This window comes from Corylus avellana, chromosome 4, assembly GCF_965113065.1.
Source record: "Corylus avellana chromosome 4, dhCorAvel1.hap1.2, whole genome shotgun sequence".
In the NCBI taxonomy this organism is placed as follows: Eukaryota; Viridiplantae; Streptophyta; class Magnoliopsida; order Fagales; family Betulaceae; genus Corylus; species Corylus avellana.
In genome coordinates, this window is record NC_142493.1 from 20,662,364 (window position 1) to 20,806,542 (window position 144,179).

Sequence of the window (144,179 nt, forward strand, 5' to 3'; positions counted from 1 at the left end):
GCTCTGATGCACTGCACCATTGAAGCTGTTGCCAAAAATAGAAAGAACACCAAAAGAACAAACCTTAAACCCACCAACCATCTTCCCGAACCTGACATGGGAGCCTCTTTCTTCCTCCAAATTGTATAGATGGCAAGATTTTCTTGTGGCAGAAGGAAGAAGATTTTATATAAATATATATATATGCACAAATCCTGAAGAGGGAGAGGAGAGGAGAGGAGAGGAAAAGGAAGTTGAATTTGAAGGCCGTTTGTTTTGGACTAATCTAAAAGGAATACTTTGAGAGTTAATGGTTTATGAGTTTCAACGCCAAGAAACATAGGGTGCATGCATTATAGTGGAATTTTATCATACTTGTGAGTAGTTTGAAGTTCATGCCAATATGTTGACACTTGACAATGCAGCAGCAGCCAATTTGGACAAACAGTAAATAACTAAATCATTAATGTTGAAACTCTGACTCCAATTTCGTCTTCCTTTCTTACATTTTCTTTCAAAGGAAATCATATCCATCATAAGATGCAATAGGAGGATTATAAATCCAATTTAAATTGAAGTAGAATATCAATATTGTCCCCATTTTGCGATCTAAAATGATAAAAATACCTTTATAAGACACAAAATGACAATTTTTCTGAATTTTTTATTCTATGAAAGTTATTTTTCTGAATTTTTTTTTTAAGGAGGACACTTAAAAAAAAATGGTAATTAAAGGGGGGGAATAAATGTAATATATGCATAGATTCCTAAAAAGCCTAAAAGAAAATAATCCGTGGAGTTCTTTTATATAAAATATGTTAAGTATATACGTGTGAATATAAAATAATTAAACTCCATATTAATGGTCTCATAAAAAGATTTTTCAAGACATCAATCTCCTTAACACATTAATAAGCATTCCTATAATTTGTATAATCTTGGTCTAAGTCATAAGTAGCTCTTCTACTATTCAAGGTTGATGGCTTAGAGAGTAGGCTCTTATCAGCAGGATATTAAACGTGATAAAATGAAAATTGTATATATATTCAAAGCTGTGAGCGTTGAAGTAGCTAGGGTTAGCAAAGGTCATTTGGAGGTGTGTCAATATTGACTTTTTATTTTTTTTATTCAAATATAGGAAAATGGGTTACAAAGATCGAACGACAATAAAGGAGTGGGTACCCTAACAACACAACTTAACCAGAAAAGACAATACAAATTAATAGATAAACAGTAGGCAATGGTTTCATTCATGGTTCTAAAAAGAACCATAAACGAGCCGAGCCTTTTCAAGGGTCGCACAAGATAGTAACAAACGGCAAAAGGAATCAATTAAGAGTCCCAAGCAGTAAAGGCAACAACCATCATGAAATGGTTATTGTAGGAAACGTACTAACAAAAACCATAATAGAGTCGTTGATGAACAAACACCAGCTACAAAAGTCTCCTCCACTAGATCAAATCAAATAAAGACTTGGAGACAGTAACCCAAAAAAATCAACAGTAAAACAGAAAAGTAAATATAGAGAAAGAACAAAAATACAACAAATGAGAAACAACTACTCCACAAAATAGCTGCTCCGGCTTAGGGAAGGCAGGCAGAGGAAGAGGGGTGTCGCAATATTGGCTTGATTTCATGTAATCCAATCTCTATTGGCCATGCATCATATGCTTCATCTTACAATTGGATGAAAAGAGATAAAAACAAAAACAAAAACAAAAAAATAACATTTTTTTTATTGAAAAATAAAATGATAAAATATTACAAATGACAGATGGGCCACAACCTCTGTGTATTAAAAAGTCGAGGCCCATTGGACACAAACTTGAGGTGACTAGTTGGGCTTGGGTAAAAAATTCCAACCGAACATAAAAGTGGACCTTTGGCAGCCGAGTCCAATTTCTTGCCTTGCGTGCACAAACCGAAAAAGGAAAGAAAAAAGATAAATGGTAAAAGTCAAAACTTGAGACATGCTTTGTTTTTTTTTTTTTTTTGGTCCATGGCAAATTCTGATGAATTTTAAAAAATAAATGGACAAAAAATTATGAAGAGAAAAACACCAAAATGCATCACTTCTCCAACTTCAATCTCAGCAAACTCACTCAAGATAATTACCTTACATGGTTGCCCCAAATCATTTTACATCTCAAAGGAGATAATCTTTTTGGTTATATTGATGGATCTATTTCATGCCCACCGCCCTCCATCACCACTGTGAAGGAGCACATCTCCTCCACTAGGACGAATCCAGCATGTCTCTACTAAGAGATGCAAGATCAAATCATCATCAGCTTCCTCACCTCCACCATATTGAAAATGATGATATCTCTTGTTGCAAACTGCAAAACGTCTAACCAAGCTTGGACCAAATTAGAGTCCCTCTTTGCGTCTCAATCCAAAGCACATATTTTAAATGTGCACTTTCAATTGGCCACTTTGAAGAAAGCCAACCTATCTATCGTTGATTATTTCCACTAGTTTCAGACTCTCATCGATGCCCTTACAACCATCAATAAACCTCTCAGTGACCTTGAGAAACAATCTTTCTCCTTGCGGGACTTGGTTCAGAATACACCCATTTTGTCACCTCTTTTACAGCAAGAGCTAACACCCTCTCCATTTAAGAAATTTATGGTCACCTATTGGCCCATGAACTACGTCTTGAACAAACTTAACCAGCCATGAACGTCTCAAATATAGCCGTGCATCTTACCTCCCGAAATCCACCTCATCGTGGTGGTCATAGCAATCGTAGAAATTTGAATAAAAAATGAATGAAAAATAAAAGAATAGCATGACTCTAAAAACCTTCTTTTTTTTTTCCAAGTAAAAAAAAAAAATAGTGTCATAGGTGGATTCTCCTCGTACTACAGATAAACTAAAAGAAAAAATAAATAAATGGATAAATGCAAAATTGGTCTATGTAGTTGGCCTAATTTATAAATCACTCCCTGTAATTTAAAAAATAATTTATAAGTCCATAGGGTAGGCCAAAATAACATTTTACTCCCTGAACTCATTTTCCGTTAAATGACTTAACGAAAACCGTTACATTGTCACATTACACCTAATAAAAATAAGACACGTGTTCTTTTTTATTTATACTTTTAAAAAATAACAAATAAGTTTTTTTCACGTCATTTTGAGGGTCCAACACACACTCCACGTCAAATTAAATAAACTTAATCACTCTATATTCCCTGTGTCACCGTTGTCTTCATCTTCCCCAATGATTCTTGTCATCGTCTTCATCTTCCGATGGGTGTGATATTCGATCTGTGAGTTACACTGAGATTTTTTCGCATCGGCTTTTTTTGATTAGTGCATTTTTGGGCAGTCTTTCTATGAAAATTTTGATTTGTTTTTTGGCATTGAAGCATCTTCAAAATTTGTTTCCTGGCATCGGAAACAATCTATTCCTCTCTCTCTATGTCGTTTTTTTTTTTTGAAAGATGAAGATGACGGCAACAAGAATCGGTGGGGAAGATGAAGATGAATACGACGGCAAGAATCGTTGGAGAAGATGAAGACGACGGCAAAAATCATAGGGGAAGATAAAGACGATGGCGGCACAGGGGATATAGAGGGATTATGTTTATTTAATTTGACGTGAAGTGTGTGTTAGAGCTTCAAAATGACATGAAAAAGCTTATTTGTCATTTTTTAAAAGCATAAATAAAAAAGAACACGTGTCTTATTTTTATTGGGTGTGATGTGGTAATATAACTGTTTCCGTTAAATCATTTAACGGAAAATAAGTTGAGGGAGTAAAATGTTATTTTGGCCTACCCTAGAGACCTATAAAATGTTATTTTGGCCTACTTTAGGGACCTATAAATTATTTTTTAAACCATAGGGAGTGATTTGTAAATTAAACCAATCACATGAACCAATTTTGCATTTATTCAAAAAAAAAAAAAAATAATAATAATAATAATAATAATAAAAAAGAAGAAAAAGAAAGTGAAAAGAAAAAATAAAAAATGAAAGAATAGCTGTCGGACTTGGGCCTCTCTATCTCTCACAAGACCCGCGTCCTTTGTGACGCTCAGTGTTCAAAGTCGATTACCTGCAACTTTCAGTCTCGGCTAACTCTCGTTGCAATCTTCAATCAGGTGAACCATCTATCCCATCCATTCCCCTACGAAGACGATCAATTTCCTAAATTTCATAGATTTTTCTCACTTTTTTTGGCGTATTGTGCAAGTATGTTCAAACTCTCTTCGTAAATACTATTCTATGTTACTGTCGTGATATGTTATTGTTAATTTACAGACACCAAATAGACATCTCTCGTGCCTCTGTTTTGATGTTATCTGGGGATGCTGTCTTTTTCTCCATTAGTTGGGCCTTGCTTGTTTACGACCTCAAGGTTTGTTTTGTTTGTACATATTTTTGAAAAGTGTGCATTTTGTCAATTTGTTTGTTCATACTGTTTTAATTATCTGGGCCATTGCAGACGAATTGTTAGGATGGCTGCAACAGCCGGAAATCCCAGCAAACCATTTGAATCCATTGCTCTAAAGCCTCCTTTGCACCCTACCTATGATCTAAAGGGAATCATCAAATTAGCCCTTGCTGAAGATGCCGGGGGTCAAGGTTATCTTGTCTTCTATCGTTTTTCTCCAATTTTCCCCCTACCCACCAATTTCAATGATTCTAATATTTGGTTATCTTATCTGATTTTTTTTGGTAATAAATTTTATGCTGTTCACATAGAAAATGTTGCTATAAGCAGTGTTAAATATTTAATAATATCTGATAATTTGGTCCTATTATTTGTAGGTGATGTTACAAGCATGGCCACCACTCCTATTGACATGGAAGTGGAAGCTAATTTCTTGGCTAAGGAAGATGGTATCATCGCCGGAATTGCACTTGCAGAGATGGTGTTTCAAGAGGTTGATCCTTCTCTGAAGGTATCAGCACTGCACTGTGTATGCTGTTTGTTTGAGTGGCTTGCTTGGTCATTACGAATGCACATTTAAATTTCAGGTGGATTGGTCTCAAAAAGATGGAGATTATGTTCATAAAGGACTGCAGTTTGGAAAAGTTTATGGTAAGCCAGAAAAAAAAAAAAAGAATTATCAGTAGCATTTTAGAAATTCATCAAAGAGATTTTTTAAACCTTACAAATTCATGTGCAGGACGGGCACACAACATCGTTGTAGCTGAAAGGGTAGCTCTAAACTTTATGCAGAGAATGAGTGGAATAGCAACTCTAACAAAGGTTTTTTTTTTTTTTTTTTTTTTTCCTTCATTTTTTTTTTCAAAATCAACTCAGAAAAGAGGTTGCTATAATTCTTGACCTTCAGTTTTAGTTATGCTAAAAATAAATTCCTTACTAGAGCACCTAAACTTGAATCATGATAACTTCAGGGAAATGGCCAGCTTTTTATAGCCAGGTACTACCATCCCCCATAAACAAATAAAGAGAAATGTTGGGGGGGTGGGGCGCTTCTGTTGTTGTTTGACCAAACCATTTCCTTTTTTTGAAATATAAAAGTTTTTGTCACTGCTTCATCTATCAAGTTTTAGGTTTTAAGTTCATTAATAAATTACTATGGGCCTCAAACACCTGCATATGTGATTGAAATAAATGGTCATATTTGTAATGTTTGTTGAGGGACTAAAACTGGACAAGGTATACCCTAATTGTTTAAACTGGTGAAATTTATTATTAGATTGTAGACGTGCAGTCTGCTGTTTGGAAGATGGTGCCTTTGTGCATTTTGTGGTGTAATTGGAGGGAAAAAAATGATAGGTGTTTTGAGGACTGAGAGAGGACGTTGGAGGAGTTGACTTCTTTTTTCTTCCGCACTTTGTACCTCTGGATAGTTGCTTATGTTTTTCCTATAGTGATTAGTTTTCATGTTTTTCTTTTTTTTTGCCTCCTAATTCTTAGGTGTCTTCTCTTCTATACTTCCTGTGTACTTTTGGGGCGCATACACTTTTAATGATATTTTGATTATTTATCAAAAAAAAAAAAGATTGTAGACTTGCAGTAGAATGATTTAAGGAACACTACACTGCGCTAAATGCTACCAGTAAATATATATCTGACAGATGTGTGATGCCTGAAGGAGAGATTTAAGAGGATATTTTTGTTTTCTGCAGGAAATGGCAGATGCTGCATACCCTGCGTGTATTTTAGAGACGAGGAAAACTGCTCCAGGCTTACGTTTGGTGGATAAGTGGGCGGTCTAGATCACTGCCTTGCTTTTACTTGATAGTTGTAATGCTCCTTCATTTTGTATACATATTTTTTGGTTGACCTTATAGTACTCTCTCATTATAGGTACTTATTGGTGGAGGGCGGAACCATAGAATGGGTTTATTCGATATGGTCTTGATAAAAGATAATCATATATCCATAGCTGGAGGTATCACGAATGCCATTAAATCTGTTGACACATATTTAGAGCAAAAGAAACTTCAAATGGAGGTTGAGGTAGTATTCTCTACTTTTAAAATTTAACTGTCTTTAAATTCTGTCAAGTATCTATGAGAAGAGGTGGAAATTGTCGAGTATCTTATCCAATTTGTTTCTTGAGATAAATTTCCATTTGATTGCTAAGTGTTCCTTATTGGTTTGCTTCAAACTTTTAGTTGATGTATCTTCCATTTTTATTTTGAATGATTTTCCATACCCCCCCCCCCCCCCCTTCCCCCCGCCTCTCTTTCTGTGTGTGTGTGTGTGTGGAGCGTCAATGTGTTTAACATCCATTTGCAGAATTTATTTTTGTGGGAACTATAATTGTTACAGTATGAACCTCTTTTCTTTCTTTTCCTAGGTTGAAACCAGGACACTAGAGGAAGTACACGAGGTATTACGTTATGCATCTCAAAAAAAGACGTCCTTGACTCGGATAATGTTGGATAACATGGTTGTGCCACTACAAAATGGAGATGTAGACGTATCTATGCTTAAAGAAGCTGTGGATTTGATTAATGGGAGATTTGATACTGAGGTATCTAATATTCTATGTTGTTCATTTACTCTTTATCATAATATCTGGTGCATTGGTAGCCATAGACTTTAAAAGAGCTGTCATTGATGTCTACTTTACAGTTGAACTTTTTTTCTTTTTCAAAGAAGAAAAAGTATATCCCCATATGGTCCAATTTGTTATGCTTTCATCCATGGGTCTAAACAATCTGTCTAGCCAATGAAAGATAGGTGCTTTGTGAGATTTTATATGGTGAAATCTTTGAGTAAAACATACTTAAAGTGGCAGAACTAGTACTTGAACTTCCTTTAGTAACAGTCTACATTTTTTCCCATACTTGTGTCATTATCTCAATATGATGGATCGTGGTTAACATGAAGCCTGTCAGTTATGTAGCAGTAATGATTATCATTGCTGAATAATTGCTTCACTGTCTTATCCCTCAATAAAGCCTTAATCCATCTGATTGGACTGTGTGCTTTACGAGTCATTTTTTTGTTCATTTATAATTTTTTTGAAACCTGACACTACAAATATATTTCAACCACTCAAATCCTCATCATCATTTTTGTTAACATTCAATGCAATCTTCTCTGTCACCATATGCTATGCTTCTATCTTGTAATTTGTTAAATCATTGATTGTCTTAAAACCTTAAGTTAATAGAAAATAGTGAATTTAATCATTTAATTAATAGTTTAATACTCCTCCTTACATGTGGGCTCAAACTCTCCCTCAACAAGTGAGGCTCAAGATGTGGAATATTTAACTAAAATGTGGAGTAAACTATAGAGTCAAAGTTTGAACTCAGGATCTCTACTTTGGTACCATGTTAAATTACCGATTATTTCAAAAGGTTAAGCTGATAAAAAATGTTGAATTTAATCATTTAATTAATATTTTAACATAATTGAATGAGAATAACCTTTAGCTGTATTGATTACTATGCGCCTTTTGAAGTTAATTAGTTGTTTTGCTTGTTTCACGGTGACAGGCATCAGGCAATGTTACTCTTGAAACGATACACAAAATTGGACGGACTGGAGTGACCTACATTTCCAGGTAATATTGCAACTCTTAATATCTTAATCAACGAATATTATAGTTTGAATGAATAGAAACAGACAATAAAGTTGTCTTGGTATGATTGATGCAGTTCAACTTTGTAGATTATCTTAGTAAATGGATTAGGTTGTGTATAGAAGTCACAACTCGTTAAGGGTGAGTTACTGCTTCTGAAGTGAGATATAGTGATTCCTTAAATTGTCATGTTGCTGTTCAAGGAGTACCTAGCTCCATTGGTAATGGAGGTGTACCGCTGCATTGGTTGTGGAAGTATCACTTATAAATTAGGATGTCTTACTTGTGCAAGCTAAGTGCGCTTGAAACAGGCATAGCACCAACTGCTGATCAATAGGTGTACTGCAGCTTCAAGCTGCAGCACTGGAGAATCATATATCTGAATTTAAGGGTAGGTTTAGAATGTGCATCACAACTCAATAAGTTCTTTAGATCCCATACCAAAAGGAGGTTAAGATACTTTGGTGGTTTCCAACTGATTGTAACGAGAATTACAATTCAGCCTATTATAAAAGAACTTTTTTATTCCTTATTTTGTTATCTTCTGTTATGCAGTACAAGAAGGGAGAATCCAAAAATACTGCAGCAACTGTATAATCCTTTTGGTATGTTAAGCAATACAGAGAAAAAAGCACAATACAGGAAGGAAGTGCTAAATATCTATTAGAAAGATTGACCGAAAATAACAGACAAAGTGAGAGAAAATCGAAGGGGAGTGAGAGCTGAGAGGAGCCAAAGAGAAAGAGAAAGAAACCGAAGAGGAAATTTACTTTTAGAGAAGGTTTGAGATAATGGTGAGACACACGGCGTGTTGTGGTGGGGAGGCCATGGTGGAAATAGGGAGGCAACGGTGGCACAGTTTTCGAAAGGATCAATGTAAGATTGAGAGCACTGGAGTCGAAGGTCTCTCACCTAAGGAAAAGAAAAAAAAGAAATGAAGATCTCTCAGTGAGCTTTGTTTCGAATGAAAATGAAAATGACCGGATAGCTTTGTTCTACTTGTGTTGGAGAAAGAACAAAGCTCACTAGGAGTGCTTTTCTTTCTCCTAGTGACCTTGGTCCAGGTCTCCCAGCTCCAAGTCAAAAGAAGAAAAAGAAACGAAAGTCTCCCACTGAGAGACTCACATTATCACTCTCTTTGTCATGTGGCTCGTGTCAATCAATGATTAGACTGAAAAAAATGAAACGTGGAGCTCATGCATCTGCAGTGTTCCCTCTGGAGCCCCACATGCAAGCCTCAAAAACATTTTGAGATGAATGACTTATTCAGCTGAAGTCTGAATGCCTCTTCATCTATAAAACCCTATTATTGGTTTTATAAAACAAATTGCAGAGAGGTCTGAGGGGTTGGTGGGTTCGGTATGGGTCAGTTTATCCTATAAAACCGACCCCCGAACCGGTGCCTCTTCTAAGATGAGATTTTCTTCCAACCCTTGACTCCAACTTTGGTCGATTTTGGCCGGGTTGGGTAGTCAGCTATTTTCAACAGCCTTAGAAGACAAGATATTAAAACTAAAATTGGTGATAATACTGTGTTTCTAGAATGATGAAATTGGTTGAAGGTATCTTTTTGAGCACTTATGGGATAGGTTTGCAACTCTGCCTTTGATCCTAAATTTAGTCCATCATGACCACTAGAGAAATGCATGCACTACACTGGCCCGGTTACTAGTGTCCTGGATTGATCACATATATCATGAAGATTGTGGAGTAGGAGTCAAACTAACTCATGTCTCCATTTTCTTTCATTCACAATCTTTTGCCTCATTTATTCAACAAAATCACAAAATCTAGAATGTACTTGGAATATTGAAATTTAAAAGGGTGTTTAAGTTGCAACCTGTTTCACTTTGCTTAGATTAGTAGTCTAGATGGTTGAGGACATGGTATTGGAACCTGTATGGAGTTGTAGGGAAAACCCTTGAGGTAAAAGAGAATGCCCAATATTTTAACTTGAGGGATCCAGATAAAGCAGTCTTTAAGAAATCATTTGATATTTGCACGGTTGCACCTTTTGCTGCTTGTTTAAATAATGTAGTAGTCATCACAAAATTACAAGCAACTAATGCTATTTTCATTTCTAGTATGACTTACACTATTCAGCTTCTTCTTGTTTGCAGTGGTGCACTAACACATTCTGTAAAAGCACTTGACATCTCCCTCAAGATTGATACAGAGTTGGCCCTTCTAGTTGGAAGGCGGACAAAACGAGCATGACTGCCCATCATCTCACATCTTTTCCTCTTGTTGATGTAACCAGTCAACTGCTGGTAATTTTTACCATTCTGTCTTTATTAATATGAGATGGCTCCACTTTTTTTTGTGTATTGGACACAAAATTTGGCACTGGTATATGTATAAACGTCATGCAAATTGCAAAGCATACTGGTCAAATAAAATTTTGAAGCTCCTTTTTCTTTTCCTAAGAAAATCTTATATCTATTTCTGCTTTTAAAATTAAATGTTTGTCAATATCTCAAGAGTCCCCATGCATTTCAAGACTGAAATTTGTCCTACACAAGGTGCATAACGATTCTGTGGATAAACCTTTAAGAAGTCAGGGAATTATGCCATGCCTTTTTGTGTGAATGGTGCTGTAATGTACATGTGAGCATGGCCCTAAACCGGCATATGTAGTAGAATATGCCCTTTTTTGTGGCTAAGAGGCATGCTTGATTAGGAAGCATGCCATTTATTGGTAACTCTAGTCAACTGGGAAGCATGGAATATAAAAGTAAAATCCTGGAAGCAAGCTTGATCCCAACACACACACACACAGGCTTAGAAAGTTGACTTTGGTAGAGAGGCCTTGAAAGTTGACTTTGGTTAATTTTTCTCCGTTTGATTTGTTGATTAGAATTAGGGGCAATTGGGCTAATCTGCGCTCTCTACAGGGTCAAGACCTCTACGTACGTCGGATTTTTATCATTTGTTAAGTGCTTCATCGTTTTTTATATCCTCTCTTCCATTTCTAACCTTTCTATATGGGTTCTGGTTTTATCCTCATCGACGCAAATAACATTATTATATATATAGATGAGCTCGAACAAACGAAACTAGAGCAGACCAACAAGAAAAGAAAGATGCAGGGAAATAAAGGAAGCAATAATAAATACAGAAAACAAGAACAGATCAATAAGAGAGAGAATTATAGGAAAATAAGGAAAACATCAGCAAATACAGACAAAAAGAAGAAAACAAATAAATATTGTCCTTATAGCACTTCTAGCAGATACTTCAAAAGTAAAATTAATGTTACAGTAAATAGTCATATCCGTTGGGGTGATAGCGCTTTTCTATGAGTCGTTACAGTTGGAGTGAGTATAAAAAAATAAAAAAAATAAAAAATAAAAAAGCAATAACTAAAGTAAAAAATTTGGACTTTTTGGGTAGTTATTCTAGTTACTACTGATGGAGAAATTTGTACTTAATAAGATCCAAGGCAGAGCCTTTTCAGAGCCCAGAAGGGGATCCCAAGTGTGAGAGTAAACAAGTGAAAAAGCTGTCATTAATTAGCTGACTAGCTTCCGAAGGAACTAAAAAGAGACTAGGATAAACTGAAGGGGACCCTTCAAGAAATAAGTGGCAAATAAAATCATGGCCTGTATTGTAACCGATGTCCCTTAGGCTGGAGGGATGCCCGACTAATGACATCTCTCTATTCTATTTCCATAACAAAAGATGGGCACTTGCAATAAGGGAGACGGTGGGCCACAAAAAATAACATAAAAGTTAAGGATCTACATCTTTAGATGGGAGGCATGTGAGGCACACACGCAGGGGAACCCTAGATCTAGGTTTGTGAACCTTAAATCTGGCTTGTAACCCAAGAAAAAAAATATAAAAAAAATGAGACGAAGGAAGGGTGTAGAAGGGGGGAGGGGAAAGGGAGAGAGGTGGGGGAAGGAAGCTCCTCCTCCATGGTGCTCACAAGGAAGGCTGTGGGTGGTGGTTTTGACCGGAGAAAAAGAATTGTGTGAGCATTTCTGGTATAGCTAGAGGTGTCAAGGCGGTTACGGTTAGCGGTTATTGGCAATAACCACTAACCATAACCGCTTTAGCGGTTAGTAGATTTTACTAACCGCAACCGCTAACTGCTTAGCGGTTAATGAAATAGATAACCGTCCGCTAACCGCTTTTTTAAAAATTTTGCTTTTTTTTTTGGCTTTTTGAGCTTTCTTTAGGGCTTTTTTTGGCCTTTTTTGGGCGTTTTTGGGCATTTTTTTACCCTTTTTTTTTTTTTTAGGTGTCTTCTTGGACCCAATTGCTATAAAAAGAGCCCATATTGAAAAATCAAAAATATTTGACCCAAAATTTACATTTATTTGTACTTTAAAAAAATTTCCTTAAATATTAAATCATAACCGGTTAACTTTTTTTTAAAAAAAAAAAAAAAAAAAATTCAACACAACATATAAAAAAAAGTTCAGAATTCAGATAACTGTCACAACATATAATGATAATACATTAATACTTAAATTGTGTTTATAAGTAATACATTCGTCATTGTTTAATCCAATGTCAATTATTTAATTTGATATTATACGAATCATATCATCATTGTACATTAATAATATGATTCACTTGAAGTCTTGAATAAAGTATTTTGATTGTCATTGAATCATATGATTAAGTATTGATATTATACATTTATATTATTCATATGCATATGTAGACTTATATAGACTTATAACATATATAGACTTATACATTGGAAATAAGTCTCTAGATATTTAATTGTTGTATTAGTATGAATTGGTATACTTATGAGTTATGTCATATTATATATGTATAATTTGTTATTATATAATCAAATGATTTAATGATCAATTGATCATGCGATATAATCATATAAATTATAGTGATAATATATTAATACTTAAATTGTGATTTAATTATTTTTTTAAAAATTATTGTGATTTAATGATCAAGTGATGATATGATATAATCATATAAATTATAGTGATAATATATTAATACTCAAATTGTGATTTAATGATCAAATGATTATGTTATATGTATAAATATTTTTATAATTATAATTATAAATATAAAAATATATTATATAAAAATGAGGTTAGCAGTTAGCGGTTACAGTTAGTAAACCCAATAACAGCTAACCACTAACCGCTAGGCAGTTATAGCGGTTAGGCGGCTAGCGGTTATAATGGTTAGCGGTTAAAAACCGCCCGTATTGACACCCCTAGGTATAGCTAGAGGCATGTTTTCTTATTTTGGACAAACATTAATTAGATGACATGGGTTTCAAAACCTAGCCTCATATCTTCCCCGGGTGGTACCCTTAGCACCGGCCTAATTGCATGATAAGAGATAGGTCAATCACATTGCCCTGAAAGAGCATATGTTTCTGGGATCTTGCTACCTTGGCATGCCATATCCCCTACCCTACCAACCAACTCTTCTCATCTACCTATGATTTTCTGGTAAAACCTCAACAAGTTATAATAAAAATATAAATAAATAAATAAATAATAATAAAAAAACCCCTCAAATAAGTCTCATGCCCTCAAGATGTTCATTGTTCATTTGGGGCCTTAATGGTGAAGCAAGGAAACCATTAACATTTCATTAATTTAGTTAGGCCAACTAGAATCAACAAAAAGGCTGCAAAAATGTTCTTTAGACAACCTCCAACCAATATAGTATTGGACAGCATAGATCCTTAAAAAATTTTTTGTTCTTCAGACAAATTTATTCATTATTTCTGCAAATTTGTTAATGAAAATATTTATGCAGCCAAATGGTAGGTGGGTCTGACATTTTGCATGTGCCTGCTTTATGGGAACTGACTTTACCTCTTCACCAGGGGAATTGGAATTGGAGGGTCCTAATCAGCTGTACGTGTACAAACTGCAATTCCTCAACTCTCAGCCGTCCATTGTAAATGAGCGGTTAGAAATTTACCTCATAGCCATTGGTTGGAAAAAAAGAGTAGAAAAGTGGAAAGAAAGAGGCAGGCGGCCACTTTTATTGGCTGCTTTAGCTAGGTCGGCCGCCTAGAAACAGTTTTGAGATGACCGACTACCCTAAATAACAACTAAAACAATTAAAAGGAATTGTCAAATCACCCTAATTGACAGTTTTGAGGGTTGTCAACTATTTCCGCCAATTATTTTAGGAGTGATTCAGCCACCCTCAAAAATACTAATAGGATGACGCGACCGCCTCATCAACTTATTTTTGGGGGTGACCAACCATTTTTTATGTTTACCGACAATTCTTCTAAATAATGAATTATATATGACAAAAATTTGCATTTATTTTGTATGGTGCTCAAAATTGAAGAATGACTACCCTGCAGGCTACAATATCATGTAGAGCTTGTTTAAAATTACGTTTAAGAAGTTTAAAAATAATTTTAACATTCAAAAAGTTCGTTTGAATAAAAACGCTTTTAATGTTTGATAAAAACATTAAAAACGTTTTTAATGATCTAAAAAGTTTAAAAATACTTAAAACACACTTTTAATAAAAATTTAAAAATAAAACTTTTGCATAAAATCTGTTTTTAACTTAAAATTTTTATTTCTCATATGCAATTCTAAATATGTTTGTAGACAAGATGCTGGTCCTCTTTGTGGGCAAAAAAATTCAATTCTCCTTCCACTAATAAATATAGAAAAGTAGTAGCAGAATTGTACACTTCTCAGGACAGAGAAGCATGCGTGTTTACAGGAAGCAACCTTTTATTGAAATTTACACCGCCACCCCCCAAAAAACAAGAATAATAATAATAATAAAAAAACACAAAGACGGGCGAGTATGAGACCCATCACCCCAAGCAACTGTTGACGACTGGTAGTTATAAAGGAGGCGTTGAATCTTTTCAAAAAGCAGCTCGATCTTCTTCCATTATCACTTTTCTTTTGTCATTAACCAGACAAATTCAACCATGAATGCATTGCAAAGACTAATCAAATTAAAGCGTCATGCTGTTAGCACTTAATTTCATCACCACGATTGAGATATTTACCGACTGGTTTTGAGAGAAAATTTCTGAATGGGACATGACTACAAAAGCTAGTGGGAGTTCATGTCCATCTTGTCATGGGGATGTTCCAGCCGACCACACATGAAAAAGGATGTGCATGCACAGTACACGACTCTAATTTCTTCGATGGAATCATTAAAACGACCAACGACATTTCCTCTGCTCTTCAAGGATAATGTTAGAAGATCAATTAATGGTCGACGGTTATTACCATATCAGTCAAATTATATGAGAGCTATAAAATGAGAGTTAAGCATTTAGAACTACTAGATCAAATTTCATTTTTTAAAACATAATAAATTACTACAATCCCACTCGGGCCACTCCCATACAACTTGACACTGATGTCGTTTTTGCAGTTCGATTTTTTATGTCTTTCCTTTGTATTTTCTCAGTTATGTTTGTATTTTGCTGCTTTTGTTTTGTATGGGTTGTTATCTCACAATTGAGACTATTGTAACCGATTTAGTGTTGATGTTTCTCTTTTTCACAATCCCTTATTTGGACTCTAACAATGCTTATATCACTTCAATCTCTTTCAGGTGGTTGTTCTCCTTAAGTGAGGGTTCAGATAAATTTGTCTTACTTTGTTTCCATTTTACTTTTGTTACCGCTATTTGCGGCTCTATTGAGAGGACCGGGACACTTGTTTGTCCTATTTCCTACCGTTTGTTTGTTACTTCGCACTATTGTTTTCGTTTTGAGTATATTCTTGGAGAATCCACCATTTTTTCCGTTTTTTGTTGTTTAGGGTCTCTCACTCTCTTTTTCTTTCGGATCAAGAGCGGTAAAAATCCTCCTTTGTAACTATTTTCCCATTTTTAATTTTTTTTTTCTTTTAAAAGTACCCATAAACTCTTAGATTTTTTATTTTTATTTACACAGTCATATCAATCCAACTATATAGGGGAATGAAATGAAAGTTGAGTATGTATAGCATTACTATATCTCTAAAAGCTAAACCATACTTCTTATGTGTGGAATGTTCGAACTCAAAATCTTAACTCTAATACCGTATTATATTACCACTTATTTAAAAATTTTAAAATAGTTAATTAATAATTTAACAAAGCTGACTTGACGCAACATCTTCACGCCTAGTAAGTCAATAAATATGCTAGATGCCCAAAAGTTTTTATATATAATTATCAGAAATTGACCTAAGGTTTTAAAAGCATTAGGAATGTACAAATTACAAATAAATAAATAAAAAAGTGGGGATGTCACTAGGGTTTTTTGTTTAGGGCTTAGGGAAATTCACATGTGGGGGCCTTGCTAATACCATCCAAAGCCAAAGGTAATTAAACAAAAAAATATTATCCTTCACATGGGGGATGAGTCATGAACGATGACGATGATGATGAAATTGTTGAGGGGGGCGGCTTTCTTATCCCCCCTGCTGACTCGTTGTGTGTACGGATGATGCAACTTTTGTAACAGTGGGGATGCATCTACGACCCTTAATCAGAAAATCACACGCAGATTGTTATTATTATTAGGCACATTGGAAAAACCATGTCCATCTCCCACTAAACGCCAAGAAGATGGAAGCATAATAAACAAGGGAGAAAAAATCAAGAAGAAAAAAAAGAAAAGAAAAGAAAAGAAAGAAAGCCCAATCTTTCGGCTTGCAGATGTTGTCTTCCCACCAAACCAACGCCAAAAATAATGCTACCAAACCCTCCTGACCTGTAAATGTGCAGTGCCGGGGACATGCCATCTCACGCCCCTTATGTGTCTACTCTCCGGGTGGGGCATTCGGGTTTTGCCTTTTGGACCTCAAATAAGAACGTCATGCTAACGTGTCTTACTAAGAATAATGTGGCTATTAAAATTACATTTTAATTAAAATTTAATAATGATCAATCATAAGCTCAATGATAATTTTAATAACCACATCATTCTTAATAAAACATAAGTATACCATCTAAAATTACTCTGAAAAGTACTATTAAATTTAATGAAAATTTTATTACAATTATCTTATAAAATAATTGGATAACCTTTATGAAGGGCGACACATCAGCTAAATAATAATAAGCAAATTTTCTTGCTTTCGTATATATCTCATAGAAAAATAATTTTTTTTTTTTTTTTGCTTTTATGACAAGAATTAAAATATATATATATATATATAAAAAAAAATTATTTTTCTATCTCTAATGTATCATCATGTCCTGCTCGTACTCCCAAAACATCACAGTAGCAGAAATTATTGGAGTGCAGCAAATAGCAATTGCACTTTGCAAACAATATGGGATGGTGGGTCGTGGTGACCATCTACTCTTCACCACCTAATGCTCTTGCCTCTGTCCCTCCTTTCTTCCACAACTTTCATCCCAAATTAGGCATGGGTCGATGCTAATTAAAAATGTCACTTTTCAAAGGAATCAAAATATATTTTCTTTAATCAAATATATTTAATCCGTACGTCCAGGTAAAATATAAAAATATGATTCTGCTTTTTCTTTTGTTATTTTGTTCTTTTTTCAAACAGTGAATCAGGGCTTTGTACAACAAACAAAATAATTTTAATATAAATAATAAATCTTAAAATGTTAAAAAAAGCTTAAATGATACTAAATAAAAGAATAAGTAGACAAGTAAAATGAGAAATAAACAAAGTTCTCTTATTCGAAACACCCTCTAATTTTCAATTTTTTTTTTTTTTTTAAGTGAATCTTTCATATTCATTTATTGAAAAAATATCACAAGTATAAAGCTCTTACATATAAATCTCTAATAAATTATAGTTAAAGTTATGAGGTTACATCGTCATAGAGACAAAACATAAAAATCTTACAATTAGATCATATCTATGACTTTAACATCAACTAACTCATGTCCAACCTTCAGTCATAGAACAGATTTGCTCTAGGAAGACTTTATTTAATACATACGTAGCCCATATTCTCAACTTTTATTTTCGCGGCTGTGGGAGCAAAACCCTCACACCGAAATTAATCATCATCGACCCAAAAGTCATGACAAAAACATTCACCTCAAAGATCGCTCATGAAAATAAATCTAAGGAGAAGTTAAACCTTTATTAAAAATAAATAAATAAAAAAAAAACCAACAAACAACTACAACAACCGGGACGAGGGAGACGAAACGTATTAGCCGGCGCATGGTGGACAAGATGGAGCCATTTCGCGCCGATGGGCAACTGAGGAGCCAGGGAGCACGGTGGACCGATGTGTGGTTGAGTGAAACCGATTGAGGAGACTATATCTAAATTTGAAAAACTATATGAAAAGCCCAACTGATTCTAGAGAGACAAAGAGTGGCACAACACCGTGGAGGGCGGACGAAGGCAGCGCAACATAAACAAAGAGATGGCCAGAGTAATTGGACTGGTCGGAAAAACAAAAAAATGAAAAAAGAAAGGAAAAAACAAGAAGGGGAGGGGGAGGAAAGAAGATGGGAGTAGGGAGGAGGAAAAGGAGGGGAAGCAACATGTGATTTTTAATCTCTAGTTTTTCTCTCTCCTTTGATTTTCAACTAATTATAGTACTATGTAAGATTTTTTATTTTTTTTATGAATAGTACTACGTAAGATTGATATATATAAGGGACTTAAAAGAGTTCTAATCGTAATATTGACATATCCTTTTGAGTATAATGTAAATGTGACTAGTATATCTCTACTATGTGAGATTTAGTTATATAAGTAATTTGGTGAAGCTCTATTTGTAATTTTTATCAGTTCTTTTAGAGTGATAATACAAATGCAATTACGTTTTCTTAAATTGTGACAATTTGTTTCAAAGTCAAGGTTAATAATATTATGTGATGGTAGTGCATTTCAATGAGATTTGAACCTAACGAGGATGTAAAAGACTTAAGCGCATAAAATTGTGACACCTTAAGACTTGATAAGAATATCATAAGATTTGGGTGAGAGAAACTGTAAATTTTCAAAAAGTTAAGTCTCATATTAAGTGTGAATTATGAATATGTTACATGAGTGTTATGAGTGTTAAGTCTCACATTAATTTGTTTTTACTAAAAAATATTTGGCTACATAAATGACTTTATAGAACTCCAATGATTACTTCAATTAATTATTTGAGTCGTGACACTCCATCTTACATAGGATTGTTAATTTTTGACATGATATATAAACTTGATATGAATTCAATACGAAATTAGCAGGTTATGGTTAAGATTTTTAACATATTTAATTAAATATGTTGAGTTATGGTTGACCTATATAGTTTTATATCAATACCTTGACATGACCCGAACCCAACTAGTAACATAAGGGTTACCAACTCTTGACACGACCTACGAACCTGATACAAATCTAATACGAAATTAAGGTTAAAGTTCAAGAATTTGACATGTTTACTTAAATGAATCGCATTATGGTTGACCTATATACTATGGGTCTGTTTGGCAAAGCATTTTTGCCATAGATACCGTAGCTGATGTGGTATAAAATTTTGAATTTTTTGTATTGAAAAGTAAAAAAGTTTTGTTTGTAGTGATTTTTTTATTTGAATAGTAATAAAAAAGTAAATGATGTGATATAAAAAGTCAAAAAATAAGAATGTTTTGATGTTATTTTTTGGGGGGAAAGTTGCGTGAACAATAAAAAAGAGCAAACAAGCTTTGCCAAATGGACCCTATGATCTTATACCAATGTATTGATATAATTTTAATTTAACATGCAAACACGAATTGTCACCTCTATTCTTACTCTTTATTCGCTCTATGTCCTGGGAAAAGGGAGGGTTACCTTATTTTCAAATTAAATTGGAATTTTTTCTAGTTTTTATATGTTTTTATATGTTTTTTTTTTTAATTTTTTTTTTTTAAAAGTTATCATGCAGTAATTTGACGTATAAAATTGCATTTGTACGTGGTATCACTCCCCTAAAAGAGCATGATGAAAATTTGGATTGAATGTGCAATTTATTATATTGCTAAACTCAATAAAATTAGTTTAAAAAAAATTAGAAAATAAGGAAACAATTTATTATATGGATAAAAGTTAAAACACACAGAAAAGTAATAGAGAAGATATTTCGCATTTGGTTTATCCGTATTCAATCAGACGAAATCTAGGACTAAAAAAAGTAGAAACTCCCGAAGATAATAATGTTAAAGGCACGACTTGTACACAATTCGGGCAGTAATCAAACCCGGTAAACCTGACCCACCAGAAAGACCACGTTTCTAGATGTCGTCAACTGAGCGTGCATTTCACGCACCTCAACCAAGCGCGTTAGACGACGACAATGACCGAATACCCCCCCCCCCCCCTTCCAATGCAATTCGAATTCCAATTCGCCTTCAAAATCCATGTAATAGCGCTGACGAAAGCAGCCAATACTTTTTCTTCTGTACGCTCGCTCATACATACATATTGAATACATACACATTGAGTACATACTGGGAGAGAGAGAGAGAGAGAGAGAGAGAGAGAGAGGTTGAAGATAGCGTATCAGACAAGAAAAACATTAAAGAAAAAGAGAAAAAAGAGATATAAAATTCATTAACGAGGCCATTAAACCCTAATCAAGCATCACGCTGACCAATCAGCAGGAGGAGTGCGAGACACAGTAATTAATGAGTAATAAATTATGAGATTAGGAAAATAATAAGAGAGAAAAGCAAGTGCTTTTTCAAAAATCAGTACAAGTGTGGAGATTTTAATAATAAGGTGGAGGAGAGGGAAAGGAAGAGAAAGAGAAAGGAAAGAGAAGGAAGCAAAAAGTGTGGTATTGGGTGGTTACAAGGAGAAGCAAGAAGCGTTGTTGTTGAGTTGTTGTTAATGATGTTCATCGAGATGCGAGCCGTCTCCTCCGCTGCAAAGGGAAAGGGGGAGGGAACCTTCTCCGTACTCTTCCTTTTTCTTCTTTTGATTCTCATTCTTTTCCGCATTTAATCTTCTTCTTCTTCTTCTTCTTCTTCTTCTTGACTTCTTGATTTGTGCGATTGGTTGTCGTTTTGGATGGTTTTCGGGTATTCTTGGAGTGTGCCACTGTTGTGATGCTCGAATCGGTTGCCGGATGCATTCTTGACGACTCCGGAATCGGTTAGCTACTGAGGATTAATATTATCTAGGGTTTTGCTTCTTGTTGTGGAGTTCTGTGTTGAAATCAAAAAAAAGTGGAATTCTTCTTCTTTGTTGCTGTAAATATTGTATGAGATTTGTGCAATCAATCTTAGGGCTTTTTTGGTGGTAGTTGTTGTGGATTTCCTCCTCCGATATATTTTGTGATTCTTGGAGGATCAAAGGGAAAACAATAATCAGACTCAGTGTGTGAGGGCGTAAAAGAGTTTTGCAAACACATCCGAATCACCCACCGTTTTTATTGTGGGGCTTATCGATTTTTCACTTGTATTGATTTTCTTTTTTTGAATTGTTTTACAGCCGGGTAATTCGGGTCTGAGGTTAAGAGTTATTTTGTTTCATCTAATTTTGTGAAGAAAAAAAAAAAAAAAAGTAAGAAGATACTAAATTTAGAAAAGGAGGGAGGAGGTATACGAATCTGATAGGACCATTGGTGTTTTATGGGAATAACCGATAGTTCACTATTAGATCTCATACAGAAAGTTAGGTGTTGGATTTCTTGGGTAGCAAGCGAACAACCGTGTTTGTCCAGGAACTTTGAAATGTCTGATAAGGCCTGCAAGATGTGTTGTGGGTGCAAAACAAGCCTTACTGAGATTTCTGATAGATACCATTGCCAAAGCTGTGGCGGCTGGTTGTGTGGGAAATGTATTCGGGGTTATGAATTTGTGGTTGTGGAATCGGATAGTGTGAAGAGCAAGGGTGGTGAGGGTGGTCGGGGAACTATCAAGTCCTGCAAGTCTTGCTCTAATGGTGGGAGGAAGTTCAGTGAGAAAGTACATCCTTCTGCCTCTCCCCAAGAGAGCCCCCGAGAAAGCCCCGAGCCACCATCACCTTGTTTTAGTGATCACCTCGCCCACTATCTTGAAACCAGGGAGTATGGGTATTCTCCCCATGCAATGATCAGCAGGAGCATGCCCTCTTTTAGTGGCCACCCATCTCCTGTATCAGTTCGTCACTCTCCCTGCAGGTAACATTTTTTTTTTTTTTTTAATATATATATATTGCATGGATATGTGTTCTTCTGTTTTTTCCTGTTGGATGAAGTTAACGGTTATTGGATTTTCTCATTATATTTTATTTCAAAGTATTGAGCAACTGGCTGGAGATGAACCGTTCCATGACGTTTTACTTTCAGTTGAAATGAGTTCTCTTTGTTGTTTGCTTTGTAAATTAGTACTGACAAAGATATTTGCTTTTTTTTTTTTTTGAGTGAAAATGCTACACCTATAACTTTTTTTCAACTTGTCAAAACGTGTCAGTTTAGGGTTGCTAAATTTTTTTTTAGTGGCTTATGTTGCTCTAACATGTGTCAGCAATTTGTAAAAAAGTTGTAGGTGCAACATCAATTACTCTCTTTTTGAGTATCCTCATTGTTATCTTGTATTATTATTTTGTGTTTATATGTTGGTACTTTTTTTCTTATAAAAAATAAAAGTATATGTTGTTACTTTCGAACTCAAATAGCAGTATGTTTTTCTTGTGTCCCCAAAACAATCCCATAATCTATTATAATTTGTTCTCTCTGCTTTTTGCATTCTCCATTAGTCAATCTGTTCACGTGTTTGTAAATAAATATCTATTTACTAATGTAGGAGCGATGAAGATGAGGCAGAGGATTCTGTGAAGCAATTTTTCAGCCCATCCGGTGAATACTGTCGTGACAACTCAGATATAGAGTCAAGTAGTCTTAGTTCTAGACGTGATTTTTACAGTTGTAGGTCGGTGGGATCAAGTCCTTCAGACAGCCCCTCTAGGATTAATTTTACTTCTAGTAGAGCTGGGCATTCTGTACAGCAGGGGCAAGAGGGAAGCCCTATTTCTCAGAATGATGGTCCCTTTAATCAAGAAACCATGGCTGTTTTGAGAAAGCCTGATTTAGGGTCTGAGGATCCAGATAACAATGATGATTGCTCGGATGACTTGTCAATTTTTCGAAGCCAGTATGAGAAGTCTCAAAGGCCATTGGATTTTGAAAACAATGGTCACATCTGGTTTCCGCCACCGCCTGATGATGAAAATGATGAGGCGGAGAGTAATTTCTTTTCATACGACGATGAAGATGATGATATTGGGGATTCAGGTGCAATGTTCTCATCTAGTAGCAGCCTTTCTAGTATTTTTCCAGCAAAGGAAAAACAGAACGAGGGTAATAAGGAACCTCTTAGAGCTGTAGTACAGGGGCATTTTAGGGCTCTGGTGTCACAGCTCTTACAGGGTGAAGGTATTAAAGTGGGCAAAGAGAATGGCGCTGAGGACTGGCTTGACATAGCTACATCAATAGCATGGCAAGCAGCAAACTTTGTTAAACCAGATACTAGCAGAGGAGGCAGCATGGATCCGGTTGCCTACGTAAAGGTTAAATGTATAGCATCGGGAAGCCCAAGTGAGAGGTATGATGTATAAGGTTTTGCAGATTTTCTATAAATAGTCCAGATTCTTTCTTGTGTAGGTCTGTCATTAATCTTAAGTTGTGGATTTGTTGTATGCAGCACCCTCATAAAGGGAGTAGTCTGTACCAAAAATATAAAGCACAAGCGCATGACCTCACAATACAAAAATCCTAGGTTACTTCTTCTAGGGGGAGCACTCGAATATCAGAAAGTTCCTAACCAGTTAGCATCATTTGATACATTACTACAGCAGGTTTCCTTTTAATTCCCAATATTTTTAATTCATGCAGTGAAACAAAAAGTAATAGGAATAAACTTCTGAGCTTTATTTTTTGGACAGGAAAATGACCATCTCAAGGGGATTATTTCAAAGATTGAGGCTCTGCGACCAAATGTTCTGTTGGTAGAAAAAAGTGTATCTTCATATGCCCAAGATCAGCTGCTAGCAAAGGAAATCTCATTAGTGCTGAATGTAAAGAGGTCATTACTGGAGCGTATAGCCCGCTGCACTGGTGCTCATATTACTCCCTCAGTAGATAATATTTCTACGGCACGGTTGGGACATTGTGAACTGTTTCGTGTAGATAGACTTTCTGAAGAACTCGAGTCTACAAATCAGTTCAACAAAAAACCTTCTAAAACCTTGATGTTTTTTGAAGGTTGTACAAGGCGTTTAGGTTGCACGGTAATGGTTTCTATTTAGAAAATATCATGGTTTCTTTTATCTTTGTTAAATGGATTGGGATTGTCTGCCAGTATATCCAGTTGCCTAACTTCTGTTGGCGTTACCTCATGACTTGGATTTCCATATACTGCTTCAGTCTAAAGTATGATAATACTTGGTTCTGTCTCTGATGAGATTGTTGTGGTTCATGTCTAGGTCTTGCTGAAGGGCATCTGTCGTGAAGAACTCAAGAAAGTTAAACACGTTGTTCAATATGCAGTGTTTGCAGCCTATCATTTATCTCTTGAGACATCCTTTCTTGCTGATGAGGGTGCTAGTCTGCCTAAGATGACTCTGAAACACTCAATTTCTGTGCCGGAGAGAACAACTACCGATCTTGTTATTTCTGCAGTCTCCAATTCTCTTGCTTCAACCAGTTGCCAAGCAGTGGCTGATGGCTCTGTCCAAGATGAAGAAGTTGTGGGTCTCAACCTGGAACTTGAAGGATTGAAATTATTGTCTAGGCATCTTGATACTGTTCGTCCATTGTCAATTGGTTCCATGAACTGTAAGGTTGGAAATGCATCATCTGATGCTTGCTATGATGATTTAGCTTCTAGTGTGGGTTTGGAGTCCTGCTTTTCAAATCTGTGCATGGACTTAAAGGGAGCCACTCCACTTCCTTCTGTTATCATAAATCTTTCCCAACCAGAACCACAGGAATCTGTGGCCCAAGAGCATGAGCAAACTGGAGAGATGAATGAATTGAGAAAATCTGAAAGGGTGGAAGACAAAGAAATCTCCAGTGAATACTTTTCAGCCACGGACACTCATCAAAGCATATTGGTGTCATTTTCAAGCCATTGTGTACTGAAAGGAACTGTATGTGAACGCTCTCGGCTCCTGCGCATAAAGTTCTATGGTTGTTTTGATAAGCCTCTGGGGAGATATCTTCGTGATGATTTGTTTGATCAGGTAAAGTCTATGGGGTTCTCTTTGGTCTTACTTTCTTTTATATGTTTACACTTCAGAATTTATTCTTTATTTTTTGTTTTTCTAAAAAAGAAAAAACTTGGTTATAAGTGAAATTTTAGTAGTTGATAGAACTTGTGATTGCTAGACATCTTCCTGTCGATCATGTAAAGAGCCAGCTGAGGCACATGTCCTATGTTACACCCATCAGCAGGGAAATCTTACAATCAATGTGAGATGCCTTCCCGCTTTAAAGCTACCTGGGGAGCAGGATGGGAAGATATGGATGTGGCACCGATGTCTAAGGTGTGCCCATGTAGATGGAGTTCCACCAGCGACTCGTAGAGTAGTTATGTCGGATGCTGCCTGGGGACTTTCTTTTGGAAAGTTCTTGGAACTTAGCTTCTCAAACCATGCAACTGCTAACCGTGTTGCACCTTGTGGTCATTCATTGCAGAGGGACTGTCTTCGTTACTATGGGTAAATACTCTTGGATTTTGATTCATCGTTGACTTCTCAATTGTTGAATGTGATGTTGGTGATTGTTGAAAATTATAATTTTTTCATTTAACAGGTTTGGGAGCATGGTTGCATTTTTCCGCTATTCCCCTATTGATATTCTTTCTGTTCATTTACCGCCATCAGTGCTCGATTTCAATGGCAATTTGCAACATGAGTTTACGAGAAAAGAGGCAGTGGAGGTGCTTTTAAGAATATAGATTGCTACTTACATGATTAGTTTAACTGATGCTAAATAAGTAAATGTAGAGATAAAATAATCAGTATTTTAGTAATGTATGGCTTTTGCTACAGCTTGTCGGAAAAATGGAAACCTTGTATGCGGAGATATCTGATGTACTTGATAGCCTGGAAGAAAAATGTAAATCTTTTGGACATGAATGGTCAGACACAAATGAGTTACAGGACCACATCATGGAGCTGAAAGACCTGCTTAAAAAGGAAAGAAATGATTACAACGTACGTACCCACTTCATGTGTTATTCTCATTGCAGGGTCTCTGGTCCATAAAACCCTGTAAAATGCTTGTGGAATTATTTTTTATTTTGATGTTTGGGTGTAAATCTCTTGGCTTCTAATTGGTCTGCTTTTTAATAGGGTTTGCTACAACTGGCAATTATGGAGAGTTCACAATCAGGCCGGATGACTGTTGACATTCTGGAATTGAATCGCTTGAGACGCTCTCTTTTAGTTGGTTCACATGTTTGGGATCGGCAGCTGTATTCATTGGACTCTCTTCTTAAAAAGAGTTCCATTTCAAAGACTTCACAAGGGAATGCATTCTATGCCCAGCTGAAAGAGCTGAAAAGTGAATCATCTTATAAGGATGGCAGCAATCTTGACTTTGTGCATGAAGAGGATAACTCCAAATCTTCAAAATTACAGGAGCCTCCTGGAAATGATTTGCAGTTTGTGAATGACGAGCCTAATTTACCACCCATTGAACCGCATATTGCTGAAGACAACATTTTAACCGCATGTCATCATAACAGAGAGGAGGAAATACGTTCAGATGGGGAAGTTACTGTAAATAAGACACTATCTAAAAGCTTGTCTTCCCATGTTTCTAATCTGTCTGAGAGAATAGATTCTGCTTGGACAGGTACTAATCAACTTGTAATGAATGCTCAACCTATTCATACATCACATGCAGATGGACTCCAAGCTGGATGTGGGAGGCAGGTTAGTCAAAATGACAATCCTCCTTTTAGAAGGCTTATGACGCCGATGAGAGTTCATTCCTTTGATTCGGCGTTAAGAGTCCAAGAGAGAATTAGGAAAGGGCTGCCTCCCTCTTCATTGCATTTGTCAACATTTAGATCTTTCCATGCTTCTGGAGATTACCGGAGTATGGTGAGAGATCCTGTTTCCAGTATGGTGAGGACTTACTCCCAAATATTTCCACAAGAGATACAAAAGTTAAATTCAATACTTGGTTCCACGACCTCGTTTCTCTCCTCTGCATCTCATATAGCTGAAGGGGCTCGGTTGCTGCTTCCCCAAACTGGCCACAGCGATATAGTTATTGCTGTTTATGACAATGAACCTACTAGCATAATTTCATATGCCCTTAGTTCCAAGGAGTACGATGACTGGGTGGCTAACAAGTTGAATGAGCATGAAGGAAGCTGGAGTCCTCATGAGAGCAATAAAGAAGATTCTGCTGCTTCCACCATTTCTGCCTGGCAGTCTTTCGGCTCGGTGGAGTTTGATTATATTCATTATGGTAGTTATGGATCTGAAGATGCTTCGTCATCTGTGGGTACGCTTTTTAAGGATCCCAAAAGATCTCCGCATTTAACAATTTCTTTTGGGGATGAGTCATCGACTGCTGGAGGCAAATTAAAGTTTTCAGTCACTTGTTACTTTGCCAAGCAGTTTGACGCTCTTAGGAAAAAATGCTGCCCTAGTGAAGTGGATTTTGTTCGATCCTTGAGCCGCTGCCGGAGATGGAGTGCACAAGGGGGAAAAAGCAATGTATATTTTGCCAAGTCATTGGATGAAAGGTTCATCATCAAACAAGTTACAAAGACAGAGTTGGATTCCTTTGCGGATTTTGCACTAGAATATTTTAAATATTTGACAGATTCTCTTTGCTCGGGAAGCCCAACTTGCCTTGCCAAAATTCTTGGTATTTATCAGGTTAGGCCTCATTTTTAGCTTTGTTGGTTGGGGTGTGTCCTGTGACTGTATGCATGCATGTAAATGTCTGGGTGTATGATGCAAAGGCCCACAATTTCTTCTTGTGATTCTCATCTTGTTAATGTGATGGCAGGTCTCTGTTAAACACCTGAAAGGTGGTAAGGAAACAAAAATGGATTTGATGGTGATGGAGAACCTTTTTTTCAGGAGAAGAATCTCAAGGGTCTATGATCTTAAGGGCTCTTCAAGATCCCGTTATAATCCAGATACGTCAGGGACAAACAAAGTACTGCTAGATATGAATTTGTTGGAAACGTTGCGTACGAAACCCATATTTCTTGGAAGTAAGGCAAAGAGAAGCCTAGAAAGAGCTGTCTGGAATGATACATCCTTTTTGGCGGTAATTTTTTTTCTTTTCTTTTATTTTTGTCCATCTTCTCATTTCTATGAATGCATCAAGGTTTTAAACTTCAGCTTCGAAATACTTAACACCATCAAATGTGATCTCAGAACAAAATTTGAAGTTTTGATTTGTGATATTGTTGTGGATATAGCGTATGCTGACGTCCTCTAGTCACATTCGAAATTGACTAGGTTCCTAAAGATCAGAAAATGGATTTGAGATACTGTTGTTTAATAATAACCTTGTCTCTTTTATCTCCAGTCTGTGGATGTTATGGACTACTCGCTGCTGGTTGGGGTGGATGATGAGCGAAAAGAGCTGGTTTTAGGGATCATTGATTTCATGAGGCAGTATACCTGGGATAAGCATTTGGAGACATGGGTGAAGGCATCAGGGATACTTGGTGGTCCCAAAAATGCTTCCCCAACAATTATTTCTCCCAAGCAATACAAGAAAAGATTCCGAAAGGCAATGACTACTTATTTTCTCACGGTACCTGATCAATGGTCTTCATGAGGGTTTTTTTTTTTAACACTCCAGAAGGCATCTTTTCCTTAATAAAGTGGAAAGGGGGGATTTAAATTGCAGATAACTGAAAAAGAAAGATCCCCTCTATATGAATTTTTTTTTTTTTTTTTTTTTTTTTTTTTTTTTAAATTATTTGTATATGGCCAGAAATAGCCCAAACGAGAGATTTTACACATAAAAAGAGTTCTCTACTTCTTTGTCTTGAAAGTGCCGCCTCTTTCTTAATGAATTCCCCTCAACTCTTTTTGGCGTTTTTCCTCTGTGGAACAGGATTCTCTCTAGTTCATTTGATTTAGATATTATTCAACTATTTATAATGGTGAAGTATTTTTGTCCTTTCACTTTTTGAAGGGACAAAAATACCTTTTTTCACTATAACTAACTGTATATTCTCCAGTTCAATTAAAATGGAGAGGATTCTATTTTCTCCTCTGTAACTAGTTACTGTTGGCTTGTGACCAAAACTTCACCCTAGTGGTTCCATAATAAAAGTGCAGGTTATTGATGTAGAGCAGCTGGGGCAGGTCCAAATCAACCACTACTTTGATGAAGCAAATGCTGGCAAAGATATGACCTTTGATGCTTTCATGGAGAGCTGAATTCACTCTTTTGGTTGGTCTAAATTGGCGGGCCATGGCTTACAACCATGTTTAGTATGTTTCAACTGTTCAAGATCTGCACGTGTACGGGTCAGATGTCATGTTAGATGTCTGTTGCCACGTTGTAGAAAGGTGATGATGCAAGTTGAATTCATTGTATTGCTTTTATGATGTTATTTTCCATTTTTTCAACAAAGAAATTAATGTCTAGTTCCTCTTAAACATCATAAACGCCCACCGGCATGCCGGACGCCCACCAAATGGTTGATGCACGACAGTGCTTGGTTCATCTTATTAAGAGAAAATTACGTATATAGTTTTTGTGGTTTGTAGATATACTAAATTGACCTCCAGATTATCAAGTGTCTTAAGAATCCTTATGGTAAACTATCTAATCCAAAATAGTCCTTTAGCTGTTTGTCAGAGTGGGCAGGCCGACCGACCGATCGCCTTTTGTACAGTGAGGAAAGGTTTCTCCTTAACAGATGAGGGGCGGTCGGCCATTGTTCCTTGACAGATGGTGGAGCATTTTGGATAGGTAATTTACCCTTGTGAATTTTTATGATATTGCAAACTGCAGAGATTAAATAAGTAGTTTTCCCCATTATTAAAACCATTCTAAGTATTGCATTGTGTAATTTGACCAGAATGAAATTGTAACGATGCTCCTCTTTGTGGATTTGTTAGAACCTACCAATTGAAGGGCTCAAGAAGAAAACACCCCTCAACTGCAGAAACAATTAAGGAGAGCTGAATAAAAAAGGGAATGCAATTAGTTAAAAATGTTGTGGAAACAAGTTAAGAGTGATTGAACTTGATAGCAAATTGACTTTACATTCGTGAACCCACCAATTATCTCTATTTTTTGGGGAGAAAAATCACCTCTATGTAAAAGTGAGTGTTATAGTAACCACTTAGCAGGTTAGGGTTAGCAGTTTTGGCTAATAATTGCTAACTGTAATTGCTTTTTTACCCCTAAATTAAAAGCAAGGAATAGCATAACTAGTTTTTTTATTTGCTTGGAAAAAAAAGATCCAATAATTTTATTTATTTTAGTATAATTTTCTTTTTTGGTCTTTTTGGGGGCAAAAGATGACGTTGCATCATCAATTGTAGATAAGAAGTGTTAGAGAGCCAAACAAATGAACCCAGAAAAATTTTCAAACTGACATGATAATGGTTTTTAAATTAAAAAAAATGCAATTCTCTCTCTCTTGTTTGCCATTCACGGTTTGTCAAGTCAGTTTGAAATTTTTTCTGAGTTCATTTGTTTTACTCTCTAACACTTCTCACCGTAGATTAGTAAGGTACATTAACCAAATTTAAAGATGGAAGGGACATTGCAACAAAGATGATAGTTTTAAGTTAGTAAATAATAGTTCTCGAAAAAAGAAAAAAGTCTCCTATTTGTTAATACTAGGCAACTTTTGGAATGTTACTTATGTTCCTCCACACCCAAAAGAACATGAAGAACAACAAATATTCATCTACTTTTTTCCTTTCACATGTGCAAACACTCTAGAAACTCCTGCCAGACATGTGCTAAACTTATCTTCAAGGTTTCTTCACATGGCTCACTTTTACTTTAGGGCAGAAATCTTTACGCTCAAGCTTTAAATCAACTCCATGTGAGTGTGGAGGCTTGACTGCTAAGTGACCCAAAATTCGTAAGGAAGTTTGGTGAAGTTATGACAAAGTGTAAATACTAATTATATTTGTAATGATGGTTTCTAATTAGTTCTTTGAAAATAGAAGCCACAAAATTCAAGTGACTCATAAGTATCACTTGATTAGATTGAAGAAGAGGAGGGAGAGGAATTAGGAGCCTCTGTGGGGGCGTGGGAGGGGCCATGAGGGCGAAGAAGAAGTAGAAGAGAAGAGCAACTTCTTTAGACCCAAAATAATTGAATAATTAGCAAAAGAAGAAGAAGAATGAAATTAAGCACCAATCTTTATAGACTACAATTTCCTTTTTGTTTCCTTTGTTTTTTTTTCTAATGCTTTTTGCTTCTTTTCCTGGGTTTTTGAAGTACTCTTTTGCTGGTTGTTGAGAAAAAGAGAAAGATGACAGAAAATCACTCATTGTACGAGAGGAAAAAGAAAGTCAAAGACGGAGCATTAGCTCTTCAAATTTAGTTTAGTTTAGTTTTTTTTTTTTTTTTTTAATTTGAAAAAAGTTACAAAAAGGGCCATTTAAGGAGTTGTTTATTTACCCTCATGGTGCCCATTTGGACAAATAGTGGGAGATGTAAGAGTGGTTCTCAATTCTAGGAGGAGTTGAGTGATTTATCATGTAAAAAGGAGAGCAAATTCAGTAGCACATGAACTTGCAAGAGTAGCGGTGAGAGATCCAATAGATTCTATTAGAATAAAAGAGACACCTCCTTATATTTTTGATATTGTTAATTTAGAGCTTTTATAACTCTGGATGTTTTATCCTTGTTATGAAAGAAAAGATGAACAGTTCTTCTCAAAAAAAAAAAAAAAAAAAAGTTGTTTATTCTATTTCAAAATTTTAGTTTTCGTTAGATAAACTCTCTAAATATCAAGAGCCAAAAAATAAAAGTTATTTAATTTGTTTAATTAATTTATTAATTTTTTTAAGTTTAAGGGACCATTGCCTCCTGCCATTCCCACAAGAACAAAGAAAGAATATATATATATTTTTTAACTAAAATAGAAATATATATATATATATATATATATATATATATATATATAGAGAGAGAGAGAGAGAGAGAGAGTTCGATCTTTAGTTTATTTTAAGTGTCTCTCGTAATTTAAAAAAAAAAGAAGAAAAAAAAAAGGTGTGGTTTTTCTCTTCAAATTGAACTTTTGTTTGAGGAGCTTACTAGTAGTGAGCACTCACATCTGGCTCAACAAATATTTAGCCAATATTTAGCTAAAAAACACATTTTTCTATTTTAGCTATCAATTTTTTCAAATCGCCTACATGCAGCTCAACATTTAAACAATCTACATTCACTTTTCTATTTAAAATATTGTTTATTTATCTATTTTTCGTATTGCCAAGGAAGAGAGAAGGCAATATTACTTTTATTATTAATATAAATAAAGATTTGTTTAGCACTGTAGCAGCTCAACAAATCCTTAGTTATTTTATTGAGTCGGATGTGGAGCATTTTTTGTTACATTGCTAATTAAAATAGCCAAAAAACCCTAATTTGTTGAGGCAGTGTGTGAATGCTCTAAGCAGATGAAGACATAATGTGTTGGCATCCCAATCTGAAAGGGGAAAAAAAAAAAAATTGGAGATTTTTGGAATTTTGGTTTAAAGACTAGTCTTCTTTTCTAGAGGCATATATGATATATAATGTCTTTGAATATTTACTAAATAATTAGAAAATTCACCATTTCTCATACTTACCCAACCATATTTATCGCAAGAGACATCCTAAGAAGAAGTAAATTAATTAATTCAAGAGACGAAAAAGTTATCAAAGAGTCATTAATCTTAATAAAGCTGTTGAAGTGGAATCTCCTCAATATATAATCTTTAACTATGTCATCATATATATATATATAGAGAGAGAGAGAGAGAGAGAGAGAGAGAGAGAAAATTATTATTAAGTTTCTTATTTAATTTCTCAGCATCAAACAACTTGTACCATGTACAAAACTAAAACGCACCACCCAAGTATATATGGGGGGGCTCATTAGTTCTCTCTCTCATCAAAATGAAGAGAATGTAAAAAGCTACTACAAAGTCTCGAGTATTCTTCAATATTTCATCTGGAAGCCACAGCTATTTGAATCTCTCCTTCATTGACCGGCATGAAACTCACTCTCTTTTGCTTCTGCAAGTTTTACCATTAAACAACATTAATAAATAATTAATCACTTCAAATTCATTAATATATATATATGACGTTGTATGATTCTTTTTCTCATATATATATATATATATATATATATATATATATATATTTTACACATGCATTCACATCTGGGTATGGAGTCCTTTTCGAAAGGGACCAACACAAAACATATGGGTGAAGAGTTGTTGAAGAGTAGTAATATGTTCAGATTATCATATAGAGCCCATGCCCATATATGGGGGGTCACTTGTGCCTATGTTTCCTTGTTTTTGGGGCCATGCTTGAAAATTATGTGTATCATGTATATAAAGGCTAAAGCCAATAAATATTTAAATATTGACTAGAAATGTAACTTTGACTTTTTTTGTTCTTGGGTGTCAAGGAGCAAAGTTATTATAACATATAGAGAGCTATGACGACGACTATTTGTGTGGCTTCCAGTCTACATTGGTAAAAAAACATGTGGCTACCTCTACTATTTTTTATTTGGCCGCGTGGATATTAATAATAACAGTGTAGACTTATTATACACGTGGAACAAAATATCGTACCTTTTCAAACTGACAAAAGAAGTTTGAGAGTCGTGTGTTTTGTAAATTCAGACACCCACTACACGAGCCTACATCAAATATTCTTAGCACTTTCGTGGAAAACAAGTACGAGAAATTTATAAATGGGAAACTTAAATGAGTCGATGCTAAAGTATACTCGAAGTAATTCTAAAATCCCGCTTATGTCTTTTTTAGTTCCTTTCCAAGAATGTCGTTTGATTAAAATTTAATAGTAATTAATTATAAGTCTAACAAAGTCTTAAAAAGAACTAAATAAAAAAAAACAAAATATACTTCGACTGTTGCTTAATTTCAGAGGCTTTTGTTAATTATTGAGAGATAAAAAACACTGGAGTTTCATTTATGATTCCAAAAATGTGAAATCCGGTGAAGACGGCGTGAAAAGCGGATGAGTACTGTGAATGGTGTGGTATAGAAAAAAATTACCTGATCACGACCTTTGATACCCTCTTTAACACCTCCATGGCTGCCGTGCTTCCAATGCTCTTGTTGGCTGTCGAGCTCGCGCCCCTTTGCTGGAACTTCATGCTCCCCGACATTCCGGGTCTGGGCCCGGCAGAGATCCATAATCTTCTCAGCCGCCTCCGCCTCGTCTCTGCTTTCCTTCAACAACTTCTCCACCTCTGCCTTGGGAAGCCTCATTCTGACACGCGTCCCGGACTCCTCGGCCATAATGCTTGTCGGCTTCATGCACGAAAGGTCCGACACCGACCGGCGAGCTAGCATGAGGCTCTCAAGCCGGTCCTTGGCGCTCATGTTTATCCCCGACCGGGCTCTCCTCGGAACTTGCGCTATCGGCGTCTGCGGCAACTCGACTAGGAAGTAGAGCCTCCTCGGCTCCAGCTTCTGGCTCGCTTCTAAAGCCTTGGCTCGAGCCCCATAATGCTTAACCGCCTCGGAATCCAACAAAACATGACCCGGGTAGTCCTTCACCACCTCTCCTGCCTCCACCGGAATCTTCAACTTCAACGTCTCCCCATTAATCTTCATCACCTTCGCTGTCTTCTTAGCTCCCAAGCTATTTCCCATGATGGCCGGAGCTCAATTAATTTTCGAAGTATGAAATTGCAGAGGATGGATCGAACAAATAAAAGGCGCTCGCTCTTCTTAATGGTGGGTGTGATTGATGCCGACGTTGTCTAACGGGTATTTATTGGTTGGCCCTGCCCGGGCGGTAGCTGGTCAACAAAGCAGGCCTGTTTTGAAAATCGCCCAACAGTTTGACAAAATAAATTGGACGTAGGCTGTCGCTTTCAGATAAATTTCTTTCTTTTCTTTTTTTTTTTTTTTTTTTTTTTTTTTTTTTCAAAAAAAGAAAACAAACAAAACTTCTTTGTTTCCGTTCAATAACATCGTGCCGGCTGAACATCAACGTCTTATCTTTCAAAAGACAAAGCCCTAGAAGCCCGTGATGTAATGCTGGGTTCTATTTTCTTCACGGCGATATTCACGGCGGGAATTCAAGAATTTTGTTCAACTGGGTACATGTGAAATTTGACTTGGGGGGCATGTATTTGGAATATCTAATTATTTCATGAAAACTACTTTTTTTTTTTTTTTATTTATTTATTATCCCAGTAAAAAAGTAAATTAACATGTTTGCCTTTTTCCATACTAGTTTTTTAGTTTGTTTGGATAAGCTCGATCGATCGTGCGCATCTTATAATATTTAGCTTTTAAATAATAATAATAATAATAATAATAAGAGACTGGGTCTAAAATGATGGTCCGCTGTTCAATTGCTCTTTTCCAATTTCCAACGTCATGCTAATTGGGCAAAGAGTGAAACCTCCTCAGTTCGATCTTCACTGACCGAAGACTACTGTTGTTCACATAATGTCATGGTTCAAGACTCGGGATGATTTCCAAAGAGCAAGGAAACATAACCAGATATTTTGTCACTATTAAAACCGGCCAGTTGGGTTTTGGGTTACGTTTCCCTAATATTTTCTGTTTGGAGCTAGAGCATTGACATGGTTGTATTGGGGCTTATTATTTATTGGGACTATATGTGGCGTGAAAAATCGATCTCTTTTTCAATCATTCTATACCTGAACATCTAGAAGCAGAGAAATTTCCGATTTTTATATGCAATGGAAATTAATTAGTTTTGAGAAATGGAAAACTTGAAGGGCACAGTGAAATACAAGTGTTTAAAAACACATGAAAAACGAGTGTGTATAGTCAAACAGAACATTTTCTAGCGCATACATAATGGACCAAGCCCTACTATACGTACCTTATTAACATGTTAACTTACGTTCAATTAGCAGCGTCCACAGTCGTTGATTGGTACTTTCCTCCCAAAGCGATTAGAAGGCACGTCAGTTGAGTTATTTTTGGAAGTCAATTCAACTCAACGAAACCTAAATCCCATTCAATTGGAGTTGGCTATTATGTGTATTATTTGTCCAAGTAATTGTGGTCATTAAATATATTATTTTTTTGTAATCTAGTTTTCTGTTATTTTTTCTAAATATTTTATCAATATTGCTACTATTTCTTTCTACATAATTTGTGCAACTTTAATTTAACTACTTTTCCATCTCCAACTCAATTGATTTTTTTTTTTTTTTTTTTTTTTCAAAGCGGGAGAAGGGAAAAATGAGAATTACAAGAGTGGGTCTTTCCCACAATTGATCTTAACCAGAGAAAGAAAAGAACAAGACATAGGAATGCTTCCAAAGATATAATTGGAAGCGGCCCATTTAGCAAGTTGATATGCTCTAAAGTTAGCACTATGGGAGGTCTTCACTGCAGTCCAATTAAAAAAAACCATGGAGTTGTAAGTGAATATCTCCGATGATTGGAGCAAAACACCAATCAGTAAAAAGAGAAACCTTGTTTATGGCTAGGATCACAATGAGGGAATCACCCACAAGAATGGCAGCCAAAAGAGGAAGCAAATTGAACTGCCAACAAAGCAACAAGAGTTTAATACAAAGAATAGAAGATTTAGGAACAAACCAAAAAGGCTATGCGAGGCAGCAGCCCATTTGGCTAAAATAAGGGCTGTTCTATTGGCCTACCATAGCTGCGTCTAGACGCCCTATTTATCGGTCCAAACACTACCACGTACACAGTTTTCCGAAATTACAAATAAAACCTCAGTGAACCAGTAGCCAAGTAGATGACTACTCTCAAGCTGGTTGGTCTTGATGCTCTTCAAGGAGAAACTGCTGCTGCTCTCCTAGTCTCTAGATTGGCTGTGTCTTCCGGTTTTGGTTCCTTCTCTTTTGAAGGAGATGCTCTTTTGGTTTTGTTGGCTATCAACAATCCTGCTCTTTTTTCTTCTTGGAATTTTGCTAGCTTTGTTTCTTATATTAATTTAAAATTTTTCTCCATTTAAAGATGGAATGTTTTGAAAGTGTCTAGATGTACCAACTTTAGAGCACATGCTTTAGCTAAGTGGGCTGCTTTCCGGCCATCATATGTTTGGAAGCATTTTCATAAGATATCACATTCTCTCTTCCATTCAGATCAAGAATGGGATAGATCCTCCATTGGCTCGTTCAATTAAAAAAAAAAAAAAAAAAAAAAATAGATGACAACAGGTAATTTCAAATCTCTTGCGTCCCAATGCGTGTGAATGCTGTTGCTGTCATTTAGCGTACTCATTTTCACAATAAGCGAAAAGAAGTTTTTGTGTTACTGGGATTTTAATCACCTTACAATTATTGTCACTAGTAATACAAATCCCAGGAAATGGAAGATGAATTACATCCTTTGAACACTTGAGCATATTGGCAAATCCTCAGTGACGTGTTTTTCAATCACATGCAACGAAGGAGCCAGCACAAAACAACCAATTTCCAGTAAAGTGTTTTGTGACAAACATAATTTCATATCAAATGAATTTTTTTTACACACTCGTTACAGAAGGGAATAAATACATAGAAGCAATGAGATAGGCATTAATATTATCTCAAGCCCCTATTCTCAATTGTCACACCTGAAAAGAGATAAGCGTATGAAACATTCGCTGTCAAATAATTGGGAGCAATGAAATAATTAAAAATTTCTAAGTTACAATTACCCCTGTTGGCTGTTGTAGCTTCTGCAACTTGCGAAGATGCTCCAACAATGAAGTAGCCTTCCGTTTGGCCCTCTCTGTTCCACTCTTAGCAAGCTCCGTCAAGGGTATGAGAGCACCAAGCCTACTTATGCAAGCAAGATTGTCAGTATCTCTCTTGCACAAGGCAAGTAAAATTGCGGCCGCGTTTTCTTTATTGCGGGGCAGTCCCGTTCTCAGAAGATCAATCAAAACAGGAATGGTGCTTGCCTTTACAATAGCAACTTTTGCCTCCTGGTGGCTGGCAAGAACCGACATTATAGTTAGGGCTTCGTCAACCATGCAATTGCTTGAATCTGTAAGCATCTCCAATAATGCTGTGATGATCCCTGCCCTCACCGCCCTGCCCTTGTTCCCCTGATAAATGCACAAATTAAACAATGCTGTTGCAGCATCCTTCTTCCCTCTAGCACTTCCGTTTTGGAGCAATTCCACCAAAGCTGGGATTGCACCCGATGCACCTATAATTATTTTGTTCTCATCTCCAAGCGACAAGCTAAAAAGGGTTGCTGCTGCATTCTCTCTAGCTTCAGTGCTTCCATTTCTGAGGACTTGGACAATTGAAGGAACAGCTCCGGCAAGCATTATGAGTCCCTTGTTGTTTTCATATATAGAGAGGTTGAGAATTGAAGTAACCGCATTTTCTTGCGTTAACACATCGCCTGTTGTTAAAAGGTTGACCAGAAATGGAATGGCTCCAGATTCTGCAATTAGTACCCTGTTATCTGTGCTTCTTTTGGATAGTAATCGGATTTCAGCTGCAGCCGCTCTACACTCATCAATGCACCGGCTTGAGAGCTTGCGGACTAGAGCTTGAATGGCTGCTACGTCACCACTAACATCACGAAATGATCCATCACTCTTTTTTATTTTTCCATTTGTAAGTCCTGTTGGCTGCTCAATATTGTGCTGAGCGCACCACTGAGTAATTAGACTTCTCATAACATAATTTGGAGTGAGTGTTAAATTTTCAAGCTTCTGCTGGGTTTTTGGACATGTTGCATTTCCAGAATCTATCCATCTCTGTATGAAAGATCTCTCGTACGTCTGCAGAATCAAGAAAAAGATATCAGAAGGCAGTTATAAGAAGAAAAATACTGAGTTCTATAGTTTCAAGCAATTTCTTCTACAAGAAAATATGTTAAAATGGTATTTGAGGTGAATCAGACCTGTCCAGTGGCCACAATTACAGGATCCCTCATGAGTTCCAAGGATATAGGGCAAAGAAAATCTTCAGGAATTACAATTGGATCAGGCTTCTTGATTTCCTCTAAACTGTTGGTGGCTGAATTGTCTTGTCCATCAACATCAACGTCATTTGCTAGACGGGCATCAGAAGGATCAGAAGAGCTTCCAAGCCTCTCAGATTTATAACTTACAAGATCTGCACCACATCTTTTTGAGCCATCACTTTCTGGAACAGCATCCAGCATCGACATATTTTCATCATCAATACTACCACAGTTCTGACCACGCAAACTACCAATTACCCTGTAGTCCGATTGCTCCCAATCAATTTCTTCATCCAGCAGCTGGGCTAAGGCATGAGATAACATTTTTGAATTGAAAGACCCATATCTCTCTGTGGCTCTTCTCAGTTGTGATCTCACCAACTCCACCTAATAAACAGAAAAATATGAGGTGCAAGTCCAGTTGATAAGAAAGCACCATAGATTTCTCAACTCCTACCTGTTCTTGAACTTCCTCCGAGATGTCAAAATGATCATAGGGTATGCCACATAATGCTTTCTCCAACGTCCACGTCACACATTGGAATTGCGAGGCAATTCTCCTGGCAGCTTCATCCTTAAATCAAGATATACCAAATTTCAGAGAGGTACCTAGAGATTCTTTTAAAAGGGTGCACATGACAACAACAAAGTCTTAGCAAGAGTAAGGGTTAAACTGCATGACAAATGAAGCAGTCCTTTTTCAAGGACAAATACTAACGAAACGAAAAGCATGCTTTCCCATTTTCATTGCAGTGACATAGAATTAACAACAAATAATACATCCACCCTTTGCTCGGTTGACTCAAATCCAGCCACTGACCCGCAGTCAGTTGCCGGATTAAAATTTTTCCAAAATCAGAGAGAATTAAAGACTGAATCTTCTTCTTGATTGAGTGCAACCAAAATCAACATTACGCAAGTTAGAGATTTTGCTTAGTCCAGGTCACTTCTCTGTAACCATGAGTCATGATTGGAATGTTCTTTAGTTCATCAGATCACGAATCAAAAAAATAAAAAAAAGCATCACCTTATCCAAACAGTACAGGCACCGCAAAACTAATCATAATAACACCAAAACAAATTTAGAAGCAGAGCTCAGAGTATGCAATTAAGTGCAAATGTCAATCTGTTATCGATCAAAATTCATTGCACGATAGATTGTACGGAAACCATCACATTATCACTATCACAAGCTACACTTTTTGCAGTATGCATAGATCTTAAAATCCCAAATAGCAAATAATTTCCACGAAAATCAGCACGATTGCTACGTTTGGTTGCCAAGTAAATGCAGGAAAAGAAAATAAACGAAAATCCGGAATGCCAGATACCACATTAACCACACGCATTCTTATCCTCAGTTGAGGTGCATTCCATAGTTTCCGGAACTCCTTTTCCTTTTCCTTCCACCAACTTCCTCAGGAACCAAACAGGTTAAAGGAACAGAGAAGAAAAAAAAAAAAAGTAAGAAGATGAAACTCACGGAAGAGCTGTTGAAACGGAAGTTTCCGGCAAGCAATAAGAGGCGCTTGGAGGCCTGGAGGGCCACCACCAGATCGGATGACCACGAAGAAGAAGAAGAAGAAGTTGACGCATCCCACGGCCGGGAATGGCCTTCGCCGTAGTCTCTGATCTCCTCCAGCAAATGCGCGAGCAGCGCGATCCGACGGACCAGATCGGTGCAGTCCCTCCTGAACAACGGCACGGACACCGACGCGTCCCCAGCGGAAATGCCGGATGCGGCGGGCCCAGCACTCACGACGTCCCGCACGAGGTCTAGGAGTACGACGCCGGCGATCCCGCCACCGGCCATCTCGTCACAAGTGGCGCAGGCGATCTAATTGGATACCGGCTAGCTCTGCGTCTGAAGGTTCGGTCACGTTACTCGCGTTTGGGGATTTTAAAGTAAAAAGAAATGGAAATCAAATCATGGATTTCCGAGAGCGAGAGAGTGTCCCCCCGCGCGCGCGCGTGTATTTGTGTGAGGAAAGCGAGATTCTCGGGGTTTCGAGGGGAAAGAAACAAGGGAATACAGTTGGCTTTGGAATCTTATGAATTGTACTCCAACTAACTCCATTCTTCAGTTGTTTTTTTTTTCTCAATATAATATGGAAATCAAAAGAAAAGGAAAATGATAATTAATAGTAAATTGTGATTGGAAAGAGTTTTGGGAGATATAACATGGTAGACGCAATCAGCAACTTTGACAAAATTAATATATATATATATATATATATATATATATATATATATATAAAATATTATAACAAAATCTAATTTGTATATGGAGCATTGTTAGCAACGGTTGGATTACGCAGTTTGCAGGCCAAGTTGTTTTGCAGGCCAAGTTGTGTTGTGAGAGGAAATGGATCCCATGTCCGTTGTTTTGTGAGAGGAAATGGAACCCGTGTCGGTTGTTTTGTTTTCAGATCTCGCTTCGATTTATGGGTGTTAAGGCGGTTACAGTTAGCGATTATTGGCAATAACCGCTAACTGTAACTACCTTAACGGTTAGTAGATTTCACTAACCGCAACCGCTAACCGTCTAGCGGTTAACGGTTAGCGGTTAACCACCGGTTAGCGGTTAGTGAAATAGATAACCGCCCGCTAACCGCTTTTTCAAAATTGAGCGTCTTTTTTTATTTAATTTTTTTTTTAGTGTCTTCTTGGGCCCAATTGCTATAAAAAGAGCCCATATTGAAAAATCAAAAAATATTTGACCCAAAATTTACATTTACTTGTACTTTAAAAAAATTTCATTAAATATTAAATCATAACCGGTTAACTTGTTTTTTTAAAAAAAAAAAAAAAAAAATTCAACACAACATATAAAAAAAGATTCAGAATTCAGACAACTGTCACAACATATAATGATAATACATTAATACTTAAATTGTGTTTATAAGTAACACATTGGTTATTATTTAATCCAATGTCAATTACTTAATTTGATATTATACGAATCATATCATCATTGTACATTAATAATATGATTCACTTGAAGTCTTGAATAAAGTATTTGAATTGTCATTGAATCATATGATTAAGTATTGATATTATACATTTATATTATTCATATGCATATGTAAACTTATATAGACTTATAACATATACAGACTTATAAATTTATAACATACATTGGAAATAAGTTTCTAGATATTTAATTGTTGTATTAGTATGAATTGGTATACTTATGAGTTATGTCATATTATATATGTATAATTTGTTATTATATAATCAAATGATTTAATGATCAATTGATCATGTGATATTATCATATAAATTATAGTGATAATATATTAATATTCAAATTGTTATTTAATTATTTTTTAAAAAAATTGTGAATTAATGATCAAGTAATTATATGATATAATCATAATATATTAATACTCAAATTGTGATTTAATTATATTTTTTTTAAATTGTGATTTAATGACCAAGTATATTATATAAAAAGGTGGTTAGCGGTTATAGCGGTTAGCGGTTAAAACCGCCCACACCCCTACTTCGGTTTTTACTCAAAATCTTAAGTGAGGGCAACGTATTCTAAAAGGATAAATTTGCAGTTAATTTATATAAATCAGTTTAATAAAGTGATACGTATTTTTAAAGTATATAAAAAGTGCATTTTTTTTTTTATTAATGCTATTAAAAAAAATGTGAAAAACACATATTATTAAGAAAATATGTACTTGTAACATGTTAAAAAGACACATATCACTTTATTAGGCTGATTTATATGAATTAATTAAAAACTAATTTATAATTAACTTATACCCTATCCAAACTATCTTGTAAGAAATTACTTTGCAAGTGATTTTAAGACATGGAAGGAAGCATTTTCCCCAACATTCTATTCTTGTCCTTCCGCTTCTCCTTTTGTTGCCATTTAGGAGTTTAACTTATTTGATCACGCAAGTTCAAAAGTAGTGTTTTCCACACCAAAAGAAAAAAAACACACAACAATGATATCTTATCGAAAGAGCTTAGATTTCAACCGCAACTTGGTGGATTCTGTTGCTTTTATTATTGCTTTGTTAGGAATTTCGAATCTATGATATAATTGAAATTTTATAATTTGTATATAAATATTGATTTTTTATTTTATTTTATTTTATTTTTTTAATTTTTTATTGTCAAACCCCAAACATAGCAAGCAAATGAAACCAAATACAATTTTCTAGTCATTCCTTGAATCACTCATTAGGTAATAATAATATTAAAAAATTAATTTAAAAATCCATTTCTAGCTTTTTTGAGATGTACAATTATTAATCAATTTTTCATATTCAAGTTTTGTTACTATATATTTTTCCAAAAAATATAGTAAATGATAGAATCAAGAAGAAAAGAACATAAGTGATACAAGAAAATAAGATAAAAGTGAATCGTCGCTTTTTTTTTTTTAAAAAAAATCATCATAGCATGTCAAATGACCTTCTATCATTTTATTTTTCTTCAGACCTTTTACCCTTCCTTTTTTTTTTAAAATTTTTTTTTTTTTTGTTTTTTACAAATTTAATATAAAATGCCTTTTTTGAGAGCCTTTTATAAATTAGGAGTCTTTAAGTGGTAGGATAATTGGCCTAACCATGGAGTAAGCCTTGTTGGGTGCATGTTAAATCACCATTTGTTTCAAAAATTTGAATTGATAGGAAGAGATAAATTTAATCATTTAATTGAACAAGTTAACACTGCTTCAAACTGTCTTTCCTAAATAAGCCTCTATCAAACTTCATATGTCAACTCCGAAAAAAATTAAAAAAAAAAAAAAACCAATAATAAGGATGGAAGATAAACAAATAATGACATGAATTTTTTTGTAAGGCTGCTATTGTTTTACGGTAAAATAGTCTTTTAGGGGAAATATTTTTCAAAAAAAAATCACTGATTTTCATTGTTTGGTTGAGACATTGAAAAGAATATCGAAAATAATTTATGTTGTTTGGTTGGTATAAAAAAATATTTTTCACTATAACTTAAAAAAACAACCACAAATCACTTAAAATTGTCAAAAAAAAAAAAAAAAAAAAAAAAAACCTACTAAAATCATAGACGTGGCGTGGGGAATACGACGGAGAAGGAAAGGTTTTTTCTTCTCTAATTGGGAGAGTACGAGGAGACAAGTATTAAAAAAAAAACGTAACATTTCTCTATTTTTTATTATATGATATCCATTAGTGAAAAAAGTGGCCGGAGAGAATAATCTTCTATTGTTTTATTTAGGCTTTACATTAAAATGACCCTCTCCAGCATTCATTGTAGCAATAGATTAAATCAAAAATTGTCATACAACATGTAATGTATTAATTTCCAATATTCGAAGTTTCTAGATACATGTCGTATATATAATAGTAATTAGGATATGGATATGAAAAGGGTTGATGATTTTCTATGTCTGTGTTTTGGTCTTTTCTGAATTTCAAAGTTGCAAATTCTTTGTGAGACTATATGAATTGGATATAAATTAATCCTGACGTGGTTCCAACAACAAGTTGTTTGTCTTGTTCTATGGACAGCTACTAGCTATGTTGTTGAGATAACATTTTTTCTCTTGGTGGATATCCATTACAGAACATTCAACCACGTCATATTCAATCCACACCCAATCTCAACAATGTTTGAGCAATTTTTTTTATAGCTATACACATGGAGCTTGTTTTTATTCAAACCTCCTTTATATATATATATATAATTTCTTTTCTCTAAGAGTTGGGATTTTGACCCGTATTATGCATCAAACTTTTTAGATCGTTAAACTCTTCTATATTGGACACAAATTTCTTCCAATCCAGTTTTAAAAGTTGCTATGTGTACTGAAACATGTTCTTCTCACTTTATTTTTTTTTAATTTTTTATTTTTAAATAGTAACAAAGAAGCCATGTTAACTCCTAATCTAGCGGCTGTCTTAGGTCAAGCATTTCTCTCTCAATTGAAAAGTCGAGAGAGAGAAGTTAATGGTGGTTTTATCCGTTAGTATTTTAGAAACAAAACATGAGATTTGCACATGTTTTAGGATACATGACAACTTTTGAGACTGATTGAAGAAAGTTTCCTCCAACTGAGATCGGAGCAAAATTCTGTCCTTCCATGTTGAGGCAACTTGATGCCATTTAAATGCAAATCAATCCCTTTTCTTGGTGCAACTAGCCTTGCAAAAATATAAAATATAATATTAAGAATGCTAGAAACTACATTTCTATCTCACAATTATTTTGCAATGCTAACATAGTAGTCCTTAATCATTGTTCAAAAAATAAAATCAAAGAGTTAGCTGAAACTGTCACATCATTATTGTGAGATAATGATGGGATAAAAATGTAATTAATAATTTTTCATTCAAATGAGGCTATGCATATGGAGGTATATGGTTAATTGGAACTTATAATTAGTAAAGAGGATTTCTTTTTATAGAATATATTGGTGGAATTTTCTCTAATTCAATTCGAAGGAAAACTCTTATTTTTCTTACATGATGTGAGCTCAAATTTCATTATATTGTTATGATAAGTATTAGGAGGAATTTAAATGTCATGTTCATGTGAAAGGAAAAAAAATGTCACATAATGATTTTATTATAGTGCATAACGTAAAAGGGCACATGCATGCTCACTTATAGGGGGAAGGATACTTTCCATTTCATTTGAAATGGAGAGGAGTCGGTCATTTATTTGAGAAGATTAAAATTGTCCAAAAATAAATAAAATTTGAAATGACAATTTTATCCTACCTACTCTCCATTTCATTTCTGATTTCCACTTATATCAATGTTACGAAATGAAAAGTATGAAATGTTATGAGATGTTATATGCATGCATGTGCATCATTTTTATCATACTTCCAAGTGATATTAATGAAAGATGAATATATAGCACAATGCAATCAGGGACGGATCCAGGAAGTTTTATGGGACGGGGCCAAAGCAATTTTTTTTCTTTTTTTCTTTCTTTCTAATCACTAGTACTCAAAAAGTATGACCTCCGTTGAGTTATTTTGCACCTCATGGATTAACATCATATTCCCATATGTGACAACGCAATCCAGGATCAAACTCCAATGAATTAATATCAAATTTATTGCTATCAACTTTTCAAAGTCTCTTAGGAGAAAATCTTTTAGGAGAATTTTCAGAAATTGAGATATCAAGTATTGTATTTGACTTTTCCATCATCTACAAATAAATTTACATGATCATTTTGGAGTCTTTAGAAAATAATACTCATATTCACATACAATAATCAATATGATTCTAATATAACATATTAGAATCTAAACCCCATAGGCATCAATTTTCATTGAACTCATGAAAGTCTAGAGTTAATTAACACTTTAAATGTAATTAACCCATCCAATTAGCAATTCTAGTGTTCACATACCAAAAGCTCTAATTTAATTTATACTTTACAAATTAGGGTTTATGTCCATATTATGAACAATAGTGAAATTGAAGCTTTCAACCCATTAATCTAACAACCCGGAGCTTAAATCATGCATTGAACTCCACTACACACAAAACCAAGTTAATTTTAAGAATTTAGCTTCTTACTAAAATTCCCCCAAATTCGGACCTAATTAAAAATTTCCCAAATCAATATGATTTCGAACTTGAAATTCAATGGGTAAAAGACAAACGCAAAGAGAAACTAGAGCTTTCAACAATATAGCAAAATGCCCAAAATCCCATGCATGAACCCTAATTTTCGGACCCAATCCAAAGTCTCATAAATCCTCACAATTTCTAGCTTCTAATCCCACAAGTATAATAAAATTTACAAGAAAATGGTAACGATTTTACCTATATCCGAAAATGTCACTCTAGAATTAATGAAGATGAGTGCAAATGGGTAATTGGGTTTTTTTTTTTTTTTTTTTTTTTTGGGAAGGGCGAAATGGTAATTTTCTTTTTTATTACCTAAAATTTTTTTTAAGAGGAATTGGGGGGGGGGGGGAGGGGGGGGGGGGGGGGGGGGGGGGGTCATGCCCCACTCTAATTTTTTGGGGCATGGCCTTTAAATTAATTTGTTTTTTAATGCCTACAATTTTTTTTTTTTTTTTTTTTTTTTTTTAGGGATTAGGTGGAGGCTAGGGCCATCCCCTGTCCCCCCTAAACCCTTCTCTGAATGCAACCACAATAAATGACGGTCACATGAAGGTGTGGGGCTATCTCATGGGTAATCCCTTATGAGTGAGCCACTTATGGACCTATGGTGAAGGACGTTACGTAAAGGCAGGGGTGAAAAGACGGTTGTAGTTAGCGGTTTTTGGCTAAAACCACTAACCATAACCGCCTAGGCAGTTAACCACTAATTAACCGTAATCCACTAACCGCCAATGCGGTTAACCGCTTTGGATGTTAACCTGCAGTTAGCGGTTAATAACCTTAACAACCGCTAACCGCTTTTTAAAAGAAAAAGTTCAAAATTAAAAAAAAAAAAAAAAACTAATACGACTTCATTTTTATGTTAATACGATAATACCTTACTACATATGACATCATTTCTATATTTTTATATATCTATTATATATATTTAAACACAAAAACGACATTGTTTCATGTATTTTAATATATATATATATAGCTCATCTTTAAAGGCTTTTCTCGTGTAGCCTTTTGCTTTAAAGTTCGTATGTAGGTGCCGAACATAAAAACGATGCTCAGCATGTGGCAACACAACGTCAACTGCAGTTCAAGCCCCTACACACATGTATATAATATTGAATAATATGCAAGAACATAAACAAATAAAAGAACACATTAAGAACATAAATAATTTATATTACACCAAATACCTTTTGCTTGTCAGACATAATAGTTTAACCAAGTTCGCCTTCTTCACCACATAAGTCTTTCAGCAAAATGTTAATAAATCAATGCTACAACTCTTTGGTCTCGGCCTTGGCCACTGCAAATGCAATGGGGAACATATCGTCATTACCATCCTTGCATATAGCACACAACAATTGCCCCCCATATTCCCCCTTCAGATGACAAGCATCTAAACAAATGATGGGCCGATAACCATACTTGAACCCCTTTCTTGCACGCATTAAGGCAAATATACATCATTTGAAAGAATGCTCCATCTCTCTAAACAAAAGCACTACTACCAGGGTTGGTGCTGAGTATTGCCGACGCGAATCTCTTTGTTAGGCGATATTGCTTTGAATGGCTACCAAAAAGTTTATGTAATGCCTCATTCTGTGCTCTATAGCAACAAGCAATGAGAACATCTATGTTAAGGTCTCTCTTCACCCTCTGTTGCAATTCATACGTGGTCTATTTGAGATCATCCTTGAAGTCCTTCTTATACATTCAAACAAGATACTCGACATCGCATCTGATGTTATCGTACTGATTACCACAAATATGAGTCAAGTAGAAAGCTTTAATTTGTATACAGGAAAAATTACACTTTAGCCCCCCAAAGTTTGGGGCGATTTTCAATTCAACCACCAATATTTCAATTTTTGCAATGTACCCTCCCAAACTTGCAAATTTTTTTCAATTCGACCAAAGAGCCACCCCTAATATTTTTTTTTAATTATTTTTTTTTATAAAAAATAAAAAAAATAAATTATGGGCAATATGAGAATTTTTGGATGACATTGGTCGAATTGAAAAATTTTTTGCAAGTTTGGGAGGGTGCATTGTAAAAATGGAAACATTGGAGGTCGAATTGAAAATCGCCCCAAACTTTTGGGTGGGTAAAGTGTACTTTTCCCTTTTATACAAGTCCTCGTAGCATCAATAGAGGCATGAATTCTCCATAAGCAATGTTGTTCTCTACAGATTGCACTAACTCTACTCATGTCATTATATTTGTAGTGGTAATGGAACTCCATCTGCACAACATAAGTCTTAAATGCCCTCTTAAAGGAATATGTATCTGCAAACTGATCCCCAATGTCAAACGCCACTGAAATTTTCAAGTCATGTTTTTCATTGAATTGCTTACACCCTTTTTTTTTTTTCAACATTGTCAAAATCACTGCCTTGCAAACTTGCATGGCCATTACTTTCATCATCAGATTCCTGATCTCTAATCTCAGCTCCAATCTCACCTATGTTATAGTCAACCTTGTCCCATCAGTTGGCAGTTTCATCCTTTTCTTTATTGACCTCATTAGCATCGTAGAATAGGTCTTCATCCTAGCCATCAGTTATTTCAAAGTCAGTCAATAGTTCATTGATAACTTCATCAATATCCTCAGCCACTTTTGTCTTTCGTGGCCTGCCACGACATGTGTTTTCTTTACCAATTTTGGGCATGGTGTTCACACCGGCACTAACATTATCCTCCACACCGATATTGTCATTGTCCTCCATACCGACATTAGCATTGTCCTTCACACCGACATTAACATTCCTTCCTCTTCCAAAAAAAAAAATAATAATAATAAATAAATAAATAAAATAAATAAATAAATTTGTGTTGACTATCCTAATCTTAATTTAAAATAATAAATTATATATATATATAAGACTCCAGCCAAGCATAGGACCTCTACTAACTGTGCATCTCCAAGCGAGCAAATAAGCAAGCAACCGACCACTAGTTGAGGAGGTACACATGAAATAAAATAATAAAATAAAATTACCAGCAGATGCTTTCCTTCCTCTTCCTAAAAAATAAAATAAAAATAAAAATAAAAATAAAAATAAAAGAATAAATTTGTAATGATTAACCTAATCTCAATAGAAAAGAATAAATTATAAGAATAGAATCGTGTGTACCTCCTCGACTGGTGGTTGGTTGCTTGGAGATGCACAATCACTTTATTAGACTGATTTATACGAATTAATTAAAAACTGATTTGTAATTAATTTATACCCGATGTAAACTATCTTGAAAGAAATTACTTTGCAATCCCAAACATAGCAAAGCAAATGAAATCAAATACAATTTTCTAGTCATTCCTTGAATCACTCATTAGGTAATAATAATATAAAAAATAAAAAATAAAAAATTGATTAAGGAATGTGTCTTGGTTGCCAAGGGCAGCTCAATAAAAATTGAGGCGGTTAAAATGAAGTCTTTTTAATTTTAAAATATTAATATAATAAATTTTATATTAAAAATAAAAAATTTAATTTAAAAATCATTTTCTCGCTTTTTTGAGATGTACAATTATTAATCAATTTTTCATATTCAAGTTTGTTACTATATTATTCTCAATAGATAATATAACTAATCTATTTTATTTTGTTCGCAAGATAAACGAGTGTAAGTGTGATTTAATTAGTTGTGTACTAAAATCAACCACACGTGATCAGAACTTGTAAATAAGTATAAAATATCAAATATCAAATAAATAAAAATGATAGAACCAAGAAGCAAAAGAACATAAGTGATAAAAGAAAATAAGATAAAAGTGATTTTAAACATCCTACATCACTTTTTTTTTTACATGTCCGCACAAGAGGAGGGGGGTTCGACCTAGTTATCTCGGCTTCATTAGGCGTGGTCCTAGCCGATTGAGCTACCTCTTGAGAACCACTTTTTTTTTAAAAAAAAATCATTATAGCATGTCAAATGGCCTTCTCTCATTTTATTTTTCTTCAGACCTTTTACCTAAGGCTGGCAATTTTGACATGACTCGACAACCCGACACGAACACGACACGAAATTACTGGGTTTGTGTCATAAACAAGTTGACCAGTTTATTTTGCTTTTGACGAGTCGTGTCGCGGGTCATCCGTAGGTGCCATACACGATTATTTTGTTTTTTTTGTTTTGGGGTTTACCCTTAACGGGTTTGGGTCATAAACGGAACATTGATCCATTTATTTTGATAAACGGGTCAATTGGCCCGTTTATGACCCGTTTACTTTGATAAATGGGTCAATTGGCCTGTATATGACCCAACTCATCACTTTCATTTTTTTTTAAAAAAAGCTAAACAGGTTAAGCGGGTCGTGTCAGGTGACCCGCAAAATTATCGTGTCATGTTCGGGTTTGGTAGGGCCGACCCGTTAGTTAAATGGGTCGTATTTGGGTTTAACCTAAATAGGTTGACCTGCCAACTCGTTTTGCCACCTCTAAGTTTTTTTTTTTTTTTTTTCTTTACAAATTTAATATAAAATGCCTTTTTTGAGAGCCTTTTATACATTAGGAGTCTTAAGTGGTAGCATAATTGACCTAACTATGGAGTCAACCTTGTTGGTTGCTTGTTAAATCAACCATTTTTTACGTTAGGATTGCATGTGCTTACTTCAAACTGTCTTTCCTAAATAAGCCTCTATCAGGCTTCATATGTCAACTCCGAAATTTTTTTTTTTTTTTTAAAAAAAACAATAATAAGGATGGAAGATAAACAAATAATGACATGAATCTTTTTATAAGGCTGCTATTGTTTTACGGTAAAATAGTTTTTTAGGGAAAATATTTTTCAAAAAAAAGTCACTGATTTTCATTGTATGGTTGAGACATTGAAAAGAATGTTGTTTGGTTGGTATAAAAAATTATTTTTCTACTATAAGTTAAAAAAACAACCACAAATCACTTAAAATTGTCAAATACTGCCATCAATAATCAAAAAAAGAAAAAAAAAAAAAAATCCTACTAAAATCATAGACGTGGCGTGGGGAATACGACGGAGAAGGAAAGGTTTTTTCTTCACTAATTGGGAGAGTACGAGGAGACAAGTATTAAGAAAAAAACGTAACATTTCTCTATTTTTTATTATATGATATCCATTAGTGAAAAAAGTGGCCGGAGAGAATAATCTTCTATTGTTTTATTTAGGCTTTACATTAAAATGACCCTCTCCAGCATTCATTGTAGCAATAGATTAAATCAAAAATTGTCATACAACATGTAATGTATTAATTTCCAATATTCGAAGTTTCTAGATACATGTCGTATATATAATAGTAATTAAGATATGGATATGAAAAGGGTTGATGATTTTCTATGTCTGTGTTTTGGTCTTGTCTGAATTTCGAAGTTGCAAATTCTTTGTGAGACTTTATGAATTGGATATAAATTAATCCTGACGTGGTTCCAACAAGAAGTTGTTTGTCTTGTTCTGTGGACAGCTACTAGTAGTACTAGCTATGTTGTTCAGATAACATTTTTTCTCTTGGTGGATATCCATTACAAAACGTCATATTCAATCCACACCCAATCTCAATAATGTTTGAGCAATTTTTTTTTTATAGCCATACACATGGAGCTTGTTTTTATTCAAACCTCCTTTTTATATATATATATATATATATATATATATATATATATATAAGAGTTTAACGATCTAAAAAGTTTGATGCATAATACGGGTCAAAATCCCAACTCTTAGAGAAAAGAATTTTTATTTTTTATTTTTTATATATATATATAAAATTTCTTTTCTCTAAGAGTTGGGATTTTGACCCGTATTCTGCATCAAACTTTTTAGATCTTTAAACTCTTCTATATTGGACACAAATTTCTTCAAATCCAGTTTTAAAAGTTGCTACGTGTACTGAAACATGTTCTACTAATTTTTTTTTTTTTTTTTTTTTTTTTTAAATAGTAACAAAGAAGTCATGTTAACTCCTAATCTAGCTAGCGGCTCTCTTAGGTCAAGCATTTCTCTCTCGATTGAAAAGTCGAGAGAGAGAAGTTAATGGTGATTTTATCCGTTAGTATTTTAGAAACAAAACATGAGATTTGCACATGTTTTAGGACACATGGCAGCTTTTGAGATTGAACGAAGAAAGTTTCCTCCAACTAAGTTCGATGGAAAATTCTGTCCTTCAATATTGAGGCAACTTGATGCCATTTAAATGCAAGTCAATCCCTTTTCTTGGTGCAACTAGCCTTGCAAAAATATAAAATATAATATTAAGAATGCTAGAAAAGGTAGGGGTGAAAAAGACGGTTGTAGTTAGTGGTTTTTGGTTAAAACGACTAATCGTAACTGTGTAGGCAGTTAACCGCTAATTAACCAAAATCTACTAACCGCCTATGCGGTTAACCACTTTAGATGTTAACTGGCAGTTAACGGTTAATAACCTTAACAATCACTAACCGCTTTTTAAAAGAAAAGGTTAAAAGTTTAAAAAAGAAAAAGAAAAATAAAAAAGAAGAAGACATCATTTTTATGGTAATACGATAATACCCTACTACATATGACATCATTTCTATATTTTTATATATCTATTATATATATTTAAACACAAAAACGACATTGTTTCATGTATTTTAATATATATATAGAAAAAATCGCTACCTGCTAACTGCATATATATATATATAGGCGGTTAGCAGGTTGCGATTTTTTCAAAACCTAAACCCGCTAATCGTAACCGTCTAGGCAGTCAACGATTTTTCCTAACTGCTTTTAAAAGCGGTTAGTACGGTTAATGGGCGGTTAGTGACCGCTCGCCTTTTTACTCCTACGTAAAGCCATGATCAATCAAGTGAGGTTCTCTTATATAGTGTGTGCACGTTGCAGCTACAGTGATATACTACGATGTCCTATGACACGCACCATCCTTAATTGTATAAGTATTTCCAAGGGAAAAAAGTTAGAAAGATGAAATATTTTTTATTTTGGAAGGCTTAAAGTTACCATGCCACAAAGAATATTTATAGTTTTACCATGAAAGCAAAGAATACTTTTATAGAAAATTTGACAAATCTATGTTAATATTGTTTCTTTAAAATAGAACAATTAATGTTATTTTCCAAAACCCAAGTTTCATGAAAGGAATGGAAAGTAAATTATATTTTGGAAATGGTTTTGTCTCCAAGAAATGAAAAGAATTTTTATAATGGAGTTTCAGTGCTCACTTCACACAGTATTTTTGAATTGATGTTTACTTATCGAGTCGTTAACTCACTCTTCCACCTGTAAATGTTATTTACAAAGAAAATAACGAGGAGCGCCAGACAATGGGATTAGAGGCAACAACATACTAGAGGTTCTAGCTAATGTTACAGTCGAGTGTAAGTTGCATATATTGCCATAAACAAATGAAAGTTATATGTAAATTGGAACATTATGAATTGATTATTATTTTACGAGTAATTAATAAAGCTCTAGTGTTACGTTGTTCTTGTGTTTATATATATATATATATATATATATATATTGACATGTCCGCACAAGTAGGGGGAGGAAGATTCGAACTAATGACTTCCACTTCATAAAGTGTGGTCCCAGCCGATTGAGCTATTTCTTGGTATATATATATATATATATATATAGCAAAATTTTCACTGCATGAATGTTGTTGGCCTTACTTATATGTGGGAAATAAAAAAATAAAAAAATAAATAAAGAGCATGATGGTAGCACTCCGGGTTTTCTTAAAGGAAGAATAATTGGGGGTGTTACACTATGCATTGAGGAGAGGGAGAGACCCTCATAAAAGAGAGAGGAGATAGCTTATCGGGAAAATATGAAAAAAAACCTTCCAAACTACTAGTCGTTTGCAATATAGTATTTTAATGTTCAAAAGGTACTAAAGTAGCCCCTTAAACTACCAAAATGTATCAAAAATGCCATTTGTTTTTTTATATTCTTATAATACCCTTATTCTTTTAACAAATAAAATAATAAAATAATTGTAAAAAAAAAAAAAAAAAAACCAAACAGTTTTTTAAAAATACAAAAAAACCAATGGGTGAATAAATACAAAAAAAAAAAAAGTTTTTGGAATAAATAAATAATTAATCGCTGTAGTTGGCCTAAATTACAAATTGTTTCATGTCGTATCAAAGTAAAATCAATGGGTGAATAAAAACAATTTTTTAACAGAATTTGACTCCAGGGATTAAATTGTTTTTTTTTGAAATATCTCAAGAACCGTACAATTTGATTTGATTTTAATACGACATGAAGCAATTTGTAATTTAGTCCAACTACATTGACTAATTATTTATTTATTCCAAAAAACTTTTTTTGTTTTTTTTGTTTTTTGTATTTATTCGACCATTGGTTTTTTTGTATTTAAAAAAAATTATTTTATTATTTTATTTGTTAAAAGAATATGGGTATTATAAGAATATAAAAAAAATAATAGGGGTATTATAGGAATATAAAAAAATAAGTGGTATTTTTGATACATTTTAGTAGTTTGGGGATACTTTAGTACCTTTTGAACATTGTGAGCTATATTGCAAATGGCTAATAGTTTTGGGGACTTTTTTTTTATATTTTTTCTTTTTTAAACTATCGCGAACTAGTTTAATTTCTTCAAAATTTGACTGCACTCACCATATTTTTTTGTTTAGATACATGTTGTATGATTTTTTTTTTTTTTTTTTTTTTTTTCAAATTAGGAAAGAGGTGAAATTTTATTTATCTTTTGCACTTTTAATGCATTGTTGACTACTTATTTTTCTTTTGCACTTTTGCACTTTTTTTTTTTTTTTTTAGTACATTAAATAAGAAACAGAAACAAAGCAAACCAAAAACATATTAGCTTTTTTATTACATACTCCAAACTCTTGCCTTCCGCTACGGGCGAAACTAGGAATTTTTGTTTGAAGAGGCGGAGAGCGGTTAACTTATCGGCTTTGCCGGAGATGGCTTCCTACTTGGATTATACGATTGTTATTGGAGGCTCTCATAGACTTACAGGTTCGCACGGTTGACGTTTTAGTTTTACTGAAACCTGTGGGGGGAGAGGTGCACATTTGAGATAACTAGAAAAAGGAAGAAAAAGAGCAAAAAAGTAAATTAACTGATAGACCCTATTGAATTTTCTCGACAAATTAAGATTTTAAATAGCAAATGAATATGAAGTGGGAGTGGGCTTTGCCTCATGAGCCCAAAGAAAACCCACCATAATTATCCAAGTAGGGCTTAAACTATTGGAGTGAATCTCGCTACTCAATTCTCATCGGAACACTAAGGGAATGGCGGACTACTGGAATGAACTTCGCCTCATGAGCCCAAAAAAAGCCAACTAAAAAAGCCAACTATAATTATCCAAGCAAGGTTTAAAGGCCCAATCCCTCTCATTGAGGACCAACCCCACCAGGAAGCAGATTACCGATGCTCCAAGGCTTAAACCCAGCGCATGAGTAGGCATGCACTCAGTCAACACGTGAAGATACATATGACCCACACTCCAACGGATAAAAGAATCCTAACTCGATTTATCCCCGTAACAAGCCTGATCTCACTAAACAAACCCCATCAAGTAAGATACGGTCAATTGCATATAATTGATTCAAAAGTAGTTACAAAGAAGACCCACAAGAATGACATCAAAATAGACCCAATATCTTGGGGAAATCAAGCAAGAGTCCTTCTGCAACCCACATACCTAGCTACTCTATAAAAGGAACAGCTCACAACAACATAACACATATTGAAATCTCTCTAGCTATTACTCTTGTCTTGTTATTATCATTGCTCTATTATTTACTTTCATCTCTCCACAATTTCTAATTTAGGCATCGGAGTGGAACGGCTACCACATCCCCACTTCGTAGCCTTTCATCACTAATCTCTCTATCATCTTAATAGGGCTTTAGATTTGGATCACTACCTGGAGTGACAACTCTCTCAACCGAATACATAAATTTTAATAAAGAAATAGAACAATCACATACATAAAAGCAAATTAAAAAGGTTATGTAGTGTCCCCAAGGGGTATCTCAATCGGCTGTGGATTAGTCAGCACAATAAAACCCACGTGTGAAAGCCCAACCACTAATTTGGGCTGCACCACTCTAGAAGGCCCGCAATTTACCATTCCGTTATAAGCGGCATTTAATGGACCTCACGTGATGGTTTTTTGTCTTTTACAAGATTTAATTTTAATTTAGGGATAATTACCTTTTGTCCTATGAACTACAGCGCCTTAACACTTTCTTCCTATGAACTACCACCTGACCCCATCAAACTACCATCTTATGACAAAAAGCCCAATTTCGTCAGTCAAAGGGGTTAAAATTAATGGTCAACGGTCATGTGCAAATCATGCGCAATTTTAAATTTTTTTCCTTCTACTTTTGCCCTTATTTTAAATTGTTTTCATGTGTTAGATTAGGGTTTAGGAGGGTATAAGTGTCATTTTCTTGGTCTGAAGTGAGCGCAAAAATGAAAGAAAAAAAATTTTAAAATTGCACATGACTTACACATGACCGTTGACCATCAATTTTAACCTCTTTAACTGACAGAAGAGATCTTTTTGTCATAAGATGGTAGTTTGATGGAGTCTGATATCATAGTTGGTAGTTCATGGGGGGAAAGTATGTAAGCGCTGTAGTTCACGGAGGCAAAATGTAATTACCCCTTTAATTTATGTCTGCCATAGTTGTTGGAATTATTTAATTATAGGGGAAATTTCACTTTGGCCCCTTGAACTTCCATCCGATTTTACAAACCCCACTGAACTTTCAAATTTCTCATTTTGGACCCTTGAACTTTCAATTATTCTCAATTAGAATCCTTCCGTAAATTTTAGCAATTAAAAATACAAAAAAAAAAGACCAAAATATCCTTTATTTTCATTTTTTTTTTAAAATAAAAAAAAGTTTTGGAAGTTGGAATTTTATACAAAAGTCAGAGGTATAAACGTCATGTAACGTTTAAAATTTGACGTGGGGTCCACATTGAGAGTAATTGAAAGTTCAGGGGTCCAAAATGAGAGATTTTGAAGTTCAGAGAGGGTTTGTAAAATCAAGTGAAAGTTTAAGAGGTCATAGTGAAGCTTCCCCCTAATTATATATATAATGAATAACGATAAATATCTTACTTTTTTTTTTTTTTTGGTCATTTTTATTTATTTATTTATTTTTGCGATTATCCAATGTTGGGTACGATCAATCTTGAGCCATCGACCTTGAGTACATTTTTATATGTTCATTGTAAAAGAGAATTAAAGAAGTCTTTCAAATTTATGCTTTTGGGCCATGCAATTATTGGCATACTTCATTGTGATTCAGAAAAATTTCAAAGCGTCCCCAATTGGGCCGACCATATATCCTATAATGGACTCTACATCTGTGGTGCTAATATTCAGGCGCGAACACAATTATATGTTGAAAAATAAAAATTAAATGTATATTAATACCACAAACATATAATTTAACGACGGAAATAGAATGGTTGACATTGCAAAAAATTGAAAGATGGTAATCATAAATTGACACTTTTTAAAGTTTAAGGATATGATTGTAAAAGTGATGAAAGATTAGGGTTAGTAAGTGAAAGCTTTTTCCTTTTTTTCTATGAACAAAATTGACATGATTATGTAAAATGAAAATGAAAAAATTTATATGATAACACGAGACAAAAAACGAAAAGTTAAGAAATAAAATGAAAGGAAATGTTTACAAAATGTTGATGAAATGTATGTGTTATGAGCACGAGCCATAATTCTATAATTATATGGACTTAACCTGACGGTACGAATCCTCTTTTCTCCCTCTCCCGCTTTGAAAAAAATAAAATAAAATAAAAAAAGAAGAAGAAGAAGCCAACATAATGGAAGAAAGATGATGATGTCGGTACGAACAACATGACTAATGATAGCATGGCGCAACCATACCAAAGTGTGTAGGCTATATATCGCCTATGGAAACCCTATCTTGAGTGTGCCGGTAGGACATATATGGGTTAGCTATGTTTCTTTCGCTCACCCTGCGGCCACATGGTGAGCTAGGGACGTCCAATTGATGCGTCAATCTCAATGCCTCAATGGTATGAGGGCTAAATGTACTATAGCATGGAGAAATTAAGGGAACAATTATAAAATGATATAGAATTAATAAGATATATATGAATGACCATATATGTTTGCAAGTTGAAAGTGATGATATTTTCGTTTTTTAATGTTAAATGTAGTCTTATTATTAAATTGGGACTTATTGTCGTTTTTTGGAAAATGAAAAGATAGAATGTTTTTTAAAAAGACAATCATTTGATGTTTTAAAAAGGGACTCAATCATATATATATATATATATATATAACAATCATTTGATGTTTTAAAAAGGGGCTCAAATTATTATATATATATATATATATATATATATATATATATATATAACAATCATTTGATGTTTTAAAAAGGGGCTCAAATCATATATATATTGTCATTGAACTCATCTTCCACCTGCATGTAAAATTGTTATTTACGGAGGACACCATCGATAGATTTGGGCATTGAGAAAATTTCTTTTGTATTGTATAGATTTGTGCATGTACGTATGACAAAGATGGTGTATTTTGATATGCAATTATGGTGTACGTTCATCTTTTTTCTTTAAAAAAAATTATTACTTTTTTACTTTTTTCATACTAAGCATTTTTACTTTTTTTACTTTTTTAAAAAGATATTTTTACTTTTTTAAAAAACAATATTCTTATTAATTTTTTTTTCTTTTTACATTAATTAATTTTTGTTACAGTATTAAACCTCTAAAACTTTTCAGATACATGTAGTACGTTGCTTAGGCTTGAGATGAGTTATGTTTTGAAATACAAGGTACAGGTGTGGTTATGACAAGTTACAGTTTTTATCAGTTGATCAAACGGCCGCTCCTGCTTTTTGGTAGTTAAATCTATCGTATAATCAGTCAGGGCCAGGCAAATTAGTCTAGACAACATCAACATGCATATATGTGTGGTGTGGTGATCAGGAATTTGTAGGGTTGAAGGATTTGTTTTTTATAACAGAACATACTGACAATTTTATTTACCGTTACATCTGTTGCAGATCTACAGCCTTCCATTCATATATGGTTCTTAATTACTAGGTTACCCATGCAAGCTTATTTGGCTGTGTTTGGCAAAGGGCTGGACCGGATTGGATTGGACCAAAAAATTCAAAAAATTCAAAAAATTCTTCTCAAAATTAATTATAATATTCTTACTTTTTATATTACATCAATCACTTTTTATTATTAGAGTTAAATACTAAATATCCCCTAGGGTTTTATTGCTTTATTTTTTCTCCTCTTAGGGTTTGGTTTTTATCACAGGAGGTCCATGTGGTTTTGATAATAGACCAAACTAGCCATTCTATTAGTTGACTTAGTGGAAATCCACATGTACCAATCAAATGTTGACACGTGACACTTATTTAAATTTTTTAAAAAAAAAAAAAATTTGGGGGTGGCTCTTGGCCATTTGGGGGTGGCCGAGCCACCCCTTTGGCCATGGGGGTGGCCTGGTCACCCCCATTTGGTCGGATGGGGGTGGCCGAGCCACCCCCTTGGGCCATGGCCAAAGGAGGTGGCTCGGCCAGCCCCAAATGGCCAAGGAGGTGGCTCTCGGCCACCCCCAATTTTTTTTTTTTTAAAAAAATATATTATTGTTTAGTTTAAAAAAAAAAATTTAAGTATGTACCACATATCAATATTTGGTTGGTCCACGTGGATTTCCGTTAAGTCAACTAACGATTAACTAATAAATGATTAATTTAGTCTATTATCAAAACCATAGAAAAAAATAAAACAACAAAACTTCAGGAATATTTAGTATTTAACTCTTATTATCATTCAAATGAAGTGGTGGTCACTAGTTCGAATTCCCCTCCCCCCTCTTGTGTGGACATGTCAAAAAAAAAAAAAAAATCTTATTATAATTCAAATAAAAAAATCACTACAAAATAATTTTTTTTATTTTTTTTAACAAAATAATATTACTTTTTTTTTTTTTTTTTTTTCATATCAATCAAATTCATAACAGTACCTTTCATTCTTTTTTTCGTTCCATGGAAAATACGGCCTGTACATCTCTGTATACCGACTTTTGCATTTATGAGGTGACAGGTTGGTGGTTGAAATGTCCCAATTGATAGCTATGACACTTACACCTTAAATATCTCATATAAGGTAAAACAGAAACATAAAAAAATAATTGAATGACACTTAATTGATTGATCTTATGGCCAGTACGTACAAATTGAGACAGCAAATGGATGCATGTGTTTCTTTATTTCTGTCAAATTAGTGATGATGATTCATTGAGGTTTTTTCTTTATCTCTATTTTTCTTTTGTGGGTCAGTGCATGTTCTACATTTTTACGATTTAGCCTTTTTCAACATTGTATAAATACAAAAAAAAAAAAAAAAACCAGCAATTATATTATGTCTAGTGGCGGAGCCAGACGTTTCAGAATGTAGGGGCCGTAAAAAAAAAAATTTCGTGTCCAAATTTTTTTTTTTTTTGCGTCTTAAAATTTTTTTTTCACATTAAAAATTTGGTAATTCACACAATATATACATCACAAAAAAATATCTATAAAAATTCATAAATATGTGCTCAAATTGATATATTAGAAATATCACATGTTGGCACTACATCAAAAATACAGAAATACAAAAAAATGTCTAGAACTACACTTTACGGTCTTTTAGAACTACAAAATCATCAAGTATCGAATCTAAATCGAAGCTCTCAGCAATTTCCCTTTCAATATAAAGAACTAAACTATTTACAAGAAAATCATCTTCTATTTTGTTGCGTAGTCGTGTTTTAACAATTTTCATTGCTGAAAATGCTCGTTCGATAGTTGCCTTGTCAATCTGACCAATGACCACCTATTTTCTGCCCTGAAAATACAAGACACCCATAACCCATTAAGCCTTAAGGAGGAAAAAAATCAAGGTTAAATGTATAAAATTAACTCTAAATAAATTTTAAGGAACAAAAAATGCAAAACCCACCTGATCTCCAAAGCGTTACTGCCTGTGACTGTGAGAGACTGAGAGTGTAAGAGAGAGAGAGCGATTGAGACAGTCTGCACTCTGCAGACTTGAGAAATGAGAGGGACTAAGTCACTGAGGGCAGTGAGGGGGAGAGCCGAAGAGAGGGAGAAGAGGAAGATGCGTGAAATTGAGATTTGAGAAAGGGGGAAAACAAAATTTTTCTAATAAATAATATCAGACCATGCAGCCGCCAAAGGCCCAAAAGAAACATAAACTATATATATATATATTTTTAATATGAAGGGGCCAGCTGCAGTGCATTGGTCCTATGTAGAAAAAAAAAAAAAAAAAAAAAAAAAAAAAAAAAATTCTCAATAAATTAATGTTGATCCTATTAAATTTTTTTTTTTTTCAAAAAAAATTTATTGGGGGGCCACGGCCACCTCTGGCCGACATGTGGCTTCGCCACTGAATTATTTATGTCCCATCAACAATAATTTGCATTTGGCAGCTTCTGATATAATGGTAGGAGCTGGGGGAAAGACTCCGATGGGTGCCTGGCAATTAGTGCCATGCATATCCATAAAACATGCATGTCTTGGTGGAAATTAAGACTTGTAGGTGAGAAAAATATTGAACAGTTGCGCGTGCGTACATCTATATTAATTTTGCAAGAGCTGTCTACTTGTAGAATATCGGTTAGTATCGTATGATCCTGATCCATCCAACTACTCCTTGAAGGAAAGAAGCTACTCTTGTAGCTTTTTGTTTCCTCGATCAATTTCCTCGTCTCCAAGACAACTCAATCATTTCAAGCTTTCCATCCCATTTATAGTAATGAAGAAGGATAACACAGTAATGCTAGAGCTCTGGTCATTGCTTGCCACGTAAGTACCTGACGCAGCAGTTTTTGGTTTTTACGTTGATATATAGCAGCATGTAATTATAATGGATAATGTCAGTTTTAGGTTTAGGGCATGTATAGGTGTGGGTTTAAGGAGTCTAAAAATGCATTTAAGTATATTCAAAAAGTCCATTCCAAGAAAAAAGCTATCCGTTTGCTAAAAAAAATTGAAAGCGCTTTTAAAGGTTGAAAAAGCCTAAAAATGGCCAAAACGCATTTAAAAAAAAAAAAAAAAAAAAAAACTTTAAAATGAAGCTTTTGTTACCAAAAATAAAAAATAAAAAAATGAAGCTTTCGTTCAAAAATACTTTTAGATTTAAAAGTTCTATTTCTCTAACACAATCCCAAATTTGAGATTTGCGTCTGCGTAGGGGTAGGCATACTTTGTGTTAATTTACTTCATTTCATCCAAATTTGGATGGGTTAAATACCTTATTGCCCTTTGGGGTTTAAACTTTTTTTTTTTTTTTTTTTTTTCCTAAGGTTTCATTTTTATTGTTGGTATAGTTTTCGGTATGGTGGACTCAAGGGCTGATTGGTAAATCTGTGACGACACTTTCTTTCTCTCTCCTGCAAAATAACAACAATCGTTAAGAGGATGCGCCGGGTGGTGGCTGGAGCGTTCCTCCTCTGATGGTTAAGTTAGAGACTATTTTAGCTTAGTATAGAGTAGAGTTCAGTATGAATCATGTCAGTGTACCTGTGGCTTATTAGCCTTTTTATTGCTAGGTCCCATGGGGACGCTAATGATGACCGGGCAGAGGATCCGGGATTCGGGCGTAACGGATGGAGGAGTTAATGTTACGGTTCCTTGACTGTTATGTTTGATGAGAGATCATCCTTGCCATTGATGTCATTCCGAGGATGGTGCGCGGCGGATATCGTGGGTGGCGTGATTTGGGAAATGATGCATAACTGTCGATGACATTTAAGTGTGTGTCATAACTAATCCAACTAGTGTGCCATAATCGAGCTGTTAGTGTGACTGGCACGTATCTTGCCCGCAATTGTCATATTCTCACATTAAGTATACCGTTGATTGTGCAAATCGAGTGAGCATGGTCTTTCGAGAGCGTGGGTTTGGCAAAGTGACGTCGTTTCATGCTTTCAAAGCCGGGTCTCTTCTTAGCAAACCCATATGATGGCGTTGGGCTTTTATCTGGGCAAATGGGCTCCTGGCCAGATTGTCGGAGATTCGACTCGGTGACCTTAGGGTAAAATATGATGTAACATTTATCACATAAGGTACCTGTGGTTTTCATAAAGACGGAGATAGTACTTCCATTTAAATTTCGTCCAACATTTAATGGAATGTCACATCAGTACCAATAAAAAATTGATATGTGTCATATAATTAATTTTTTGAAAAAAATTAAAAAGATTAAAAAATTATATTTTTTCAAAAAATAAAGAAAAATTTTTTTTTGGGGGTGGCTCTTGGCCATTTGGAGGATGGCTGGCTTGGGGGTGGCGAGCCACCCCACGCCTAGATGGGGGTGGCCAAAACCACCCCCAGTGGGTTTGGGGGTGGTTTCGACCACCTCCTCATGCAGGCCACCCCCACCTGGCCAGTTTGGGGGTGGCGAGCCACTTCCACAGTTAGATGGGGGTGGCTCGGCCATCCCCGTGGAGCCAAGGGGGGTGGCTGAACCACCCCCAAACTCACTGGGGTGGTTTTGGCCACCCCCATTGGCTTCGAGCCACCCCCAAACCGGCCAGATGGGGGTGGCCATGGCCAAAGGAGGTGGCCAGCCACCCCCCAAATGGCCAAGAGACACTCCCAATTTTTTTTTTCCTTTTTCTTTTTTCTTATATATATATATATATATATATATATATATAATCTTTTTAATTTTTTTTAAAAATTAATTATATGACATGTGTCGATTTTTTATTGGTGCTGACGTGATGTTTCGCTAAATTTTGGACGAAATTTTAACGGAAGTACCATTTCCATCTTTATAAAAACTACAAGTACCTCCTGTAATAAAAATGAAACCTTAAGGAGAAAAAAAAAAAAAAAACAAAAAAAAAGTTTAAACCCTAGGGGCCTTAACTTATTAATGAAAATATAATTTTTGCCAAAAATATAACTTAATGAAAAGTGAGAAATTTAATCATTTATCATGATATATTTATATATAAATTTAACCAAAAAAAAAAAGTTTTTGGTTATTGATATGAGCAATGCATGCAGCTCATTATTACATATTAGGGAAATTTTCTTATAGCTAAAGCCTTTGAACACAATAATGCAAGACAATTGGAATGTAAGGAAAAGCAAAAATCTAAAAGTATTGCTAAAATCATTTTTAGATTTTCTAGTAATTAAACAATGAATATCAATGATTTTTTTTTTTTCAAAAATATTTTCAACTAAAAGTAATTTCTCTTTTTTTAAAAAAAAAAACATTTTAAATCAAAAGAAATACAACCTAATTAAAGTCTTGTTATTTACAACTTTTTGTGGCGGGGGGAAAGAATGTCATTAACATTAATTTGCCCAATTCTAAAGGCGTGCATTAGATGAGTGTTAGGGTCGGTCATTCAAATGAAACTCATGTCAATATTGAAAAGTACTAAATTTATCTCAAAAAAAAAAACTTACCGAATTTGATCGCAAATTACTCCTCAATTCATACCAAATGCTAGATGTATTAACATGCTAATCAATTACTTTCGAAATGTCCTCCTGTAACTCTTTTCCTTTTTTCAATTAAAAAAATAAAATAAAATAATTACTTCAGAAATGTGGAATTTCCTCTCGATCGGATTTTTGTATGGCATGCATGTCTAATATATAATGCATCATAGCTTTAGCTCGTAGCTTGATTCACATGCAAGTACTAAGTACCTGGAAAGGGGGTATGTCGGAAGTAATTAGAATCATTCTCCATTAATAATTTCTTAGCAAATGACTCCTTTGAATGTTTGGTAGATTTTTTTCCCCCCTCCCTGCCTTTTTACTGCATTTTGATGGTAATTTTCCATCCAACATAGAATTAGCTAAATACTTCTAAGTTTCATATATATATATATACCATTTTTGGCACAAATTCAATAAAAGACAAGTATTTAAGCAACTGCTTTGCATAAGTCTCTTGAAATATAGATATAATTGGCTCTCAAAGGCTTAATTGTGACATGGATGGAATCTACAGCTTTGTTTTTACATTATATGGATAAATATGCATTATCCATTGCAGGCTCATATCCCAATTCCCAATAGGAGATTCAGAGCCGCCTGCCACAGATAATTGGTTTAAGGATTAGACTTTGAGAGCAACTTCTACCCTATTTCTAGCCCTTCTTTTCTCATTATTCTAAGATTTACAATCTGGATCCTCCATTGTTTTGTCCATAAAAGAGAGTCGAACATAATAAAATAAAAATTAATAGTGAAAGGATTCTCTTTCCCGTGCAAAGAGTCTCACCGGTGGGCTCTTGCTAGGACACACCGGTGGGCTCTTGCTAGCACAGGAGAGCCTCTTTTATATACCATTTCCCAAAGAAGAAAGGGTAAGAATAAGAAGAAAAATCCCCAATTCCAAGAAATTCATGTCCTCCATAGCGTCCATTCAATATATATGTATATATATATTCTCAATTCACAGAAAAGCAATATATGTTCAAGAACTGATAAATTCAAAAAAAGGTGAAACGCTACTTCACACTTGAATCATATAAAAATGCAGATAATTAAACAACAAATTCAAAAGCCCATGTTCACAATTACAAGATTAAAACAAGATTAATTAATTGCTTATTATTAATACAGGTATTCTGACCCAATGGAATCAATCTATCTCGACAATATTGGGGAATTTATAAACTGGCAAGAAAAATAATCTCTTGGGTAATTAATCAGATACACGATGATCATGTGCCCCATCTGATCGAACGGCCACAATGCGTTGTAAGCTAACATTAATGTAAGATCGAGTGGCTGATATGCCTGCTTTTGACTCTTGGGGTTCTCTTTCCTACATTTCACCTCAATTTCTTTTCCTTTCTGCGCAAATTCTATGCCTTAATGACCATTTCTTCCAAAACAAAATTCAGTTCCACGTACTTGAAAGTTTGGTGGAATTATCTAAAGAGCAGAAGCGCAGGAGAGGGAGTAGTAGCACTGAAGTCTAGCTCTGTCGATGAATTACACGCAATATTATGTTTTTGCTCCTCTTCGGCATTAGCAAGTGAAGTAAAAGGAATGCTTATTTTTAGATCAAGGTTTAAATCCGCCGCCATGCCACTCGAGTCCTCCTCGAAGCAACTTCCGGCGTCAGAGACTTGATCGTTTTCGCCTCGGGATTTTGGATGATGATGAGGAGGGCATTTCAACTGATGATCAGATAATGTTGCACAAGAGGATGTAAAATTCGGGGGTTGGTCAAGGCGAGGGCGATTGTTGCTCAACCGGTGATTATTCGGATCAATACCCATGTTTATGAGCTTTCTTCTTAGGTGAGAGTTCCAGTAGTTTTTCACTTCATTGTCCGTACGTCCCGGCAATCTCCCAGCTATTAACGACCACCTTAAAAAACCCACACAAATTAACCGTCAAAATTAACCTATGACAAAAATTGAAAAAAAAAAAAAAAAAAAAAAAAACAAGAAAGATATATATATATATATTCAGCATATATCGCACCGGTTGCCTAGGAGTGCATGAAGCTTTATGATGAGATCTTCTTCGTCTTCAGCAAAGTTGCCTCTTTTAAGGTCCGGCCGTAGATAGTTTATCCATCTCAGCCTACAACTTTTACCGCACCGTAGGAGGCCTGATCAAAATGGCACACATATAAATATAAATATATATATATCTTAATTAATTTGATGAAAATAATTAATACCCATATAAAAAAAAAAAAAAAAAGTTACCTGCAGCCTGAGGGAGGGTACGCCAGCAACCTTCGCCGTGTTTACGAATGTAATCTGTGAGCTTTTGGTCTTCTTGCTTGGACCAAGCTCCTTTATTGGTATCTTGCTTCTCACAGCAAGGTTTCCTCATTATAGTCTTTTTCAGAAACCTTGGAAATGGAGAAGATCGATCAAATTTTGAGAGAGAGAGAATGAGAGGACAATATTGGGGGGTAGCGGTGGAGATCGAAGAGAAATGGAGGTATATATTAGGTAGGGTGGTTGTGTGTTTACGATAAGAACAAGGTTTGACTTGGACCGGTGGTTTGCTGCTGCGTGATTGCATGGGTGTGCGAGTGTTTGCATTTGCAGACCATGTTTGAATGTACGTGGTGTGTTTGTTAGTTAGTTGCCGTTAAGTATAAGTCTTTGTCTCTCACCAATCTCTCACGTCTACTTCAATTTTCCTTTATCGTCTCCTCCTTTACAATATTATTAATAGTGAAATGCTTTTTTTTTTTTTTTTTAATATATATTTTTCAAATATATAATTGAATATGTAGTATTGAGTTATACAGATTCAATTCAACAATAAATTTGAAAAAGTAATAGATGAGAGATGAATGCATGTTAGCAATTGGTTTAACCTAGTTGGTTTTGATTTACATGATATAAAACCACTAGCTAGCAAGGTCCTAGATTGGTTTGATTAAATTTTAAGAATTGTTTTAAATTTTGAAAAGATTTTTGAAAATGGTGAAAATGTAAATTAATTATATAACAAGGAAGATCATCGATCTACACTTGAAAAAAAATAAGCATATATGTACGTGTTTAATTAGTTTTTGTGTTTTATTTTTTGAGCAATACTTTTCGAAAAAGTGTTTAGGTTTTTTTAAAAGAGTTTTGTGATTTGTTTGAAAAGTGTGCTAATGATGGAGCCACATCTATACATTCTTTCAATAACAAATACTTTAAATAAAGAGTTTTCAACGTTTGAAAGGAAAAATAGTTCTAAAAAATGTTGTCAAATAGAATGTTCTATTCAAATTACTATAATTGACTCAATAAATATAGTTATTAATTAGAAAACTAAAGAAAATTGTTAATTACTAAACTTAATTTGAGAGCTTTCAATAAATTGTTCTATAATTTTCCATGTCTTTTCCTTGATATTAAAATCAAATTATAGTGTCTTTTGTATAAAATCATCCAAGCTCATCATAGAAATTTCAACACCATAAAAGATATAAACAATAATTATAATTAATAAACAGAAATAAGAAAAGTATAAGGAGAACAAGGAAAGTTGGCACAATCACATGTTTTTACGTTGACTGATAGTTTCCCATAATTCTCATGTACGTGTACAAGACTAGTACAACTTCACAAACAGCGACTCCAAGCTTGCCCACCCACCCCCCTGCGCCCCCCCCCTGCGCATTTCATAGGGCCCGCTTAATTAAGTGAAATATTTATTTTATATTTTAATATTTAAAAATTATTCTTTTTAAAATTACTAATTCAGTTTTCTATTCGGGGTTTAATTTCTATATTAATTCTTCTCGGTATTCAATTCAAATTGATATTGGAGCGCACGAAGACAAAGACTATCCATGTTTTGCTAACAATTTAATTAAAATTGACGTTGCAGCTTTCATGAATAATGCTATAAGTTCTTTTAGAGTCCTTCAAAATGTAATATGACTTTTAAAATTATCAATAAATTAAAATTCAATTAAATTCAACGGTAATTTTAAAAGTTACTTCACATTTTAGAGAATTCTAAGAAAATTCGACTTTTATAAATGTGAAAGTGGAAATGTAAGCAAGTGAGACATTCCAATAATTTATATACGTTGAAAAATGTATGACGTTGGCCGGTAAGCTTAATTATTAATTTTCATGTAAAAAAAAAAACCCCATTAATTTTTTATGAACGTTAAATGAGGCCCAAATATTAACTTTCATGGAAAGTCTATTCTTTATGACTACACGTCTAGAGTAGATAAATTCTCATTTTCATGTCTAGAAATTGTTTAAGGTCCTAATATTGTAAAATTATTTTCGTTACCATAATTGTGGGGCTTAATTAAAGACTATTTACCAACTTTTTACTAATTTTGAGCCTTTATTGTACAATTATTAATTGAAAGCCTTAATTAGAGATTGTTTATTAACTTTTTACCATAGTGAAGCCTTCACCCTTTTTTTATTTTTTTTTTATTGTACAATTATTAATTAATTGGGTGCGCTAGGCAACCGTCTAAATTGCCGAAGGGTTGAGCTATGATAGACTACTCTAGTGTTTACCAGTAAAATCTAACTATGTAAAAGACTTTCTTTTTTCACTTTATTATAATGTAGTGACTAGCAAAAACACCGCAAATTTAAATATATTTCTATTAAAAAAAATTAGTTAGAGGTAATAGAAAATTGTAGATTTAATTATTTAAAATTAAAAGTAATTAATGTTACATAATGCATTTTTATTTCACAATGTTGATGTGACAATCCCAACCAACCATTGAATCAATCATTATTTCAGAAATAAGTGAGTCTAACATATGAAATATTTATACCATATTAAATTACCAATTTTTCAAAAAATTTAAATTAATTTATATTTTAAGGAATTAGTGTAAGCAAGAGAACGTTTTATAACTATGTGAACAATACTAAGAATGACTAACACAATTGTTGCTCTTTTTAGAAAGGATATAAATTTTCTTTAAATCAGTCAGGAGAAAATATTTTTCAACCTATTTTAAATAGTGTCAAGTGTCTATAAACATTTAAAAGACACATTAAATCTAGTCTAAGTTAGTAAACTGCTATTAATTACGTTAAAAATTTAATGTGATTTTTAAATGTTTATAAACATTTGACACTATTTTAAATGGGTTGGACGATATTTTCTCCAGACTGATTTGAAAGAAATTTCTGTCATTTTAGTAATAGTTTTGAGATGGAATATATGCATGCATAATTACCCGAATATCATCCTTTTTTTTTGACAAATTCAAATTTAATGTTAGGTTGAAAACTTATCGTTAATTTCGACATCATTAAAAATAATTTGGGGAAACTTCAGAAAACCCCCCTGAAGTTCCAGCCGATTTGAAATACCCCCCCTGAATTTCCAAAACTCTCACTTAGACCCTCTGAACTTCCATTTTCTCTCACTTTTGACCCTTTTAACGTTAAAGTCAAACAATTTGACTTTTTTATACCCATTTTACCCTCCCCCAAAACTACGTCGTTTTGTGTCATAAAACTACAACACCTACCCAACCCAAAACGGCGACGTTTTAAGCATTAATTTTTTTTTTTTTTTTTTAAAAGAAAAGCAAAATTTAAAAATTTAAAAAAAAAAAACTTTTTAAAAAAAAAAAGGGGGGGGGGGGGGGATCGGGTGATTTAGGGGTGGCCGGACCACCCCCAAGGGGCTGGGGTGGTTTCGGCCACCCCATACCTTTTTTTTTTTTTTTTTTTTTTTGGCCAAGGAGGTGGCCGGGTCACCCCCTTGGCCATGGGGGTGGTTCGACCACCCCCAAATCGGCCAGGGAGCCACCCCCTTGGCCAAAAATGGGGTGGTCCGGCCACCCCATTGGCCAAAATGGGGTGGCTGAAGCCACCCCGATTATTATTATTTTTTTAATTTTTTAATTTTGCTTTTCTTTTTTTTAACCAAAAAAAAAAAATTAATGCTTAAAATGACGTCGTTTTGGGCTGGGGTAGGTGTTGTAGTTTTGAAGCCCAAAACGGTGTAGTTTTTGAGTCCAAAACGACGTAGTTTTGGTTTAGGGTAAAACGACGTAGTTTTGGTTGAGGGTAAAATAGGTATAAAAAGTTAAAAGGGTCCAAAGTGAGAGAAAACGGAAGTTTAGGGAGCCTAAGTGAGAGTTTTGAAAATTCAGGGAGGGTATTTCAAATCGGTTGGAACTTCAGGGGGGTTTTCTGAAGTTTCTCCAAATAATTTAAATGCAAATATTTTTTGATGTTTAGTGCTAGTGACGGCAATGAGGACGGGTACCGAAAGTCAAAAATTCAAATTCAAACTCAAAAAATAATTTATGAAAAAAAAAATCAATAAAAGGTTCATTTGAAAATAGATTAATTAATGAAAACCATGTCACCTTGAAGCCGCCATTTAAATCCAACTAGCATCTTAATTAATTCAGAAACCCAAAAAAAATAAAAAAATAAAAAAATAAAAGACGTTGACACATGATAAAATTGGAGTGCAATATGATTGCTATAATATTATAAACTAGAAGAAATTGAATACTTACGAAAATATTCGGGGACAAAAAATGCATGTTAATAAAAAATAAAGTCCTTTAAAACAAGAAGAAATTACTGATCCTCAGTGTAATTCAATCCACAAACTTAATCTGTTTACCCAATATTTCAATTAGTAAAATTTCTTGGTATGCTATTGAATTAAGTTCAGATCAGAGCTACAGATTCGAACCAAATCTTTTAATAACAAAAGGGGCAATGTAACCCAATAATAAGCCTCAAAATGACCACATCAATGTAGGTAAACAAAAATTAAAAAAGAATGCATTAAATAAATGATGCGGTCCTACATATTCTTAGCATGAAGACAAAAAAATTTGGCCACCAATTAAGGTGATTTGACAAGACGCACCAAAAATGGTACAACCAAGGTTGCACTCTCCAAGAGATCCAACAACCCATTCTAAAGCCCGACAAAGAAACAATTGTTGCAGCACACTCAACAGAGAAACACAGTAACAAAGAAGACACTGATAAAAATTTATCGAATCAAAGCCAAGAGATACGAGTACGAAAATGTAGAACTTTTTATCTTAACCCAAAATTAACAAAAAAAAAAAAAAATAGTGTTGACTTAGTTGGTGGTGTAAGTTGTAACCCACATAAAGTAGTGGTAGTTGGTATGGGAATGAAATTTATCCTGTGAAGTATAAATTAAGGATAAGGATGAACATCTCCAACTATTAGTCGTCTGGCCGATACATCTAGTTGCATGGAATTTCCTGTGGCTCATAAACATCCAATGACTTACAACGTCTGTATAACAGGAAACATTCAGCCTCAGCAACTGCAAATTGCGCCAGCCTCCCACGTAAAGCTACAGTTTGTCACCCTTTCGACGTGTCCATATAATCTAGCCAGCGACATAACAAATCTGAAAACTTATCGTCATCCAATCACTACACTTATCTTTGTCCTATGTCGGGGTTAAAATTTCCCTTCATCAATTTGTAATATATATATATATATATTCTTCAAATAAAAAATCGCCTTTTATAAATGCACCTATTTGCAATAAGTTCCCTTAAGTTTAAAAAATGATTTAAAAGTCCCCATAGTAAATATGTAATTAATGCCCGGCTTAAAAACAAATCCGTAAGCGAAAAAATATATGATCTTCCATGTTACCTGCACAGAACTGAGATATATGTCGTTGTCCACAAAATGTAGTGGTAGTTGTTTGTGCATGTTTGTTACCACTGTATAAAGCATTCACCTGTAATTCAAGAGAAGGATAATCAACACTCAGTTCAAAAAAATAAATAAATAAACAACAACAAAACAAAACAAAAGATTACGAATTTGTGGTCTTAATCTTTGGTTGAAAAAAAAAAAACCAGGTTCAAACAACACCTAGAAAGGAGTTAAATAAGTGTTATCAAGATAATGCAAAATTTAAAAATTATCAACCGTAACCAAACTTAAATATACAACAAATTAAAGAGTAAAAAATTATGGGGCAGTCAAATAACTTCAAACCACAAAATATCAATCAACACTCAATCAATACAAAGATTTTGGTGATGAAGTGGAAATTTCTTGAAGAACTTTTCAAAAGTAAAACCACCTCGAAGGCAGCCAAACATAGGAAATTAATCAACTATAGAAGAATAAGGATTACAATAAGTCTACACTTACAAAACTTTTGAAGTTGACAATCTCTTGTATAAGACAAATGACTCACTTGGCTTCTACCATAGTAGCCATTCCTAAAACGTATGGAACAATTCTTTTACTTAATCTCTTTTATCGGAACTTTGGTAGACTTCTATTGTTGTTGATAAAATTAAAATTTGTAATTTACAACAAAGATTCTAAGAAAAAAGTAATTGTGTTACGTAAAGTTTGTTGTAAATATTTTTACATTATTTATATATTTTTTTTAAGTACATTTTTACATTCCTGAAACACCTTTTGTGAGGCACTTGTCAACCAAATGAAATTCACTTAGAGTACTAGCACTAGTTTCCTTTTGATTTTCTTCAAGTTTAGGGCACGAAATTACTTCTTCATGAAAATATATTTCAAAATTGCTTCTCTTACCGTTCCATATACCATTAAAATATTATTTATTTACAAAATACAAATTTCCTACCTACTCTCACTTTTTTTTTTTTTTCACAAAATCTCAACATATTCTCCAATTAAAGACAAAAAGAAAAAAAAAAGATAGAAAAAAGATAAATGTTTATATTAAAATAATATATAGGAAATCACTTTACACATTGAAAAACACTGTCACAACCCTTGAGAGTTGGTTAAATATAAAAAATATAATGTGAGTAAGTTTTTATAATTTTTAAATATATTTTTTTTTTTTAAAAAAAAAAAAACATATAAAACATCTACTGCTACTTCTCTTAGATCTTGCAAAGGTATGGTTGGAGTGATGATGAGAATCTTCCAATGATTGGACTCTGGACTGCCTGATGAGCACGTGTCTCACATGCATAAAATTAGAAGTCCAATAGAATGGAAGAAAGATGGGTAAAGCAATGGAGAGGATCCTATTGCCTTTGACCGCATACATGAGAATAGGGTAAGGAAGTCCCGGTGGACCACTAGGCTAGCTAGGAGCCTAGGATGGTGGGTGGTGGAGTCCAGTAATAATGCTTTGCTTATATAATACACAAAAACGAAAGGTCACAAAAAGTTTGGAATATTTGGCTTTGTTTAAGGTACACTCTTTCACATTTTGGGTGATTATTCATCTCTGTCCTTTCCATAAGGCTTCGAACTCGGTCGGAGGACTTGGATTGGGACCCGAGATTATTACCCGAGTTGAAATAGGACACCGCAAAGGATGAATGGGAACGGAGCACGATACGGCCGTGCATGGAGGAAGACGATGACAATGACAATGACAACGACAACATGTATCATATCGATGGCTTGCGGTATGAGAATGGTGAGCAATTGCTCTGAATCACTGAGTCGGTGATTCCCACTATAAAACACAAAATCAATACAAGAAAATGAGAGAGAGAGAGATAAATGACGGAGACAATGAAAAGAAAATATTAAAAATTCAAAACATTTTACTCTAGTAATTCCCTACAAGTTGAAAATCATTGTAAAAAAATAATCTTTTAGAACTTAGAAGTGAAAAATGCTTCATATTAAATATTAATATGTGGGATTTAGAGAATCTGTCGGAGATGGATGCATTTTATTAATTCCTAGAATTTCGTCCTTTGCTTAGTTAGTCATTGTTCTACTTATTAAATAATGCCTATGAGTTTCTCGAGCCTTAAAAAAATAAAAAATAAATTTAGAATTTTATGTTGGAACTAGAGTAATTTCGTATATATGGTTTTCCACTATCTAATTTAAGCCAATATATATATATATATATATTTGGGGGGGGGGGGGGGGGGGGGGGGGGGTAAGTGAGCTAATAATGTAAACCATTACTATACATGCTTTAATTAAAAGCTTATAATAGCTATATTAGGTTATTATTAACCTTTTTTTTTTTTTTTTGTCTCTTGCAGAGTAATTATTCTAAAAATTTTGCCACAATTAATTTTCAAATATGAAATTTTTCTGTAACACTTTCTACAATTATTTTAATTATTTCTTTCTTTTTTTCTTCGATCTTCTCCTTCTCTTTCTCTCATAACAAACAATAACAATAATATTTAAATAAAGTAGAGAGTTAAATAAATAATTTGTTGATTTTGTATAAAAAAACTAGTAATTAAAATAAAAATATATATGTATTTTGAATAGGTAAAATAGCCAGTATTACTTGAAATGCTCTTAGAATATTAAAGTTATTGTCAAAATAATGGTATAATTCGTTCTTCTTACCAATAACCAGATTAAATCCATTCTTAAATGGGACTCTAATATTGTAGTTCTAGACTGAACTTAATAAAATAATGCCGCCAAATATCTAAGCACCTTTTAATTATTTGGTTATTGACAAAGTACAAATGATTTGGGAATTTCGGAGCAGTACTTATTACATATAGAGACAGGAATATAATGACAGGAAGCTAGATTTTTTTTTTTTTTTTTTTTTTTTTCATTATCCAAACTTGAGTGGTTGAGGATCAAATAATGCAAGAAGGGTTAAATTTCGTGTAGCCCCTAAACTATTGGTCATTAAAAAAAAAAAACTCTCACCAAATTGATGGGTTTGACACTTGCATCAAATTACCATTTTGTAACAATTAGTCCATTAGACCAAAATCTTACCATTTTGCCCGTAATTCACTCTTGAAAATCAATTTTTTCCTTTAAAAAGAAAAAGAAAAAAAAAAATGGAAAACTTGACTTACCGTACTTCTGATCTTTTATCACTTTTACAGTCATACTTTTAAACTTTAAAATATGTCAATTAGGGCTACCATCTTTTCGAAGTTCACAATGTCTACAATTTCGTCAAAATTTGCCTTTAAAACAAATGGTTGAAGAGTAAAATTTCAAAAATACTCCTAAGATGATTATAAAATTACGAAAATATCTTAAATTTGGCCAGGGGTATTTTGAAAATTTTACTTCCTCTATTAAAATTTAACATTGAATTTAAACGGGAAGATTGATGTTGGAAACTTTTGAAATATAGTAAGCCTAAATTAACACTTTTTAAAATTTAAAGGTATAATTATAAAAGTGATGACAAATTAGGAGTGATAAATAAAGTTCTTGCAAAAAGAAAAACGAAGACACACCATCTCGTGGCGAGCCTCCCAACCCTCAAAGGGCAGCTCACAGCCACCTCTAGCTGGCCAGCCCATTTGTGGTGGCTCGCAAGCCATCCTTAACACTCTTGTGGCCACCCCCTAGATTTGGTTTTTGGGTTGGCCAAACCTCCCCCATAAATTGTAGGGTGGTTAAGCCACCATTTGGGTTACTTCTCTATTTATTTTTTAAAAATTTTGTTTGTTTAGTTTAGTTTAATTTTTTTAAATTTTTTTTTTTTAAATTTTAATTTTATCAAACCCATATAAAGAAACACTTTACACAGTATTTTCAGTATATAGTCGAGGCAAAGCCTGAATACCACAAGTTTTTCAAGGAAAAAAAAAAAAGAAAGAAGAAGAAGAAGAAGAAGAAATTGGTAGTTGAGGCCACGTTCTATCTACCCAAAGCCACGTAAAATCAAGCCAGAAGACGAATTAAAGGAGCTAGGGCCCAATGAAGGGATATTTTTTGATTGGTTAGGATTCTTTAGTTCACTTCAACTTCAAGCTAATAATCCACAGACGCTTGACTAGGATGGCTGATGGGTATTTTTGTTTCTACTATATATATATATATATATATATATATATATATCTCTTCTACATAACAACTGGTTTTTTTCTTTATTTTCTTTTTCTGTTTAGTTTTTTTTTTTTTTTTCACAGCAATAGAGTTTCATAGTAGTTTCACTTGTAGGAGGGAGACTTCGACAATTGTTTCTCAATAATAGAGAAGGAGAGAGACCCAGTTGTGGATAAGGTTATCTTTTCTGAGTCAGCATGATCCTAAATCCTCCAAAAAATTATGAACAGAATGAATGTTTCTCTTATCTTGTCACGTAGTTAACAAGATTTCAATAACTATTCATTATTTTAATAAAAAAAAAAAAGTTTAACAACTACTTCTTTCGAAGATGCCAACAACTCCAAGGGTGATGATGATGCCCTAAAATGGCACCGACTACAGATATTAGTTTAAAATTGTCAAGATATTATTTATTGTGGAGATGATAAGTACAAAAAGTGATGGAGAGTGGCGGAGCCTACACCTGTATGAGGGGGGGCGGGGGGTTGGTCTGGGTGTGTGTGTGTGGAAATAACAATGATATACAACTTTTTACTAGAAAGTTCACTTTCTAGTTTCTGCTATAGATGAGTTATTGTACCAATTATATATTGATTTATATGATAGAATTCATAATGAAATAGAAATAAAAATAAATTGCAGAATTAAAATAAACGAGAGACAGATTTTAACGTGGTTTGGTCAACGACCTACATTTACAGATAAAGCCCAATGGGCTACATTAAGCTCTTATTGAATGATTGTTTACAATACAGAATACTCTATTTATAGAGCTTACACATAAATGTAATATTAATTAAATCTCTTAATTTAAGTAATTAAATCATAATTAAATCCTTAAATTAGGCTAATTTAATCTTCATTAATCATAATAAAATCCCTAACTTTAGGGTCATTCAAATATACTATAACATTATATGTCCTTTTTACACTTGGTGGGTATGTTTATAGTAAGAGTAATGCAATATACTATACCACTATTTTAATACTATTTGAGTGTGCTGATGTGGTATTGTCAATTTAGTGTTAAGGGTAAATTCATAATGACACGTCAACATAGTAGAATAGTTATGAGATATTAGATTTAGTGATGTAGTCTATTGCATTATTCATATATTAATACGATGTTTAGCTCACCCCATTTTGCAGGGAGGATTTACAAAAAGAAGGAAGAAGGTTAGAGGGGGCTGATGGTATGACCAACGGTGCCCCTTCGATGCTCGAGTCAATATGAAAGGGGAATGAGAGGCGTCTGGATCTCTAATAGGCTATGAAGAGTTATTTCTGTGAAACAATACGCCCAGGTTTCAATCGAGCTGACAAATCAATGACCCTAGATACTCTTTGGGCAATCGGTCCATTGGGCCTTTGGTTTTCCAGTCCGAAGGCTCTTCTTCAGGCGGCTTTGGATGACGGACCTTTTGGAATGGCTCATTAGTAATTGGGCCTTCCAATAGTCCATCAATTACCTAGTTGACAAGTGTGCTAATCAAACTAGGGGATCTGAAATTAGTCAGACGGGCTCCCTTATCTGGTCTATGGGCTTGTTTTGCCATGTTCTCGTTGAGCCACCGGTTGGTCTTTCAATGGGAAAGCCTGACATTAGTGATTAGGCCCTCTAGTAGTTCCTCAATTTCATAATTGATTAGTGTGCTGATCAAACTAGAGGATCTAAAATTAGTCCAATAGGCTTCCTAATCTCATCTCCGGCTTGCTTCATCATGTTCTCCTTGGGCCGCCAGTTCGTCTTTTGGCGGAGGTTTTCTTTGAAAGGCTTAGAGATTGGGTCCCCAAAAACCATACCACATCTAATTTTGAAAGTCAAGTGTTAATGTAATAAGAAGAAGAGAATAACTTCTATAAGGTCTTAGTACAATTCAAGACCTTTGTACTCTTCAATTAAAACATGATAAATCAGTGTAGAACAACATAACAAAAATAAGCAAAAGCACTTAATTTTTTTTTTTTTTTCACCAAGACCCCGCGTTAAAACAAAAGATCTTATAGAATAAACTTTTCTATTCTTCTTACCTAGACCCACTACCAGCCAACATACCCGCTGCCGGCCAACCCAGATCACATCGGAGGCGATGCCGGCTAATCCAGATCAGCCTAGATCTAGACGGCACCAGCATCTCTCTCTCTCTCTCTCCGGTAGTAGAGATCAGACTGGCCGGCATCGTCTCCGGCGTGATCTGGGCTGGCCGATTCAAATCAACCCAAATCCAGATGGCACCGACATCTCTCTCTCTCTCTCTCTCTCCGGCAGCAGAGATCGGACCAGTTGGCATGATCTGGATCGGCCGGCATTGTCTCCAGCATGATTTAGGTTGGTCAGCATCGTCTCCAGCGTGGTGTGAGCTAGCTAGCGTCGAGCATAGTGGTTGGCGGTGGGTCTAGGTAGGAACAATATGAAAAGTTTATTCTATAATATCTTTTGTTTTAATGCACATGGGGTCTTGGTGAAAAAAAATTAGGCTGCTTTGTCATACTCTTATCGCTCTTATTGAAGGGTACAAAAGTTTTGGTTTGTGCCAAGACCTTATAAAAGTTATTTTCTAAAAAAAATGAATGATTAATGATATAAGGATGTCCTCTTAGAGGACTTCTAAAGGTGATGTACCTTTTAAAATTACTATTAAATTTGAGATAATTATTATTAAATTTTGATCTATCAATAATTTTAAATGCTACATCACATTTAGAAAGGACATAAAGAAGAAGTCTCCTGACTCTCCTTATATCATTACTCATAAAAATTAAGCTTAATGAAAAAGATTGTCGAGATAGAAAAAATTTGCCAGTGTTGGTTATATTTTAGAATTTTTTTTTTTTTTTTTTGCCATTGTTCTCAAAGATTCGTTTTGTGTTGTGCTTATCTCTTGCAACCCACAGCTATCAATCCCTCACCTACCACACCGGAGTTTGCCCAATGGTGGGAGCGAGGTTAGGTGAGGGTAGATGTAGGATATGCACAATCCTCATTTTAAATCCTACGTATCAAACACGACTGAAACCACACTAACCAATAGTACTATATATATATATATATATATATATATATATATATATATATATAAATCCACGTTCTTAAAGAATTTTACAAAAAACCCTAGGCCTACACCAAGACAACATGAATAATGTTATTTAATAGATTGTTATATACCTAAAAGTTGCAATACAACTGAATTAACATGACAGTAAAAATTACCATTTTTTTTTCTTTTTTTCTTTTTTTCTTTTTTTTCTTTTTTAATACAAACGTTGATCTAAGGGTTGGATTTTAGTTTGTGAAGATTAAGAGCAATTAGATTTTTCTTAAATTTAGAAAACTAAGCTACTTTTTACTTTTCTATTCAAAACTTTACAATAGCTTTTTTAATTATTTTTTATACTATTTAAATATTCTTTCAAATAAATGTAAGGGACAGAGTAAGGGGAAAAAAAAAAAGCCTTTTTAAAACTAAAACAATGGTAAGAGGGAAGCAAAAGTGCTGCCCTAATCTAGAGTAGCACTTTTGGTTTCCTTAGGTCCCTTGGTTTAAGAACACCAAAGAATCTATTGCAGGGAGTTTAATTTTATGAGTTTTTCCTATATTTAAGAAAGAGAATGAAATTTAAAGAGCCTATTGCTAGTAAGGGTGTACAATGGCCGCAGGTATTTCCTCCAATTGCAACGGCAATTGGTTGGTTTAGGTGGTTATTCAATTTTAAATAAATGCAACAGCAACTGCTAGGCCGGTTAGCAATTATTGAAAGCCGATTATTAATCAGTAATTGCTTTTCAAGTAATAAGCCATTTTGAGCTTTTTGTATCAAGTTTGATTATGTGCCTCATTATAAAATCACAACTTCTCACTTCATTATTGTAATAACTTCTCAATAGGTCTTATTGAAAAACTTCTCATTATTGTGAAAAAAAAAAAAAAAAAAAAAAAAAAAAACAGAAGCAAAATTTCAATTCACCTATAAGTTTGCTAGCAAACTGATCAGTCTTACCTGCTTACATAACGTGATGAGAACTAATTAGAGAGATTGATATGGTAAGATTTTTGAAGAATCTTGGACCTCCTATAGTAGAATTTTCGAGAAATCATAAACCTGCTATGAGCAATTGCTCTCAACTCTTACAAACGTAAGGTTTGCATAATTTACTTGATTGATTTTTATTCAATAGCAATGCAGGCTTAAATAACAAAATATAAAAAAAGAGTCCCAAGAAAAACAAACTTCAATGTAGACCATAACTCAACTACTAACATAATTAAATATATTCCTATTAACACATTGACACTAAGAGTCCTACACACAACAATAATAAAACAATACAACAACTAATGAATGAACAATTAGTAAAACACTAATGAACGGAATAACCTAATAGATTATACTTCCTAACAGATAAGATAATACTACTTCCTAAGAGACCTGCTATCTAACAATAGCTACAAGTAACAATCAGTGTCACCTATTCCAACCTTCACGGGAAGCTATTCTCATACCTTCCCAAATCCCTCAATGTAATTCCCAATTCTGATCAATTATAATGCCATTGCAAACCCAAAATATCCCAACAAGGCAACAACCAGTACCTACTGCCAAATCATCAACATCGTCCCCAATGGGTAACTTAATTGGCTTGGAACCATGCTTCATGAAGTGGAGGTCATTAGTTTGAATACTATCGTCCCCTTTTCTCTTTCCTTACATGGACATGTCAAAAAAAAAAAAAAAAAAAAACTAACAACATCAAGCCCATCAAATTTAACACTTCCTACTCCATAAAAATCCAACAACAATACAATTTTGGCCTTTAGATTTTATTTATTATTATTTTTTTAATATGTAATATATATTATAAAGTAATTATCGGTTATCCGGTTATTAAGCGCTTTTGTTAATTCCTATAACCACTAATAACAATCGGCCTACGCAATTATGAGGTTATAGGGTTTCAATTATACGGTTAGAAGTTATTATCGATTAATAACTGCCACGCTTGTACACCCTTAGTTGCTAGTGCTCTAAGAACAATATAGATCTTGAACTTTAGTTTTATTTTTTCCCCTAAGTAGGACGGTTCTAACCTTTTGATTTTTGTATTTTTTTAATAATGCTATATACTCAACTCTCATTTCACTTTTATACAACTATGCTACTATAGCCATACCCATAAACTATTCGATCGTCCGTTATTAAGAAAAGAAAAAATCTAAGCAACTCAATTGAATGGGAATGCAACGGGAGTTTTTGGCAAGTTAGATTGTGACATAAATGATAGATGTGCGAGGCCCAGTAAGATTAAATCATAACGAATTATTGGACCTAGGTTAACTTTTTCACTTTTTTGTCTTGTCTCTTTCTTGATAGAAAGGTAGAGGCTTTCTTTTCAGAAAAGAGAATCCCATCACTTTTTGGTCATCAGATAATTGGTACAGGTAAAAATAGAATCAGATTAAAAAAAAAAAAAAAAAAGCTGCTAGGTGTCCCAAAATTCTTCACAAATGATGTGAAAAACACTATTTTGAGAAGGAACGTAAGACAAAGGAGAGAGAACGATAATTTTTTAAGAAAAAAATGCTTGCCATATCATTAGGGAAGCATTTTGAGAAGAATCCCTTGAGATGTCTAGCATTATCCCCCCAAAAAAAAAACCATGGTTGTTACAAAATTACATCCATAATTAACCTAACACTAAAAAAAAATGATGTATGGGATGATCACACCATAACGCGTGGTCATCCCGACGCGAAAATATCTTCATGAAATATGATAACCTCTATAGAAGTTATAAAAAGAGAAACAATGCAATTTTTGGTGAAGAGTTGTACGTATTACATCCTATAAATATGGAACGGTGTCGGAAAGTTCAACACACAATTTCAATCTGTCTTCCTGAATTTTAACCCTACCCGAAAAATCCTTCGAATTCATTTCTATTCAATCTCTTTCAATTTCCTTCAAATGAGATGTCAGCTACGTACCCTCATTGATGACTTTGATGCGGCTGTCGAGCTCCATACGTGCTACTTTCAAGATGGCTTACATCATTGTCAACCAGCTAAGAGCATGAAATGGACATTCAAAGTTGCTGATTGCCCATGCATTCTACCGACCTACCAATCCCATAGCTGCAAGCAAATAAGACTGCAGAATGTTTTGATCACAATTTAATTAAGAACAACATGTTGAATATCAGTAGACTTTTTTTCTTTTCTTTTCTAGCAAACATGAAAAACAATAATGAACCTTTTATGCTTTATGTTTCCTTCATATCAATTGACAAAATGTATAATAATGATCAGACTTACTGGGCCATGAGTCAGAATAATTTTTAAATAATTTCTCAACTTTAATCAGGTGATCCGCATGGTACTTGAAAATGCATAACCATTAGCTGTGGGAGTGCACGGGATGTTGTTTATTTTGTCCCTTCTGAGAGAATGTGGGTCTATTCCTGCCTTGTGAGCTGCAATGACACCAATGGCTTCCCAATAGTTTGAGACCTTGACCTGTATGAGAGATTGAATTCCGTTATGATACATGCACTTCATTTGGAACAAATCACTTTATGATATGTTCAGATGCGTAGAAATATATGATGGGATAAAATATAGGGTATTTTTGAGCAATTCCTGAGTCAAAGCGCTATAACAGATAACACTTCAAATGGTTTTTTTTTTTTTTTTTTTTTTTTCTGTTTTAATTGCATAAGTATTTCAAAAAGGTGTCCCATAGTTTTCCGTCCAAAAGTGTGTCGTCTGTTAGTGTTCCCCCACATGGGGCTGGCCTGCAAGTGGTTTACGGGCCACCCCGATAGGAGCTAGGGGTGGCCACAATCCATCCCCCAGCGGTGGGGTTTTTCTTTTTTCTTTTTTTCTTCCCTTTTTCAACTTTTTTTTTTTTTTTTTTTTGATTTTTTTACTAAAATTACTAAAAAATTAATATTTTATTTTGAAGTGGCAAAAATGTTGACGTGACACTAACAAATGATACAATTTTGGATGGAAAACCAACGGAAGGATTTTAGAGCTACATCTGCACTGTATTAAAGTTACCTATATAATAGAAAGACCCAGCAGTGAACAAGTAAATCTAGAATAATTAAAGTACGGAATAAACTCTAGAAGAAGACATAATATTAGAGAATAATATAAAATATTATAATAAGATGGAAAAATGACTTCCAACTGTCACTAGGATAGTTTTCTCAATAGCCTATTAGGGGATTTGACTCTTTTTCTTTTTTGTCTCTTCCGCTTTCCCATTTTCCCCCTATTTTTATCGCAAATTGTATATCTCAATCTAATCTGAGTTCATGACTTTCATAAAATTGTATGACATACAAATGTTGTACCTTGTACAAATTATAGTATCCAATTTCCTTTTCTCCAAAATCTTTGTTTAGACAAGAATAATAAATGTATCTAGGTATTGCTTCAGAACCTAATTCCAAAAAATAAAAAAAGTCTTAAATAGACCCTTATATAACTTCACCCACAAAGAAAATATTAGTGCCCACTATTTTAAGGATAGATAGTAACAGTAATAACGACAGTAAATCGTATGCTGGTCTCACAATTCTAGGCATACTGGAAAAAGAAGTATGGATGCAGGTCAGGGTAGAAGTGGTCCATTGACGAAGTTCACTTGGACTTAAGCAAGTTCATTGATATGGTAAATCCTAATTACTGGCAGGAGGTACCAACTTCTTGAGACAAATTTGAAGGCATACCAACACGAGAACAACAACACCAACTTATTCATAGAAAGAACAAGAAAATGATGTACAAGAATTAGAATGCATACCGCTTCAATCCCAACTTTATCTGGTGTATCATTGAGAACTGTTTCATTTTCCTCCACAGCAATAATAAGTGTCTGTAAGAAAATCAACGTTAGTAATAATTAAGCAACTGGTAGTTAAAACCTGATTGCTCATCATCAAAATCAAAGAGGGTGTAAGATGGATAGAGGATAGAGGTGACTACAGAAGCCAAAGTTCCAACATGCCAATTTGCTTTTTCCATATTCAACCACCATTATTAATCAGGAAAAGAAGAAAGCGTGAGAATGGATATGTCTCATATTTATACCTTGTTCCTTTTGCTTCTTGCAAAAGCAAGAGCACCCTCTCCTCCACAAGCATCTATAGGAAGAACAACACTATCAACATCACTTGCCAATATGCAACCCTTTTCCAGGGACTCATTGTTCTTCACCAGGTATTGTGGTGCATTACTTAGCCCAGCAAGCACACATGGCAAGAATGTGTGTCCTAACTGTTGCACAGGATTGGCATGTAAGAATACATAAGATAGAAAGAGAGATGTTAACTCACAAAAATCAACCTGAAAAAGCCTAGACATGGTAGGCATCCATGGAGAAGAAAATTTATTTATTTCTTTTCCAATGCTCCGTATTTGGAAAGATAATTTTATGTACTTTGTAATATGTCATACAACTCTTTGTGAAGAAAAGAACAAGAGAAGCTTTTTACATCCATACATGTTTGTTGTTTCTTTTCCTTCCATTTCGTATATCCTACAAAGGTATAAATACTTCCCATGGATCCTATGTTCTACAAATTTAACTCCATTTGTTCTGTAACACAAAGTCAAGGAAAGAAGTATAATCGTGAAGTTGAACAAGGCTGCTTGGCATTATACTTATGATGTTAATAGGCTATCTATTGAAATCAAGTAAATGCCGTTTTGCAACTGCAAAAACAAGTGGGGCTTTCCCAATCACATCTCCAGAATCTACCCCCACAACAAAGAGAAAAGCCTTCACTTAACAAAACATCAAGCTTTCAGCAAAAGCCTGAGAATTTTTGTTATCTTCTAACCCTATCGATTTTCACTTTTTAATTTCCTCTTCACCTTTTAGATCCTTGCATTTTCCCACCTCTTCACACCAGTAAAGCAAAAGCTTGATCTACATAGCTCCATATCATCTTAGTTGCCTATATGTTCTTCAAGATGACAAGAATAATTGTGCTGCACTAGCATTTTTACAAACCCATTTTTTATTTATCCTTTCTACTCTCTCCAGTAATCAGTGAACATGCCCTCTTTTTTATTAAAACAACTTGTTACTCTAGAATTTGATTCATGAATATTTCATCTGATGACTTATAAATGTTTCCCTTCATAATGTATTGCTGATCGCACATGCCACACCCTTTTCTTAAGTATATCTTTTTATCTTTATATTTAATCAGAACACAGCTTTGGTATCAATAAATTATTGGCATACTTGGAGAGTAAATAGTCCACATTACCAGCATACATGAGGCAAGAAACAATTATCCAAAACCATGAACCCCCTGATAATTTTATGCTAAATTGTCACAAAGACTAATATAAGACATCCCTAGCTATGAATACATATTATTGCCTTCCTTCAACAGTAAACTGCAGATATATATAGATAAATAAAATTTATGTACCCCATGGCATTCCACCCAAGATCTTACACTCTACCTCTCTTTTATTGGGGCATGAGATTCTATTTGGTCCAGAAAACAACTGAATCTAAATAACTTTATTTATTTATTTATTATCAAACACCACAACATCAAAGAATTTTAATGGCCTCTTTTCACATGGACGAGATGCATTGGTGTTGTTTCAGGATGCTGAAGAATCAGGATGTTGTACAAGTTGGGAAGCCTTTATTAGAGCCCTATAGGTCTGATTAGGGCCTGACGCTTATGATGACCCTATGGAGGCTCTTACTCGGCTTAAACAGACAGCTTCGGTGGCAAACTACAACACTCAATTTGAGTTGATAACTAACTGTATTAAAGGCTTATCAGAAAAACATATTGAGTTGCTTTTGAAGTGGTCTTAGGGATGACATTAGGCTTCTGGTAAGAATGCTTAACCCTACCACTCTCAATGCAGCCTTTGGGTTAGCAACGATGCAAGAAGAATATGTGAATACTAATAGAAGGAATTTGAGATGGATGGGGACAATTCAGGGAAATTTCCTGCAAAGTGTAACAAAGGGAATTCAGAAACTCTCTATCCTCATTCAAAGAATTTCACCAGCTCAAATGGCACCAGGGTCATAATTGTGAGGGGCCTAAGTTGTTTGTGATGGAAAGACTAGAGTGGAACCAAGAGGAAGAGCAGGAACAAGAAACTAAGTCAGCAAGGGGAGAGATAGATGAAACTAGAGAAGTTGTTGATTTAATGGCAGATTTGCCCCTAATATCATTGCAATCAATCTTGGGGTCTCCAAATTCCAAGAACATGAGATTGTGGGACAATGTCAAGAATGTGTGGATGGTTATTCTGGTGGATACTGGAAATACTCACAACTTCTTAGATCCAAGAATTGTTAGAAATAGTCATTTTTTTTTTTTTGATATCGAGGAACCTCTACAAGGCAGGGCCCTTCGGACCCACCCCTGCATAGTAAACCCCGGCCCCGTGCACCGCACCCTCGGAAGTTTCCCTACACGGAACAGGGTAAGTCACTGGCTATTCACCAGAGGGGTGTGGCCCCAAGGGGGAGGTAGCACCTGGTGGGTTTCGAACCTGAGACCACTGAGGAGCATAATTTTGATTATTAAGAAAAGTATTATGCTTTCTTCGGGTCTTCTCAATCCAAACCCTACTCTGAAAAAGGTAGCCGATGGTGAAGAATCCTTAGTGCAGGAAAGTGTAAGAATGTGGCTAGCTTTAAATGTGCAGAGTAATTTCTTCAAAGTCGATGCGTCTTTAACCATATCTGGTTGTGACATGATGCTTGGAGTCAAGTGGCTGGGAATCTTCGGCCCTATTCTTTACAATGGAATTCTGTAATGGGAGAACTATAAAACTTAAAGGGCTGAATCAACTCTTATGGACAGAGAAAGATTTTGTAAATCTACTAAGATGAACAGAAAGGGGCTGATTTTGCAATTTTATATATTATTTTGAAAAAGAAGTTTTTGTGCAAGGAAGGAAAGTGACCTCATTTCTAAGCTTTTGGAGGAATTGAAAGAAGTTTTTAAAGAACCTAAAGGGCTGCTTCCATCCAGGAGTTATGATCATCAAATCATTGTCAAGGAAGGTACTAAACCAGTTAGCATTAGACCATATCACTATCCTTATTAACACAAGACTGAGATTGAAAAAATCGTTTGGGAATTACTAGAATCAGGAGTCATCAGACCAAGTTAGAGTCCTTTCTCCTCCTGTTTTGCTAGTCAGGAAAGTTGCTGGAAGCTGGAGGATGTGCATGCACTACCACGCCCTAAATCAAGAAACTGTTGAAGATAAGTTTCCAATTCTTGTTGTTGATCAATTATTAGATGAATTGTATGGAGCTACAATATTTTCAAAACTAAAGGGGCACTATGAGCTTTTAGTAATACCTTCTAAGCTTACTAATGCCCCCTCAACCTTTCAAGGGTTAATGAATGACATTTCAAACCCTATCTAAAAAAATTGGTCATAATAATTTTTTATGACATCCTGGTCTACAACAAGACCCTAGAAGATCACTTGAAGCAATTAAGGGTTTTAACAGCAGCGGCGTCAGTTATATGCTGAAAGATCAAAATGTAGATTTGGTTGTAAGAACATGTATTACTTGGGGCATCTAACCTCAAAAGGAGTCAAGGCAGCCCAGTTAAAATGGAAGCTATTGTAAAATGGCATTTTCCTAAAACTTTATGAGGCGTTTGGATGGGGGTAATCTTTTAAGATTCCTGGGAATCTTAAAAGACTACCTCGTTTGGTAACATTCAAGTGAAGGGAATCCAGATAGCCAGGGGAATATGGATTCCCTCCCAACTGCCTATTGCTGGGAATCTGGATTCCCTTCTAAAGATATGTGAATCCATGTTTCCTTAGCCATAGGAAAGTTTGCTTTATTTTAAATGACAAAAATGCACACATTTCGTTGTATATAAAATTTGTTATTGCCATTTTTTAATGCTACTTTTTGGGTTTGATTATGACCATTTGTAAAATTTGTGTACAAAAGTGAAGAACTATTTTATTCCACGAAACAGGAAAATGAACATTAAATTTGTATATTAAAGTGAGACAGTTTTATTCCACAAAAAATGGAAATGAACAGGACTTATTTGGTTATAGATGAAAAATAAAGAAAATAAATCAAATAGTATAGACAAACTGTATATTGGAAAATGAAAAAAAAAAAAAAAAAAAAAAAATACCACAGTTTATATATAATTTAAATAATTTTGTATCAAACAGCTTATACACTTGAAGAGAGAAACATAAGGATGAAAAGAATAAATAATTTCAACAAGATGTCTAAGAATATACCAAACATGGGAATCTCATATTCCCGAGAATCCTATCGTATTCCGAATTCCCAAACTTAGTAACAGTCACATTCCTAAAAATCCAGATTCTCAAGCATCACATTCCTAAGAATGTGGGTACCAGGGGAATGTTAGATTCCTTCAAGGGGGTTTTAGGTTTGATTGGATAATAAAGAAAATTTAGCAAGAACTCTGGGTTAATTGCTGCCTCTCTCACAGAATTTCTCAAAAAGAAATTATTGATGCGGACAGACAGAGCTAAAAAGGCTTTCCTAAAGCTCAAAACCGTTGTCACAAGTCCACTTGTTCTTACACTGCCGGATTTTTCAAAATATTTTATCATTGGGTGTGATGCTTTAGGTGAGGAAAAAGGGCAGTTTTGAGATCCATTTTTGTCGTTATGAGGATCCTACATTTTGCTCCAACAAAAATTTTAGACTTTGTTGATCACTTTTTATTTTGAAGGGTCGACCCAATGAATATGGCCTCCATTTCTAATTTGCACACACTAATACTAATAACTCCTCATAAGTTGAGAGTTGCAAAGCCCTTCCTTTAATTCTTTGCTCAAGAAAGCAATCAGTTTTCCATCCTGCATTAAAATTGCACTAATTCACCTGAAGCATCACACTCAATGACAAAATGTTCAGAATATCAGGCGGTGTAAGGCTGGGTGGACTAGTGACAGCAGTTTTGAGCTGTAAGTAGGCCTCTTTGGCCCTATCAGTACACAAAAAATAATTTTTCTTGAGCAATTTGCGAGGGGCAATAATTAACCCATAGTGCTTGATAATTTTTCTATAGTATCCTGTCAAACCTAAAAACCCCTAAACGCTGTAAGAAGGCCTCTTTGGTCCTATCAGTACACAAAAAAATAATTTTTCTTGAGCAATTTGTGAGTGGGGCAATAATTAACCTATAGTTCTTGATAATTTTTCTGTAGTATCCTGTCAAGCCTAAAAACCCCTAAAGGCTTTAAAGTTTTAGGAAAAGGCCATTTTACCATAGCTTCAATTTTAACTAGGTCTACCTTGACTCCTTTCGAAATTAGTTGCCCCAAATAATCCACTTCCTTACAACCAAATCTACATTCTGATCTTTTAGCGTATAACTCATGCTGCTATAAGATTTTTAACACTAGCATTAAATGTTTCAAGTGATCTTCTATGGTCTTGTTGTAGACCAGGATGTCATAAAAAATACTAGGGACAAATTTTCTTAGACAGGGTTTGAAAATGCCATTCATTAAACCTTGAAAGTTGAGGGGCATTACTAAAACCTAATAGTGCCCCTTGTTAAATCACTATTTGTCTCAAAACCTTAAGATGATTGGAAAAAATAAATTTAATCATTTAATTTAAATTAGAACACTCCCCCTCAAGTGTGGGTCCAAACTCCCCCTTAATAAGGGAGGCCCAACACGTAGAATATTTAATTGAAATGAGAGGTGAATGACCAAAATAGGGTTCAAACTCAGGACCTTTACTTTGATACCATATTAAATCACTACTTGTCCTAAAAGCTTAAGCAGATAGGAAGAAATGAATTTAATGATTTAATTTATATTCTAACACCCCGAATGAGTCATAAAGACAATTTTGGGCCTCCAGTCTAACCCTAATCTAACGGTATCCCGATCTAAGGTCTAATATTTTGAAAGTATTGTAGCTCCATTCAATTCATCTAATAATTCATCAACAACAGGAATTGAGAACTTATATTTAATAGTTTCTTGATTTAGGGCCCAATAATCTATACACATCCTCCGGCTTCCATCAGGCAATCTGACTAACAAAATGGAAAAGGAGAAAGGACTCTGACTTGGTCCAATGATGATTCTTGATTCCAATAACTCCTACACAACTTTTTCAACCTTAGTCTTCTGGTAATAAGCAGAGCGATATGGTATAATGCTAACCAGTTGAGTACCTTACTTGAGAATGATTTGATGATCATATGCACTCACATACACACGAGAGAGAGAGAGAGAGATATTCACCCCTATATTTTAAAAGCTTATACTTTCTTTGTTATCTTAAGAGTTGCTGACCTCCTCAGCAGCCGCTTTTGGGCACAGCGATAGGCTCAGGGGAAAGGGTGATAATGCAGGAGCATGTGCACAAGGAATTTGGAATTCCTGCACCACCAAATGACTTATAACTGCCTCCACTCCTGCCAATAGATCTATTCCCTGCAAAGGAAAGAGAACAAGGCATAGTGAGATATGAACCTGAATAGTATGAAATGAACTGAAGTTGCTTCAGCTTAAAACCCATCATGAACTGAAACGGCCAAAGATGCCAAGTTTTTGGATCACCTTATGAAGTAAATCAAAGCCAACTTGGTAGCAAAGTGGTGTTTCAATGACAGAAACCACACCTATGTGCACCACGCTGATGCTCTTCCTACAAGTTATGGGGTAGAAAATGACTCAAGCATTGCTCTCATACACTTAATGAACCACATCAACCCACAACCATAGACACAAAGTTGACATCCAGAACTATTACCAAGAAAAAAAAAACAAAACAAAACAAAACTAAGGAGTACAGGAATTAATATAAATGGTATTTAGCTGAATTTTGATTATAAATATTCTAAAAGTAATCATGGACATTTTTGAAAGGAAAGAGAGGTAGCATGGGAAGTAGAAAAGTTAGCATACAAGTTATTTCAGTCCAAACTTTCAGAATTATCTGGAACTTGATATTTTTGAAAAGAATTCAATTGTAAAGAGAAAAATGAATAAATAAATAAAAATAAATTAGCTCTCATACGTCAAGTCAAAGCTTCTATAATGAAGAGCTTGTTCAACATATTGGGCAGCTTAAACCTACAACATGCCTTGACATGCTCATTGTGTTCAACATTGAATGATTGTAACAGGAGTATGGCCTAACCAAAAAATAGATAAATAAATTACAATGCAATGTAGTACCCAAAGCCATTAATGACATACCATTCCTTGCCGATAGTCATCTGTGTCTTCAACATCATCATCTGGGAAGCGTCCAACAACTGCAATGGCATTAACCCCTGACCAGCTAACTAAAGTCTGTACAGCTCTCAGTAATGACTCGGGGTGTTTAATTCTCCCTGTTGATTGCCCACTCTTTGGATCAACCCACTTTTCTACCTGTAAGATATATATTGGGTTCTTGCACTCACAATGGAAGAAAAAATCTGTTTTTATGGCTAGGCAATTCAAAATTTATCTAAAACCACAATAATTGGAAGTAGGAAAGACTTTTGGTTATGAATGAGAAAAAATATTTAAAATGTCAAAAAAAGAAAATCTCTATCAAATATGTGATAAGATAAAACTAAAGAAAACATTTGTTTTGATAATGAAGAACCCCTCCAAAGCAGGATCACTTCATGTATCCACCCCTGTTAGGTAATCCACGGACCCGTGTAACTCAAGAAAATATTATAAGAAATAAGTTGAAATATAACAAGAACTTCTCAAATACAGCATGATTACTCACTAATCAGGGCCTTTTTTCTTCTTTTTTTCACTCCCACTCTTTACAGACTTTCATAACCATGCCCTCATGAAGTTAGATCACAAGCAGATATGTGATACAGCCTATTTATCAATTATTAAGTACTTGACCCCCAAACAAAACCATTTAGCAAATGAAAGCATGTTATGTAATTCGATTAGCATGATTCCTCTGTTAGCATAGCTCTATTTAAAACGACCCGTCTGAGTGAATTCACCAAATTCTACTCCATATCTAAGCTAGACTAAAAATGGGTACCTCCAAAGGGGTGTCAGTTACAATATATTCCACCATAGGCAATCCAAGGGAAGCCCTTACAGCATCAGCCACTTGTAAATGGCGTATCTGAAGCTCTTCCTCTATCCCAGCATCAAGAACCAATCCCACCTGCTTCACATCACAAGTTCAATACACAATTACATGACATTGGTCGAGCAAATAAATGTTTGATACATGACAGCACCTAATCACATGTCTTTAGGGGATAATATGTATGATCACCCCCAGCTTTGTCCCTATTCTAATGCCAACCCCCTCAGATTTCAGTTGTTTTTAATCTTAATTGTTTTAAAATTACTTCGGTATAAAGATAACGTGTAATGTGCCCACATAAATATCATGTGACACACTTTCATCAGCAAGGCATAGATGTGTGATCAAAATAATCAAAAACAGAGAGGTTAGATTAGACAAGGGCCAAGTTGAAGGGGCAAAAATATATTTTAGCCTTTTTTTTTTCTTTTTTTTTTGGCTGAGACATGTCACACATAATAACAATGCGAGTTACTATATAAAACTAACAATACAATCCTATCCTGCAGGATAAAAGAGACGCATTAGAACACACTTTATTTTGGTGTACAGGCTGCAGGGCCCATGATCCTTCAGCAAAACGGTCAAGAGCATGACCTTCAACGTACAAAACATTTGGCATGGGCCAGTAGAGCATTGCTGCATTAAGCACCTGCAAAAGGGCTGATGAAAATGAAGCAGAATCCAATTTCTGAAAACCATCTAGCCCGCGTTACAGACCCAAAGCAAATGACCAAGCTACCCTAATTCAAACAAACCCAGAGTGAGAGTGTGGAGGCACGTTACATTGGGGTGAGTGATGAGGCAATCGACGACGGAGGAGAGCGCGCGGGCTACGGGCAGAGCGTCGCCGGCGAAACCACCAATGGCGGCTCCTATCCCTGTCGGGACTATCATCACGCTCGTGTAGTCCCTCTTAAACTGCGCGTCCAAACACAAACCACAATCTCATTTCTCTGCCCTCCCCTTTCTTTGAATTTACAAACAGCAAAAAGACGAAGAGAATCAGTGGTCGAGGAAGCTCACCTTGCCCGAGTGGTTCGAAGTGAAGCAGGAGACGCGTAGTTTAGTGGGCGTCTGGGATTTCGCGACGAAACGCTTTTTGGCGGCGAGAGAGGGGAGTGGATGGTTGAGATGGACTGCCATTTCTGCCGGCGTGTGGATTATTGTGCCGTCCAGGGAACGAGGATAAGGAGTCCCGCTTTGTTCTCAACCTGTTTTTGGGTTTATGAACCTCTTAAGCTGACGAAGCCCATGGACGATAATTCTATCTATTTATTTATTTATTTTTTTTAAAGAGATGCTATCTATTTTAAATTGCCATAAATTAAAGTTTGTGAATTTAATCGATTTGTATTAATTTATAATTTTAAATATTTTTTAAAGTCGCTTTAATATTGACTTAACATACTGATAGTTTTAAATCTTGACTATAAAATTGATATTATTCATTTCAAATAATAGAAATGATCCTTGTCTCATCACTAAAGATGTTATCGACCCAACTAACTACTTGTTACTGTCCATTTTTTAGTAGATTGAGTTACTGGGATGCCAGTGACAAACGTTGTATGGGAGCGGATGTTAGTCTCTTTTTACTATAGCGATATGAGTAATTTTAGAAGTCACTTTTATGTTTCTCTAATAATAATGTGGTTCTTCAATTCAAAAAAAAAAAATAAAATAAAATAATGATGTTGCTCTTAAAATTACTATTTGATCAAAATTCAACAATGATTAATCATAAGGCCAATAATAATTTTAAGAGTCACATCATTCTTGAAGTGACAGAAAAAAGACTTATAGCATTACTCGAGCAATATAAATAAAGGAAAATGATTAAGGCACAATTTAAACTCAACTTTGACCCAACTTTTAGTTTAAAAATTAAAAACTGTCTGTGGAGAAGAGACAGTCTTAAATTAGAGAGAGAAATTTGCTCTATAAATTGGGCCAAAGTTGAGTTTAAGTTATGATTGTATTACACCTCATGCATCATTTGTGATTGTTTGCCTTGAATGTTTAATAATTTGAAATGCTGTATTTATTATTTTCAATATGATTATTGCCTTATTGGGTGAGTGGGAAAGACCCCCTCTCTACCTTCGTAACCCCTTTGCCATTTATTGCTTAAAAAAAAAAAATAACAATTGGGTGATGGGTCTTGGTTATTTTTATGCTGCGTAAAGATTTATAGACGTATTATTTTTGTAAAACCATCCCCTTAAAAGGGCATTAAAACAATTTGCGAAATTCTTGAAGGTCCCTATATCTTAGGAAAAAACAAAAAACAAAAACAAAAATTGGTCAAAGGCTAGCTAAATATATTTAGATTTACCTTTTAAATTAACTCTTGATAATATTTTAGGATTATATAATATATAATTATAGTTATCAGAGATCATGGAAAATAACAATGATTCTAATGAATCAGAAAATTAACACAAGGCGTTAAAAAATAAATTACAAGTTATATTCATATGTTTTAAATATTCATTAGAGTGTATTGAATTGTTTACTTATTTCACTAAATATTTTTTTGAATATTTTTTAATCTTGACCCCTCTCTATGGTCTTCTTTATTTTTTATCTTTTGTAATCTTGTCTTGGTTTGATTCGGGCTAATTGATTGCTTTGATTCATGTGCAGTAATTATTGCACTTTATTGCGACTAATATGGATACCGTCTATTTGTCAGTATGGTGCATATTCCTTACGAACAAGAGAATCCAAACCCTACAAGGTTGGTTGATCATTCTAGTTAAATCAGGCTTGTCCTTTAATTACATGTGTTCGTGTTTAAATTTTTTAATGAGTTCTCCTTTTTATGTTTTGTTGTCTTATCTCTTTGTATACATTAATTATCAACTGCATTCATAGATAAGATCTTATTGTTGGGACGAATATGGTTCTTAGATTTTTAGCATATATGCTATTAATCAACTTGTCACATGTTATTATTCTATTTATAGATGTCACTTTTAGCATATATCTTGAATGCACGTAGTTTCTACCCCATCCCCCTCACCCATTGCCCAGGTCAACTATGCTATGAAATGGGAACCACAACACGAGGATCAACTAATTGACATTCTTAGAAAATTCCTTGAAGAAGGAGTTCGACCACCATATGGGAAACCCTACATTCCTCGCATTTCCCATAAGCTCAACAAGCGACTTGATGACGGTATTCAGTACACAGATGAATAGGTTGGTAAGAAAATTGCTCGCCAAAGAGACGCGCATGCCTTTTACACAGGCCTTAGATAAGAGAACTTTGATACTGGGTTTGGTTGGGATGAAGATACTGCGATGATCTTTGCGACTCCAGAGTAATGAGAACATATCCGAACGGTAAGTCATTACCTTTATTATTAAAATTTAGTTATTCTTATGTCCATTGACTTACTAATTTATGGTTGTGCTTCTTCTTTATGTATTTTTTTTGTTTACAGACTCCAAAATTGAAAAAGTATACAAATTTGAAAATGGTCCACCTCAGAGCTATTGGAAATTAGGCTACATCTTTACGGGGACAACCGCCACTGGAAAGCACCGATATGCTAGCACACAACCCCCCCACCCACCCCCCCCCCCCCCCCCGACTCCGATCGTGATGAGCATTGCATAGATCACAATCTCCTTTCGGCCATCGTAGATCTAACTAAGGGCCCCAAATGTCCCGCATGAAAGTCAAAAGGGAAATCAAAGGCAAAGAGGAAAAGTGACCCACTGCAATCCTCGCATTCTAGCAAGTGTTCCTCACATGGTGAGTTGGTTTACACTTGAATTTTCAACGAATTCGATTCCATTCACGAAAAAGTCATTCGGAAGTTGAAAATCGGCAATGGTGTTGCATCAGCTGGGGATGTTATGTCTTCTAGGTCCACTGTCTCCCAAGATCCTGCTGAAGATATTGTGGACATAATTAATGTTTTGGCTAATGAGATTTCACTACCTCCTTCTGCAGATTTGGAAGTGTGTCAAACCCTCAGAGACCCGACTTGGGCAAAGATACTCTTAAAAATGAAGAACGCAGGACGACGTCATTGGCTACTGTCCTTCATTCCCTCCCAAGATCCTGTTGAAGATATTATGGACATAATTAATGTTTTGGCTAATGAGATTTCACTGCCTCCTTCTACATATGTGGAAGCGTGTAAAACCCTCATAGACCCAACTTGGGTGAAGATGCTCTTACAAATGACGAATGCGGGACGACGTCATTGGCTACTGTCTTTCATTCCCTTCGGCGATAATTGATAGAATAATTTACGTTTTATATGATGTTTTTATTCTCTGTCCCTTTAATGACTTATTAACTAATTGTGTTCATGTTGAGTTTTTAAATTTGATCGTTGTATGGATGCTTATTCCCTAATATATATGTGGATTTTAAAACCTATATTATGTTTGAAGTTTTTAAATCTAAGGTTGTATATTATGAATATGATTTAAACATTGTATTACATTATGCATTAATACTGACCACTGATAAGTGACATTATGCATTATATTAAAATGTAGGTTTGTAAACATGGATGCAGCTGAACCTTAGCTGAAAACTTTCAAATCACACATTGGGAGGATATTATCGGCACATCTTCTGATTTTTATGCTCAAAAGCTCTCAATGACCTCTCAAAAGTTTCTCTTGAACATTTACAAATAAAGAGTTTGCCTCACGTTCGGTCTCTTTAAATATGCAAATTTCTTGTTATGTGCACTAAGATTAGCAATTTTTTACACAATCTGCAAATTCAATACAAAATTAGCAGGTAAGTTGGCTAAATACTCTGGTTTATGATTGAGACGTGTATGTTGGCTATTCAATTACCAAAGAGGACTGTTAGGCATCCCAACACTTTTTTTCAAATTTTTTTTCCCAAATAATCTGGATCCCCCATTCATTTTTTTTTTTTTTTAAAAAAAAAACACAATATAAATTTATTTATTTATTTAATGGAGCAAATCATTTGGAAAAAAGAATTTGAGAAAAAGAATTAGAATGTCTAATATTATCCGTTACGAAAATAAAAAACCAAATTTCTTCAATGCAGATGAAGGAAAATGGTAGCAACCGGTTAATTAAGTTACAGGCTTTATAGGGTAACCCCAAACTTACTATTCAAGCTTGCCGAATGCGAAGAAAGACTCCTCTCTCTCTCTCTCTTCTTCAATTCTCATTTTCTCTTCCTCACAAACTGAATTAGCACTTTTTTTTTTTTTTTTTTTTCGCAAAGCTGGCCGAACCAGCTTTAAAAATTTTGAATTTAACCAAATACACATAAATTTGAATTTATTCATACTCATATAAAGAAGTAAGCACCATACATATTGTACGACATATATATATATATATATATTCAATTTCCAATCTCCACAAACAACAGACTCTTTCTTTCTCGATTGATCGCTAGTGGATGTAGAAAGCTAATGTCCTACATGTAAAAAGAGAAAATTTTACAGATTATGAGACATATAAAATTAGTAGTAATGATATTTAGTATAATGTTATAAGACTGTTATACAATTGGAATAACGTGATAGCAAAAATTAGCCTTTGATGTATATATATATATATATATATATATATATATATATTATTATTTTTTTTTCATATGCACATAACGATCAAAGAATTGATTTTACTATCACATCATCAAATTGTATAGCAGTTTCATAACAGTTTACTAAATAAAAATATTATAAAATTAGTATAAAAGACGAGTAGGGAGGGTTAGAGTGTGACAACCTTGGTTAGGCTCTTCACATCTTTCTCATGGCCCTTCTTAATTAATTGATTAACTTTAAGGGCCTCATCATCTCGTTGTCTTCATGATCCAAGATCTGTATATTTGAAGGGCCATATTAAATCAAAATGAAAGAACCAATCTTATCTAACAGATTTTTTTATCTGGCATGATAAAAGAATAAAATAAGGCGAACTTCACTTACCCCTAAAGTTTCTGACATTTTTGTAATTATACGCTTAAAGTTTAAAAAATTAAAATGTCAGGTTGCCATGTTTAAAAATTTTGTAATGTCATCCATTAATTAGAATCCTCTATTAAATCTAACACGAGACACCAAAATATGTTTGATTTATTTTTTTTTTAAAAAAAATAAAAATAAAAATTTGCAGACCCATGGGTCAAGTTGTTCTGTTTTTTTTTTTTAAAATAATTATTTAATTAAGGTAATTTTGTATTTTTATAAGTTTTACAGGGGTATAAGAGACATTTCACCCCATTAACTTATTGATTTAACCGTAAATTCTAATGGTAGGAGTGGCATTGCAAACTTTTAAAATATAAAAACCTGACTTGTAACTTTTAAAATTTTAAGACAATGATTACAAAAATGTCGAAACATTAGGAGTAAAAGCACTAGCAATAGTTTATCTTAGATTTTCTTTAAATTTAGAAAACCAAATTATTTTTTTGCTTCTCTAGTCAAATAAACTCCACAAGGATTGAAATGTGCTTATATATATATATATATATATATATATATATATATATACTCACACCCTTCTAGATAACAAGATGTTTTAAAGTTGTCGGGTTTTAAGAGTTGTAAAAGCGAACATTATTGTATCATTGAGGTGGATTGTTACAAAAGGAGTATTACATGAGGCTTTTCATGAGATTTTATTATGTTTTAAGAAAAATAATGACATTTAAAAAAGTCTCTTCTTAATAACTACCAGCGAGGTTACTTATTGTTTATGGACTGGCCAACTCACAAGAGTTGGCGACAAGATTCTCATTGGAACAAATTAAGTATACCCTTGGTTTTCTAAATTCCTAGAATGGATTTTAAAGGAACGGCTTGCATTTCTGCTAAAATCTAATCTACTGTTTGGTTCTTAGAAAGAATATGAAAAAAAAAAAAAAAAAAAAGAAAAAAAAAAGGAAAAATACTTGAAATTTTTTGAAAGCTATTTTTGTTTTAATTTTATCTTAAAGGACCAAACCAAAAACAGGCCAGGTTAACCTGGTCGGATTGCATCACCTATATATATATTCACCTATATATGTAGAATAAATTATTTCTAAGTTAGCGAATATTAATGATGCGAAAACTGCTGAATTAATTAAGCAGAGATTTAAAATACTTACATGGCAATGGTATACGTAGCCTGGCGCCGCAGTTGCATCAAACGGATACGATGCATTAGAATGTATGTAAGAAAATCTGACTAAAATCTTTGTCACAAATCCGGGTCGCATCTTGAACACGTTCTTCCACCCCTTCTCGTATGCCGGCACCTCTATCCTTTTGCCACGTGCATGCTTGCTTATTTGGCACTTGATCGCATCGTTCATTCTCATCATGCAATTTGTAAACTCTTTCAAGTTCACCAGCTCAGTCTGATCCATCGCCACAAAAAGCCCCAAATGAATGTGTAAGGGGTGATTATCCTGCGTCAGATTGATCACGTACCACACTTCGGTGGTCCCCACTTTTGGGGTTTCTGTGACCCGTTCTTCCAATGTTTTCCCATTCAAATATAGATGAGTTGGCTGATTAGCGGTGCTCGTGTACTCGTACATAGCTATATACCTCGTGTGCGATGCACCGGATACATCAGGACCAGGGTAATGCATCAACTTCTTGGCAATTTTCCACGTGTCAACCTCAGGACGATTCAGGATGATAAACTTCATGACCTTGCTATTCCCTTCGTTGACTGGGCTCCCACCTGGGTAGGGATACGGTGCATCATTTGCTAGGATAGCAATATCGGTCTTTGAGTTGGAAAAGTCAACAACCACGTCAGCAATCTCAGACGGGCCTAGTAAAATCTCATTGGTCACGACCGGTTGGTTAAGATAAGCCGAATCAGATCCCACGTGGGTGAATCCAAGACCGTTGATGAAGAAGAAACGAAAGAACCTAGCATTGCTGGCATTTAGGATACGAAACCGGTACTTACGACGTCGTACTGTCAAACGTGGCCAGGCCTTCCCGTTCACTATGATAACGTCACCAAAGTACTCCGGCCGCCAATGGGGGTGTATGGAGGGGTTATCCCCTGTGGAATTCATGTATATAGAACCAGTAGTACGGAAGCTACGATCAAATACGATCAAGGATCGATCAAATTCGTCACCGCTAGGAAGTCCAAGTGGGGCCTCCAGTTTCGGGTGGCGGATTATGTAGGCCCCAGCCAAGCCAGCTAGGATGTTGATTCTAGTCAACCCCATGGCATGATCATGGTACCAAAGGTTTCCAGGTTGTTGTTGGTTGTGGTAGTGATATGTTTCATTGGTCCACGTGGGTCCCTTTTCTTTGAATCCTGCGGTGAACCATGAGCTGAAGTGTCCATCACTCTCGGGCTCATCGATGCCACCGTGAAGATGGACCACAGTAGGGATGCCCTTCCCCCTATTGGCTGGTACGGCAGTTGGGATGGTGGTGTCCCACGGCAGTATGTGGTTTGGAGGGAGGTGATTTTGCCACGTCACGTAGGTGTCGATTCCATGCAGGGCCTCGATTGTTGGACCAGGAACTGTTGCGGCGTCCTTAGATACACCGTAGGCGTAGACGGGTGTTGAAGGGAGATTTCTGTGGAATTTCTGAGAAGAGCAAAAGCAAGTAACATCAGTTGATAACTTCGTTGAGGGAATCAGAACTTGAGTCAAACTCGTTGCAACAATGGAAAAAGAGAAACGAATCTCGTACAAAACCAAAAAGAAAAAGAAAAAGCATATTACCCATTTCTTCTTGAACATGCCAATCTCCAGTGACTTGGATTTGGGAATACCAGACACAAGATGGAAGCCTAGGATTTTGGGAAGATGTGGAAGCTGATCGACGAACATTTCCAAGTTGGATGAATTTAGAAGCCTAGCTTGGGGCAAAGAAGCGGTGAGTACTCCTAATAAAGCAAAAGAAATGAGACGAAGATGCAAAACTGCCTCCATGGTGTCTTGGTTGCATGCAATTAAGTGTATAGAGATTAGAGATGGAGAATGACAGGGAGAAATGGGTATACTTAAAGGGAGTGTGGGGGCGTGTGGCGTGTTCGTATTAGATAAATACATATATATCTCATCATCATCAGTAGAATCTTGGTGAGAATTAGTGGAGGCATTACTTTTTTGGGTGGGACCTGAGATATCAAATAAAATAATCACAATAGTAAAGACTAGAGACCATAAAGACGTGTTCAATTTCTTGGCGTGCAATATATATATATACACACACACGCTAGTAATCATCTGAGATAAGGATGTTGGGAGGGATATATTACTTGGGCCGGTCCCGTAGGCTACAAACCCGCCACACGCCCTCACACTTCCTTTAAGTCTCAAGCTGTGACTCTGTCTCAATATTCTCGATCTAATTTACAGTGATAAGATAAAAATAATCATATTTGTATTATATATATATATATATATATATATATAAAACACAATAGAACTAATACAATTCTATTTTTATATATAGTTATTCAAAAATAACCCTAAAGGCCTTCTTACCCTGAAAGAACCTTAGGTTTTTTGAGCAAGACATTATGAGGCTCAAAGTCTGAACCGCTTGTGACTAAGGTTGCTATTGGGGCATTATGGAACGAGGTATCATATACATCATCTCCTCATCCTTCCACTTTTTAAAATTATCATTAATCTGTTATGATTCATATGTAGAACTCATATAACTTCAAAAATCCAATAATAATTTTAAAAAGTGAGAAGATTAATATTGAAGAAGAGATCAAGGAAAAAAAAATACCATTAAATCTGTGGGGGTCTATTTGCATGATGCATATGACTTCACATATCCATCTCTATTCAAATGGCATGTCTCTGATTCGAATTCTAAAGCATCGAACTAAGGATTTTTCGCTCGTTTTTGATAGAATACCAACAAGCTTCGCTATGCTCAAAGTAATTCCACCAAAAATACATATTAAATCATCTATTTTATTTATTAAATCTTAATTTTCAAAGTTTGTTTACCATTTTTTATTTTGGGTGCTACAATATTAATGGTTGTGTGGCAGTGAGGGTCACAGTGACGGTGGAGTTACGTTGTTCATGGTGGAGGTAGTGGTTGGCAGCTTGAAAGAGAAAGAGAACATTTTAGCTTAAGCAACCCTATGATAACGTGGTAGATTTCGAGTTATTCACGTTGAAGTGTGTTAAATCACTATTTGTCCTAAAAACTTAAGCTTATAGGAAGATGTAAATTTAATCACTTAATTATTAGTTTAATACTCCTCCTCACGTGTGAGCTCAAACTCTTTTTTTAATAGGTGATGCCCAACACGTGGAATATTTAATTTAAATGGGGGTGAATTGACGGAGTCAAGGTTCAATCCCATGACTTTTGACTCTGATACCATGGTAAATCACCACTTGTCCTAAAAGCTTAAGCTTATAGGAATATGTAAATTTAATCACTTAATCATTACTTTAACAAAGTGTAACAATACCGCTATACTTACGTGGACGACTCTTAGAGCATGAATTGCAAGGTGTGATTTCAAATGCCATAAAATACTTTGGCTTATCTCACTAGATACCAATTAATTTTCAAATTAGATGGTCAAATGTCATATCCAACAAATGGTATCAAAATCAGGGTTATGGGTTTGAGTCATGGGAACGTCACTTTGAGAGAGAGATTGTTAATGTGCAATAGTGTCGCTCTACTCATTTGGACAACTCTGGTTTTGAATGCCATAAAAAATTGTGGCTTCCCTCACTTGACAGTAATTAATTTTTAGATAAGATAGTCAAATAAAAGATCCAATAATTTATTTTAAATGTACTATCCAAATTAAGGGAGTGCACTACTCTAGGTATTGCATTGTGAAGTTTTTTTTTTTTTTTTTTTTTTTATGAGTTCATTGTGAAGTTAATTACTATGACAGTAGAGTTACCCTGGTCATGGTGAAGGTAGAGGTCAATGGTTGGAAAGATCGAGAAAGTTTCAATTTTAAGCCACCCCTTGTAACCTTTTCCCCTTTTCAATTAAAAAAAAAAAAAAAAAAAAAAAAAAAAAAAGCCACCCTTTGATAAAAGTGGCAGATTTTTTTATTGTTCCTTTACAATGAACGGCCTACATTAGAGGTATTACACCCTGTAAGAATCTCAATGTGTGTTAGCCTTATCTTAATTGGTGTACGGATATATCAGTTAAAAAGAATAAAAATATTTTATGGAGTATTATGCATGTAAAGCAACTTTTTTTTTTTCTGAATGCGCGACTTTTCCAATTGCATTAAGGACTTTTACATTGTTGACTTCTTTTGGTAAACAAACATGGGCTAAATATTATAACGTTAAAGGTAATACATTTCTTCCATGAAGTATGGCTAGCACAAAAGTTTGGCATGACTAGCTAATGATCCATCTTTTTGTCTGACGATCTACTTTTTTTATCTTTTATTTTTTATTTTTTATAACTTTTGAATGATGAGTGGCTCAAATTATTATAAATTCCATGGAGGCATTCATGCCTATAACCATTTTTAATTGCTTCCAAGGCCATATAGTAGAACTTTCATCACATAAAACTCTTCCCTCTACTTTTTTTTTTTAAAGATTTTTTTTTGCAAAACAACAATGGAAATTGAGAATTTTTGTCTAACAGTTTATATAATTCATAATTACATGTAATATGGTGGATATTGTTTGGAAATTTCATATTTCTTCATAATAATAAAAAAAAAAAAAATCAAGGGAATTAAACTTGCATGATATCCCGTACAAATTTTACTTAGGGTCGGGCTCGATCATCCACGTGGCCGAGAAACGATGAAGAAAGGGTACTAATTGCCCCGAAAATAAAAAGATAAAGGAGAAAAACAACTATGAAGGTTGGGTTATTGGAGGGATGGAATTAAAATTTCTTATTAGAAAGAGCCAAATTATTAATAAGCGGCCAAGTTTATTAATTTTGATAGGTGTCAAATTTAATTTTTAAGCCAAAATATATATATATAAAAATGTTAAGAAATTTTTTGTAGTTATATATAAACATTTAACCATAAATACACAAATATTTTAACTACATATTTCTATATAAATATTTTAATTATACATAAATTTGTAACTACAAGGGGAGGAGAGTCATAGCCCTTGGCCCTTTCCAGGCTCCAGTCCCCCTCCTAGTTCTGTCCCTGTCATAAGTGTCCGTGTCCCTTTGAAAAGCATTTTCACTTTTTAAATGCTTTTAATCTTTACTTCAAAGAAAAAATGCTTCTAATCTTTAGAATTGTAGGGAAGCAGTGAAAGGAAGCCCTATAATTCTAAAGATTAGAAGCATTGATGGACATTGATGGACAACAAACAGGATCCCCAATAACTAGGGATCATAATCCGATATTGTGAGGAAAAAAGATTATATATATATATATATAATTCTGACTTTGGTTTTAATACTAGTTATTTAATTTATTCCACCAAGAATGAGAAACATTTTACAGGTGAACCAACAGGGTCTCTTTTAGATATATATGTGAGAAGGGTCGATCTGGCACAAAGTATAAATTTAATGGGATTCATGAGCAGGCTGCAACTGGGGCAGGAGAACAAATGGGTGAGGACTGAGGCGGCATTAATATGGTAAAGTTGCGTAAGCTAGTTCCTCTGCAGCGGCATTGGTGGAATAAAAAGTTGCTTAGGCTAAAAGGAGAGTCACATTTAATATGCTACTGCTATCATTGGTCCATCACGTAGGAAAGAATTCTAGCACACACCCACCAATTTTTATTCTAAAGTTTGTTGAATAATATCTATCTCTCTGTGCAAGTGTAAAAGCAATTTTCTTGGAGTGATATGCAATGGGGTTTTTTTTATTCACTGTATTTGCAATGTTTTTGCAAAGGGAAATCTTTGGGCTGTAGGATCCCTTTGACAGATGTGTGTGGTTCTAGTGTACGTATTGATCCCTTTGACAGAAAAGAAATTTTAGAATTTTTCAAGACAAATCATATGCTGTTTGACTCTTATCTTCATGGTTTCCAGCCTTCTCTCTCAGATAAATGACTTGTTGGGCTGTAGGATTTCTTAAAGAATGTCCACAATAGTATTTAAGCTTATTTTGCTCTATTTATCTGTTGATGTTTGTTGTTCCTTTTGTTAGAGCATCTAAAAGAATAGCCAAGTTTTTAATAATAGTCAAGTCCAACTATTATGAGCGTATTTTTTTGTCTCTAGCTTGTATGAATTTAACTTTTTTTCATCTAGTGTGAACAGTAAATTAACTATTCACTATTCACACTATAATTTCAGTTTATTATTTTTTGCCTTTAACTTTCTTTCTTGTACTCTCATTCTTTTTCTTTCACATTCTCTCCCACCCAAAATAATATTTAAAGAAAATAAATAGTAAATAGAAAATATGTTGGAGTATGTATAAAAAAAATGAGAAAATAAAAATTTGTATTTTTTCAGTCGCTAAAATGAGGATTTAGGCATACTCTTGTAGCTTGTGTTTTGTGTCGGAGTGCATTGGTTGGTCTAACACCACAGGTCAAGAGGGCTAAGTTTGTTAACTCAAAAGTCTTAGAAGCCAAAATAAAGAAGAAAAGAAAACTCAATTCAAAATAAAAACGTAAAATTTAATATGAAAATAAATTGGGTTATAAGGTAATTAGACCTATAATTATGAAAACAAAGGAAAAAGGATGCAAAATAACTTGAAATTTTTTAGAATCAAGTGCCGCATTTGAACAACTTATAACAATACTTATTAGGACGAGAAAAGTCATTTGAATGTGCCATGTATGACGCCACATCGAAAAGATTTGAATCTACTATTCGAACAACCCGAGCAACTTTAGAGCAAAACATGTTAAGATATGGAAAGTCATTTGAATGCCATCCAAACGTGCCATGCAGCGGAATAGAATAGAACCTTATTTGCACAATAGTCAAATATTCTTCCATGTGATTCTCCAATGGATTTCTTCTTTCTCCCAGCGGTAGAATACACTACCAGAAATTACTGAAGTAATATTCACGGAACCCACAATCTAAGAGCACAATAAAAAATACTAAGAGAAAGTTGTTTTATATTATTTATATGATTGTTCTTTCAATCCATCCAATATAAGGCTATTTATAGAGTCACCCATTTTGATGAGGAGGGAGCAATATTGGAGTAGCATCCCAAAAGTTACTAAATTGAAATACTAATTGACATGCATAACACCTGTTAGATATAACTAATAGGCATAATGCCTGTCAGTTATCAGCTTACAAGTCAAGTGTTGTATCTCCTGGCTTGCATGCAAAGGGCTCGCCCATGTTGACACCCCTCTAATTTCAACAGTAGCCACGTAGGATGCCACATCTTGAATGAAATAAATCTATTGTTTGAATGAGACAAATATTGTTTGAACGAGGACGTCCTACATGAGAATAAAATGCATCCAAAACAAAAAGCAACAAGATTTAAAGCCAAAAACTCTTAAGGCTTGCAATTGGTTGCTACTTTGAAAACATGGTTTTTGTTTTCAAAACAGCAAAACATGTTTCATCCCGTCATAAGAGTTTGGGTGGTTGTTTTGCGAACCAGAACAAGTAAAAACACAAAATATCGAACATAAAAAGATGTTTAAGAAAATGTTTGATGTAAGCCTTGTTTTTATTTTTAAGAATTCCAGTAGTTGGATATATATATTTATTGATTACGAAGATGCTTGATCAGTGGATACAATATCATGCATACAAGTTGGGAACTCATCTCTTCACAGCTTGTCCTCCCGTAATGAGAGAGCTAACTTAGCTAGTCTATGAGCCGCCATAATAGCCTCGCGGTTTACATGATTCATCATGCATTCCTAGAACCATCGAAGCGAGTGTTTCGCATCCCCCCCCCCCCCCCCCCTGCGAAGAGCTTGGACAATCTCAAGCGCATCTCCCATCATGATGATTTTCCGTAAACCCAATGCTACACTAAGCTCTACCCCTTTCCATGCTGCTAACGCTTTGGTGGTGACAGGGTCTTGAACATAGGCCTTGGTCTCACATAGCATTGAAACCACACCTCTTCCATGGTCCCTCACAATGATCTCAATCCCAATTCTCTTCCCTTTATGGTCTACAGAAGCATCCCAATTGACTTTGATGAATCTTGAAGATGGTTTCTGCCAGGGTTCTATGACTGACCTCCTGGGAGCTGGCCATTGGTTATTTACTTTCCATTTGGCCTTGGAGTAAGACTCCATTTGTTCCATAGAAGTATGAAGAAGAGCTGTTGGGCTAGTACACTTCCCACCCAAGACTGTTGCGTTCCTCTTGTGCCATACCTGCCTTGCTACGATAGCCACCATTTGCATCTCCTCTGCACTAGCTCGTTCCATCAGTTTCTTCATGATACTCATGAAGTCGTTTTCATCGCTAGTGCTTTTGTATATCTTAGGAGGGCATTCAGTCCATAGGTCTTGAGCTGATGGGTAGCTCCAAAAGATGTGCCCTACTGTCTCTATCTCCAAGCTACGAATCGGACACAGGGGACCAGGTGTAATGTGCTTCTTGAACAGTTTCTCTTTTGTGGGTAAAATATCACTACATGCCTTCCACATGAATATTTTGACTACTCTCAAAACTCCAATATTCCATATAGCCTTCCACATAATTTTGTTGATATCCCTATTGGAGCAGCTACTATTGTCAACTTCAAAGCGCTCCTTGGCTATATGGTATGCACTCTGTACCGTGTATTCTCCATTTTTATTGCTAGCCCAGACCAATCTATCCTCCCCTCTGTGAGGGCATACCGCCATGCTACATATGAGGCCCGCTTCCTCGGCCGAGAAGACTTCATGGACTAGTGTTGTGTTCCACCAGCTAGTTTCCTTATCCAGTAGTTCATTCACTGTGGCATCTCGCTTGAGAATTCTTAACAGGGATTGGATGAAACCTGCAGTTGTCGTGGGAACCAACATGTCTGTCCAAATAAGAATTTTGCTTTCATCTCCAACCCTCCATACCAGCCCTTCAACAAGTAGCCTTCTTGCATTCCAAATACTCCCCCACATGTAGGTTGGCTGTCTTTCTAGATTTCCTTCCAGAAAGGTGTTGTGAGGATAATGTTTTTTCTTTAAGAATTTTTGAAACTAGACCATTCTGATTTTGGAGTAACCGCTAGCCTTGTTTTGCTAAGAGGGCCATATTAAACCACTCCAAGTCTCTGTTGCCCAGTCCCTCCCCTTTGCTTTGCCCACCCAAGTTTGGTCCAACTCATCCATTCAATTCAGCTATCATCTTGTTTGTGCCCCTACCAAAATTTTGATATCATGGAATTGATGTCCCTACAAATAGTCTTTGGTAGTTGGAACACATTCATAGTGTATGTGGGGATAGCCTGAATAATCGCCTTCAATAGCACCTCCTTGCCTGCTTGGGACAAAAAAATTTTCTTCCACCAATTCATTTGCTCCCATATCCTCCCTTTAATTCCTGTGAATGTGCTTACTCGGGATTTGCCTATTAGAGCCGGCAAACCCAACTACTTTTCATAGCGTTTGGTAGCATTCACCTCGACTATTGAGACAATGAATTGTTTGGCCTCTGCTTTGGTATTCCTGCTAAAGAAAATTAATGTTTTGTCTCGATTTAATTTCTGCCCTGATGCCTTCTCATATTTGTCAAGTATTGCCTAAACATTGGCTCATTCCGAAATGCTAGACCTGCAAAACAACAAACTATCATCTGCAAAAAATAGGTGATTTAGTTTTGTCGCACCTCTAGCAATGGGTAGGCCTGTAATTCTTTCCTCATGCTCCCCCTTGTTCACGAATAAAGTTATCAATTTTATTATCATTTAAGTTTTGTTTTTTGTTTTTTGTTTTTTTTTTTTAATTTCAAAAAATTATAAGACAAGCCAATCGTGTACTCAACTAGGGGCTACTGCTCATCTAGGGGCTTCATGAGCTGAGCTTGAACACGTGTTAAAGACTTGGCTCAAGTTCGTTATGCGTTCAAGTTGTTGAGCCGAGTTTGGAATCCCAATACTCGGCTCGGCCCGACTCAATTATATTTCTACTGTTGTAATGATTTATTGAAGTAGAATTGTTTTTTGGAAGGGATTGGATTGAACTGTGATTTTTATTTTTATTTTTTATTTTTTGTCACTACTAATAAAATTACCAAAATCCTAGAATTTCATTTTCCAAAATAAAAATAAATTCTCCTACTTGCCGGCTACTGTCAAGAATGCATCTTTTCTTCATGTCCACTTCTTTTGTGTGTTAGGGTATGCCAACGAATTTAGGGTGCGTACCCTAAAGAAATGAAGCTTAAATGCATACGTACAACTCATTTTTCTAGAAAGAGCTTCTTATTACTTCACGTCTAAGAGCTTGTTTGGGATTGCGTTTGAGAAATAGAGCTTTTGGGCAAAAACTTCATTTTTAAGCTTTTGCCAAAAGTGTTTTTTTGACAATTTTTAGGCTTTTTGGACCCTTAAAAGCACTTTTAATTTTTTTACCAAACGGGTACTTTTTCTTCAAATAGACTTTTTAAGTGTTAAAAGTATTTTTAGGCTCCTCAAACGCAATCTCAAACAGGCCCTAAGAGCATTAGCTGCAGCTCCTCTATATGTAGTTTGTTCCTTAAATTTAGAAAAAATGTCAAAAAGTCATAAAAAAATCACCCACAGTAGAGTCCCTAAATCTGCCATAATCATGAGGACCAATACAATGGAACCCAATGTATAGGGTTCCACTATAGCGATCCAATACATTATTATAATTATAAAAATTCTCTCTCTCCTCTCCCACCTAAGTTTTGACGCATCCTTCTTCTCCTCCTTGCTTTTCTTCTTTGTTCCATGCTTCAAGCAAATAGATTTCTCCTTCTTGCATAGCCCCATCCTTGGAAAATCTTTGGTGACATTTCCAACTTCCCACTATTATGCCTACACAACCACACGGCCCACACCAACATATCTTTCTTCTACAAAATCATAGAAATCTCCTTCATTCAAAAATGGGTTTCTGTCACACCTTTAAAAATGGGTATCTACCACACCTTCACGTGGTATGTTTCATTCATAAATGAGATTTTGCATAATCATCGAAATATCCTTCATTCATAAATCATCAAAATCCTTCTTCTACCACTGAAACACCTTCAAAACAACATTTCTGGCTAGCATAGACGAGAGAGAAAAAGCAAAAGAGTTTCAAGGAAAAAAAAATTGAAGTAAAAATAATATTTTAATGATATAGGAAAATATTAAGGGAATCTGTTTTGAAGCGTATTTGGATGGGGAATAAAAAATTAATTTGGATCCTTAAACTGAGAAAAAATGGTTGGATAGCTACTAAGAATGCTCTAGGCGTTTTGGACAACAGTGTCTGCCATTTTCGTAATTTGCTTTATAATACAAACAATTAGAAGCAAGAGGTATTTCAAAAACTAATTTGTAGCCGCTCCAATATTGTCTAATAGAATATGGGCCTCCACAAACCAATCAGATTCCTTTATATGTAACTGGCCGTGGCGTAATCAATAATCGAAGAAAACAAAAACAACCAATGAACATTTCCTAGTTAGTTAATGCCAACCTTTTGTCTGTTCCCATCAGAAAACTCAGTTGCGAGTTGGCTGTAAGTGTGTAAATGAATTACCTAAACTTTTTCAATTGTAATAGTTTTAGTTCAATTAGTTATTTTTGTTTCTTGTACAATTGAAGTTAGTTGAAGTTAGTTGTTAGAATTTGTTATGCTTATAGCTGAGTATATAAACAGTTTTGTTTCATTATTGTAATAAAGTTGATTATACAGAGATTCGAGAAACCCTAAGCCTTGTGAAACCCTAAGCCCCCCTCCAGAGCGCCGCCGCCTCAGGGGAGGAGGGATGCCCGTTGCCTGCATCCCTCCTCCCTTTCTTGGTTCCCGATTTTTGTTTTAGGTTTGTTTCTGTCTTTGGTGTTTTCTGTTCTGGTGTGCTTGTGTTCTCTCTCGGTGGGTATTGCTTTTGGGGGTTTTCACTCAAACTCTCCCACTCTCTATTTGTTTGTGTGTGCCGCCGATCTCCTCCGCCCTCGTTTCGCTGCTCACCGCTTGCTGTCGAGTCTTTTCACGCGCCCTTCCCGCACCAAGCTTTTTGTGCCACCTTCTGCGACAGTTTCCGGCCAGCTCGCGATCGGCCTCCTCCGGCTGCCGTGACCCACTTTGAGTGTTTTTCGCATTTATTTTCCTGTTTTGTTGTTTTGTTGTTTTTCTGTTTTTTATTTCCTTTAAGTTTCCTTGTATTTTGTTCTATTTGTTGTAATTTCTTTTCCTGCATTAGTTTTATTGTTCCCTTTATTTTCCTGTATAGTTTTATTTATGCTTGTAATAAGGCCTTCTCCTCCTGCTTTGTTGCGCCCGGTTGCTGCCCGATATTACTGGTCCAAACCTTTGGGTTGTGGATGTGAAATTTATCCTGGCTTTCGAGTCGAGGAGGATGAGTATCGGCTTGTAAGTTTTGCTCTCAAGGCTGATGAATAAGTATCAGTTTGGGGGTTTTGCTCTCAAGGCCGAGAAATAAGTATCGGCTTGGAGGTTTTGCTCTCAAGGCCAAGGAATAAGCGGTACCTATGCATTAGATGGTGTCTGTTTGATGCAGATCTGAGTTTTCAACCTGATATTTAGTCATAGGTTAGCGGATGCTGTGTTTTAGTTGATTTGGTCTGTTGTTGATGACTGTATCTTTAGCTTCGGCTATGATTTACTTCAGAGCTTTTTGCTCTGTTTGTAAGAGCTTTAGGCTCGCAACTTTTATCAATGAATGAGTATGATATGTTTTCAAAAAAAAAAAAAAAGTTGATTATACAGAGAATAAGAACTTTGATCCTCTCTTCTTCTCTCAACCTATTTCAATCTCTCTGCATTTCTTCTTGTTCTTCTACTCGTCTTCTTCTTCTTCCTTCTTCTTTCCATTCCTCTGTTATAGATTTCAAAGCTTAACATGGTATCAGAGCCAATCACAACTTTGTGATTCTTCTGTATTTCTTGTTTCTCTTTAATGGCAAACAACATTCCATCTTCTTTTGCTCCAATTTTCCAGCTTCAATGGTAGAAAATCATCCAAACACCCTTCCAAACCCTTTGACAGATAATCTTCCAAATCCTTTGGCAGAAAATCTTCCAAGTAGCTTCCCAAATCCTTTAGCTGACAACCTTCCAAACAACTTTCCAAATCCTTTTGCAAACACTCATCCAATTGATCCATCTAGTCTGCTTTCTCTCCACAGTGGTGACAATCCAGGAATCTTGTTGGTTGGTCAACCATTGACAGAAAAAAAAAAACTACAAAACCTAGAGCTACTCAATGCTTGTTGCTTTGAGTGCCAAGAACAAGATGTGTTTCATTGATGGTTCTCTGCCTAAACCATCAGTGTTTGATAGTTATTACAATGTGTGGGTTTGTTGTAATGATCTTGTTGTTTTATGGATTCTCAATTCGATTTCAAAGGAGATTTATCCTACTGTCATCTACATCACATCATTTGAAAATATGTGGCCGGATCTTAAGGATCAATATTCACAAAGGAATGGCCCTCAAGTCTTCCAACTGCAAAAGGCCATCTTAGTGGTTGCTTAGGAGAATTCCTGTGTAAGTCAGTATTTCACTCGCATCAAAACTTTTTGGGAAGAACTCAATAATTACAGGCCCATTTTTATATGCAATTGTTATCATTGTGGTCGTATGCAGTCCATTCTTGAGCTCTATAGCCAAAAATGTGTCTTACAATTTTTGATGGGTTTAAATGACTCTTTTTCTACTGTTAGAGCTCAAATTTTGCTAACAAATCCCCTTCCCTCCATTAACAAAGTATTTTCTCTTATTATTCAAGAGAAAAGACAAAGGGAAATTTATGTGAGTTTCCTTAGCCATGATACATCTTTTGCACTCATGGCTAAATCATTCATGACTACACCTACTACCCCTTCCATAGTCCCTCATGAACCTACTGCATTCATGACCAAAACCACACTAGGGTCTAGGTTTGTTAAGCAGAATTATAGGAAAGATCGTCCTATATGTTCTCATTATGGAGTAGATGGCCATACTGTTGAAAAATGCTACAAATTTCATGGCTATCCACCTAGATTCAAGTTCACACGAAGTAAGCCCATTCAATCTGTTCAACAGTCAGCAAATCAAATGCAAGAAACTTATTTGACTAAGTTCCACCAGTTGAACAATCCTCCTTAGTGAACAATGATTCCTGAGCAGTGTCAACATTTCATCGAATTGCTGAAACAATACCCAATCCAATCATCCCAATCTTCTGCTGCATATTCAATTGCTAGCACATCAAGTCATTTCCAAAATCTTAATCCTAAATACTCAGTTTTTCCTGCTTCTTTTGTTAATATTGTACAACAACTAAAACAAAAAACTAATTCTTGGATTATAGACACTGGTGCAACTGATCACATGATCAGTTGCTCATTTCTTTTCATTTCCATTACTATTATAGTTTCAACACATGTGAAATTACCTAATGGTTCTATAACATCTGTCAGACACATAAGCATTGTCCCACTTTAAGACAATCTTACATTGATTGGAGTGTTGTGTGTCCGATGTTTTACCTTCAATCTAATTTTTGCTAGCAAGCTCATTAAAAATCTGAGATATTGCTTTATACAGAATTTTTACCATTGGAGAATGATTGGGGTGGGTAAAGGAAGAAGTTGGTTTGTTTTACTTGCTGCAAGAGAACAATGTTTCTGCTCAAGCAGTATTCATTCCTTCCTTTCAACAACATGCATCGTCTAATTCCATCAAACAGCCATCACAGTATATTTGGCACTATAGACTAGGGCACCCTTCAATTTCTAGAATAAGGTTGCTACATGAATATGTTCTTGAAATCTCATGTAAACCAGATAGCATTTGTCTAATCTGTCCGATATCAAAACAACATAAGCTGCCATTTCCCATTAGTAATTACGTATCTCAATCACCGGCTGATCTCGTTTATTGTGATATTTGGGGTCCTCTGGCCACCAAGTCAATAAATAGTTATGTTTTCTTTCTAACAATTGTGGATGATTATTCAAGGTTTACTTGGGTTCATTTGATGCAACACAAGTCACAAACTAGTTCCGTTATCAAATCTTTCTTTCAACTTGTACAAACTCAGCTTAAAACTAAAATCAAGTGTCTCAGATCAGATAATGGTCCTTAATTTCAAATGAAATATTATTTTTCTGATCAAGGCACCATCCATCAATTTCGTTTTGTAGAAACCCCACAACAAAATACCATAGTTGAGAGAAAACACCAACATCTTCTAAATGTTGCAAGAGCTTTACGTTTCCAGTCACACATTCCCTTAATTTTTTGGGCAGATTGCATACTCACCGCCACTCACATCATAAACAAAATACCTACACCCCTTCTTTCAAACAAATCACCACATGAGCTGTTATATTCTGCCATACCATTATACTCTCATCTTAAAGTCTTTGGTTGCATAGCTTATGTATCAACTTTGTCTAGAAATAGAACAAAGTTTGATCCAAGAGCCATTCCATGTATTTTCATTGGATATCCATATGGCCTGAAAGGCTTTAAATTTTTTAGTCTTCATACTCATTCTATCATCATTTCCAGACATGCTATCTTTCATGAAACCATCATTCCATATGCTTCTCAATTGGGCCATTCATCATCCACAATTCATGATGAAAATATTCCTTCATCCATTCCTTTTCCAGTTTCTGATATATCTAATATATCAGGTTTTCCTTATAATCCAATAGTGTCAATACCATGTCCTATTCCTCAACCACAACCAACCATATCACCTTCTCAATCATAGCCAACCAAATCATCTTCTTATGAACCTAATACTTCATTTGGTTCTAATTCTTCTTTTGAATCAATGAATTCTAATCAATTGCTTTGTCCACCTTTTAGAAAATCCACTAGAGTCAAAACCAAACCTAGTTATTTGTAAGATTTTCATTGCCAATTGGTTTCCTCTTCCCCACCCCCATCTTCTACAATGTCTAATAATTCAGGTAAATCTTATCCAGTGTCTTCTTTTGTTTGTTATGATAACCTGCCATCATCTCACAAACACATTTGCCTAACCATTTCATCCCACATTGAACCTAAGTTCTATCATCAAGCTGTCAAAGATGTACATTGGCATGAAGCTATACATACTGAAATCTCAGCACTTGAAGCAAATCAGACTTGGATAGTTACTAAATTACCTTCAAACAAGCAAGCCATTGGGTGCAAATGGGAGTATAAGATAAAGCAAAAGTTTGATGGCAATATTGAGAGGTACAAGGCTAGGTTGGTAGCCAAAGGGTACACTCAATGTGAATGGTTAGATTACGATGAACTTTTTTCATCTATAACCAAAATGACAATAGTGAGATGCTTCTTAGCCCTTGCAGTAGCTAAAGATTGGATATTGCATCAATTGGATCTAAACAATGCATTCTTGCGTGGGGACTTAGATGAAGAAATCTATATAACTATGCCTCCTAGTTTTGGCATTAAGTGGGAGAGAAAAGTTTGTAGGTTGTATGGTTTGAAGCAAGCCTTGTCACAATGGTTCTCCAAATTTTCTACAACTTTAATTGACCTTGGTTTTATCCAGCCCAAAGCTGATTATTCCTTATTCACAAGGCTCAAAGGTTCCTCTTACATTGCTCTTTTAGTCTATGTTGATGATGTAGCCATAGCTAGCAATGATCTAAAGGCAGTTTCTGATTTCATCATTCTTTTGAATGATAGGTTTCGTTTGAAAGACTTAGGACCTTTGAAATATTTTCTAGGACTTGAGGTTGCTAGATCCATAGAAGGAATTTCTATATGCCAAAGAAAATATGCCTTAGAGATTCTTGAAGATTCAGGTTTATTAGCTTCTAAACCTATTAATTTTCCAATTGAGCAAAATTTGAAATTATCAAAGGATGAAGGTCCTCTCCTATGAGATTCTACTTTCTATAGGAGATTACTTGGCAGACTCCTATACCTCACTATCACTAGATCTGATATAGCATACTTAGTGCAAATCTTAAGTCAATTTATGGATAAACCAAGACAAACACATTTAGATGTTGCCACAAGGGTTTTGAGATATGTTAGAATTCTCCTACAGAAGGTCTAATGTTTCGAGCAAACTCAAATTTTCATATGAAGGCTTTTTCAGATTCAGATTGGGCAGGTTGTGTTCATACTCGAAGATCTGTTACTGGATTTTGTATATTCATTGGTGACTCATTGATCTCTTGGAAATCTAAGATGCGATAGACAATCTCAAGGTCCTATGCTGTTAGGGCCGTTAAGTGAGCGAAGTGTCTCGTGAGCAAGCTCGGGCTCGGCTCGCATAAGCTCGGCTTGTGCTCGACTCGAATATTAAATGAAGCACTTCATAAACATAAATCCTAACTCGAATATTAAACGAAGTAAGCTCAGCTAGACTCGGATAGGCCCGTGAGCAAGCTCGTATAAGCTCGTGTGTGTGTATATATATAAACTAAGTAATACATAATTAATTATAAATCTCATAATTATTAAAATCTTAAAATTGCATTTATATTTAAGCGTTAGAGAATGAAAAATTTTAAACCCTTCGTGATCAAAGAGAGAGAGAGAGAGAGAGCAATCATTAAAAAGACCTCGATTCAATTATAGCAGACCCAAACGAAAGGAAGAAGAATCAAGCAGAAACTATTGAGGGAGATTGCAAAAGACATAAACTATTGAAGAATCATACAGACCTAAACACTATCACTACCTGTTTGATGAGCGAGAGTGAGAGAGTGGGAAATGAGAGTTCAGGTGGAAGATGCGCTGTAACTGGTGATGAGGGGGATTGAGAGAGAGACGTTGAAAAAATAGTTTTTTGTAGGGGGCGTTGTCCCAATGCAGTCTAAATGCAACCTGTTAACTTGTCCCACATTGTTAAGAAAACATTAATCTCCAAGTTTGTTTATCTATAAAAGGATGCATATCCTCTCTCTTTGAAACCAAATGTCTTGCTGTATTGACTTAGGCTCCATACTCGACTAGTCAGGTTATGCAAATACTCATATGCAAACTAACTTCTTAAGCCGTTTAAGGGTACTTGAAGTTAAATTTTTTTAAAAAAAAACAAAAACATTAAATATAAGAGCCAACTCGCGAGCTGGCTCAGCTCGACTTATTATTAGCTCGAGCTCGATTTTTTTGGCTCACCCTTGAGCTCGAGCTCGAGTAAAATTTAAATGAGCCAAGCCTGAACAAGGGAAGCTCGCTCAAGCTCGGCTCGCTCAAGCTCGGCTCGTTTACACCCCTATCTGCTGTGGCAAAATATCGAGCAATGGCGTCTACTTGCTGTGAATTGATGTAGTTATCCTCCTTACTTAAATACTTTCACCTTTCACATTCCACATCCAAAGGTTGCTTTGTTATTTTGTGACAGTCAATCTGCTTTGCATATTGTAGCAAATCATGTCTATCATGAAAGAACTAAGCATATTGAGATTAATAGCCATCTCATTAGAGAGAAAATTCAACTCGGCCTTATCAAGACATTATCTGTTCATTCTCAACATCAGTTGGTAGACATTTTCACCAAAGGACTTGGCTTCAAAGACTTCAATCATTTACTGTCCAAGATGTTTGTCAAAGACATTTATCATCTATCTTTAGGGGGAGTATCAGACAACTCAATTGAGAGTTGGCTACACGTGTGTAAATGAATTAACTAAACTGTACAAAAAACTTTTTGTTTCTTGTAGAGTTGAAGTTAGTTGTTAGAATCTGTTATGCTTATAGCCAAGTATATAAATAGTTTTGTTTGATTATTGTAATCAGGTTGATTATACAAAGAATAAAAACTTTGATCCTCTCTTCTTCTCTCAACCTGTTTCAATCTCTTTGCATTTCTTCTTGTTCTTCTGCTCATCTTCTTATTATTCCTTCTTCTTTGCATTCCTCTATTACAAATTGCAGAGCTTGACAGTTCCATCATAGACATCTATGCACAATATTCACATCCTCAGCAATTCTGTAAATCGAAACTGTTCATTATTTATTAACGAAAGGTCGCGATTTCCTTTTTTTTTAGGGTGGCCAACCATCTCCAAAACAAAAAAAGGGGTTTAATTTCTTTCTGAATAGAATTGATGACGTGCTATAATTGTGATCATACGTTAGTAATGCATGCTCTAGATTGATAGAACTGTAGAAGTATCTAAATTAATATGCATAAAACTTGTTTTGACTTGTAATATTGCCAATCTCATCTTCTATTTTAAAAAAGATTAATGCTAAAAATTACATTTTTATTTCATAATTATTTCACAATTCTGACATTGTAATCAGGACTCCCACATCAACATTAATAAATAATTATAAGATAAAAATATAATTTCTAACAATTTTGTTTTATGTCGGGTCGCAATAAGACACTTCCAATCAATCACAAAACCACGAAGCAGGGTTATTTAATTTATTGATAATTCAGATTTGAATTATGATCCTGCAAAAAGAGGAAGAAAATGTTAAAGAACGAAAAGGGCAATTGCTACTTAAAAAAAAATTAAAAGATATCATAGCAAATCCAAATCATGGTGAAATGAACTTACAATAGGCTCTCTCTAAGTCAAATCTCTGGGTATTCTCAATTGGAGAATTTCAAGGGCCTCATCATCGCATTGTCTTCATGATCCAATATCTGCAAATTAATTTGAAGGCCAATTTTGTTATAAGATAGATAAGACTTCACTATTTTATTTTATTACATTTAAGAATGTACATGATACAATGCCACTAAAACTTTTACATGACATTTAATATATTTACTACATGTCATCATGTATACCCTTAAATGCAATAAAATAAACTCCTAACCACCAAATAAATCTTCTTTGTTTCACTTAATTAGTTTCCTATTTCAAAAAATTGATTACAACACACATTAACTTTGACATACGTATTAACACGTATCAACTATTAGCAGAGATGAATTTTGGAATCAAATGGACAAAAATGCAGGCAAAGGACATATCTGAGAAGCTTTTTTCACAATGCAGGCAAAGGACAAAAACTTACAGGCAAAGGACTACTTTTCAGAAACTTGTTGGAGACCCGTGACCGCAACATTTCATAGGAAAGAGCAATTTTTATTCTTTTATCATCGATTTCCTGAATTCTACCGGCCATGTGATATTTCTCAACCATTAAATGGATTATAAATTATATTTTACGCCCTGCATTTACTTGAATTACCGAGTTTATATATATATATATATATATGATACGAAATACTTACGTGGCAATGGTACACGAAACCGGGCTGCGAAGTTGCATCAAAAGGGTAGGATGCATTTGAGTGAATGTAAGAAAACCTCACTAGAATCCTTGTCACTGCTCCGGGTCTCATCTTGAACACGTTCTTCCACCCCTTCTCGTATGCTGGCACCTCTATCTTCTTGCCACGTGCGTACTTGCTTATCTGGCACTTAATCGCATCGTTGAGTTTTGTCATGCAACTTTTGAACTCATCCGCATTCACCAGCTCCGTCTGATCCAACGCCACAAACAGCCCCAGATGAATGTGCAAAGGATGATTATCCTCCGTTAGATTGATTATGTTCCACACCTCCGTGGCCCCCACTTTCGGGGTCTCCGTCGCGGGTGCCTCGTACGGCTTCCCATTCAAGTATAGATGAGTTGGCTCATCGATGTCGCTCGTGTACTCGTACATAGCGATGTATCGAGTGAACGATGCACCGGATAAATTTGGACGCGGATATTCCATCAGCTTCTTGGGTACTCGCCACGTGTCAACCTCATGACGTCTAAGGATGATAAACTTGAGGACTTTGCTGTTGGCCTCGTTAACGGGGTCGCCGGATGGGTACGGGTAGGGTGCGTCGTTGGCCAGAATAGCAATGCCATTCTTTGACTTTGAAAAGTCAACAACCACGTCAGCAATCTCGGATGGGCCCAGTAAAATAGCATTGGTCATCACCGGTTCATTAAGGTAAGCCGAGTCAGATCCCACGTGGATGAATCCCAGGCCGTTGGTAAAGAAGAACCTGAAGAATCGAGCGTTGCTTGCATTGATGATACGGAACCTGTATTTACGACGTCGTACTGTCATACGTGGCCAGGCTTTCCCATTCACTACGATAGCGTCACCAAAATACTCTGGCTGCCACTGGGGGTGTATGGAGGGATTGTTTCCAGTGGAATTCATGTACAGGGAACCATCGGTGCGAAAGCTACGATCAAATACGACCAACGGTCGATCGAACTCATCACCTTGAGGGAGTCCAAGTGGGGCCTCCACTTCAGGGTGACGGATTACGTAGGCCCCAATCAAGCCAGCAAGGAGATTTACCCTCGTTAATCCCATGGCATGATCGTGATACCACAAATTTCCAGGGTGTTGTTGGTTGTGGTAGTGATACTTTTTCTTGGTCCACGTGGTCCCTCTCGCTTTGAATCCAGCTGTGAACCATGAGTTTGCATGCCCATCACTCTCAGGCTCATCGATACCGCCGTGGAGATGAACCACCGTAGGAATACCCTTCTTATCAGCCGGAGTGGCTGTTGGGATGGTGGGGTCCCACGGAAGTATGTGTTTTTTAGGGAGGTGATTATGCCACGTCACATAGGTGTCGATGCCATGGAGGGCCTCGATTGTTGGACCAGGAACAGTCGCCGCGTGCTTGGATACACCGTAGGCAAAAACCGGCGTGGGAGGAAGATCTCGATGGAATTTCTGCAAAGCAAAAGCAAATAACCACCACCACCACCGATTACAATGACTTTTTTTTTTTGTAGGCATCTGATTCTTTTCATGTGATGCATAGAATAGAACGACAAACTCCAATTAAATTGAGCTCAAAACTGGATTAAATAAAGCAGAATTTATGGGGGTAAATTTGTTTGTTCAGAAGCAGCAAGGGACAGGGAAAGAGGCTCCTCAGCTAAATGAAATATATAATTTAAATTTAAATAATTGATGTAAAGTTGAAAAGCGTACGCAGACAAAAAAACATCATGCACTGTAAAGCGGAAGAACCAACATGCAGACTGCAGACTTTCATTATGAGCCGTGGGATATTTTGGAGTTCCTTAAAAGTAGCTTTTCAAATGGCCGAGAGAAGATCAGAGGCCAGGCCGGTTGCATGGACAGCAATTGTTTGGCTGTTGCCAGTTAGGGAAGTTAATGGGAAATATTGGGGGAGACTGACATGGGAGAAAAAGTGACTGATTCATCAGAGCTTCATAGAGCTTGCTTAATTGTAAAAGTTTTATGAACCATTAATTCCATATGTGGGCTGGAACAACAGTTTACAGTTATATCAGTAACTACTAACAACTACCTCAGAGCAACAAAACAACTCACAAGGAAAGAACCAAACGAACAAACAAACAAACAGAGCCTTAATTAACAGCATCAGCAAATTAACAAACACTTGGGACTGAACTAAAAAAATGGAAAAGGCTTTGCCTCTTACCCATTTCTTCTCGAACATGCCAATCTTGAGTGCCTTGGATTTGGGAACACCAGACACAACATCAAAGCCTAGGATTTTGGGCATATCCGGAAGCTCATCTACAAACATTTTCAACTTGGATGGATCGAAAAGCCTGTCTTCTGCCCATGAAGTGCTGATGAGCAGTCCTACAATAACTAAAGCAATGAGATTAAATTGCAAAATTCTCTCAGTCCCATCTCCTGGTTGCATGCTTGCGAACGGGGAGAAGGAGAGAGAGAGAGAAGCCTTTGATGGAAGGGTGAAGAAGGTTTATTAGGTATTTATCTGGAGGAGGAATCCATGGTGAGAAATGAAAGTTGGCCCCCTTTTTTATTTCTATGGTGAACCTAAAAGACATGGTTTTTTTTTTTTTTTTTTTTTTTTAAGTTTAATTAATTAAAGACATGTTTTCATTTACAGAATACCTGCGACTTTCGCTTTCATTTTTATTCATGACATATTTTGGTTCGAGTTTTTTTTTTTTTTTTTTTTTTTTTTCAGTTACGGTTATTATTATCAAAATGTTAATAAATTTATTGTTTTTATTAACTTAAACTTTTAAAATAATTAATATTTTAATATAATATTAAAGTAAACATAGTAACTCTCATATGGAATCTCATATAAGGAAAATTTTTGAAATATAATTAAACATTTATAAATTAAATATCATAGCCCTGTATTTCATATGTCATTTTAATTAAATATTTCACGTGTTGAGCATCACTTATTAAATAAAACTTGAAAAATGATTGATATCAATAATTTACTCATATTTTTCTCATATTCTCCTACAAATTCAACAAATCAACTATTATATTTGTAAGGTTCACCATTAACTTTATAAGATAAGATGTAAAAAATATTAACATCAATCATTTCTCATAAAACATTGAAGCCACATGCACGTGAGTTAGAGTTTTACATTATCAATTAAATGATTAATTTTTTTTTAAAATCAATTTAAACTTCTACACAAATAATGATTTAATAATTATGTATTAAAGTTTTCTAATTTTTCTTTAATTACATGTTCTTCAATAAGCCTTTTTACATTGTCTAGTCCAACTACTTTCCTTTGGACTAGCTCAAGCAAATTTAGGAGCACAGTTACAAATGTGGCATTGTTATAAATCTTAATTGTATGTTTTGACCAATTCGAGATTATGTCTTTTTTGTGTCCTCCCAAAATTAACGTGACTTTTAAAATCACTATTAGACTTGTAATAAATGATTATTGAATTTTGATACAACCGTAGTTTTAAAAGTCACATCAACTTTGTAATTATTGCATTATTTCAAGATATTCATCCGAAAATAATGCTTCTCCTAAGCATTAGCCCCAAAATTAAGAGTAATGATTGGTATTAATATTTTGCCTATTTTTCTCATATTTTCTTATAAATTATTTAGATTAACCATTAGATTTGTGGGGTCCACCATTAACTTATTTGGGGTCCACATAAGTCCACAAATCTAATGGTTGATTTATAAGATGATATGCATGGGAGGAATATTAGCACAATATTAACACCAATCATTTCTCACAAATTAATAAGGAAAACTTTCTCAAATGTTTCTGAGTCTCTAATTTTCATAATAAAAGTCGTGGTTTTTTAGTGACAGATAGGTTTTGATAATAAATATGTGAAAATTTTTATGTTAATTTAACAAAATAGTAAAACATGTAACTGATCTGTTCCGGCCCCCAAAAGCAGACTAGATCTAAGACATAGAGATTGACTATGTTATGTTAGAGCTATATGCTCTATGTTAGAGCTTCCCTCAAAACGTAAAACATGTAACTGGAAATATTAATACAGATAATTGTGTCGATGATAATAGCAATATAATGTAACACAATGAGCAACAATAAAACCGACAATGACGTACATTAAATTTTAGCCAAAATTAGAGTATTTATACTAATCTTATATTGGAAATTTTTAATATTGTATTAAAAAACATTTGAGTTTTAGATAATAACTAGGTGAGAGTTTTTTTGAATATACTTATGGTTTACACTTTACAGTACTTTTACAAATAGTATATGTAAATAGGGCTGTTAAGAGAGCAAGCCGCTCGCTTGCGAGATTGGGCTCGGTTCGTGCTCGACTCGAATATTAAATGAAGCGTTTCGTGAACACGAATTCTGACTCGAATATTAAACGAAGGTAACTCGGCTCGACTCGACTCGGCTAAGCTTGTATAATGTTCGAATTGGTAGTTATTCACATAATTCCTCATATTAATATTTAAAATTGATTATTTTTTTTTTTTTTAATAGCATATCCTTTTATTATAAAAGTATGCATACCATCTTTCTTCAAAACTAAGTGCCTTACTGTATTGACTCGGGCTCCATACTCCTCTAGTCAGACTAAGCAAATGTTCATATGCAAGCTGGCTTCTTTAGCCGTTTAAGAGTACTTGAAGTTTAAATTTATAATAAAAAAATAAATTAAGAAATTAAATTAAATATAAGAGTCAGCTCGTGAACTGACTCAGTTCAGCTTGACTTATTATGAGCTCGAGCTCGAGCTCGATTTTTTGGCTTGTCCTTAAGCTCGACTCGAACTCGAACTCGAACTCAAATAAAATTTAAATAAGTCGAGCCCAAATAAAGGAAGCTCGCTCAAACTCAGCTCGTTTACAACCCTATAAGTAAATAGCCAGGTGGTGCTCTTTATTAAGGTTCCAAAATCTTATGCCAGCCAGGGGGAATGATGACGGGGAAGACAAGAAAGGTGCACTTGGTGGAAGACAAGATTAATTGTACATATAATTGATCATTAGAGGAACCACAAAGTATCAACAATCAATCAATAAATTAGTCTTGTTTGGACTGTGGAGGATATTTTATTGCTGGAATGGAATGATCTGTCTCATAATTCATTTGGACCACTCTTTCGTTTGGATGCCCTTAATGGATGATAATTATATTGATAATTATTTAAGGGAAGCTGGCAAGAATTAAAATTTAACAGCCCTATAAAACCTCAAATGAATCTTTTCATTATTTCACATTTATGTTTTTCACTTTCGGATAGAGATTCAAAGCTTTAACGCACCAACAGTCCTATATCATAACTATTTTTCATCCAATATGTTTAAAATGACAAAAATACTTCTCCAATATAACTAATCGGATATTATTTAATTCAAATGATTTTTTTTTTTTTTTTAAATAGAGAACTTCTATTTATTTATTATTTTTTTGAATAATCAAATACGCTTTATTTCCAAGAGCTCAATCAAAATTACAGAGAGTCCAAAGTGGAGAAAACCACTCTAAGTATGAAGAGCATGACGTTGTAGGGTTAGAATATCATAAATACAGCTCGGGGTTTCCTCAAACCAAATACGCTCACCCATAGATGACGTTGCTTCCTTTGCTAATCCATGTGGAGCCTGGTTGGCATCTCTCTTGACATGACGAATCTTCCAAGTGCGAAGAGATCCCAAAATTACCTTTATGTCTTCTATAATCTGTCCAAAAGGCCTCCAACAATCCTCTGACTCCCCAATAGCATTAACAACAATTAGGGAGTCTCCTTCTAAAATAATATCATGGAAACCCATTTCACTACAAAATTCTGCTGTCTGAAGAGCCCCCCAAGGTTCGCCAGTACCAGGTTCTTGGATCATCTGGAACCTCTCATTTTTGTTGCACTTACCATTCCTTCATGGTCCCTCACAATGACACCAACCCCCATCCTTTTTAGCTTGAAATCAAAAGAAACGTCCCAGTTTACTTTGAACAATCCAGGCGGAGGTGGTACCCACTTCGTCTTGTTCTCGCCGACCCCCTTCCGAATAGTCCCCACTTAGATCCAATGATTCAATGAATTGTTGCAGGAGATTCTCGCCTTCTTGTATTAGATTATTCGGGTGCATAAAGTCACCTCCATGGACCACAGAGTTTCTTCTAGCCCAAAGTTTTTTTGACAAAAGAGCAAAAATGAATACCTCTTCTCTGCTACAACGGTTGACTAAGTATTCAAAGACGTCCATGAAGCAAGACCCACGGACATAACATTTTTGGAGCTTTCCTCGGCAGGGCTCCCAAACGTCCATAGCCGAGGGGCAGTCCCATAGGACGTGCAGAGCTGTTTCTCTCTCACTAACACATAAGATGCACTTGTCATCATTCACAACACCCCTCCTCAATAAATTATCCTTAGTAGGGAGAATGTTTTTGCACGCCCTCCACAAGAAAACTTGAGGAGTTTGGGATTTGCATGCTCCATAAGAACTTCCACAATTGTGTACACCTTGACTGAGTCGAGCTTGTTCCGGACTGCATCATTTTCCTCTCCATCTTCATATGGTATGCAATTTCACGAGCATAAAGCTCTTACAACACAGAACATACAACTCTAAAAAATCATAGTCAAAAGCTATGAAGGTTATAAAGTCATAAAAATGATTTTAAGCCTCCGCTAATCTATGTACAATTACATTTAAGGAACATATCTGCTTCGTGCAGACTAGATCTAGGACATTGATAGCCCAAATACAAAAATAAAAAAGCAATTAGAAACTAAAAAATCCAACCGTGAGAGTTAAGCCCTACACTGATCTACTTCATCCTCAACCCAAAGGCCAGGAAAAGCAAAACAAAATAAATAAATAAATCCCACAAGCAGCAGCGGAGCAATTCGGCATCGTAGACATACCCTTTGGAAGACATGCCTTGGCCGAAGAAGACAATCAGATCTAAGGTTGAAGAAATTAGATCTGGATCTACATCTAGATCTAAAACAATCCGCTAAAAACAGAGACCGGAAGAGCCTATAGTGAATATACCGAGCACTGTTACTGTAAAAGGGGAGGAGGAGAGATCTAGATCTAGATCTTTCATCCTCTTGAAGTTCTTCTTGGTGTTGTCTAAAAAAGAAAAATTCTTGAAAGAAGGCAGACCCTCTCTCTCTCTCTCTCTCTCTCTCTCTAAGAATAGGCATATTCCCAGTTCAAATAAATTAGAGAGGATCTTAATTTCCTAATAGTTTTAATAAACCTTTAATACATCCAAAAAAAAGACAAATTTGACCAACTGCAACTATTTTATCAAAGACCAAGTTCTTAAATTTTGGTTTAATATATAGGACAAAGTGTTTAAATTTTGGCTCAACTGTAATGTAATTTCACGAGGGATATTTCATAAAAAGGAACTGAATCCTTTCCAGTTCATTTACAGGAGAGCATCTAGTTCTTAGGTCCTGCCCCCTCTCAATCGGTCAATCTATGCTTGCATTAATGAGGTGACGTGAGCTATTGAAATAGCCTTCTCTTGTACTAAACACTAAACAATAGATGTGAAAGGCCATATAAATAAATAAAATTTCAACATAGTCCTGATTTTTCTAGATTCTAATCTAAATGAGTGATGCTAAAAAGATGAATTTTGAAAAAAAAAAAAAAATGGTAGTCTAGCTCTAGCCAATTGAAATTAGGCAGTAGATATGCTTTTGTAGAATTCAAAACAGCAAAAAATCAATAAAAAGTAGCCTAATAAATCAGCCAAAATAAGTCTCTTGCTCAAAGAATTTTAATATGCAGCCAAAAATGTAAGGACAAAAGCAATCACATCGATAGGCACAAAAGTCCTCCCACTACCCCTTTAGATCGGAAGATGTGAGATTTTTGTTATGACCCGAAAAATTACGAATAAAATTCTTCTGTGTCATGGGAACCCCAAAAGAAATTGTGGCCTAAATCAGGACATTGAAGATTAGATTGACCAGAAGAGCTCCTTCATTGCTTTTGGTGGGTCTTTATGTGAAAATGATGGGAGTTAGTTGATAGGTTGGAGAGGTGTAGAGAATGATTATTTTCCATTTCCTTCTTGCCATCATCAGAATAAGCTTGAAAGGGAAAATTACAGCAATATACCAATATTGGCCCAATTGGGCTTAAGGACCCAACCTCATGGGGCCCAAAATCAGGAATAGAGATTAGAGTATACAATATTTACACCACTTGAATGTAAAAATAAACTCCATTTTGCTTTGCTTTTGTGGATATCCGATGTGTGTAGCACTTTCCTTTGAGAAGTAAGTGGCATGTTTGGTGAACCATTATCAGCCAATTTTTATTATTTAGTAATAAGATAAATATATTAGTCATTTTCTTTGATATTAAATTATTACTTATTTTAAAAATCTATACTAAAATAAAAGTGAGCTTCAAACTCTAAAATTTTCTTTAATATCATGTTAAATAACCTACTATTTCAATTTTCTTTTGAAAAACACTCATAGTGAGAAATTAAACTGGTTACACATAAATCCACCACTAAGATCCATGGGCCAAGGATCTGGCGTCGTCTCCTGAACGCCCGGGCCACTTGCTCAAATCCGAGTATATACTGGACCGAATCTTCTATACTTAATGACCAGATACGTCCGTTACAATTAGAATGCGCTCCGACTATATGGACATGTCACATGTGTCAAGATCCTCGAAACGGTTACACTTTGCCCTTGAAGAACTCTCGACGGTTATGCGCCATCCTCGGAATCCTACTAATGGCAACAACGATTTCATATCAATTATAATGGATAGGGAATATGAATATTATCTCCTCTAGCCGTTATGCCTAGATCGCAGATTCTCCGTCTGATCAGCATAGCTGCACCAACATGATCAGCTACAAAAGACCTCATCTCCGAAGAGACTGGTACATACACTGAATGTCATACTAAGCTTTATACTAAGTTTACACAAACAATGACTTAAGTATCGGAGAAGGAATTGCCGGCCACCACCTGGTGCATCCTCTTGACGTGTGTTCTTGTTTATAGAATCAAAGGAAAGCGAACGAGAGAGAATCTTCGATTTGCCCTTGAGTCTACCATACCGGAAATTGTAACAAAAACTCAAGTTAAAATTACTCTCAGCATTTCTATGAAGCAAATGGTGATGAATGTAGCTGCTATGAGAATGTTAAAACAAATTTACAAAAAAGCTACCAAAAATAAAACAAGCAAACACAAAATGCAGAGACTCATCAATTTCATAATTTACAATTCTTGACAGATACATGGAAACCCTTGACATCCAAAGCAATAAAAAAAAAATTAAAAATTAAAAATTAAAAAAAAATTACCCAAATGGGATAAAAACATTCCAGACAAATGAAGAAGAAGAAACTCACCTCAATCTTCCAAAAAGTCTGCTTATTTCACGAAGCTTCTAAACCTTCCCTAGCAGTGGCTCTGGCACAGGTGCTTTGCTCTTTTTCAATCCTCATTTATTATAAGGATTTATATCCTTATTATATACTCTAACAGACAGTACACAACCATTGATTCTGGTCGTAAGTGACAACAATGTCACCAATCCTAAATCCGATAACAATCAACAGATAACCCAAACTACAAATTTACAATCAAAACTTTCCTATGAACTGAGATGGAAATGCCACACTGCTAATTCTGCATTATGGGTGTCCAATCTTCCATTATAGTCATTTTCCGCTTTCTTAACATATTTATTGCTTCCAAATTCCAACATGAGAAGGAAATAAAAATTTGAGCATGTTAACCAAACTAGAGATCTACACCAATTAATCTCCTGTGTTCATTGCTGTTGTAATGGAAACGCTGTCCTGCAGCAAAGAATACAATTATACATAGGACAAGATTGGTTTCAATAGTAATTAATGACACGCATATGTGTCAGATGAATGAACTCTTCCTAAACTACTTAAATCATATCTTATCCTTTTCTCTCTATATCCTTTCTTATGTGTACAAATTAACTAGGACCAAGAGAAAATCCCAAAACGTTTCCTTTAAAAGATGTGTGAAGCGATCCAGCATGGCCTCCATAGTGCTATGATCAGGAGAACATGTTATTAAGCTTCACCTGCAAGAAATACTTTTGCTAGTGTTGGGTGGTCTTGAACTTCTCTCAACCTTAAAAGCTAGCTCAAAATGTGAGGCTTTTCCTCGTACTTAACCACTCGTCCTGCCCTTTTATAACCGATGTGACATAACTTAACACTCTTATAAACTGATCACTAACTCTTTCTACCACCGATGTGAAATAACTCTAACAGTTAGGAGGGCAGTAAAGGAATCTAGTGTTGGGATCACTGGGGAACTGATGAGAGAAACTGCTTTGATGATGATGCAACCCTCTGAGTTGTTGCATAAAGCTGCTTGGACAAAGAAAGCAGTGTCAAGTCTGTTAAAACTTCTTTATTTTCTTGTTTTTAGCACTACTTCGAATACCATATGCATGCATAATTTAACATTCTTGCAATTATGATTGTAAACATTAAAACATGGTTCAAGTCTTTTGTCTTCCGTCCCATAAATTAAGTAAAAAAGAAATGTTGCAATGATGCAGAAATTGACGAAGCCAAGTTTTACATCGATCTCCCAGCAACGGAGTCAAAAACCAACATTCTACCAACAGTGGATCTAGTCAGCATGCCATATCAGAAACTCTATCAGCAATTCTACAAGTATTCCATTTTATTAGCAATTTATAGGAGTATTTGAGTTTAAAGCAACTCTCGAAGGGTCTCAAATCTCAACGTATAAAGGAGTTGAGACTTGAGAATTCTACAAGGAGAAACATCTTTAATTTTTACTCAAAAGATGAAGTAAGTCCAAAGGCTAAAAGAAAGATAAAACTCGGTAGAGTACTTGAGAAAAAAATTTCTGATTTGATAATAATTCAATTAATTGAGTTTTACATAATAAGCTAACCTATTTATAGAAGAGAAATACTTGTAAAGAAAGTAAACATAATCCTAATAGTAATAGTAAACATAATCCTAGTAGCAATAGTAAACATAATCCTAATAAGGAAATGAAAATAATTAAAATAAATCTAACCCTATTAAGGAAAAGAATTAAAATTCTAATATAAAATTGACAATCAGCGGGAATCGTGACAATCTTTCCTTATGTACTTTCATTGTTTGAGAACAAGTAAAATTTTGATCAAGATGAACTGCTCCAATATTATTTTTGATATTTTCCTTATTTTTTGTTTTTACAAAAAATATAGGTAAATATGGTCCTATATCACATTGAGAAACTACTATTATTTTTTAGAGAAAACTTCACTTTGGCCCCCTGAACTTCCACTCAATTTTACAAACCCCCTGAACTTCCAAATTTCTCATTTTGGACTCCTGAACTTTCAATTACTCTTAATGTGGACCCCTCCATCAGATTTTAAACATTACATGATGTTTATACTCCTGATTTTTGTATAAAATTTCAACTTTCAAAATGTTTTTTATTTTTTAAAAAAATGAAAATCAATGACATTTTGGTCTTTTTTATATTTTTAACGGCTAAAATTAACGGAAGGGTTCTAATTTAAAGTAATTGAAAGTTCAGGGGTCCAAAATGAGAGATTTAAAAGTTCAGGAGGGGTTTGTAAAATCAGGTGAAAGTTCTGGGGGCTAAAGTAAAGTTTTCCCTATTTTTTATTTTCTTGTTTCTACTCTTCACTTTTGTGTTCAGTTCCAATTATGTTAGTTGTTTTCTATTTCTATTGGTATTCAATAAGTTGGTAAATTATATAAGAATAAATGTAAAATTAGCTATTGTGATTAGCTTAAATTACTGGTTACCATTAGGTGCTATGCCACCTCAACTTAGGTGGTGTGGCCCGAAGGCCATCCCTAGATCTACCAACCCCAGCCACCTGTGAGTGGCTCGCGTGTGTTACGCGTCGCCATTTTATTAGAACTGACTTAGCACCTAACAGAATCCATCAAATATTTTAACGGAATTTGACTTGAGAGAATAAATATTTATATATTTTTTTCTTCAGATCTCAATAACTTTTGAATTCACTTTACTACGAAAAATCAGCGATTTATAATTTAGGTAAACCATCCTAACTAAGTTTACATTTATCTCGATTATATAAGTGAATGTAACACAGCTTAATTTTAATTATTCTAATTTTTTTTTAACCTTTTTCGAGATGAGATTTGTTTTATTCAAGGCAGGACTGTTTTTAATCTTCCTCATTAATGTTCCGTTCTCCCACGTCACGCGGTCGCTTCGGTTACACCACAGCACGCATGTACTGTTGTTATGCGTCATCAACACGCTCACATCTACCAAATTTGCATGTACTAATATATTTACAGCCTCACAACCACACTTAAGGGATTTATGTATTAATCTGTTTTTTTTTTTTTTTTTTTTTTTTTTTTTTTCTCTGAGTAAAATTTATAAATTAATCACTCATTTTGTTTATTCACCAGCAGAATGGCTAACAAACAAACAAGGAAAGAACAAGCAGACAGAACTGAAAAAAAGAAAAAGAAAAAAAAAGAGAGGAACATTGTCTGAACAACAACAACTACATAATACAGTGATAGGATTCACCCACATGGCCACACACATAGCATCCTAACCCATCCCCTTCACAGACAGCACAAAGCAGAATACAGTCAAAAAGCCACCAACTCCACTAACAAATGACTTTGAAGTCAACACATACTTTTTCTCTCTACACAATTTTTTATATTACATTATGGAACAGCTGCTTGTGTTCTCATCACTGAACATGTGTGCTGCAGAGTTATTGCCACTGTAATTAGGTTCAGTGTAAGGGTAGGAGGGGTTGGGGTTGAGGTTGGGGTTAGGGCTAGGGCTAAGGCTAGGGCTATAATTGTAGTAATAGCCAGTGGTAGGGGGAACAAAGGGGGACCTGTGATACATCATCTGGGGTTGTTGTTGTTGCTGCATGGCATGCCTGGCATGCATGTTCATGTTCATCATCATGGGTGATGGATGGTTGTACCCATTCATGTTCATCAGCATGGATGATGGGTATTGGCCTGTGGCATATCCACCAGTTGGGAAACCAGCAGGAGATCCCTGATGATGATGAGCATTGTTTGATTGGACTTGGAACCCTCCTCCCAAGCTATGGGAATTGCCTCCTAAAGCAGCAGCGGAAGCAACATTATTAACCCCATTTCCATGAAAACCAGCCAGACCCATCATGGCATTGATGTCATTTGCCCTTTTCCCTTCCCCTGCATTCATGTTCCCACCACCCAAATGAGCACCGTTCATTTTTAGAGCAGCCATGGTTTTTGGATCAATCCCACCTGGACTAGCCTTCATTACCATATTCTGATTTGGGTTTCCTTTCTTTCCGTTCCCAGCATTCACATTTCCAATATTGTTCATTTTTCCATTGTTGGAAGAAGCTGCAGCAATGGCTCCAACGCCTTTCTTTGCATTGTTTGCATCGATTGCCTGCTGCCGGAGCAGACCCAGTTGATTAACTTTCTCCCTGACAAACCGCAGCTCCTCCTCTTCATCATCCTCCTCCTCGTCATCAAAAAAGTCATCATCTTCTTCAGAGCTGAAAGCAGGAAATTTCTGCTGATTTTTGAACACTTCAAGACCCTTCATTAACCCCTGTTTTTGGCCTTTGTTGTTCTTATCATCTTTGATGCAGTTGGTTTTCTGCTTTTGGTTTTGGTTGGTCTTCTGAGACCAAAGCTCAGCATGTTTTCCAGCTCTGACAAGTTTCTTGATCAAAGTAGCAGCATCTACACTTCCTGAAACTGTAACCTTTTGCTGCTCTGTATCTATGTTTACTTGGTACACGCCTGTAACAGAGGGGGAAGATACATTAATAGGTTATAAAATGCGCAAAATTCAAATTTTAGAAGAAAAAATTGGTGAGAGATTTCCCCAAAGTTATGCCTTCTACCTCTAAAATAGTATAACTAACAGTAGTAAAAAGGAAGTAGTCAGTCACGAGCATCAATTATTATATCCCATAAGAAACTGCTTTTTTGACTCAATTTCTTTCCTTTTATAGACAGAAAATGATAAGGACATCCTCGGTTGAAAGAACAGTTCAAAGAATATCAGCTAAGCGAACCAGCAACATAAAATAACCAATGCCCTTTTGGCCGTTGAGAAGACTGTTGAACAGAACATAAATTAAATTTGATGTTATTCTGCTTTTCAAACAGTTGAAATGAACTTCTTTCCAGAAATTTCTCTTAACACATTTTCCCAGCAACCAAACAAGTAGATATGTACATGTATCAAACAATGCGGTTACCGAGTGGCCAGAAGGAGCAAGACAAGAACATGTAACAAAAACAAAAAAATATGATGAGATATAGCGAGCACCTTCAATCCTCTGGAGGAGTTTCTTCACTTTCTGCTGGCACCCATCACAGTGTATGTTCACTCTGAGAACACAAGTCTGTAGATGAAAATAAAAGGAAGAACAAAAACAAGAAGAAGATTCTTAAAGAACAAACCACCCACCAAACTTTGCCACATTCAAAGTAAGAAAAAATATTATAGAACAAAGAAAGTCTTGAAGACAGACAGAATGTGGTCAAGAAAGAGAGACCTGGATCTTGAGGAGCTTAAAGTCTTCTTCTTTAGTCATTTCTTCAGTGAAGTTCGGAGTGAACGATTTTTCTCTTTCTCTTTTTTTTTTTTTTTTTTTTTTTCTACAAAAGAAAGAAAAAGGATAAACACACCTAATCTAGTGGGGGTAAAACAAAGATTCTTCCCGTCTCTATTTACTTCTTTTCATCCCCTCCTCTTCAGTTCTCAAAACCAAACAAAGCTGAGGCACATGGGTCTTGAGCTTTTAACTAAATAGTAACAGAAATGAGAGACAGAAGAATACCCAAATGCCAAGACAAACAGGAGGAAATCACCGAAGGAAAAGGAGGAATATAAAAGTGAGAAAGAGAGAGTGAGAGAGAGAGAGAGAGATGAAGGTCAGAAGGGGAGGACTGAAATTAAGAGTAAAATATGGGAGAGAGAGAATGAGGGGAGGGGGGTGCTCTGAATTCTGAAGTGATGTGATTTAACGTTAAATACTGAGGAAAAACAATAAAAGAAGAACAGCGACATGACAGGCCGACTTCTATCTCAGTGCTCTTTGTCATATGTATTTCTCGTGATAAATTAATGCGAGCAGAGGCAGTAGCCAGTCTTGGGTCTTGGACTCGGAGGTGAAGAAATATGCTCAAATTTTCTTTTTTATTTTCTTCTCTCTGTACGCTCCTGACATGCATTTAAATAGATTAAACATTTTTAAATTTTTGTTTTCAGATGGATAACGTTTCTATGATTTTGAATATATTCGAATCTGTTGTTTGATTAACTGTCCTACAAACTCAGACACTAGTCTGTTGCCTCTTCCTCTTGGGCCAAATTTCAATGACCCTACGATTCCAGGATCGATATAATTTCAGGTCCAAATCATAATTGGAGTAGGTGTTTTTACCAATTTTAACAAGGTATCACCATCTTAAAAATACAAATCATACAAAATAGTTACCAAAAATATAAAGCACTAATGAATCAACACGCAATATTTTACTGATGAAGTCAAAATTCTATTCTTTTAAGAATTTCTCAACGGTAGGCCAATCAAATTTAATTAAGAGACTCATATACTATATAAGAAATGACACGTATCGAATACGCCACTTGTACCAAGCAAACGACTTGCTTGCTTCTACCACATTAACTGCATAATCTTTAGCTAATTCTTTTATCAAGTCTCTTTTTGCAATCCTAAAATTCTGTTAGGTTAATGTAATACCTCGATAAAATACAAGTTTTTAAAAGGCTAATAATTTACTACAAAGCTACTAATATTTTCTTAAAGTAAGATTTTATAACCTAAGACCCAAACCCTTATAAGTAGCCCAACTCCTTAAACCCTTTTAAGCAAAACTCTAGACACTCACTCCTTGACCGAATGTACACTAGGAGGACTACCTGAATGTACGTTCTTAACCTAAGTGTGAGTGTACGCGATGGAGACCAATCTTTGAGTCAGGGGTAATACACAAACGTACGCTTAAACCATTTTATCCATTGGGTAATAGTTCGTGAATGTTCACCCAATAGTACTTGAACCTTCATTGACAACTCTGAAAAATAATTTTAACTCATTCTCCACCATATTTTAACCCTTTTATCCATTGGGTTAGTGGTTACTAAAATCAATAATCAGCGGTTAGCGGTTACTAAAATTAATAACCGGTGGTTTTATAACTACTTTTTTATATGCAAAATAATTGCAACAATTTGTGATTTTTTTTTTCTTACTTTCTCAACAACTACAAGCAGGTAACCCATAAACTAAAAAAATAAATAGATAAAAATTCACCCGATCGTGATCATCAGCCATTCAGCTTGTGAGACTATGAGAGAGAGAGAGAGAGAGAGAAAGAGAGATAGAGATAGAGATAGAGAGGAGATACAGAGAGTCCGAGAGAAAGGTACGAAGACGAGAGGGAGGGACAGCGCTGCGTGAGACTTGAGTAGTGAGAGAGAGTCTGAGACTGAGAGAATATGATGAAACCCTAATCTGTATAAATCATGTTGAGTGAGTGAGTGTTTGTTTTCCTCCAAAACAACGTAATTTTGATGTCATATATATATATAAGGGTAGGTGATTAGCGGTTATTAACCGCTTTTCTCTACCTCTAAAACCACTAACCACTCCACCATTATTGGTTTTTAATAATCGCCTACAAAAGTTGTTATGCGGTTAACGGTTATAAGTGGTTAGTAGAGCGATTATAACCGCTCCGCTTGAACACTCCTACCCATACCACAACCCTTTGGTAATAGTTCTCATCATTTTTTTTGTTTTTTTGTTTTTTTGTCATCAATATAACCATCATTCTTACAAGGTTAATCGTAAGATAGATCATGCAATATGGCAAATATTATTATAATAAAATCTAAGCATACAACATAAAAATTAAAAGTTTCATGCTTGCTTGACATGCACAATTATATTCAAATATTTTCATAGTTGAAAAGTAAAGAATTTAAGCATCCTTGTTGGCCATTACTTACCTTGAACTCTAAATTTCCAAACAAAAGCTCTTCGTAAGGATTCTAGCTCCTTAATATGCATTATACTTTAGTATTAGTTAAGATTCTAAGCTATAAACCCTAATCTACATTTAAATCCCAAATAAATTTTGTCCAAAACCATTCGAACCATGCGACTATTAGGACGGTTTCATCATCATAAAGATTTTGACATCATTCGAATGGTTTCGTCACATAATTCATTTTTCAATTTTTTTCTCCCCACAAGCTCATATTTTTCAATTCTTACTCTTTCCCTTAGGTTGTCTAAAACGCGAAAAGTAAAAATGTTTGGTAAAGCATTTTGTTTTGATTCGATACTTTAGCAAAAATTGATTTATGTGAAAAAAAAAGTAAAAATATTTGTTTAAAAAAAAGTAAAAAAGTAAAAATATTTAGTATGAAAAAATAAAAAAAAATTTATTTTGATATTAATATGATGTAAAATATAAGAAAAAAAAAATAATGGGCTGCCTTTGCCAAAACCATTACCAAACCGGTCCAAACGGACTCATTTGAAAAGGTAATCTCGAGAAATGAGGAATGGAAATTGGAAAAATAGAAAAGAACTTTTGGGTTGATGGTAAAAAGGGAGAGAGTAAAGTAAAACTCAAAATACGACCGAATTGAATGGTCCCCTGTGCAAAGGAAAAGATGGTTTACCTTTTGGACTTACTACTGTAGTTAAGTCCCTCTCTCGGGTTTTGAGATTGGAAAAGACCAAAAGACAAAGTAAAACTAGTCTTTTTTTAACCTCTTGTGCCTCACAATTTCCAAACATATTTTAACCACTTTTACTTATTACCAGTCACTCGCAGGGCACAGCAACATGTGACTTTTGGGGGTCCTCGTGTCCCAAGGCTTTTGTGGGTTCGTCTTTTCTGAGAAGGCTAAAAATGTGAGTACTGAGTAGAGAGGCAGCACGCAATCACACAAAGGTAAAAGTGAAGGCAAATGTGTTTGGTGCCAATGCTATCATTACTTGCTCCCCAGGGCCTGCACATCTCTCTCTGCATGCTGCCCCCAACAAAACCCTCCTTTTTTTTTTCTTTTACTTATTACAATGCTTTGCTTCTTCCTTAAGTCTGGTGTGGTGTGGACCGTCTGGTGTGGTGTGTGATTTTTGGATTGAGATCGTATATAATTCTTTTTAAATTTCAGACCATCAAGATCTTTGGTATTTTTTTTATTAAATTTTGAAATATGACTTATTTTAAATGTTTATATAAAAAAAAAATATTAAATGTTCTCGTAGTATTTTTTTAGTGTTCTCTTAATTTTAAGTGAATATTATTTTTTAAAAAAATAAAAAAGAAAATTGCTCTTATATCTCTCACTTAGTATTTATAAAATAATATCTACTTAGGATTAAGAGGACACTTAGAGAACACCAAGAGAACACCTAATATTTATCTTTTATCTAAGTGTCTAAAATATGGAAATGTTAGGTGTTCTTCTAGTGTCATCTTGGTGTCCTCTCAACTATGATGTGATTTTTAAAATCACCAATACATTAAAAGTTAATAATAAGAATCTTAAATTCAAAAATACTTTTAAAAGCTATATCACAGTTGAGAGGACACCAAAAAAATATTAAAAGAATACTTAATATTTTATTATAAAATAAGTTATATTTCAGAATTTAATAAATAAAAATTTATTAAATTCTAAAATATAATTTATTTTAAACGTTCAGATAAAATCAACAATTAAAATTTATAAAATTAAAAATTTCAAATTTAAAGGCAATTTTAAAGAATCTTTTCTACCCTAAATCAACTTTAACTGCCACCGACTTTTTCCTCTGTGCAAAAAAAGTTGTTTAATGGGGGTTGGGGGGGGTTGAAATTCTCTGAGACGCGTCTGATGAAATTTAAAGATGTTGGTACGTTTGGATGAGGTTGGGTTAGGATCATTGAAGATCTTGATGGTCTCTGCGGGTACTGTTGTCTCTTAGGACCCACCTTTTTTTGGGATCCCATGCGCCAGAACTCTGCGAGTACTGTTGCTAATCTCTTCATCACGTGGGTCCCACATTTTGATCTGCTTCTGGATTCTAAAATATTAAACACGCGCGCGCGTACGCGCACAGAGAGAGATGGAGAGGGTGGCCTCATAAATGGGTCCACACCTCGGCCCTCTATTAAAGATCAGGCCCAAGTGGAAAAATGTACCATCTTTGTTGTTCCAAAAGTTGGTTTCTAAATAATGTGTCACTATCCTATGAGTTTGCGACACATTTTTAAAAATAATAAATCTCATGAGATAGTAACACATCATTTGAGAACAAACTTTTAGAAAGAAAATTTGGAATGTGTAGTACTTCTCATTTTTATTTCTTAATTATTTTATAATTGTGGTGTGGCAGTTATAACTAATTCTTGAATTAGATATCGTTAAAAAAAAAAATTAATTATTTTCATGGGAATAACTATTCCTAAAACTAGGACCATACTAAACAAAAGAATGACCATTCCATGAAAATAGTCATTCAATTTCAAGGATCTATTTTGCGAATCATAAGAGCTTAATCCAAGTTCATTACGTGGCCAAACCTAACCTGCCTAACTTAACGTAAATGGGATATGCACAACACATTTATGAGAAGTTCTAGAGAGCCAAACAAATAAACATAGAAAAAATTTTAAACTAACATGACAAGGGTTTTTAAATTAAAAATGGTAAAGTTTACTTAACCTCCTCAAACTACTACCCAATGGCAATCTACCCCAAAACTATCAATTACGATAATTAACTCCAAAACTACCAAAACATTGACAATGTATCCCCCAATACTAGCAAAATGACAAAATTACCCTTATAGAATTTTCAATTAGACAAAAACACCCTTAAAATTTTGAAAAAAAAATTTTTTTAGTATTTTTGTTTTTATTTTAGTAAGGATGATTTCGTCACTTTGTTAAAATTAGGGGTACATTGTCATTGTTTTGGTAGTTTGAAGGATAAATTGTCACAATTGATAGTTTGAGGGGTAAATTGTCTCAATTGATAGTTTGGAGGGTCAATTGTTATTAGGGTGGTAGTTTGAGCGGTTAAGTGAACTTTTGCAATTCTCTCTCCCTTATTTACAACTCATGATCTGCCACGTCAGTTTTAAATTTTTTCTTAATTCATTTATTTGGCTCCCTAATACTTCTCTACATTTATTCGCTTCTCCTCTTTGCGTTTAGAAGCAAGGCATGCGTCATTATTTACCTTTATAAGGAATACGACTCCAAATCCAATAGATGAGTGAGACGAAGGCACTAAATAAATGGCACGAACTCTTGTCGTTTGTCTATTTTAGTAGTTTGTTTAGGTGTTACAAAATCCAACGGTAATTGACAAGAAGATTTGAAAATTTGATGAAAAGTTGCTGTAAATTCACTTCACAATTTGCCAACTTCAGTTTTGAAATTCTCGTAACCCTCTTTCGTGTCAAATCAAATCAATGGGTCCCAATGCTCCCCTCTCCTGGCTCCTGACTCCTCCACAGTCATAATATTTTCCCCTTCTTTTTATTTTTCTTTTCCTAAAATTATTGGTATTAATATTATTATTAATATTTTTTTTTGACAATTATGCAATTATTAAGTTAGTTGTAATGATATTTTAGGAGTTAAAAAGAGTATTGATGATAAGACATTATATTAATCTTTAGATGCTTTTTTTTTTTTTTTTAAACACATGCATTACATGCATCCAAATAAAAATAGAGGAAAATAGGAGAGTTCTAAAAGGGGAGAGAGTTGCTCCACGGATCAAGATTTTCAATAATTCTTAGGGCAATTTTAGTACGTATATTTCTTAACTTTCACCCTTTCTTCCTAAATTAAAATTTTGAGATGTGTCTGTATTAGTATTTATCTCATTGTAAGATGGTTAACTTACGGGTACGGATAGGCAGTGTGGATGATGATTATGGATTATAAAATAATTATTGTTATCATATTGTATACTTTATTAGTGTTGGAAATAAATTCACACTACAAGCCCACCAAATTTTGGGCCTAATGGCCAAGAATATGTCCATAAAAATATTAATTAAATAGTAAGGGCTATTTAATTAATCAATAGATAATATATTCCAATTATGATTACATTGGAACAAACAAGTTCAATCCCAACTCACTCTCCCATGAACTCAAGATTATCTTTACATGATAGCTGTTGAGTTCTATCTCAACTCTGGACTCTCAAACCAATTCAAACAATGAGAACTAGTTCAAGTCTACTTCAACTCCCCAAGCCTATAAATAGGCATCTACACAAGGCACAAAAACATGGAATTGGGATCCCCTTCGACAATATTGCTTTTTTTGTAGTGATTTGGAGTGCATGGCGACGATGTATTAAAGAAAAAGTGCATCCACCGTGTTGAAAACTGTTCTAACAATTAGTATGATTTTTTGTCTTAAAACTGGAGCATGTTTTTGCAGATTATGCCTTAACTACCCTTTAAATGCGCTGGTTTACATACCGGCTCAATTGCTAAAATAATTGTTATCTTGTTCGTGTGAAACTTGTCTAAAATTTCTTGCTAAGCCTTAATGACATTTTGATGAAATTTCTTCAAAACATTTCTGTAAACATTCATCTTTTTACGTTATTTTCCAACTAAACTGGACTTACCGCATGAGGTAAGTTTCATTGGTGATTTGCTTTTCATCTATAAAACATTATTGTTTTTCAGAGTAGCCCCAAGGAGTATAGAATAGAGCCATATACAAAGACTTGAGTCCCTTAGAGGCAAATTTATGTGTATTATTGATGTATTGTTGCATTTCTGAATATAGCATATTTTACATGTTACTGTATTCTTTCCTAAAGGCTCTGGTTTTGTATTATTTGTAAGAGAAGTTATCAAGGTAAATTAGTTTTTTTTTTTTTTTTTTTTTCATATTAATATTATATTTTTGCTGCATTTATTATGATGTGTGTTAATACGTAAGAATATAAGATATGACACAGAGAAAAACCAAGGAATTTTTTTTTATTTTTTTTTATTTTTTAATTTTAACAAAACACTTTGTATTATGGCCTGGGATCAATACAAACAAAAGGAGGCAGGACTTGGGCTAAAAGCCATTTTCTTTATAAACAACAAATCAAAATTCTGGCCTGCTAGGCCCACTTGGGCTCTTAATGTAGCCGGCAATTATCGGCAATGCCCCCCTTTATGGACCAGAATGCCCCCTCCAACCCATCAGCTTCTGACTCCATAATCTCTCTTTGGGCCAATGCTGCTTGGTGTGCATGTTATGTCTGTCCAATAATTAATCAGCAAACAGTTATCTAAAAATTAAAAAATTTAATATATACTTTCACACCTTTTCTCACGCGTGGGTTTCAAATTCCTACTTAATAAATAAGACCTAACGAGTGAAATATTTAATTAAAACGGGAATAAACAAACTTAGGATTTAAACTCAAAATTTTGTTCTTGTACCATATTAAATCATCAATTATTCAAAAAGCTTAAGTTGATAGGAAATTATGAATTTAATCATTTAATTAATATTCTAAAAAAATATATCAGTGTTACCTGTTAATTAAAACGGGAGATAACAATGTAGAATTCAAACTCCAGATTTTTGTTATGATATTATATTAAATCATTAATTATTAAAAAAATTTAAGCTAATAAAAAATTATGAATCTAATAATTTAATTAATATTCTAACCTTAGAAGAATTTGACGTACAAAAAGAAAGAAGAGAAAAAGTGCTCTAAAACATGACAAGAATTTGTTAATCATATATAATATTGAAGTATACGTCTTACTTTGTTAAGAAGATTTTGTTGAGACATGCAACTTGAAAAGAACGCAGGAAACGTAATTTATCTTATCTCTTTTGTGTGGACTTAAACATATATTAATAAATTTGGAGGGCAATAAAAAGATGTTTTAATTTCTGTCTCGCTAGCTAAATGGAGTGAAACTGTTTGAAAGTCTGGCATAAATATCTATAATTTTTTTTTTTTTAAAAAATAATTTAGATTTGAAACATCATGGAAAGAATATAATCTGAAATGGGTTTCACAAAAGCCTGTCGTAAAGTGACACAGAATCTATTTTAATCATCATCCAATGAAGCCCATATGGATGCTAAAGCAGTGAGTACTATGCTTTTCAACTATTGATCCCCTTGTTCTCATTAACTTAGAGGCTAATGACCAAAACGACAATAATATCAAGCTCTTTACATATCTTCATTGACCTTTGTATGCAGGGGCGGAATCAAGATTTGGACTTACGTGTGTATATATATATATATACACACACGTGTATGTTCGTTTATGTCAAATAAAAATCGACAAGTCTTAAATTTAATTCCATATTAAGTCATAAGTCATAACTGTATATAAAAGGTACACGTTTATAAAGTCATCTTGAAAGATAAGTTCCATTTTCAATACAAAAGTTTATGAGTTAAGTTTGCTATATACAATTTAAAATGTTTGACATAAGAGTAGACCGGTCATATAAGAGTGAAAAATTAAACATATGACGGAGCCACGGAATATATAAGAGTGGTATTTTATAAGAATTTTAAAATATTTTTAGGTTTAGGGCTGAACTCAGGCAAGTTGAACAGGCCTGTTAACATCCATTTGAGTACTTATGACAAGTGTCAAATTCTGTCTTGTGCTGGATTCTTTGTGAAAGGCAGCATAGCTTATTAAATTGTACGTATAGGTCTTTTGATGCTATTGTAAAGGCTACAGTTCAAAA

At 34.8% G+C, this 144,179-nt stretch overlaps 9 protein-coding genes across 15 annotated transcripts; 2 read left to right on the top strand and 7 right to left on the bottom strand.

Moving 5' to 3' along the window:
• The first annotated feature begins 3,983 nt into the window (after positions 1-3,983).
• Positions 3,984-10,393, top strand: QPT (quinolinate phoshoribosyltransferase). The gene is made up of 11 exons (XM_059592068.2): positions 3,984-4,095; positions 4,256-4,352; positions 4,440-4,579; positions 4,766-4,899; positions 4,976-5,039; positions 5,128-5,210; positions 6,098-6,181; positions 6,279-6,431; positions 6,775-6,951; positions 7,925-7,992; positions 10,131-10,393. The coding sequence occupies exons 2-11, from the start codon at positions 4,303-4,305 to the stop codon at positions 10,225-10,227; spliced, it is 1,050 nt and encodes a 349-aa protein (XP_059448051.2). The 5' UTR covers positions 3,984-4,095; positions 4,256-4,302; the 3' UTR covers positions 10,228-10,393.
• A 10,160-nt stretch (positions 10,394-20,553) lies between these two features.
• Positions 20,554-28,971, top strand: FAB1C (FORMS APLOID AND BINUCLEATE CELLS 1C). Its single transcript, XM_059589145.2, has 11 exons — positions 20,554-22,077; positions 22,703-23,500; positions 23,600-23,753; positions 23,841-24,185; positions 24,381-25,139; positions 25,285-25,616; positions 25,711-25,837; positions 25,950-26,114; positions 26,253-27,797; positions 27,931-28,197; positions 28,462-28,971. The coding sequence occupies exons 1-11, from the start codon at positions 21,548-21,550 to the stop codon at positions 28,714-28,716; spliced, it is 5,277 nt and encodes a 1,758-aa protein (XP_059445128.2). The 5' UTR covers positions 20,554-21,547; the 3' UTR covers positions 28,717-28,971.
• Positions 28,972-32,940: 3,969 nt separating this feature from the next.
• LOC132179510 (uncharacterized protein At1g66480) lies at positions 32,941-34,833 on the bottom strand. Its single transcript, XM_059592247.2, has 2 exons — positions 34,165-34,833; positions 32,941-33,145 (listed from the first exon to the last, which is right to left on the bottom strand). The coding sequence occupies exons 1-2, from the start codon at positions 34,765-34,767 to the stop codon at positions 33,077-33,079; spliced, it is 672 nt and encodes a 223-aa protein (XP_059448230.1). The 5' UTR covers positions 34,768-34,833; the 3' UTR covers positions 32,941-33,076.
• A 2,709-nt stretch (positions 34,834-37,542) lies between these two features.
• LOC132179918 (U-box domain-containing protein 11) lies at positions 37,543-41,038 on the bottom strand. The gene is made up of 4 exons (XM_059592722.2): positions 40,526-41,038; positions 39,500-39,616; positions 38,980-39,429; positions 37,543-38,857 (listed from the first exon to the last, which is right to left on the bottom strand). Exons 1-4 carry the CDS (start codon positions 40,853-40,855, stop codon positions 37,760-37,762), a joined length of 1,995 nt encoding a protein of 664 aa, XP_059448705.2. The 5' UTR covers positions 40,856-41,038; the 3' UTR covers positions 37,543-37,759.
• Positions 41,039-66,286: 25,248 nt separating this feature from the next.
• LOC132177489 (myb-related protein 308) lies at positions 66,287-67,656 on the bottom strand. Its single transcript, XM_059589832.2, has 3 exons — positions 67,428-67,656; positions 67,198-67,327; positions 66,287-67,080 (listed from the first exon to the last, which is right to left on the bottom strand). The coding sequence occupies exons 1-3, from the start codon at positions 67,555-67,557 to the stop codon at positions 66,636-66,638; spliced, it is 705 nt and encodes a 234-aa protein (XP_059445815.1). The 5' UTR covers positions 67,558-67,656; the 3' UTR covers positions 66,287-66,635.
• Positions 67,657-82,747: 15,091 nt separating this feature from the next.
• LOC132179246 (uncharacterized) lies at positions 82,748-94,312 on the bottom strand. 7 transcript variants are annotated; one of them, XM_088515921.1, is made up of 11 exons: positions 94,122-94,312; positions 93,882-94,016; positions 93,631-93,747; positions 93,042-93,170; positions 92,237-92,413; positions 91,595-91,678; positions 91,328-91,468; positions 85,085-85,270; positions 84,798-84,869; positions 83,300-83,500; positions 82,748-83,135 (listed from the first exon to the last, which is right to left on the bottom strand). In XM_088515921.1, exons 1-10 carry the CDS (start codon positions 94,239-94,241, stop codon positions 83,345-83,347), a joined length of 1,317 nt encoding a protein of 438 aa, XP_088372047.1. In that variant the 5' UTR covers positions 94,242-94,312; the 3' UTR covers positions 82,748-83,135; positions 83,300-83,344. The 7 variants fall into 7 exon arrangements, with proteins under 7 accessions (XP_088372047.1, XP_088372045.1, XP_088372044.1 ...); XM_088515919.1 differs by having other exon boundaries at positions 82,748-83,119; positions 83,340-83,500; positions 93,042-93,173; XM_088515918.1 differs by having other exon boundaries at positions 83,340-83,500; positions 93,042-93,173.
• Positions 94,313-98,869: 4,557 nt separating this feature from the next.
• Positions 98,870-102,027, bottom strand: LOC132178195 (multicopper oxidase LPR1-like). Its single transcript, XM_088516041.1, has 3 exons — positions 101,818-102,027; positions 100,219-101,679; positions 98,870-98,944 (listed from the first exon to the last, which is right to left on the bottom strand). The coding sequence occupies exons 1-3, from the start codon at positions 102,025-102,027 to the stop codon at positions 98,891-98,893; spliced, it is 1,725 nt and encodes a 574-aa protein (XP_088372167.1). The 3' UTR covers positions 98,870-98,890.
• Positions 102,028-119,492: 17,465 nt separating this feature from the next.
• LOC132179114 (multicopper oxidase LPR1) lies at positions 119,493-122,893 on the bottom strand. Its single transcript, XM_059591757.2, has 4 exons — positions 122,547-122,893; positions 120,347-121,804; positions 119,661-119,749; positions 119,493-119,554 (listed from the first exon to the last, which is right to left on the bottom strand). Exons 1-3 carry the CDS (start codon positions 122,775-122,777, stop codon positions 119,696-119,698), a joined length of 1,743 nt encoding a protein of 580 aa, XP_059447740.2. The 5' UTR covers positions 122,778-122,893; the 3' UTR covers positions 119,493-119,554; positions 119,661-119,695.
• Positions 122,894-132,875: 9,982 nt separating this feature from the next.
• On the bottom strand, positions 132,876-135,405 carry LOC132177708 (Heavy metal transport/detoxification superfamily protein). Its single transcript, XM_059590138.2, has 3 exons — positions 134,943-135,405; positions 134,714-134,789; positions 132,876-134,178 (listed from the first exon to the last, which is right to left on the bottom strand). The coding sequence occupies exons 1-3, from the start codon at positions 134,979-134,981 to the stop codon at positions 133,079-133,081; spliced, it is 1,215 nt and encodes a 404-aa protein (XP_059446121.1). The 5' UTR covers positions 134,982-135,405; the 3' UTR covers positions 132,876-133,078.
• Positions 135,406-144,179: the final 8,774 nt, after the last annotated feature.

Coding starts and splice junctions, on each gene's coding strand:
- QPT (XM_059592068.2), top strand. CDS start 4,303: ATGCTGTCTTTTTCTCCATTAGTTGGGCCTTGCTTGTTTACGACCTCA. Junction 4,900..4,975: donor AGGTTGATCCTTCTCTGAAG/GTATCAGCACTG, acceptor TTTAAATTTCAG/GTGGATTGGTCTCAAAAAGA. Junction 6,952..7,924: donor ATGGGAGATTTGATACTGAG/GTATCTAATATT, acceptor TCACGGTGACAG/GCATCAGGCAATGTTACTCT.
- FAB1C (XM_059589145.2), top strand. CDS start 21,548: ATGGGAATAACCGATAGTTCACTATTAGATCTCATACAGAAAGTTAGG. Junction 25,140..25,284: donor GTGATGATTTGTTTGATCAG/GTAAAGTCTATG, acceptor TGTGATTGCTAG/ACATCTTCCTGTCGATCATG. Junction 25,838..25,949: donor CGAGAAAAGAGGCAGTGGAG/GTGCTTTTAAGA, acceptor CTTTTGCTACAG/CTTGTCGGAAAAATGGAAAC.
- LOC132179510 (XM_059592247.2), bottom strand. CDS start 34,767: ATGGGAAATAGCTTGGGAGCTAAGAAGACAGCGAAGGTGATGAAGATT. Junction 33,146..34,164: donor GTATCAAAGGTCGTGATCAG/GTAATTTTTTTC, acceptor TAAAACTTGCAG/AAGCAAAAGAGAGTGAGTTT.
- LOC132179918 (XM_059592722.2), bottom strand. CDS start 40,855: ATGGCCGGTGGCGGGATCGCCGGCGTCGTACTCCTAGACCTCGTGCGG. Junction 39,430..39,499: donor CGGAGGAAGTTCAAGAACAG/GTAGGAGTTGAG, acceptor TCTGTTTATTAG/GTGGAGTTGGTGAGATCACA. Junction 38,858..38,979: donor TAATTGTGGCCACTGGACAG/GTCTGATTCACC, acceptor TTGATTCTGCAG/ACGTACGAGAGATCTTTCAT.
- LOC132177489 (XM_059589832.2), bottom strand. CDS start 67,557: ATGAGGAAACCTTGCTGTGAGAAGCAAGATACCAATAAAGGAGCTTGG. Junction 67,328..67,427: donor TACCCTCCCTCAGGCTGCAG/GTAACTTTTTTT, acceptor CATTTTGATCAG/GCCTCCTACGGTGCGGTAAA. Junction 67,081..67,197: donor CATGCACTCCTAGGCAACCG/GTGCGATATATG, acceptor GGGTTTTTTAAG/GTGGTCGTTAATAGCTGGGA.
- LOC132179246 (XM_088515919.1), bottom strand. CDS start 94,241: ATGGCAGTCCATCTCAACCATCCACTCCCCTCTCTCGCCGCCAAAAAG. Junction 93,174..93,630: donor AGCCTGTACACCAAAATAAA/GTGTGTTCTAAT, acceptor TGTGATGTGAAG/CAGGTGGGATTGGTTCTTGA. Junction 84,870..85,084: donor CAAGAAGCAAAAGGAACAAG/GTATAAATATGA, acceptor ATTTTCTTACAG/ACACTTATTATTGCTGTGGA.
- LOC132178195 (XM_088516041.1), bottom strand. CDS start 102,027: ATGGAGGCAGTTTTGCATCTTCGTCTCATTTCTTTTGCTTTATTAGGA. Junction 101,680..101,817: donor GCATGTTCAAGAAGAAATGG/GTAATATGCTTT, acceptor TGCTCTTCTCAG/AAATTCCACAGAAATCTCCC. Junction 98,945..100,218: donor GCTACGTATACCATTGCCAT/GTAAGTATTTTA, acceptor TCAAATATACAG/ATCTTGGATCATGAAGACAA.
- LOC132179114 (XM_059591757.2), bottom strand. CDS start 122,777: ATGCAACCAGGAGATGGGACTGAGAGAATTTTGCAATTTAATCTCATT. Junction 121,805..122,546: donor GCATGTTCGAGAAGAAATGG/GTAAGAGGCAAA, acceptor TTTGCTTTGCAG/AAATTCCATCGAGATCTTCC. Junction 119,750..120,346: donor GTTTCGTGTACCATTGCCAC/GTAAGTATTTCG, acceptor ATTAATTTGCAG/ATATTGGATCATGAAGACAA.
- LOC132177708 (XM_059590138.2), bottom strand. CDS start 134,981: ATGACTAAAGAAGAAGACTTTAAGCTCCTCAAGATCCAG. Junction 134,790..134,942: donor TTAAGCTCCTCAAGATCCAG/GTCTCTCTTTCT, acceptor TTTCATCTACAG/ACTTGTGTTCTCAGAGTGAA. Junction 134,179..134,713: donor ACTCCTCCAGAGGATTGAAG/GTGCTCGCTATA, acceptor CCTCTGTTACAG/GCGTGTACCAAGTAAACATA.